Here is a 144,179-nt window from a genome sequence, read left to right as displayed (position 1 = left end):
AAAGAACACTAGTTGACAGACTCGATGAATTTTGATCTCTTTCTTTTATTTAAATTCATCAATTGCTTCAAAACACTTTTCAAAACACAGTGTAAAAACTGAAATGAGCAGTGCACTAGTATCAGGTTTTATAGGCTTAGTTACTGGAAGCTCTCCCCACAAAACCTATTATGTCCGACTTCCTATACATCTTAGTAAACCTGGCGATAATTTCTAAAACAGAAACCAAATACGAGAACTTGAATCACATGAAGAACTCTGATTAAGTAAATACAAGAGAAAAGGTCAGTGTGGGAAGGGTCGGAAAATTTCAAGCAGTTTCATGTAGTGACCAGAAGCATCCGTTTCGTTATTTTTGAAAGCATTGTTGCAAAAAGATCATCTCTCACAATGTAATATTTGACATTAATTATAAAAAATCTAGAGCGCAAGGCACGTTTATTTAAAAGTGACCGGTTTCGATCATCAGATGATCATATTCAGACCTTCAAGTGTAATATAATGCAGGACATAAATTAGACACATAAAGAGAACTTGAAATTAGTTACAGTATGACGCATTGTGCTTCCCTCGTATTTTCTTTAAACATAATGGCTCATGACAGTTTTCTTTAATTTCATGTTATTTTATTACGTATTTGGATAATGTTTATCACATTTACAAAAAAAAGTTACATTTATATTTACAAATAATTAGAACATCACTTGCAATAAATTAATAAGATGACAGTAAGAAGTAGTATAAATTAAAGATGTAGTGCAGTGCAGTGCATTTTTAATTTATAGTTCTCTTAATGGAATCATTTTAATTTACTACTGTTCGACATTACTTATTTTCACTAGACACCTCATATATTTTAGAAATACGCCCATATGTTTTCCTTTAATATTGCTAGCCTCTTATAGCACTTTCCTTACTATTTTCTAGTATATTACGATCTACAGCTATTTACTAGAAAGCGATACATACATTAACGCATACTACTGATTTATATCCTGGGACGGAATCTATGGAGCGTTCTTTACGTCATTTATCGATGTTTGTGGCTGCTTCTACAGAAACTGCCCACGATCGGCGTCTACTATCTCTATAGTAGCAAACTACTTAGTAAATCCATGGAAGGTCGCCCGCTGGACAATACCTGTCGATACTCATAGCCCTCTCTCTGGAAATCGCCTTGCTGGTACATCCTTGGAACGGCTTTCATCTCCATAGAAACCAACAACATCGTAATTATTTTTCCAGTATGCCCCTAGAGTGGAACCTAGGCACAACGGATGTTATGTCTATTTGTTTCCTTTTTAAAGCTCTCAGTTTATTTTTGACAATAGCTGTAGTAACAAGCTGTTTCTTCACCATAAAATTATTCTACGTAATTTTGACGTTCTATTTACTAACAAGTACATCTATTTGTCCATAATGCTCTCGACATATATCTGATTGGGTAACAATGACATGCTGTCGGTTGAAGGTAGAGCCTCCAGTGATTGAGAAATAGCTGTACTGTTCTCTCTAGCGGCTGACTTCCGTCAGTCAGCGATTCCTGCTCCATGCACAGCCACGATTCACACTATGGGTTATCTACGTTTCGTAATTTTGTAGCTAATTTTAAATTCTTCTATACATATCCCTCTAATTAGCGTCCTGTATTATACTACAGCTAAATGTCTGAAGATTATCATGTGGTGATCGAAACCGGTCACCTTTTAATAAACGTACCTTGGTATCTAGACTGTTTGATAATTAATTACAAATAGTCTGTTATGTTACATTGGAAACAACGTTATTGTGTAGACTTCAAGGTTATAATTTCCAAAGGAGTTTCTGTCTGAATCAATCTACCTGGAATAGATCGAGTAGTCGCTATCGATCTCGGATTTTCGAAAACGTGACAAGACATCTTATGAAGTGTTTCGGGGCGGACAACATTGAACGTTGATTTTTATCTAGAGCTATAACAGCACAGGTCCGTACTACACAGCACGTCATGTCTGAACTTGTGCTTCGTCTCTGATAACACCGTTAGATTGTGAGACGTAAACCTGAAGAGAACACACACCATATTCCTGTTATTATATGTCGTGAAATAAAAGAAGAATAAATGAAAAAAATACGAATGTCAGTAAATAGCTTGCGCAAGACAAATACGCCATTGTTACCGCGGTCGTAAATTAGGTGAAATACTGCAGACAACGAACACACTATTCCTTTATTAACAAATACATACTGAAAGACAATGAATATATTGTATAGTGGAGACGTACATTTTCTTTCCAAGGATGTGGGGAAAGGAGCTTTTAAGTTCTGCATGGTGTCATAAAAAGATGGAATTACTCGCCAGGCATAAACAACTCATTTGAAACCTCCGTAATGCAGACCGCAGTCCGAAATGCCAGAGGTAGACTTGCGCTGATTGACGGCGGTGGGAGGGACAAAGCTATGACCCAAGCACGCTGTCCCTCACCTTCTCCGTCTGCCATCAACTTAAACTGTGTGCAACTGAAGACGAATGGGATATTACGTGAGAAGACATAAAAGGACTCAATGAGATTCTGCCGCGCTTTCTCTTCGCTGCACCCTTCTTCTTGCCTACATCCATACACTGCCGGCCATTAAAATTGCTACACAATGAAGAAATTCAGGTGATAAGCGGGTATTCATTGGACAAATATATTGTACTAGAACCAATATGTGATTACATTTTGACGCAATTTGGATGCTTAGATCCTGAGAAATCTGTACCCAGAACAACCACCTCTGGCCGTAATGAAGGCGTTGATACGCCTGGGCATTGAGTCAAACAGAGCTTGGATGGCTTGTACAGGTACAGCTGCCCACGCAGATTCAACACGATACCACGGTTCAATAAGAGTAGTGACTGGCGTATTGTGACGAGACAGTTGCTCGGCCACCAATGACCAGACGTTATAAATTGGTGAGAGATCTCGAGAATGTACTGGCCAGGGCAGCAGTGGAACATTTTCTGTATCCACAAAGGCCCGTGCCGGCCGGTGTGGCCGTGCGGTTCTAGGCGCTTCAGTTTGGAGCTGCGTGACCGCTACGGTCGCAGGTTCGAATCCTGCCTCGGGCATGGATGTGTGTGATGTCCTTAGGTTAGTTAGGTTTAAGTAGTTCTAAGTTCTAGGGGACTGATGACCACAGATGTTAAGTCCCATAGTGCTCAGAGCCATTTTGAACCAGAAAGGCCCGTACAGAACCTGCAACATGCGCTCGTGCATTATCCTGCTGAAATGTAGGGTTTCGCAGGGATCGAATGAATGGTAGAGCCACGGGTCGTAACACATATGAAATGTAACGTCCACTGTTCACAGTGCCGTCAATGCGAACAAGGGGTGACCGAGACGTGTAACCAGTGGCACCCCACACCATCACGCCGGGTGATACGCCAGTACGGCGATGATGAATACACGCTTCCAACGTGCGCTCACCGTGATGTCGCCAAACACGGATGCGACCATCATGATGCTGTAAACAGAACCTGGATTCATCCGAAAAAATGACGTTTTGCCATTCGCGCACCCAGGTTCGTCGTTGAGTACACCATAGCAGGCGCTCATATCTGTGATGCAGCGTCAAGGGTAACCGCAGCCATTGTCTCCGAGCTGATAGTCGATGCTGCTGCAAACGCCGTCGAACTATTTGTGCAGATAGTTGTTGTCTTGCAAACGTCCCCACCTGTTGACTCAGGGGTCGAGACGTGGCTGCTCGATCTGTTACAGCCATGCGGATAAGATGCCTGTCATCTCGACTGCTAGTGATACGAGGCCGTTGGGATCCAGCACGGCGTTCCGCATGACCCTCATGAACCCACCGATTCCATATTCTGCTAACAGTCATTGGATCTCGACCAAGGAGAGCAACAATGTCGCGATACGATAAACCGCAATCGCGATAGGCTACAATCCGACCTTTACCAAAGTTGGAAACGTGATAGTACGCATTTTTGCTCCTTACACGAGGCATCAGAACAACGTTTCACCAGGCAATGCCGTTCAACTGCTGTTTGTGTGTGAGAAACCGGTTGAAAACTTTCCTCATGTGAGCACGTTGTAGGTGTCGCCACCGACGCTAACCTCGAGTGAATGCTCTGAAAAGCTAATCATTCGCATATCATAGCATCTTCTTCCTGTCGGTTAAATTTCGCGTCTGTAGCACGTCATCTTCGTGGTGTAGCAGTTTTAATGGCCAGTAGTGTAGTTTTCAACTTTATCACATAGTGGTCTGATAGTACATTTTTCCAAGAGAATTCCAACGGCTCATTTCCTTTACCATTGTTAATGTAACTTTGGATTAACAACGCCCGTTAACAGAAATTACAATGACGAGACTGAACATTATGACCCACAGCGACGTTGAATGCCGCTTGCTGGCGGTGCACACACGTGACAGAAGTATGTCAGCGGGACAGATACGGATTGGGGATCGTCCTAGTGAAGATATAGGCTGCAAATGGGGAAATCCACTGAGATAAGCGATTTTGTCAAAGAGCAGATTATTATTACAAAGAGCCTGCGAACGGGTATCCCGAAAACGGCGAACTTGGTCGAATGTTCACGTGCTACTGTCGTGACCATCTACTGAAAGAGGTAGAGGAGCAGTGAAGCTACCACTTGGCGCTAAATAGTTGGGCGTCCACGACTCTTCACAGAACTTGGGGTTCGGGAGCTTGACTGCTCTGTACAGTAGGATAAATGATTATGTGTGGCACGTACCACGAAAGAGCCCAATGGTGGTGCACGTACGATTTTTTCGGAGCACGCCATGCGTCGAAAATTGTTGAACGTGTGCTCCACAGCAGACATCCCATGCGTGTTCACGATTAGGACTGCAGTGGGCACGGGATTCGACTGTCGATCAGTTTAAGTGTGTCGGCTTTTTGGGTGTATCACTTTTTTGCTATTGGTCGATGGTCGTCTCCATCATCTGTCATCGAGGTGAACGGCGTCTCGAAACGTGTGTAAGATGGCTATAATTTCGCACCTTACAAGCACTCATCTACATACTTTTCGATGACCTACAAACACAATTAGCTATCATGTCATAGGTTGTACATCGTATATTTGAATATGTAAAGGAGATTGACATTGTCACGTAAGTCTTGTAAATATTCGTTAACGCTTACTGCGTGAAAGGTGATGGAGGTTCTTTATTATAAATGGTTCAGATGGCTCTGAGCACTATGCGACTTAACTTCTGAGGTAATCAGTCGCCTAGAACTTAGAGAACAAATTAAACCTAACTAACCTAAGGACATCACACACATCCATGCCCGAGGCAGGATTCGATCTGCGACCGTAGCGGTCGCTCGGTTCCAGACTGTAGAACCTAGAACCGCACAGCCACTCCGGCCCGCTCTTTATTATAAAAACGGTGTAATGAATGATTGCCTATACTAGTTGAGGTTGGAACGCCAGTGGAAATTAAACGGCTGGCGGAACTGAAGCCCTGGGTGGAAGGCCCACACAGGTATGTTGGTTCTGCTTAAACACAGGAAATAACAAGACGGACGTCGTAGCACCTAAGCGCTGGAGCACAATAGAGTCGCGACCGGCTGGTGTTGTAGCCGAACCGGAAGGATTATACTTCAGAAACGCTGAAAATCTTGGATGCAGGTACACGGTGTTTCAAAAATGACCGGTATATTTGAAACGGCAATAAAAACTAAACGAGCAGCGATAGAAATACACCGTTTGTTGCAATATGCTTGGGACAACAGTACATTCTCAGGCAGACAAACTTTCGAAATTACAGTAGTTACAATTTTCAACAACAGATGGCGCTGCGGTCTGGGAAACTCTATAGTACGATATTTTCCACATATCCACCATGCGTAGCAATAATATGGCGTAGTCTCTGAATGAAATTACCCGAAACCTTTGACAACGTGTCTGGCGGAATGGCTTCACATGCAGATGAGATGTACTGCTTCAGCTGTTCAATTGTTTCTGGATTCTGGCGGTACACCTGGTCTTTCAAGTGTCCCCACAGAAAGAAGTCACAGGGGTTCATGTCTGGCGAATAGGGAGGCCAATCCACGCCGCCTCCTGTATGTTTCGGATAGCCCAAAGCAATCACACGATCATCGAAATATTCATTCAGGAAATTAAAGACGTCGGCCGTGCGATGTGGCCGGGCACCATCTTGCATAAACCACGAGGTGTTCGCAGTGTCGTCTAAGGCAGTTTGTACCGCCACAAATTCACGAAGAATGTCCAGATAGCGTGATGCAGTAACCGTTTCGGATCTGAAAAATGGGCCAATGATTCCTTTGGAAGAAATGGCGGCCCAGACCAGTACTTTTTGAGGATGCAGGGACGATGGGACTGCAACATGGGGCTTTTTGGTTCCCCATATGCGCCAGTTCTGTTTATTGACGAAGCCGTCCAGGTAAAAATAAGCTTCGTCAGTAAACCAAATGCTGCCCACATGCATATCGCCGTCATCAATCCTGTGCACTATATCGTTAGCGAATGTCTCTCGTGCAGCAATGGTAGCTGCGCTGAGGGGTTGCCGCGTTTGAATTTTGTATGGATAGAGGTGTAACCTCTGGCGCATGAGACGATACGTGGACGTTGGCGTCATTTGGACCGCAGCTGCAACACGGCGAACGGAAACCCGAGGCTGCTGTTGGATCACCTGCTGCACTAGCTGCACGTTGCCCTCTGTGGTTGCCGTACGCGGTCGCCCTACCTTTCCAGCACGTTCATCCGTCACGTTCCCAGTCCGTTGAAATTTTTCAAACAGATCCTTTATTGTATCGCTTTTCGGTCCTTTGGTTACATTAAACCTCCGTTGAAAACTTCGTCTTGTTGCAACAACACTGTGTTCTAGGCGGTGGAATTCCAACACCAGAAAAATCCTCTGTTCTAAGGAATAAACCATGTTGTCTACAGCACACTTGCACGCTGTGAACAGTACACGCTTACAGCAGAAAGACAACGTACAGAATGGCGCACCCACAGACTGCGTTGTCTTCTATATCTTTCACATCACTTGCAGCACCATCTGTTGTTGAAAATTGTAACTACTGTAATTTCGAAAGTTTGTCCGCCTGAAAATGTACTGTTGTCCCAAGCATATTGCAACAAACGGTGTATTTCTATCGCTGCTCGTTTAGTTTTTATTGCCGTTTCAAATATACCGGTCATTTTTGAAACACCCTGTAAGAGGAGCAAAGAAGCGGCACCTCGGAAACCACGCAGGCTGGGTTATTTCCTAGGATTTTCACTCAGAAGCGTACCATTGTACGAGTATAGGTTTTTCCTCGCAAACTTTCCGCGCTGGACGACAAAAGACTAAAATATGGTTGGTCGGAGTTCAGAATAATCTGTAGAGAGGGAGAATATACCACGGTTTCGGGAATATGATTCGTTTTTGGAATTATGAGGGTGGGGAGCCGAGCCTTGATGGGAAGCCAGCGCTGGAGAGACACGGTCTTCCTTTGTTAGCGCCCGTGTGTGACGGTCGCTCGATATCAGCTTTGTTGAGACAGACGGACTTGCTGTCTTTGCTCTCAGGAGAGTTTATAGTTAGAACAGTTAGGAACTGCACAATTGCGAACCTATACGTTTCTGGACTTCACATCCGGGTTGGAAGTCGTCGTTGAGTACGCAGCGCTCAGCAATTGAGAGCACTTCCTCTGCCTATACTTACATTGACACGTTATCTGAACTCCGTCCTTGTAGTTGGGAGTTCGCGTTTCTCGTCGGTAGAACACAGAGAGGAGAAGACAGTATTAGAGTATATTAGTCAGAGGACCGCCTTCTAGCGTCCTAGAGTATGAAAGAGTTTATTTGTGGCTGGAGTTCTTCCATCGTGGCAGACGAGTACGAGAACCATCACTTCGACGCACCGGACGCAGTACATACCGTAATACCGCAAATTGCTTCGGCTTATTACGGCTATAAAAGCTTAACAGCTGTGATCACGTTAGTTTATTTCCACTGAGGTTCCACACCACCGTAGATCACCTTTGAAAGTAGTGTCGTCTAGTGTTTGGTACGCAGATGATGTCAGCCATTTCGCGTTATTGAAATTAGAACGCGCGGTCATAACAAGGGTTGGCTTGGTTCAAATGGCTCTGAGCACTATGTGACTTAACTTGTGAGGTCATCAGTCGCCTAGAACTTAGAACTAGTTAAACATAACTAACCTAAGGACATCACACACATCCATGCCCGAGTCAGGATTCGAACCTGCGACCGCAGCGGTCGTCCGGTTCCAGAGTGTGGCGCCTAGAACCGCACGGCCACTCCGGCCGGCCATAATAAGGGGCAGAGCTGGACAACTGATCAGTAATTTACTCAGGAAATGTAAACTTTATAATATAATGGTTTTTTATCTACAATAAATATATAAACAGGAACAACATCTGCTTCAGGGAGTAGTCAGACAAAGCCAAATCTTCATTTTAGCGTTTATTATTTTTCGTTGCGCATATTCGTTTTACACCCACGTGGAGTGGCTTCTTGGACGTGCAGCATGCTACAGACGCAGGCTAGTGGGAGCACCACTGTGCTATGGGAGACATTCTTCTGCACTTGTATGGTACCTGCGGTAGTAATCGAAGACACCCTTACAGCTGCGAATCACCTGCATCCCTCCGTGCTTGATGTCTTCCCCGATGGCGACATCATCTTTCAGCAGCACAGTTGTCCATGTCTCAGAGCCAGAACGTGCTACAGTGCTTCGAGGAGCATTATAGTGAGCTCTCGTTGATGTCTCGACGACCAAATTCGCCAGATGAAGTACTATTGAACCAATCAGGGCAGCTATCGGGCGCTACCACCGCGGCCAGTTGCTGCCAGTTATTTACGCAAATTACGTGACCTGTGCGTAGATGCCAAATAGCTCCACAAATCTACCAAGGAACTTTCGGACCCCTGATAATCAGAATCAGTTATGTATTTCGTTCCAAAGACAGACAAAAAAGCTATTAAGTAGCTGGTCAAAATGTTTTGGGTCATGTCGTGTGTACTGCATTGGCTCACACGAACTCCACAACTTTCACTTTCTCTTTAGGTGAGAGCAGGGTAAAACCGTGTATACAGACCAGACGAGGTACCTCCAGATTTCCGTGGCTAGTGCTGCCATTGGTTTGACAACGCTCGAAACTACTAGCAGCCGCCATGTTTGAGACATAACGGTAATCATCATTTGTGGACTCGCGTTCTTCTTCCTACCGAAACTTTTTAAAGTTCTTTTTCTGAAATTTGTTCCAGTGTTGGCGCTATTTGCAGCAGGGTTTCTAATAAGATAATGTGTGACTAGGGCCTCCCGTCGGGTAGACCGTTCGCCTGTTGCAAGTCTTTCGATCTGACGCCACTTCGGCGATTTGCGCGTCGATGGGGAAGAAATGATGATGATTAGGACAACACAACACCCAGTCGCTGAGCGGAGAAAATCTCCGACCCAGCCGGGAATCGAACCCGGACTCTTAGGACTGACATTCGGTCGCGCTGACCACTCAGCTACCGGGGATGGACAGTGTTTTTAATTGAAACATTAGCTGACAAGAAATAAACAAGTAATTTTTTTCAGTATATTTAAGTGTTAATATTATAACCCTGCCACTACTATTGTAATTTAGTACACTTTTACCTAAATAACAGAAAAACCTGTCTCTATGTTGCCACGTATAACTCTCTTACTAGATTTAGTTTAGTTTCCAAATAAAGTACACTATGGGAGGATAGTCCTGTTAATAGGAAAAGCTAATCAATAGAATTTCCACTTTAACAGGATTTGACCGTGTGTTGTGTCTAATGGATAAGTAAATCACACTATTCAATTCTTTTTTTAAGATCTTACCCAACGTTTAGATAGAAACGCACTGTAGCATGAACAGTATTACATTGAAGCTAGAACAACTCAATTCAAAATTCATTTAGTGGTTGAAAACATGTACTAATGGTCGCCTCCCTATCCAGGCAATGAAGCAGTGAAGAATTGGAAAAGCAGAAGTATGAATTTTACTTACTTTCTTGCTACTGTTTAAGTTGCTTCATCAAATAAATATTACTTCACGTAAACAATGTTGGCGCACACACTGGAATTTTTTGACTACTACACCCTTATACATTACCTTTTTAAAAGAGGAAAAGCCCAGTAGATAACTTCAAAGAAGCTAAAAAAATTGGCCAGGGAGACCTTCGGAAAAGCACTTTCCATAACCAAAAAACTTAAATACTAAAATACTTACATCCTAAAGCATGCACCTTCTTATACGAAACATTTCACTCCAAGAAAACCTATTTCTTACTGGAATTTACTTTCAAAAGCTATTACTCTTTGAACTAACTCTGTATAGTCATTTAACAGATTCTAATAACTTGGCTTCACTCTGAATTTTATGTAAGCAAACTTTTACTATAACACTTCGCAATAGTGAAGAAAACTTATAAAACAAGAATAGTTTCACTTTATTTCTCTGTAACGTACTAAGGCATGGACGCATTACTCTAACAACAATTCTCATGACGCTTTTCATTGAAACAACTAGGAAACCGTTTCACACAAAAACGATTTAAATGGTGCATCTTTATACACTCCTGGAAATTGAAATAAGAACACCGTGAATTCATTGTCCCAGGAAGGGGACACTTTATTGACACATTCCTGGGGTCAGATACATCACATGATCACACTGACAGAACCACAGGCACATAGACACAGGCAACAGAGCATGCACAATGTCGGCACTAGTACAGTGTATATCCACCTTTCGCAGCAATGCAGGCTGCTATTCTCCCATGGAGACGATCGTAGAGATGCTGGATGTAGTCCTGTGGAACGGCTTGCCATGCCATTTCCACCTGGCGCCTCAGTTGGACCAGCGTTCGTGCTGGACGTGCAGACCGCGTGAGACGACGCTTCATCCAGTCCCAAACATGCTCCATGGGGGACAGATCCGGAGATCTTGGTGGCCAGGGTAGTTGACTTACACCTTCTAGAGCACGTTGGATGGCACGGGATACATGCGGATGTGCATTGTCGTGTTGGAACAGCAAGTTCCCTTGCCGGTCTAGGAATGGTAGAACGATGGGTTCGATGACGGTTTGGATGTACCGTGCACTATTCAGTGTCCCCTCGACGATCACCAGTGGTGTACGGCCAGTGTAGGAGATCGCTACCCACACCATGATGCCGGGTGTTGACCCTGTGTGCCTCGGTCGTATGCAGTCCTGATTGTGGCGCTCACCTGCACGGCGCCAAACACGCATGCGACCATCATTGGCACCAAGGCAGAAGCGACTCTCATCGCTGAAGACGACACGTCTCCATTCGTCCCTCCATTCACGCCTGTCGTGACACCACTGGAGGCGGGCTGCACGATGTTGGGGCGTGAGCGGAAGACGGCCTAACGGTGTGTGGGACCGTAGCCCAGCTTCATGGAGACGGTTGCGAATGGTCCTAGCCGATACCCCAGGAGCAACAGTGTCCCTAATTTGCTGGGAAGTGGCGGTGCGGTCCCCTACGGCACTGCGTAGGATCCTACGGTCTTGGCGTGCATCCGTGCGTCGCTGCGGTCCGGTCCCAGGTCGACGGGCACGTGCACCTTCCGCCGACCACTGGCGACAACATCGATGTACTGTGGAGACCTCACGCCCCACGTGTTGAGCAATTCGGCGGTACGTCCACCCGGCCTCCCGCATGCCCACTATACGCCCTCGCTCAAAGTCCGTCAACTGCACATACGGTTCACGTCCACGCTGTCGCGGCATGCTACCAGTGTTAAAGACTGCGATGGAGCTCCGTACGCCACGGCAAACTGGCTGACACTGACGGCGGCGGTGCACAAATGCTGCGCAGCTAGCGCCATTCGACGGCCAACACCGCGGTTCCTGGTGTGTCCGCTGTGCCGTGTGTGTGATCATTGCTTGTACAGCCCTCTCGCAGTGTCCGGAGCAAGTATGGTGGGTCTGACACACCGGTGTCAATGTGTTCTTTTTTCCATTTCCAGGAGTGTATTAACTTGGCACTTCATAAGTCTGTAAAACAGGATACTCGGATTAATCAAACACCAGGAACGAACGCTATATAGATGTATGCGTAGGATGAATTAACAGCATGAACCAGTTCCTTTAAATTTCAAGAATGGTTATTTACTAATAAAATACAGTTTAGACGAATGAGTCACACTGTTCAAAAGTAAAATACAAAAAAAAAAAATTATCTGGCGCCTGTAGGCTGAAGTGCGGGGAACAGTTATGACGGCTACACTACCCACAGTACCTGCTGCATGGGTTCAATTTTTCTTCTCGGCGTCGTTCAGTTTTACGAGCGGTACCCCAACAACTCCCAGCTATGCTGTAAGTCGTTTGCAGTTTTCATCCGAGGCATTTTTGCAGGCAAAGCTCCTCGTGCACCACAAGGGTGTTGCCTTAATCACTGTTGCCTACAGACTGTGTGACTTACTTACCGCGCTTGCTCTAGGTAGCGGACCAATTCGCCCTTGCCACCTTCGTAATAAACAATTTACATAGTATTTTACATACATTACTCACGTACAATGCAACGAACTTCAGTTTCCAGTATAGTTCACTTTACTTTACATATACAGAAAATACACCACCAATATGCGAAAATTTTAAAGCAGAAAACTATAAAAATTTAGATAGACAAATAGTGTTACAGTATGATGCACGTAATGTGAACACTGACCTTCTAACGTCTTGCTTTGTTGACTTTAGCACTATAGGGCAAAACCGTGTACACAAAGTAGGCCAAACCGGACCAACGACGGTTTAGAGAAGGGAAAAAGAACCCCACGGCAAAGCATGAGAAGGGGAAGTATCAGAAGCTCAGACGTTTCAAGATGACGCCACTCAAACCAGTGTGCTCCAAGACGAACTTTATCGTTCTTGTACAACCGAAAGTTTCCAAAACCACAAGACGAACTGGTAATTATTCCTGGGACTTCAAAACTGAGATCTGTAGGATTTATTATTACTGTTGCTGCAACTTCTGGTAATTCAACGTTATTCTCTGTCTCAGCACAGCTTCCTATGCCTCGTCCAGAGGTTGACTTAAAAGAAAGTGCAAAGAAAATCATGAACAGGACTAAAGGCAAAACAATAATATTGACCTCCTGTCCATTAAGAAGTAATTTTGAAGCTGAAAGGGAAGCCGGGAATGAAACGGAAGAAAAGAAATTCGAAATGAAAATTTTTATGGGGGAGAACCAAAAGAGCCAAGTCGTAAAGAAGGCAGAGAAACGAAAAACGACGCTTGAAAAAACTAAACTGGTTCAAAGCTTAAAAAAAAAGATAAAATCATTACTGACTTCATAAGGCATAAAAGATCCAGGCGAAGCATATATATTTTGTAATAGGCTCTTTTCAGACTCATTAACGAAGGAGTGATAGACCCAGCGCCCATCTAGTCGTGGCTGGACTTGGGAATAGTGTTCCAGTGCTGAAGAAGAAGAGAGCTATTTCATCTGCGATTTCTGTTGTTAAGAACTTGAGGCTTTTGGTTTTTAAAAGGACCAGTTACTGCGAACTTTGCCTGTATTAATGTAATAATTTGAAAATTTGAAGTGCTTTGTTTAAAAAGAGTTTTGGTACTTAAAATAGGAATATGGTATACCCTGGTAGTATTTTTAAGTCTTCCTATACGTTTTCATACTTGTGGGCGGTAGAATAAATTTTTTTCTATTTCTTCAAGGTTTTTTTTTCATACATTGAAATGGATAACATATTTTACGCTACGGATGGGGCAAAACGTGGTATTTTGTAACTAATTAAATTATTATTTTGCATGCTGAGTTGGTTTATTTTGAGCTGAAATCGGGCTGATACAGAATGATGAGGAAAAAGTGTTTAAAGAAAGGATATTAATAATGGGCTTCCATTAGAATGTGCTACGATTCAGAAGGTATTTTTAAGATTTGTACGAAACACATTTAAATGCAGATCGGTCCGTTTCACGATTTTTCCATTGCACAATTTTCTTCTGTGTAAATATTCGTCTGGCCAAAGACAGAAATTACAGCATTATGTATGACGTGTATGGGATAGGATTAGCAGCTAAACATAGAAGTGTGGATTCTGTGGAGGCCCTGTAGCACTATGACCAGCTCTGGATCAACACTACTGAGAACAGAGTGACATTGAGTTTAGGAGCGTGTTGCTGAATGAAATGAAATTTCATTTGAGTGCAGTGCCTGTTTGTTATTGGGAGGTGGAGGTATACTAAGCATGGGCTATACTTTAATAAATGAAGGAAAGACACATTGGTTGTACTTTTTACAGAAAAAGTACAGGTGGCTGGTAATACAGAAGGCAATATTCCTGTGGTTACTAGCGTCAGAGTGGTACCTCTTGTGGGTTAACGTCAGGATTTAGGCACCCTGTGGTGAAATAATCTGCAATAACATAAGAGCACCACTACATGGTTTTGCACAGAAAAGTAAGGTTAACTTATTTTATTAGAATATTAAAGGATTGAGTAATAAGGTAAATGAGCGTCTTATCGGAAGATTAAGAGAGCTCTTAAAAGGCAGACTACGATGTATATGTGGAAACCAATGTAAAATGAATTGTTACAGGTACTGAGATGCAGCACAAGCTCAAAAACACTGAAACCACTAAATTTTGTAGAAGTCGGAACGCAGAAGTGCGTGCTTGTGACTAAATACTGACAAATAGTTAGCTTTTAATTTCCCCTGTATATTCTACTAGGAAATTTTGAACTGTTGATGATACCTGTAGACAATAACAAGCCATTGGTAGTCATTGTACATATTCTAAGGGCTTTTGGTATGGTAAATGATGTGGAAGCCTTATCTAATTCCTACAGTTTAATCTCAGTACTTAACTTTCCAAAACGGGTCGAGACAATAGAAATTTTGTGACATTCTCTTTGATGAAGCTCAAATCAATAAAATAAGTGAATACCTAGTAACAAAATAAAGCCGTCTCTGTTCACCCTCTCTGATCATTATGGACAGTCAGTTAGGATAAATAAGATAGTACCTTACAGTGTAGATTCGCCTCAGTGGAAATGAGAATATATAACACCAGGACAAACTTTTCTAAAAACAGTTTACAAATGATGATCTGGGATGAAATTTATAGTGAACCAAAAGCTGACATAAAATTCGTTAAACTCTGCATAAATCTATAGCAGTCTTTGAAAAAAGATTCTCACAAACTGATCAGAAAAGACATTAAACAACAGTGTAATAAAACATGGATCATTAGAAGGATTAGAGCATCTTGTGAAAGTAAGAAGTAATTTATCTGTTAGGAACAACAAACAGAGATCCTGCAGTAGTGGCACCATAAAGAAATTACAGAATATTAGTAAGAAAAGTTGTTAAAAATCAAGGAACTAGCACATTATGTCACAAATTAGTAATTCCGACAACATGCTTAAGTTTACATGGAATCTAGTGGAAAGAGGGACAGGACAATAGGTCAGAGAACAGGATGATGTCATAACTGAATTAAGTGGATCAGCCATACGTAGTAAGCATGTTTAATAATCATTTCTTGAATGTAGTAGAATGTATAGGAACAAGCCAACCAAGACAAAAGCCGGCCGGTGTGGCCGTGCGGTTCTAGGCGCTTCAGTCTGGAACCGCGTGACCACTACGGTCGCAGGTTCGAATCCTGCCTCGGGGATGGATGTGTGTGATGTCCTTAAGTTAGTTAGGTTTAAGTAGTTCTAAGTTCTAGGGGACTGATGACCACAGATGTTAAGTCCCATAGTGCTCAGAGCCATTTGAACCAAGACAAAAATAAAAGCTATATGTTAAAATGTAGCTCTCATTCGCTTCTGCTTCTGAAATTAAGAAATATATTCTTTCAAAAATACAGCTAATCTGAACTCGTCGGTGTTTCAAAGAGAGTACTAAAGATTTTCTTCCGTGCACTTAGTACTGTCTTTTGCTATGATGTAATGCACCACTAAGTGAGGACGTTTTTTCCAAGCAGATTGAAATATGCCTTTGTTACACCGCTGCATAAGAAAAATGTTAGGAGAGATGTCAATAAATACCAACCCATTTCACTACTCGTGTCATTTCCCATATTTTTTTGTACATGACAATGGTATGCTACCTGAGTAATAATAACATTCTTCGTAGGTCATAGACTACTGTTTGAGAAAATTGCAGATATTTGATTACAGTAAAATGTATTCTATAGATTAAGAACATGACCATACAAAATTACCTTACAGATCTGGAATCTATCCAAGTTTTACAAGTAGGATCGAATCGATGCTTTTGTTTTGATTAGCGTGATGGAATAAAATCTTAAGAGCGTATTTTATTAAACGTTTAAACAGGCCGACCGACTGTGCGATGAGTAATTAATTGACCTTAGATGGAAACAGACAGATCACATGTTTTCAGTCGTCGCAAAAACGCCAAAATGACAGATATGGGAAAGTGATAGTGGAATAGAGCACCAACTCAAACAACGGAAGGGTGATTGAATCTGACGACATATCTCTACGGATGCTCATACAAAGTGCTGAAGAACTAGTTCTGTTCTAACACCACCGTATGTCGCTGGAGGAGCAAAGCATTCATAGTGCATGGAAAAACGCACAAGTCCTCCTCAAAAAGCGTCGTTGGACAGACAGACGTAACTGTAGACCTATATGGCTGATGTCAATCTGTTGTATAGTTTTAGAACACATTTTATGCTCGTGTAAAATGTCCTCAGTAGGATTGCACAGGATGAAGTGGAGAGTTGCATCAAACCAGCCATTGAACAGAAAACTAACAACGGAGACTTCCACTTGGCTGCACCGTTAACAATCAGTATCAAATAATTACAAAATCTTAAACATGACTCCCATTCAGCAACTGTATAGATTTGAAGAGATTGAAAAAATGCTCCGATTGAGCAACTGTATAAATTTGAAGAGGTTAAAAAGAAATGAGCCAACCAGTTGCAAACCAAAGCGCTATTTAGCCCCTGACATATGTTTTTATAAATATCGAAACGTAGGTCAAGGGCTAAATAAACCTTTGGTTTGCAACTAGTTGGCTGATTTTTTCAACCTATTCAAATAGAAGAGAGCGTACTTGAAGTACGTTATAACTGGTTTCATTAACAGAAAATTTGTCTTTTCTGGACTATGACCAAACTGACTGCACTTACGCTTTGCAAAAGTTTAACACCTTTCCGCCTCCTACTAAGATTAATATGGTCTTTGTATTAATAGTTACCTTGGTTTTACTTACCTGAGAGTTATTTATTATTAAAAAACGAACCAAACATTGACAGGTGACGTATTGCGTCTTATTAGGCAACGCACATCGGAGAGTGGCATCAAGTAACTCGAACCGTGCACACATCAGCACAAGTTCAGGTGATGGTAGCTGATGAGTTTTTGCGGTCGACTGGACTGGACCTCTGGTGATAGCGGCAGTGACAATCCTGAGCGACCTTCCAGTAGATGTTGAAGTGCCTCTCGTCAAATATAGGAGCAACGGATCTTGCAGAATCACTGCACTATTTTCTCTGTCCCTGGTACTCTGCAAAATTCGCCTAGGCATATCCTTATATGAGAGTCATTGTCTCACCAAACGAATTGTTGGCAACTTTCATTGATGTTGCTGAACATCCTCTGTTCTCAAGCCAAAAGAAACACACGCTCGCTGAAACAATGTCAGTTCTAAGAGCGTTCCAGACTAATTCTTAGGTTCGGCAATCTCAGAATCTGCAAAACATTATATTCCATCGAGTCTAAACTCTTCTCTGTTTGACAGCCTCCTATATTGTGTAATTATTAGCCCAACCTACAGACTGTGAGGTAACGGGAGAGTTGTGGCGCCCTGAAAATATTCCAAGTTCAGAGTTGGTGGCCGCCGCTCGGACCGCTCGGCAGGCCGTGGATCGTTGGCAACCACGTGATGCCGCACAACAGCCGGACCACGTGGTCCAGCCGACCAAGTGGCTGGGAATTCCATGGTGACGCTGTGTCGATGAAGGAGACATGCCGGGAGTGACAAAGATGGCGGACTTTGGGAAACCTTAATGGCGGACATTTCTCAGTTCATACATGAATCAAAAGTAGCCAGAAGAATCATGATACCTCAAAAAGAAACATGTGCATTACCATTATTTGCACTGCAATTCTGATGGTGTAATCAGATTTTCAATACCTTTATTAGTTTAAAGTTTAGTATCTGACAATAAATTATACACTCCTGGAAATTGAAATAAGAACACCGTGAATTCATTGTCCCAGGAAGGGGAAACTTTATTGACACATTCCTGGGGTCAGATACATCACATGATCACACTGACAGAACCACAGGCACATAGACACAGGCAACAGAGCATGCACAATGTCGGCACTAGTACAGTGTGTATATCCACCTTTCGCAGCAATGCAGGCTGCTATTCTCCCATGGAGACGATCGTAGAGATGCTGGATGTAGTCCTGTGGAACGGCTTGCCATGCCATTTCCACCTGGCGCCTCAGTTGGACCAGCGTTCGTGCTGGACGTGCAGACCGCGTGAGACGACGCTTCATCCAGTCCCAAACATGCTCAATGGGGGACAGATCCGGAGATCTTGCTGGCCAGGGTAGTTGACTTACACCTTCTAGAGCACGTTGGGTGGCACGGGATACATGCGGACGTGCATTGTCCTGTTGGAACAGCAAGTTCCCTTGCCGGTCTAGGAATGGTAGAACGATGGGTTCGATGACGGTTTGGATGTACCGTGCACTATTCAGTGTCCCCTCGACGATCACCAGTGGTGTACGGCCAGTGTAGGAGATCGCTCCCCACACCATGATGCCAGGTGTTGGCCCTGTGTGCCTCGGTCGTATGCAGTCCTGATTGTGGCGCTCACCTGCACGGCGCCAAACACGCATACGACCATCATTGGCACCAAGGCAGAAGCGACTCTCATCGCTGAAGACGACACGTCTCCATTCGTCCCTCCATTCACGCCTGTCGCGACACCACTGGAGGCGGGCTGCGCGATGTTGGGGCGTGAGGGAAGACGGCCTAACGGTGTGCGGGACCGTAGCCCAGCTTCATGGAGACGGTTGCGAATGGTCCTCGCCGATACCCCAGGAGCAACAGTGTCCCTAATTTGCTGGGAAGTGGCGGTGCGGTCCCCTACGGCACTGCGTAGGATCCTACGGTCTTGGCGTGCATCCGTGCGTCGCTGCGGTCCGGTCCCAGGTCGACGGGCACGTGCACCTTCCGCCGACCACTGGCGACAACATCGATGTACTGTGGAGACCTCACGCCCCACGTGTTGAGCAACTCGGCGGTACGTCCACCCGGCCTCCCGCATGCCCACTATACGCCCTCGCTCAAAGTCCGTCAACTGCACATACGGTTCACGTCCACGCTGTCGCGGCATGCTACCAGTGTTAAAGACTGCGATGGAGCTCCGTATGCCACGGCAAACTGGCTGACACTGACGGCGGCGGTGCACAAATGCTGCGCAGCTAGCGCCATTCGACGGCCAACACCGCGGTTCCTGGTGTGTCCGCTGTGCCGTGCGTGTGATCATTGCTTGTACAGCCCTCTCGCATTGTCCGGAGCAAGTATGGTGGGTCTGACACACCGGTGTCAATGTGTTCTTTTTTCCATTTCCAGGAGTGTACAAGTAACACCCAGCAACGAATTTACAAAATCTAAACGGTTCATCCGATTTTGTCGATCTATGTGTCTTTAGAAGGCCATTAGTGTAAACCTAAATCGGTATAAATTACAGGCATGTAATAGTACATGGGTTATTGGAGATCAAAGTGGCTGATTACTATCGATCCTGTCAGGCTATAAGTACTCCACAGTGAGACGAAAAAACAGTAGCAGCATGCTTATAAATATAATTATTCGTATATGTCCGATATATTCTATTCATGAAGAAATTGGTCAAATATTTATTGTGTTTTAGAAAGCACAGAGACATTAGCCTACTGGTCTACCTTTTGTTTCTATTCCTTTGATACATGTTTATTTGATTTGCTTATGTATTTAATAATGTGTGTTAGAGCGTGTTTATGACGCTGTCATTGGAATAATTATTTAATTTCAAGTTATTTAAATGTAAATCCAGTATTTCGCATGTGTTTCAATATTGTTGTGAATGTGCGTTGGATTGAAGAAATGGCGGGAGTGCTCTGGCCAATCACAGCACTCGTTAACGGGGAGACTGGAGGAGAAGGGAGAGTGCTGGATGGGAAGCCGCGACGACCGGCTGCAGGAACTACGTTGGAGAGTGGAGTTTTGCACGTGATCACGGGAGATAGAAATATTTCGTAGTGCCGACTTGTGAACTTGTGAGATTTCCGTGACTTCTGCAGCGAAGACGTAGTCTGCGTTTAGAAGTGAATATCTCGTCAGCTATGTTGTTGTTCATAACTATTTACGTGAAGCGGGAATCTATTGTTTCCCTGTTATCCAAGTTATAATTTATTTAATTGCTGGACCATCGACACCAATAAGTTTTTTACAGTAATAAAGGGCATTCTTAAAAGTTCTTCTGCTATCACACTCATCATTTAAAGTCTTTAAGATAGTACCTGCAGAATTTATTTAATTGCAAATCTTTCATTGATAAATGTCTATGTTACGTTCAAAATTCGCAACTGCCGAGTAATAGGAACCTTCGGCCATTCGATTCGTCTGTATATTCATATTGTATACTGAAGTCTCAGCAATATTTGGCTTGTAATGCGACAACTACGTATCCCAGCCCCTAGACAGTGAATTCAGCCAAAACTTTTAATATTTCAACTCTGAATCTGAGGGTACGTAGTTGAGGGCCACCACCACACCTCATGTTTTATTTGAAAGCCCGCAAGACGAAATATGTAGATTCCCATCCAGTCACTTCCACAACTACGAAAGGCTTGAGATAGCCTGAAGTGTTAGACAAGAAACTTTCTTTCCCTGTCCGCTAGCAGCTTCTTGTAAGACACACTACAAACCTAACCTATTTGACTTTGTTAATTGAATAAGAATTACAGAATGTGTTGAACGAAATGGGCAGTCTAATGAGAGCAGAATACCGATTGAGAGTAAATCGAAAACAGACGAAAGCAATGAGAAGTAATACAAATGATAACAACGAGAAACTCAGCATCAGAATTGGGAATCACAAAGTATTCGAGTTAAAAAATTCTGCTCCCTAGGCAGCGAATCAACCTATGATGGACGGCGCAGGGAGGACATAAAAGTCAGACTAGCACTGGCGAAAAGGACATTCCTGGACAAGAGAAGTCGACTAGTATTAAGCGTAGGGCTAAATCTGAGCAAAAAATTTTTTGAGAATGTACATTTGGAGCTCATCATCGTATGGTAGTGAAACATGGACTGTGGGGAAACCGGAACAGAAGAGCATCGAAGCATGAGACGTGGTGTCGAAAATTAGGTGAAATGATAAGATAAGAAATGAGGATCTACTTCGCAGAATCGACGAGGAAACGATTATATGGAAAACACTGATAAAAGGAAGGGACAGAATGATAGGACATCTGATAAGACATCAGGGAATAAAATCCACGGTGTTCCAGGGAGCTGTAGAGGGTAAAAACTGTAGAGGAAGACAGAGATTGTAATACAATTGTAACTCATCTTCTGTAATATCCTCCGACCCTCGTCACAGCTTTTCTGACATCTTGTGTTCTTTGATTATGGTGTCCCTTGACCGCCGTTTTGAATCTTGGAAATAGAAAAAAGTCGCACGGAGCGATATCTGGTGAATAAGGTGGCTGTGGTAGTACTGAAATTTGTTTTGAGGTTAAAAATTGCTGTACTAACAGTGCAGTATGGGATGGCGCATTATCCTGATGCACAGTCCAATTATGAGCAATGTTGGCACGTACACAAAGAACTCTTTTACGAAGTCTTTCTAAAATTTCTTTGTAATAATATTGGTTAACTGTTTGTCCAGGAGGCACCCACTCTTTATGCACAATTCCCCTGGAATCAAAAAAGCCCAAAAGCATGTATTTCACTTCTGACTTTGACATGCGAGCTTTTTTCGTTCTGGGTGATCCCTTTGAGCACCATTGCGAACTTTGGCGTTTTGTCTCTGGATGGTACTGAAGAAACCAACTTTCATCACCAATGATAACACGGCTCAACAATTCTGGATTGATTTCCGTTTGCTCTAAAAGATAAGCTGCCACATTTTTCCGTGTTTCTCGCTATTGTGGTGTGAGATTTTTGGGGACAATTTTTGCACAAATCTTTCTCATACCAAGATCTTCAGTTATTATTAGATGAACCGTTTCTCGATTGATGTTCAGTTCTTCTGCAATCACTTTCACAGATAATCTTTGATCAGATGGTACGAGTTCATGCACCCTGGCGAAGTTGACATCCATCCGTGAGGCTGACGGTCGTTCACTGCGGTCATCATCTTCATTTGTTCTGCCTTCACTAAACATTTTATGCCAACAAAAAACTTGAGCTCTTGACGTAACCTCCTCTCCAAAAGCCTTCTGAAGCTTACCGTAAGTTGCCGTCGCGTTTTCACCCAATTTAACGTAAAAATAAATGGCATATCATTGCGCAATATTATGTGGTTCCACTTCCGTGACGAGAGACACAAACACGTGTTAACTTATTACAGCACGACTCACGACTGAGCAGTTGCATCGATGTGCCGCTTGGACTAGAAGCAGCTTATAGACCAAGGTCAAAGATATTGTGCCTACGCAAGCATGCAGGGTTGCCAAATCTTGCAAAGAAAATCAGTCTCATTACTTTATTGTTGCACCTCGTACGTTGTAATGAGATTGTATGAGACAGACCTCTTTGCTTTTAACAGCTATGCATAGTTACCTAAATACGTAGGTACTCTACTAACCAGCTCAGAGGCTTCGTCTTGGGCAAGTAAAATACACTGGAATAATAGACACTTGGTGCTATACGAGGCTCTGTCAGCCCAGCATATTCTACTTGTCCAAGACGGAGACTGAGCTGGCTAGCAGAGCAGCTTGGTACGGGAGGGAAAGGAAAGGGTTCAATCCCATTTCGACATAGTATATTGATACTGTGTCTAGAAGGCGGTGAGCTGGTGTCCAAAGATTCCACCCGTTCTGGCAGACGACACTAGCAGCCAGGATAGCACTGGTGTTTCTGGGATGGGCTAAGCGACGACTTCTGTGAAGCGACGTCACGCTTCGCGATCGTAACTTGTCTGTTGACGTGAGCGTTACGGGCCACTGACGCGGTAGATTAGCTGGCAGGCTGACGGCGGTCTTCGCAGCGACCCTCTTACGTCACGGTGATGCAAGAGCTCATCCGAGGAAAGCTGCCGATGTGTGAGCCCTTTGTCCGCCGTCAGTGCGTCACCTGGGGAAGGGAAAAGTACCGCACGGCGGTAGGCGACGGTGTGCGCAATTGACCTCCCGTAACACGGCGACGATTTAAGCTGCCTCGCACGTGCCAGTATTTCAGCTGCGCCGAAAGCTGATAACGCCTTATCTCTACCAAGTAAACACAGCGAGGCGATTCAGTTGTCTGTGAGAGGTAACGATCTCTCCCTGTTGCGTTCCACGAACGTTTAGCTTGTAACGACTTCTGATTTTTACGTGGGAAAGATTGCAGGAATTTTCTTCGTAAGTTCATTTGTCTGGCTCTTTTCCCCGCTTCAGCCTCCAACTGCCAACATGCAAACCTTCGTTCGTGAGAACACTTCTCACTTCGCATTGCATTCTTCACTCTGTACGTGGAACTTCACGGGCCTCTCTGATTTCGAATTTCGCTGCTTGGAGCCCTCTTTTGAAGGTTTGCCAACCATCCCAATATATCGGGACCTTCACCATTATCGATCTTCTTATCCTGACATCCCGTCAAGACCCAATTTTTCCCATTTTGCAAAATACTGTTATGAGCTCGGCTCAAGTACTGAAGTAGCGCCATCTGTTAGTGCAACATGTAAATGCTGCCTCAGTTAATTTCATTTATGTCAACAATTTTGTGTTGACAAGGTCGTCTGACAGATGGCGTTGCATGGTGCGTATGCTGTATCGATGATGCAATGATGTAGCACCAAGAGAATACCAGACTTCTCCAGTAGTACAGGGCTGGAACTATTTAAGCAGCGCCTCGCAGAAGAATAGCGATCTGATAAGACGATTCTTTCTAAACGTAATACGGACAACGAGTGCAAGTTAGTAATGTTTGAAGTGTTTACTGCGGGTACATAGGCCGTGAAGTGTACTTCGATGACTAAAGTGTTTTTGTCCACTCTTTACCGTCTAATAAATTTACCACAGTTTACGAAAATGCCTAAGAATGCAAAAAGAAAGTGTCACTTTTCGGATGATTAAGCAAAAGAGCGGTCTTTTGTCAAAGAAGAACCTTCGGATCAGGAGGCGTTGTTTGAAATTTGTAACTTTTTCAAATATTGTCAGTTTAGTATAGCCACTCCAAACGTACCCATTTTCAGCAGAAATGCTGTACGCACCACGTGCACAGACTAAATGAGAAGTTAACTTTGCATTATGGTGTGACTATTGACCTCCTTGTTGTCCAGGAGCAAATAAATCTGATTGGCATGTTTCTTCCTCCGAGTAATGTAACGAATATTTTCTTTAGCGTCCAGGTTACTTTGTTCCTAGTTTTGCCCGTAAGACGGAAGTAACGCCACAAGGCGTTGGAAGGATCGAAACACGCTAATGCACATGGTCACTCCGTACAAAGGTGCACATACATAAAGGCTAGTTAGTGGGGGGGGGGGGGGGGTGGCTCTGAGAAAAAGGAGAAAATATAGTGCTGTCAGGTGATTTTCTTTCAAAAAAATTTTTTAAAAGTCGTATTACGGGGATTTTTAACAGGGTTGGAAATGGAACATTTTTATGGTTACTTACAAGTTGACAAACGTCTCCCAAAATATTAAAAAGTACTCTATGCCACCAAGTTTAGCCCCCTACCTCCGCCCCCTCCCCATCGTCACACCTACAAACTCTCATATGGGCTCCCTCGGCTCCGTAGTCTGGTATCTGTAGTGTGTCGTCGAGTTTGGAGGGCGTTATTTGCACTAATAAAGCAACTGAAGATTTAAAGGCCTGTGCCTGTTATTCATCCGCTAGAATGACTACCCAAATAGCGTCTCGAACGATCACAAAAGTTGAAAAATTTGATATACACGGCTTCTATCGTCTTCAGTGCAGCATCGACATGTAATAATGATGTCAGGCACGAGCGTGACAGAGTGAACTTAACGCCCGCCATTCCTGGAGGCTTGCTGCGAGGTTAGAGATTGAAGGCGGGTGTTTTGTTCCGAGAAGTCTCTCCTGCACTCCATCGGCGAACCGGCGGCACAGCCTAGACTGGAAACGTGCGACTGCGGGGTTGACGGCAGTTGGCGGCTGTCGACAGCGAGAGACATGCGTCAAACATAGAAGACGTGGGCCGGGCAGTATTTTTCTAGTTTCCAGGAAGACTGTGCCTGGAATGCAGAGACGTAACTGCAACTAGTGTGGGGTACCCGGTACACAGATTTGCTCAAGGAAGGTTTCTGGTCTCGGAGTATTCAGTTGAAAGTCCTTGATAATTGTTTAGTATTCTGTGGCATGCCTATGTGACTTCGTGTAACTATGTGCTAGTCGTATTTTGAACCGTGTGTCTTATTGCTCACTATTTACTGACGGGCGATTGCAGAACCACTATCGTTAGCACACAGTGACGTTGCCTACGTTATCTTGCCTACGTTCTTGTACCTCATTTCAACTTGTTTGTGTGCCAAGTTTTGGGTTTGTTGTCATGACACCTTTACAGAGGAGTGATATTTAACTGTGCTAAGGGCTTATTATAAGCTTACTCTCGTATGTAGTTTGTAGTTTTGGATGACGTGTGTGGGTGAGGAAGACCATTTTCAATTAGCGCAATAACTTCAATGAGACCATCATGCCAGTGTACCTTGTTCGTTATTGTGTAATTCTGTGTAATTTAAGTTTTAAGTGTCATATTATCTTGCGTCTGTTACGAGGTGTATTCAAGTTCTAAGGCTTCCGTTTTTTTTTTTTTTCTAATTAACTACTCACCCGAAATCGATGAAACTGGCGTTTCTTCTCGACGTAATCGCCCTGCAGACGTACACATTTTTCACAACGCTGACGCCATGATTCCATGGCAGCGGCGAAGGCTTCTTTACGAGTCTGTTTTGACCACTGGAAAATCGCTAAAGCATTAGCAGCACAGCTGGTGAATGTGCGGCCACGGAGAGTGTCTTTCATTGTTGGAAAAAGCCAAAAGTCACTAGGAGCCAGGTCAGGTGAGTAGGGAGCATGAGGAATCACTTCAGTTGTTATCACGAAGAAACTGTTGCGTAACGTTAGCTCGATGTGCGGGTGCGTTGTCTTGGTGAAACAGCACACGCGCAGCCCTTCCCGGACGTTTTTGTTGCAGTGCAGCAAGGAATTTGTTCTTGAAAACATTTTCGTAAGATGCACCTGTTACCGTAGTGCCCTTTGGAACGCAATGGGTAAGGATTACGCCCTCGCTGTCCCAGAACATGGACACCATCATTTTTTCAGCACTGGCGGTTACCCGAAATTTTTTTGGTGGCGGTGAATCTGTGTGCTTCCATTGAGCTGACTGGCGCTTTGTTTCTGCATTGAAAAATGGCATCTTCGTCTCATCCATTGTCACAACCGACGAAAAGAAAGTCCCATTCATGCTGTCGTTGCGCGTCAACATTGCTTGGCAACATGCCACACGGGCAGCCATGTGGTCGTCCGTCAGCATTCGTGGCACCCACCTGGATGACACTTTTCGCATTTTCAGGTCGTCATGCAGGATTGTGTGTACAGAACCCACAGAAATGGCAACTCTGGAGGTGATCTGTTCAACAGTCATTCGGCGATCCCCCAAAACAATTCTCTCCACTTTCTCGAACTTGTCGTCAGACCGGCTTGTGCGAGCCCGAGGTTGTTTCGGTTTGTTGTCACATGATGTTCTGCCTTCATTAAACTGTCGCACCGATGAACGCACTTTCGACACATCCATAACTCCATCACCACATGTCTTCTTCAATTGTCGATGAATTTCAGTTGGTTTCACAACACGCAAATTCAGAAAACGAATGATTGCACGCTGTTCAAGTAAGGAAAACGTCGCCATTTTAAGTATTTAAAACAGTTCTCATTCTCGCCGCTGGCGGTAAAATTCCATCTGCCGTATGGTGCTGCCATCTCTGGGACATATTGTCAATGAACGTGGGCTCATTTTAAAACAATGCGCATGTTTCTATATCTTTCCAGTCTGGAGGAAAAAAATCGGAGGCCTTAGAACTTGAATGCACCTCGTACGTTAGAATTTTATTTAAAAAAGGAATAAAACTTGGGTTTTTACCTCCCGTTGACATCGAAGTCATTACAGACGGAAAATAGAACCGGATTGTTTTAGTAGTGGGGAAGCAATCGGCCACTCCACTTCAGAGGAACCTTAGATGTATTTGCCTAGAGCGATTTAGAGAAATCACAGAAAACCCAAAGCAGGATTGCCAGACGTTTATCTGAACCGCCGTCCTCGTGATTGGGAGTCCACAGTGCTTATCACTGAACCACTTTACTCGGTATGGATTTGAGTGTTAACTTCGTGAGATGTTTCGTGTTACAGGGTTGCTGGTATGGTTGACCCAGAACCCAATTATTAAATGTGAAACTTTGTAAGATACGTTAAAGAATGATTTAGTTCCACTGTTAACGAACTATTGTTAACGCTGTTTCTCTCACTGAACATCTTTTGGTATTACTGCGATGAGCATTACGATTGATGCACACGAATCAGTAAGATTTTCCTATAATTTTGTGCTCTTTTTTAGTAAATGTTTTTGGCAGTATTTTACCTAGTATTTCAATGGTTGTGTTTGAAAGTAATGGTGTTAATAAACAGTAACAATGCTACATTGTAGCAGTGTGCGATTTGCAGGGGGGGGATGGGGGGGGATTTCCCCCCCCCCCCCCCCCCTCTGCATCAGACCTTCCCCTCCTCTGGTTTTAGTTTATGCATTCCAACCCGGGATGTTTATTTCGCACGCACTGGAGTAAAACTTGACATATAATTTAAATTTGTGGAGCCGAACACTGAAAGTTTTTAATACAGTCTTACTATTAATACTATTAATATCTTTGCTTATTAATTTTGAAAGAGTGTTACGTAGTAGTTAAGCATTTCAAAACATTTAGAACTAAATCATCTTTCTCATGTTGTCATTGTTGCTTTCGTCTAAGGTGCGTCATCCGTTTACTTGCGAGCTTGTGGGGGAAGTAGTGTGGCAGTCATACCGCAGCAGTCGTACCGCAGAGTTGGGTGATCTGGGGGCTGAAATTCCCGCCCTGGGCCCTAACGCAGGGTGGTGACCGGCCCGGTATCTGTAAGAACATTTACCGTTAGGCCACCTTTGGCAACGGTATGGCGCGGACTAACGCGCCTGGGACGAAAGCACAAAGTAGTGCGAAGTGAGCAACGTTACCTACCATGCGGGATCGGACAGTCCTGACTTCTCTAACCGCGAACCACGTGGGTGGAGCTTAACACAGGCTCCCCAGCATCGCGTACTCCAAATTAATTGGTGCCGTTCGGTTCGTTGCCTCGCGTCTGCCAAACACACGGCGATCTTCACACGTTCCCGCTTCAGTAGCTTCATTAGTGAATTGAGTGCGTCTGGGCCTGTAAGAACTACGGAATTTCAGGATGTCATTCAAACAAAGCAAAATTTCTGATTTCCTTAAGAGCAGATTCGAGGTGCTGGAACATCCACCATACAGTCCAGACCTGGCTCCAAACGATTTTCACATGTGTGGACCCTTAACGGAAGCACTAGAGGCAAGAAGATTTGAAAGTGATGAAGACGTCATTGCTGCGGTGCAAAATTGGCTACAGATGCAACCTAAAAAGGTATTTTCTGATGAAATAAAAAAAAACTCGTAAAACTTCGAGAAAACTGCATTGAAGTCCAGGGAGGTTATGTAGAAAAATAACGCACGTTTCAGTTTTATATCATCAGAGTAAGTACAGCTTTCCACAAATGTGCCTTTACTTTTTGAATTCCCCTCGTATACCTGTATGTAGATGATTTTGTAAATAAGCTTTACCTATAATTTACTTTTAATGATATAACAAGGGATGGCTTTTCTGATAGTGCATACGCGTGAATAGTGAGTTTCGGCATTAAAATCTATTTATAAATAACTGTTTAACCCTGGGTAACGCCACGGTCCAAGCCAGTAACATATATAATTACACTAACCCCCTAAGACATCCCTCCCACTGGTAAAAGCTGAAATCCCACACTACATTGTAGTTACGGCTGCAGATCTGACAGCCACTGCTACTACGCAGAGTATGTCGCTTCTAAATTCCAATCCCACGGCACCACATTCCAGGTGCTGACTTTGTGACTTTTATGCCACATTTCAACCCAAGTTTTATGATATTTTATTACACAATATGTCAAGGCTCGCGCTGCTGTAAGCTAGCTAGCAGTCAACATCAGTAGACCTGCCCATTACACAGAGCGGCAGGTGGTAATAAAGCGTGGGGAAGGTGGTAAGTAGGAAGAATGTCGTACTGGGTCGTGCAGAGAGAGTGGTGTTGATTCTACAACATGGCTTGGCACCAAGTGCATAACTTTGTTGTCTACATTCACCACGTGCATGTTTGTACACGTCACCTAATGATAACATTATCCAGACTGACGTCTTTCTAATTACGATTTAAGTAATTAAGTAATTAAAGATTTCAGTTAATGTCGTAAATTATTTGCGTGCAGGTCCAACCATCCATAAGGGCGCCCTGAGGGAGAAGACGCGCTCCTATTCATGCTGGCAACATGTTACTCTTACGATTGACTGTTCCATATCATCCAAAATGAATTAAAGTTAAAACTAGGCTCGTGAAGCGTTTGTAAACACAATCTAGAATTGACTTTCGCATCGACACCATGTACTTACTGCAGGTGAATATTTTATGCTATTCAGATTACGTGAAAGAATTATTCTGTCTCGGGAAAAGTTTGTGTACGGACTCGTGCGGATATCAAAATCGTACGGAGATATCTGAAAGCTTTCGCCATATTTCTGTCCAAATCGTGTGAAGATATTTCTGTGAACGACCGTACTGCCCGATACGTGATAATTGGAATTGGTGAGCTTTGATGCAAACATTGGTATTTTCAGACTCATTTCCCATACTTCGATAATCAGAGAACGAAATCAGGTAACACTCTTTTATTTTGAGACTTCCATTATAGTGGCTTTGAGATATTCCCACTTGCCATTCCATTAGTCACTGTTCATTGCTAGCATGTTAGGATCTGCGGCCAACACAGAAGGAAGACAACAGGGACATCAATACAACTTTAGAACTCACGAGATAAGCGCAACTCTCCTTCTGTCAACCATGGGATGAAGGAAAATTATTAGGCTTCTTCGTTCCGAATTTGTCAACGAACCCCTCCACATACAGCAAATCATGAAGAAGAGCTTGCACATGTCCGACACAGTAAAGTGTCATGCCAGGAAAATTCCATATCTCATCCAATTAGTCTGGGACGAGTAAGGAACAGCTCTTATTCTGATCAACACTAAACTGACACTCAATATTTATAGCGCACCGCAATCTGACATTCAATAATCCCTACAAAAGAATGGCCCTGACTAATAATAACCTATACCTTTCATGAATCACTTGCCTCCAAAAATCTGCGTTACTCGAACTACTGCAATACAGCGAGCGCCAATACTGCCAGCTAAATAAAAGATTCTAACTACTGAAGGCACTACCTACTGATAGGCATAGTGAACAAATGAAAGATTTTGATAGAGAACAAATAATGTATTTACCTTAATAATATTCAAAAGTCATTTTATATATATATATATATATATATATATATATATATATATATATATATATATATCAATTCATGATATCCAATATTACAAATTTACTCTTTCAGATGAACACACGTCCAGATCACCCGCTCTAAAAATTCTGCCATCTCTTTCTCCACATCCACCACCGCTGACGGCTCACCTCCAACTGCGCAACGCTACGCGCTGTTCACATCCAACTGCCCAACACTACAATAGCAAATATTCCAACAATGCAAACCAGCCACAGACTGCACACAGCACAGTCAGTGATTTTCATACAGAGCGCTATGTGGCGTAACCAACATAAAAACCTAAACAGCCTACTTACACTACTTAAACCTAATTAACCTAAGGACATCACACACATCCATGCCCGAGACAGGATTCGAACCTGCGACCATAGCCGGCGCGAGGTTCTGGAATGAAGCGTCTAGAACCATTCCGTCACGACGGACGACCTCCTGGAACAGTTCAAATCTTCCATACATCTTTCTTGAACACACTGTAGTGGCCGTGATAACTGTGTGTATAACGTTCCCTTGTGAGAATAATGAAGATGATGATAACTTACTCCTTTCGAACAGCTTTTAATAAAGCGGAGCTGCATGCGGAGGCGCGGGTGCAGAGGGGTAAGGGAGGTCGAAGTTAATGTGCCACACGTTCTCAGCTCGTGGGATCCTATAGTGATGCGAGATTTGTCCCGGTACAATGCTGGTAGATTCGGTGATGAACCAGTTCCTCAAATAACTTTTCCAGCCAAATACTAGCGACGTAATCTTTTTCTAACAAAGCGACTCGAACAGCGTGTTTCCATATTAAGCGGCATATTATAGGTCCACCTTCTATCACAATAGTCTTCCATATACTTGCGTGCATCTCACTCTCCATAACTCTCCCTCCTCCTTGTCTGCAGAGTCCTCTATCGGAAGTTTGTTTTTTCTTAACATCTGATGACACGGCTCTTTAAGCCTTCTCCTCTCTCATTATCCCTTCCCTTTCTAATGCCACTAAACACGCCTCCAAATGTGCTAAACTAATCAATAATTTATTCTTGTGCTCCATATCTAATGTAATCATCGTTAAACGACAGTTTTTTAAAAATGAAGTATGTGATTTTGAAAGTGTAAAAATACACACGATTTCTGTATTAATTATTTTTTTTTATTTTCCAACAATCATTTTCCCATTACAGGTTGCATCCATATAAAATAGCCACAAGATCAGTTTTCAGCGTTTGGTCCCAGAATGCCTTATCATCGAAAGTATGGCTAAGGGCAATATGCTGCGCGTTTTTCTGTAGAAGATCATTTGATATAGCTGAAGTCGGGGATGGTAAAATTTAAATGTGATTGTGTAAGAAACAAAAAACTTATTGTCTCCCTGATGATATTTGTTTTACGCGTTCTAAGCTGTAGTTTAAGTTAGTCAGTAGTTACTTATCTAGTTTCATGTTTCATCGATCATTTTGCTCCATAAATCATAGTGATATACAGAAAGCCATTTTACATTCACATCGCTTGTTAATTTGTACATATGGCTACAAAATCTTTTTTAATCAAAGAGAACGTTATACATATGTGACTTAGTAATTCCTACCCACAATCTTTGCACAATATGAATTCTTCTACAGAATAAAAGGAGTTGTGAAGGAAAAACTTTCTTAGCTCGTTTGCCGATATCACTTCGCTGTCTGTCAGACATTTTATGTCACTGTATCAGTGATCAGAAAATTTTGTTGTAGCATTGTGGACGTCTTTTTGTGCTAAAGACAACCTTAATCTGAAATAAAGAATGTCATTTTTCCTTTTGATATTGTAATTACATACATCATTGTTCCTTTTGAACTGTAGTGGATTATTTACAACAATCTTGACTAGGGAATAAACATACTGTCAAGAAGAAGTGAGAATGTATTCTTACAGCAAATTTTTGAGCAACGAAGAGTTTTTCTCGAAGTTAGCCCATAAGATCATTCTACACTCATGCTCATTAATTAAGGATAATGCTGATACATTGTGAGACAACGCGTTGGTGGGCGGTTTGCGGGTTTAAATCACCTCGGGGTATGACTATGGGGTGCATTTGACCTGCGGTCGTCGCACGGTGGCGCTGGCAGCAGTCCATATACGCAGCGGTGTGTTGGTACATGTCAGAGTACGGTGCAGCGAGTAAGTGTGCAGAGGTTTTCAGACGTGCTAATGGTGATTGTGTGTGTTGAAAATGGCTCAATGAACACATATTGATGACGTTATGAGGGGTAGAATACTACGGTGACTGGAGGGTGGTCAAACACAGCAGGTCGTAGCACGCGCCCTCCGTGTGCCACAAACTGTAATCTCAAGATTATGGCCACGATTCCAGCAGACAGAAAACTTGCCCAGACGCTACAGTATGGGATGTCCACAGTGTGCAACACCACAAGAAGACCGATATCTCACCATCATTGCCCACAGACGCCCACGGAGTACTGCAGGTAGCCTTACTCAGGACCTTACCGCATCCACTATAACACTTGTCTCCAGACACACAGTCTACAGACGACTGAACAGACATGGTTTATTCGCCTGGAGACCTGCAAGATGCATTCCACTGTCCCCTGGTCACGGGAGAACCCGTAAAGCCTGGTGTCAAGGACACAGTACATGGTCATTGGAACAGTGGTCCCAGGTTAAGTTCACAGACGAGTACTTCTCGCCGGGTTTTCATCTGGCGTAAACCAGGAACCAGATACCAACCCCTTAATGGCCTTGAAAGGGACCTGTATGGAAGTCGTGGTTTGATGGTGTGGGGTGGGATTATGATTGGTGCACGTACATCCGTGCATGCCTTTGACAGAGGAACTCTAACAGGTCTGGTGTATCGGGACGTCATTTCCCACCAGCATGTCCGCCTTTTCAGTGGTGCAGTGGGTCCCACCTTCCCCCTGATGGATGGTAATGCACGGCCCCACCGAGCTGCCATCGTAGAGGAGCACCTTGAAACAGAAGATATCAGGCGAATGGAGTGGCCTGCCTGTTTTCCAGACCTAAACCCCCACGAGCACGTCTGGGATGCTCTCGGTCGCCATATTGCTGCACGTCTTCTAACCCCTACGACACTTCTTGATCTCCGACAGGCACTGGTGCAAGAATGGGAGGCAATACCCCAGCAGCTGCTCGACCGCCTGATCCAAGGTATGCCAACCCGTTGGCGTTTTGTAGCACATGTGTTTCGGGACGGTTTTCTCAACTGATCACCAATACCGTGGACTTACAGATCTGTGTCGTGTGTGTTCCCTATGTGCCTATGCTATTAGCACCAGTTTTGTGTAGTGTCAAGTTGTGTGGCACCACATTCTGCAATTATCCTTGATTTATGAGCATGACATTATTGAATGAAAATATGCAAAACAGGTCAACTTTCTGATTTGTCACTGCACAATATATGAAATTATTCTAAGTGTAAATTTGTCTGAACTAAGTTCTTTTAGGGGTTCCAGAATGTTCTTTTTCGAATTTCAGTTCTCATCGATATGGACACATAAGAATTTTGAAGTTTCCAGCCCATTTATTATTTCATTGTGTGTTACACTTATCATTGGTCTAATGCCCCTACATGTGCAAAAATGAATGTGTTGTGTCTTTTTAAAATTGAGAGTGAGACCACTCACAGAAAACCAGTCAATGACACTTTTAAGAACTGTGTTTACCCTGCTTGTTGTATATAAGACATAAGATTGTTTGCATATATGAGGAATAACAGTGGACCTAAGACTGGGTCTTGTGGATTTCCATAAGTAATTTCTGCCCAGTCAGAATTATGTTCCCATAAAAATATTGCTTGAATTACTAAGTACAACTTTCTGCATTCGTTGGGTTAGAGACGACATTAAAAATTTGTGAGCTGTACCATCAATCGCATGAAACTTCAATAAATTTATCTAGCAGAATACTATGATTCACACAGTCAAGTGCCTAAGATAAACTGCATAAAATATCAGTTCTCGCTGTTTTGTTATTTAATGCTTGCATAATTTTGTGGCTGAGTATGTAAATGGCTATCTCAGTATAACCACTCTTCTGAAATCCATACTGTGATTTTCTGATGAAATTATTATTGCTAGGGTGAGATAGTATTCTAGAATACACCGTCGTCTCAAAACTTTGGAAAATGACATCAGCAGCGAATCAGATCAATTATTATTGACATCTCTCTTATCATCTTTGTTGAAGTGCGTTTTAAAATGGCATATTTCAGTCTCTCTTGAAAAATGCCCAGGGTTAGTGATGCATTACATATTTCAGACAAGACAGGACTTATTATATATTAACAAATCTTTGATACTCTATTGAAACCACCATCAAAACCAGATGACCAATTACTTTTCTGAGAATGTATAATTTTCTTAATTTAAAAAGGAGAAGTTGATGACGCGTTCATACAACAGAATTTTTTGAGAGTTACTTTTCAACATACTGCTGTGAGTTTTTCCTTGAATTGCTTGTCCCTATGCTTTCTACTATCTTTTATAAATTATTATTAAATATATTTGATACCTGTAACTCATTGTTCATAGTCCTCCAAATGTTCAAATGTGTGTGAAATCTTATGGGACTTAACTGCTAAGGTCATCAGTCCCTAAGCTTACACACTACTTAACCTAAATTGTCTTAAGGACAAACACACACACACCCATGCCCGAGGGAGGACTCGAACATCCTCCAGGACCAGCCGCACAGTCCACGACTGCAGCGCCGCAGACCGCTCGGCTAATCCCGCGCGGCCATAGTCCTTCCAATCAGTTCAATACTGGTGATATCCTGTTCTGTGGCTGATGTGTCCCATCTTTTGTACCACCACATTACTTAAGTCTGTTGTCAGCATAACTGATTTCTTACATTATTTGCATTTGCTTTACTTTTATTAACGTTTCGTAGTAATTTGAGTAGTTTCTGTAGTATGCAATTACTCCATGATCTCTACTTGATTTTGCCAACAGATACATTTCCCTTTCCCTTTTACAAGATTCTTTAATTCTTCCTATATTCTGTGGTTTTTATATGGCTGTTTAATGTCCTTTCTGATTAGCTTATGTACAAAGCTATTTTAAAATAAAGATTTGAATTTATCATGAAATAGACTAAATTTTAGGTAAGGATTTGGTTCATTATAAAATTGATCCCAGGTCATTTCTTGTAAACGATTCTTAAAAATATTTATCCTGGAGTCATTAATTATTCTGATTTCCACCTAATAGTATCCATACTTTAAGGCACTTAAAAGTTACATCTCCTAACAAAAAGTGCATCATGATCAGTGAGAGTTTTTTTACTTGGTAAACAGTTAGTTTCTTGCTTTGAGCTTCGACAATGAAAACATTTCCAAACAGGGTTCTATTTTCTTTATCTACTAATGTAGGAAAACTAATTACTGAGATCAAACTGTTTAATCCAAATAAGTCCTTTAGATCGTTTTTTCCTTTCACAATCGTTTAGAAAATCAGTGCTGACGTCATCACAGACTATTAACTCCATGTCTGACAGATAGAACAGTTGTCAATCCATCTCCATCATAAACAGTTCAAATTTTCCTATTGGATATCTACATACAGTTACAATTAAAACTGAACTATTTTTCAGCATTAATTCACAAGTACAAACTTCTGTGTGCTGATCCTTACGAAATCTACTTGTCTCAATGTTTGTGAATTTCTGTATTGTCTTAATATATGCAACAGCTCCTCCTGTTCCTACTTGCATGAGTAAGTTGCTAGAGTGTAATCTTTCATATGTTACTTATCTAACATTGTGGTTATGTGATGCTCAGAGGGGGCACAGGGTGTGTTTCTTTTCAGATCTCTCTAAAGTTTCCAAACAGACAATAAGCTCTTCTTCAATTTTACTCATTCCTCTAGTATTTAGATGAAGAACACTAACCTTACTTTGCTGTCTATTCTTAAACATCCTGTGGTGCTCTTCTGTTTTTCTGACTACTTTCAAAACACAGTGCCCAAATCCTAAGTGTAACCTAAAAAAAGTGCCTCTCTCACGCCAGTAACAACAGGGATCTTGCTTTTTGTGATGGTTGCTCCCTGTATATTATCTGCAAGAAGCTCAGTTAACCTATCTTTCCCCCTTCTGTTCAGGTGCAGGACTTGTCTAATATATCTCCATCTTCTAATTATATCAATTGAGTCAGCAGCATCCTGCTCAAATCAGTATTGTTCCATTGCTAGAAGTCTGCTTCATCTATTGTGACCTGAGCGTGATGGGGTTCATCCTTTTTTTCTTTTTTCATTCTTCTCCCAGAAGTGGCGAGGCGGGTAAATGGAAAGCCTGCTTCTCTTTGGTGCCTTCAGTAACTTACCTTATACTGTTTTGACACATTTTATTTGGAATAAGGGTACGATTTTTCTATTGTTATCCTGAGTATCCACTCGTATCTAATCACTTTCTATCAAGTGGGTGCGTGAAAAGATCCTGGCATCTGCCCGAGTGCTGAGGGAAACCTCATTAAAACGTCAGCAAGGATTTGTTGAATCTTCTGTTTCTTGTGTCTATGTTATTTGTCCTCTTCAGCGTGAGTGTCGTCTTCCTCTTCAGGTTCTTCATCTTAGAATTGTTTTATCATGGCCTGTTGTATGTCAGTGTTGGTAAAATTTGTTACTGTTTTCGTATCTATTGCCTTTATACTAGTATTAATTATTATGGGTGGAAAGGGGTATTTTATTTTCGGATAGCTTAGGCCTGTGTAATTTCTTTGTAGGAGCTCTGTTGTTGCTGTAATGTTCTGCAGTCGGTTGGCGCCAGTTTTGGCGGTTAGTTCAAGCCATTTTTTCCTTAGGGGTTGTCCTTTTATATTTTGATACACTAATTCATTTCGTGTCCTGGGATTCATTTGGCCTGCTATTCTTAATATTTTCGTTTATGTTGCCATTATCTTCCTTGCTGCAGTTTCGTTTGCCATCCATACTGGTACAGCATATTCTAGTATGGGGCGAACAAAAGCTTTGTATGTGTATATCATTATTTCGGTATTTGCCTCGTTTGTCCTGACTCTAAGTAGGTGGAGTAGGTTTAGCCTCGTTTTAGTTTTTGTCGTGATGTTCTTTGCATGTGGCTCCCATGACATATATTTGTCTAGGGTGATCCCCAGACACCTTGCATTGTCCTTAGCTGTTATGGTTTGTCCCCAGAGTTGTTGCTTGCGGTCTTCTGGTTTTTGATGATGCTTGTGAGCCTGTCTGTGTTTAAAAAGTATACGTTGTGCTTTGGAGGGGTTGGGTTTGATTTTCCGTTGGCTGAGCCAACTTCCTAGTCACGACTGGTAGTCTTCACCTTCTCCTTCAGGTAACAAGTCCAATTCATTCGATACTGTTAGCATAAATGTAGATGAAGTTGAAGAGATGTTCCCCTTTCACCCACTGCTTGTTACCTTCACCCAATTCCCACCAACTTTTCCCCCTTCCAGAATGAGATTTCCACTCTGCAGCGGAGTGTGCGCTGATATGAAACTTCCTGGCAGATTAAAACTGTGTGCGAGAACGAGACTCAAACTCGGGTCTCGGTCCGGCGCACAGTTTTAATCTGCCAGGAAGTTTCTTTTTCCCCTTCATCCTATCTTCGAGGCCTATTTGGAAAGTAAGATCCGATCGGTCGCAAAATAGAAACCACTGTGGAAATCATAATGTTTTATTTGCAATAGGTAGTTACACCCTCCAGTTACTTCTCTACATAGTGGCCGCTCCAATTTAGACATTTGTCGTAGCATTGTAGCAGTTTTCCAATACCGCAAGGCAGCCGCCTGTGCTTCCTGCCAATTCTTTACACTGGTATACAGCTCGTTGTCTGTGCCACAACATTGACTTCATAGCCACCAGTTCACGTGAGCAGAGATGAAACTCAGCATGGGTTAGTTACAGGCTCTATTGTGGGTGATCAAACGCTTCGAAGATGCTACAGGAGCATCTTCATTATCCCTGCGGGTGCGGTCCAGAACGGTCATGCGGAAGAGAATGTACGACAGCTATGTTATGTGGGCTGCATCACATCAGGCGAAATCTCACACCAGGCCCCGTCGATCACGTCACATCGCTCTTTTCAGTTCTGAGCACATAGTGAGCACGTAAAGATGCTTACAATAAAAGTGTCTCCCGCCAAGTATGACTTGGCGGGAGACACTTTTGTTGTAAGTATCTTTACGTGCTCACTATGTGCTCAGAACTGAAAAGAGCGATGTGACGTGATCGACGGGCATATTAGAGGTGTTACCCAACGCATCTGCGCAAAGCTTCATCGGATTTTCACATCTACATCTACATCTACATCTACATCGTTACTCTGCAATTCACATTTAAGTGCCTGGCAGAGGGTTCATCGAGCCATTTTCATATTACTTCTCTACCATTCCACTCTCGAATGGCGCGTAGGAAAAAGGAAAACCTAAATCTTTCCGTTCGAAGTCTGATTCGTCGTATTTTATTATGATTATCATTTCTCCCTACGTAGGTGGGTGTCAATAAAATATTTACGCATTCGGAAGAGAAAGTTGGTGATTGAAATTTCGTAAATAGATCTCGCCCCAAAGAAAACTGCCTTTGTTTCAGTGACTGCCACCCCAACTCTTGTATCAAATCAGTGACACTCTCACCCCTATTGAGCGATAACACGAAACGAGCTGCCCTATTTTGCACTCTTTCGCTGTCCTCCGTGTATCCTAGCTGGTAAGGATCCCACACCGCGCAGCAATACTCCTGCAGAGAACGGGCAAGTGTAATGTAGGCTGTCTCTTTAGTGGGTTTGTTGCATCTTCTAAGTGTTCTGCCAGCAAAGCGCAGTCTTTGTTTCGCCTTCCCCACAATATTATCTATGTGGTCTTTCCAATTAAGTTCCTCGTAATCGTAATTCCTAGGTAATTAGTCGAATTGACAGCCCTTAGATTTGTGCGATTCATCGTATACCCGAGATTTATCGGATTTCTTTTACTACCCATGTGGAAGACCTCGCACTTTTCTTTGTTTAGTGCCGATTGCCACTTTTCGCACCATACAGAAATTCTCTCTAGATCATTTTGTAACTGGAATTGCTCGTCTGATGATTTTACTAGACGGTAGATTACAGCGACATCTGCAAACAATCTAAGGGGTCTGCCCATATTATCACCTAGATTTATGAAAATGACGAACAGCAAAGAGCCTATAACACTACCTTGCGGAACGCCAGACATCACTCCTGTTCAGCTCGATGATTTACCGTCTATCACTGAGAACTGTGACCTCTCTGAGAGGAAATCAGGAATCCATTCAAACAACTGAGACGATACTCCACATGCACGCAATTTGATTAATAGTCGCTTGTGAGGAACGGTATCAAAAGCCTTCTGGGAATCTAGGAATATGGAATCGATCTGAGATCCCTTGTCGACAGCAGTCATTACTTCACGGGAATAAAGAGCTAGCTGTGTTGCACAAGGAAGATATTTTCTGAATCCCTGTTGGTTATGTATCAATAAGTCATTTTCTTCAAGATGATTCGTAATGTTCGAGTACAGTATATGCTCCAAAATCCTGCTGCAAATTGAGGTCAGTGATATGGTTCTGTAATTCAATGGGTTATTCCAACTTCCTTTCTTGAATATGGGTGTGACGTCTGCTACTTTCCAGTCTTAAGGAACAGACCTTTCTTCAAGTGAGCGGTTGTACATGACTGCAAAGAAAGGCGCTATTGTGTCTACATACTCTGAAAGCAACCTGATTGGTACACCATCTGGACCGGAATACTTGTCTTTCTTCAGTGATTTGAGTTGTTTCGCAACACCTAACGTAAAAAGTTATTTACTTCGGTTTACAGAAAGAACTCAGCACTGATTTAATTGCAGTATCCCTTAATTAACTTAATCACAACATAACTGAACTTTATCTTACAGAAACGCAGTGTAAACAAATGTTTAGTGCGAAAGTTTCTAAACCAAACAACTTAAGATTTAAGCTTCTTTCCGCTAATATGAACTTAATAGTTACTGGACACGCCCTACTTAAATTGCTGGAAAGAAAAACAGAACAATTAAAGGGGATTCTCTAAGTGAACTGTGCCAAAACATAAGCAAATATACAACTCAACCTTACGGTCTTTTCGCGTTTTCTGAAATAAGAAGTTGGAAGCTTAAACACCGCACTGATACACGTATTTTATGTGTAATTTGTACTAAAGTAACTGTGATTGCAATCTAAATAACTTACTTTTATGTGAGCGCGAAAACTTGGACATGTCGTCTAGCGCTGGGCTGCTAACCTCCGTTTGACATTTTTCTACGTCTAACGTTTCATTTCGAAGTAGGGGAGACATTCTCAGAGGCTGTACAGCCGTTTACTCTTTAATATTGACTAGCTACGTATTTATCTCATTTGTGGCTACCTCCCGTAGTTGGGAATGGAGCATTAGGCACAGAAATATTCCTTATAACGCTCGTTAATGCCAACAATCAGTTCCGCCAAGGATATAAATACTGGCCACGCAAGCTTGCATTAGACAAAGAAATGTTCTGGTTAATCACACTTCTGTAAAGGGTGTTTCAGAACGAATAGTAAGTATTTTAGGAGATGGCAGTACAGACTAAATACTCTATAGTACATGTACTAATTTTTTCGTCTACAGGCATGCAGCTCTTAGAATGAAATCGAAACAGATACTCAAAAAAGTTGTCAAGCAAAGGCAAATGGTTAAGTTGAAACTTGATTTTCATTAATTCCACCTCCGACTTCAACACACTTTCGAATTCTCTCGACAGTTTGATGTAAAGAACTTCCGAAATCAGCACTTGATCAGCCCTTATTTGGCTGATGATGGAATGATCAGGGAAAAGAACACAAATTCTTTGGTAAGTAATTTACCCTTACTGTTAGATAATATGTCCTTAATAGCTCACCAAATGATACCGTTCCAACATGATGTATGTCCCGCCCATGAACACTCAACAGCAAATTCATTAAATTGAATATTTCAAATCAAGGAGTGGGAATAATTAATCCTGTTCACAAGTTTCGGCACGATCGCATGACATGATACCAGACTTCTTCCGCTGCGGCATGCAAAGCGTATGAGCTACTAGGAGGTTCCAACGACTGTGGACGACGCGAGAGAACGAATTACTGCTGCGTCAGAAGCGATTACTCCAAAACAATGACAGCAGTAAGTTCCTAAGTGATACAACGTGTAGGAAACTGCCGTTACTCAAACGTTTCTCACTTTGAAAATATTCCCGAAAAAATCACGTACAGCAACGTAACTGCACATAATAATTTTTTCATTATTTGCAGTTTACAGTGATTGTTTTCATTCATTACACATATTGATTTAATGCACGATTATTCATCAACGTTCAAATGACGCAGTATATATATAGATCCCAAAACTGTGTACATTCGATGTATTTTTACACAGCGACATTTTCTTAGATCTCCAAAACAGTCATATAATTGAAACTGTCTCATTGAGATATGCTGTTAATGCGGTAAAAAATGACTGCACCGCTGCCAGCGCACCCTCACGTCTGGGCAGTGAGGAACCGAAATTAAAATTAAGACTTTGGGGGGGGGGGGGGGGGTAGAGTAGCAGTGAATGCTTGCTTAGTAGAAGCACCTGTACCAGTGGCGTAACTGGTACAGCAGTCGGGCCGCGTGCTCTAAACGCCTTGGCTTTGCAAAATGGAGGGTGCAGTTCTGCGACATCCAAAGAGAATGAGAAAAACGAGAACGAATTAGAATGACAAGGATTGGAAGACACTAAAATGGGAAAGGAGCGGATACGTATGAAAGGAAATTATGAGGAGAATCGTATTGGACAGTGCTGGGCAATAACTACAATAAATGGGGCGACTCTTCTAATGATAAGTGAACAACGTAATGAAAGTGTAAGAGTATATGTGCGTTAGTTGTATTGCTTGGTACGGATTTGTATTAAACAATGAAGAAGGACGCGCATTATTGTTGCAAGGAATGCTACTTTAGACCATATATTGTTCACATTTATGAATTATTTTGTATGAAGTTTTCAAATTTGTACTAGTAGTCCTCGTCCTATTTATTCGTTTTTTGAGATGACTATGCAATGAAGTGATGCAAAAAATGGCGATACGTGGCCAAGGGATCGGGCATGGCATTGCGTAGTCGAAGTTTGCCATGGGTGCCAGCTATCCTAGTTCTGCCATTGGTGGCATGTACCGAAGAAAATACGGAGCGATATTATACAGTACTGTGAAAACAAATCTAAACAGGTAGAAATTTGATCGGTTTCTCTGGTGAGAGGATTGGGCGAACTGCACATACTATTAAATAAGAGGAAATCCAACGGAAACTAACTACAAAACACGTGAAACAAGTCACGGAAATTATTGCTGCACACGGGTCGGTACCATATAAGGTCAGTCGTTAGTAAATAAAAATGACTGCACAGGGTTGAACATTAGCAACGATTATTATCATATTCAAAGATTATGTCAATGCAGTGAAAGGAGATGGATAACACATCTGAAAATCGGCGCAGACGTCTCACGTTGGAAGTGTAGACCGTTTCTTGACGTGAATACATCGCAAGCAGTAAAGATTTCCATAGAATTTCATTAACTAAGCATGTAGAGGGCTGTTACAGTAACCCAGATCTAGAAAACTACATTGTCATATGCCGCCAGAGCACATGAGCAGAGTGGCGCAGTGGAAGCGTGCTGGGCCCATAACCCAGAGGTCCGTGGATCGAAACCACGCTCTGCTAAAATTTTAATTTCATTTATTTGCTCTATTTCGTTTCTGTATCCAAAGCTGTGCGAAACGTTCAGACACTGAGAAGCAATTAATAAAATTATTAATACCACTAATTTGTTAAATGACATGGAATCAGATTTGGTGTTTTTCAGTTCCTTACAACACATTCGTTTTTAGCTCAGTGCTAGATGATATTCTGTTTAAAAAAAACTTATGAGACTTTTGAATGTGAGTTAACTAGTGCCAGTCAATTTAATTTCTCATTTTACTTTAATTAATCTTTTGAAAAAAGTTGGTCATAATTCATTTTTTTGTGATCGTGTGACCGTTTGCATTTTGCCTCTCTGTAATATCTTACTTGAATTTTATGTGGAACTACAAAAAAATAAAATGTTAACTGAACTGTTGCAGCTATCTTTCAGGAAGTTGTGCTTAAAAAGCTTAACAGTAACAGAATTTCAATATTAAAACTTTGCAATTGTGAAAGTCATTAATCACACAAACTTTGCGTGTTGTGCATGTCAAAATGTCTATTAGCTTGTTGAAAATTTGAAAAAAGAGTGCTGTGCAATATTATAGCCCTCACAATTAGCAGCTGTACTTGTACCTAAATTATGAGCTCAGTTGTATCATCTTTGTGTGTTCTTGCGTAGTTTTGATTTAATTAATTAGCAAATAATACCAGTATGAATCATTTAACCATACTGAGAAGCCAAATAACGTAGAATTTAAACAGTTCTAGCAATGGACCTGTAAAAACCCACAAAAAATATAAAAAAAATTTAATGGGAACATAAGTACTGTGTATATGTATCTGAATGAAACCTCCTGATAAAAGAGCTTAAGTATAGTTTGGTAACTAAGCTCCCTCCAGCCAGTGTATAAAATATAACCATTTTTGTGGATATTGCCAGTCAAATAGCAAAGTTGAACGATGAAGAACAAAATGTAACACTTTCAGAGCCAGCAAAAATTAGCTCTAAAGATATCAAAGCAAAATATTCCAGCAACATAAAGTAATAAAGAAGGAAACCGACATTCTGAAACACATAAATGAGAAACATTAGAAATTATATTGTACTTGATATTAAATCAAATGAAGGCAACACAATAATTACTAAATATGAACATCACTTCAGTAGGTTACATTGTAACCCAGTGTTAAATTACGAAAGAGCTTAAGGAAGTGACTGACTAAATCATATTATCTATTTTTCCGGTCACAGGTACAAAACGTGATAGTCGTGTCTTATGACTCCCATTTTCAGCTCATGCTGAAAGACTCATAAACTAGTGAGCCCTATATACCAGAAATCAACTTGAAAGAAATGTCACATATGAGTTGAATTCCCTCTTAAACAAAAATTGCAAATTTTTAAGCATAAAGACAACAAAAATAGTTGAGGACTAATAATCAGATCACCCGCATGCCACTTAGTTTGATGCTATTAGGATTCTAGTGTTACCCTATAGGGATTATTTCCTTGCTATGTTAATATAATGAAAAGACTCACTTTTGTCTTGGACTTTAATTAGAGAGTATGTGTATCTGAACTAGTCTCAATTTGTGTAGTAAATGTATTGTTGCCAGCAGTCGTTAAATGCTGTCAGAAGTTCATTTAGTTTCAATGGCGAAATTACTGTCAGCGAGTTAATACTTTGGCTCCATACTTACGAAATGGACTCCAGGATTCATAATCTTTAATGAAAAGTTTATTATTTTAAACAGTGGTTGATATACTCTTGTACATATACACTATGCCTGTAAGATCTTTGGAACGTTGTTTATTAGGTATTTCAATGGCTGAATCTGCTAGCATGGTGATTTATTCTTTGGAAAACACTATGATCGCATTTTCTGTTTTTTGAAATCTTACACAGTCGTAAAGATCATCAAATCTCATCACAGGACTGTAACTGCACATATACAGATTCTGTTGATTCTATGACGACAAGTAAAGCATCGTTTCTCTACTTTTAAGAGGCTTTAACTTCTCATTTGATGTGTTTATTTCTCGTTGACTTGGTGGTAGATATCATGTAATTGAGCATATCATCCAAATTTATATTACAGGTGGTGGTACTTGCTGCACCCAGCTTTCAAATTAAGGACCAGGCCTTCATACTGGAGTAAATACAGTCCAAGGAAGCTACAGTTTCTTTCGACCTGTTTTGTCTGTTCCCATTTAGTTACTTTTGAAGGTGAGAGACAGTAGCAGGATCACTACCGTCTTTGATTTCCTTGAGAAGCCTTTTGCTGTCTTCATTCCAGTAATTTATTCTTTGTGGTAACCTGTGGATATGGATCGTTTTGCTGCACTTTTCAGAACGCCAATGAATCTGTTACAGTTGATGAAGGTAGATTTTATCCCTCTTATGCTGCCATCTGTTTGTTTGGAAAATTTACAAAAGCTGGCTTTTTTAAAGTTCCATCTTGGTCTTGGATAGGAGTGGATGATGTATATGAACAAATCATGTATGGAGCTTTATTAGACAATGCGAACTGTGGGAGAATCTGGTCAGTACTATGCAGGGCACCTCATTGGGTGCATCTGCAGACTGTGTGATAAAGTGTAGCTCAAGTGAGCAGCCCCTTTCTCACTGGCCAGAAAAGAATGTTGCCTTGTCTTTTGCATCGTATATAAAGTTTGAGATCTTCTGTTTCCATACAGCCACCAGGTTTTTCTCTAATTTTTTTTCACATTCTTGATATCCCTGAACTATATGGGGGCTGTAGTCTCCAGTGATGACCCTTGGGTGCTGTTCTGAGGGAAGGGTGAAGAAGGCCAGTTTCATCCTTGTGGTTCGTACAGGTTGACTTTAACTGTAGCTGTGAAAACATTGTCACCTATGGTTGACAGGAAGAAATCATAGTTACTAATAGTGCTTGTTACATATGTTGCCAATCCATATTTAGGATGATTATTAGCAGTTACCAGTTTAAAGCCCCGGATCTTTCTCATACTGTGAAGTAGTACACCGTCTTCCATGTGTTTCATGGACTACATTCTTACAGTGTCTACATAAACAGGCACTCTTTGCTCAGCTTATGTCTTCTACATTATTTGGTAAATTAGTACTGAAAATCCAATCTTACGAACTTAAGAATCCTGGAAGGACCTCTTCAGGTGTCTTTCCTCTATAGATACTGACCGAGAGGTCTTTTACGACAGTTTGGTCTCCTCTTAATAGTTATTAGTCACTTAGCACCTCCCAAGGAACGTACCTGCAGACATGAGCAGCCAAACCACTGAAAACAAAATTTCCAGTTTTCCAGTTCCATACATCTTTCATTTATTATATTTTCCACATACTGAGCACAGTATTCATTAAAAATCTTAAATTTGAAGGATTTCTGATTTTCAGATATAATTATTCTTACAGTCATGTTCCCCCTTGGGATTGCTGAGTCTGAGCTCTAAGAATTACTCACGATGAGCTCTGCCTAAAGACTATTACTTAACAGATATGCACCTGACACTGCCAACAAAAAATTAAGAAACTGGAAACAAATGAGTAACTTAATATAATATGAAGAACTGTAATTTACAGACATTTAATGTAATCATACTTTTGAGTAAGGAACTAATTTTCAGTTTATTGTTTTACAATAAATATTTATGTTTAAGTTTACTTGTATTATAATTTGACTAATTTCAACATTGTCATATCTTCCCTATTCTTCCAAATTTTTACAGCAACTGAAAAAGTTCTAATTAAATATCTGATGCTACTGAACTAAATAAATTACTGTACTAAATAAGTTGAGAAAATCTACTGTAATTACTGTGGCTTCTTCAATGAAAATCTAGAAAATATCATGACTTGATAATTATCAGAAATTACACTGTAGACTCCCATTGCAAGCCCCATCTTATTAGTAAATTTCAGGCAGTTAAAATTTAAGAAATGGGAATGAAAATTGGTAAAGCATACAGAAACAGAGGATTGAAATAAAAATGAGTGCTTTAAGAATATGTTATGTGGCAACTGCATGTTAAACTGCCCATAACATTCAGATTAAGTGTAGTATGGAAAATAATTATACTTATTGTAAATGTATGTACAGTATCTTTCGGAAACTAAGACTGTTACAACTCTACCAGTTTCATGTAAACATATGGATCTCTATCTCAGAGTAGGTGAAACACCTCTTTCTGACCTATCTTGTATCTGTACCGAATTTTCTATGTCAATTTGTAGTATTGCTTATTTATGTATAATGTTGTACTTGCGAAGGCAAATTCTCGGACAATTTATACATGTTTCAGTTATGTGAAACTTTTGGACAATGCTGTTCAAATTATGCTTGTGGTTTTAAATAACTAATAGAATCATTGTTATGTAATGTACTGTAAATGACTTGGTCCATACTTATGGAACATAGTGCTAAATGTAAAAGATGTGAGGAAGCCCCTTAGCAACGGAAGTAGCGTGGTGGAGTGGAAAAGGTGTAGTTGGCGCGCAAGTGGCAACTCGTCCTTCGTAACAGGTAAGGAGTCTGGGCTGACCAGTGCTGTGGTTAACATCTCGCTAGCAGCAGTGGATCACTGTGGCTCATATTCCTGGATTTTAGAGGCCATACGAGCTTAAGGACAGTATTTATGTGCCTCAGATACTGCTTTTGGTGATACCATTATCATGACATGGTTTTTGGCCCTATAAATATATTTCCGACGTCAAGAAGGTATGTAACAGGGCGAGATCAACAGTATTGCTATGGTTGTGCCGCTGCCATGTTTCCACTACATTGTTTATATTTGGCTCTCTGTAAATGGACCAGGTACTTGTGAAATTTGGTTGATTTTGTAATAATAATTTTGGTGTTGCTAAAAACTCTATCTTACACCCGTGATCACCCCAAATCACAAACCTGGACAGGAATCCTATCCCAGTGAATTTAATTCCGAGTATCTTGATTTATTATGAGAAAGTGGTTGAACTTTAATTTAATGTTGTGTTGTCATTTGCACAGCCAATTATATTTTTCAGTAGAGCAAAAGACTTATTTAAAGAATTATAGTTCATTGTGCCTTACTTAATTAATAATTAATGATAAGAGTACTTCCCATTTCTCATACACACTGGTGTAGTTTTATTAATGAGCATGGTTCTTCAGACCATGATAGTTTAAGGGCCCTCATGTACTACGCTAGTTTGTTAATGAAGAAATGCAAAGGTTCCTTCAGAGTTAGATTTGCATTTTGTTTAATTGCTTCAAACCAAGTTTAAGAAGGAAATATTTACTATTTTACGTATTCTAATGCAAGTTGGTTAATGTACTAAGCAATGAAGGTATAGAGTATGATCATTAACAGACCCTCCTGATTTAAATTAGAATCATTTCAAGCTTTTCCCTGTTCAGTATTGCTACTAGTTTCATGTGTGTTGACAACTGGTTATATAAACTGTTGCTACTAGTTCATTTAAGGCACGTGTTATCGAGAGGCATGTTACTGTTTACTATCTCGTTGGTCAGTTGTTTGTTAGTAGCACATTTATCTGCAAGGTTCTGCTGTAGTATGAACAGATACAAGGAAAGAGTTCAGAGTGTGTGTCAAGGAAGGTTAGGTTAGCCACAGAACTGCCTTCTGCTTTATTATTTTGCTTCACACAAGTATGCCTAATTAGGCTTGCGACCGGTCTTAATATGTAATGTTACAACTTGCATTTGTGCTGAGAGAACGTCTGTTCCTGACCCACCTGCTTACTGTTGTTTATACTCTGCCGGAGTGTTTCAGAAACGAGTCCTAGTTGGATTGTTCTGTTTCCACTAGGTTATCTCACAACTACTCACAACTACTTACAAACTCCTCGCAAAGCTGTAACGTTAGCATCGATTGTCGTGTGAGATGATCGGTGATGCAGTTATATAGGGAAACGAACTTGCACTTACTTTAGATGCATCTACATACAGTACTTAGAATCCTATATTTGATGTCATATTCGCAATAAACAAACATAAATCAGAAGTGTAGTAGAAATTTTCATCTACATTTTGCAATTGTACCGAATTCAGGAAAATTAGATCATGTGTAACCTCTGTTTATGAGCTGGAACAAATGTCTAATGCCATAGACCACAAATTAAGCATGGAACTGTTTACAGATTCAGCTAAAGTTTGTAGGTTGACCAATATTCACAAGATATCTCAACAGTTTTTCGTTTAGGGTCAGCAGAAGTCTCAGACTGTTTCATGACATCGTCGTTCGCTGATAAGAAAATAAAATAGTAGGATGGCTGTAGGAATATGCAGGACGGCTAAGAAAAATTTATATTTCACCTAACAGATAGCAGTTGATTTTAAGGGGATTGTAGGCACACATGCGTGTGAAAAAAGACGAAAATTCACAGTGTCTGTTTGAAGTACTAGTGGTATTTCTGGCCTCATTTAAATGCCTGCAGGTGACTTTAAAATGATGTGTTATGGAACAAATCCGTGCGTCAGAGATACAGAAACTCAATGAATGACTGTACTACACAGGAAAAGTTTTGGAAAAGAGCAGTGTGACTTGTTATGTTTCACGTTCAAGTGATAGCGATAAAAAGGTAAAACTTTAAAGTTACTTAAACTAAGGAAAATGGAGCACTTGAGGTCAGCGACTTCTTTAGAAACATGGATAATTAACGAGAGTAAAAATTTGCATATTTGTTTTATTTGTAATGCAAGAGTGACTGAGGGATTATAAATAGGCAAATAATGAACGTAGATGTAGATATGTTTTTATGATTGGATAAACAGTTGCACTCGAAAGTTATTAATTTTCGCCAAGATGATAACTTCTGTTCGAATAAAGTCTTAATGTATACATGAACAACTTGACAAGGAGGCATACCCCTGCAAAGTGAAGTTGGCCGTTAGAAGACACCATCGCCTGCCAGCTTAATGTTCCAGCATGGTCCTTCCATTACTGCTGCCAAACTTGTAGCTATGTTGGTCATAAAAATTAATGTCATTTTAGTGTGTCGATTGTCATTTTTTCGACCACTTTGCTGATTTTAACAAGCTCTTCAGCACTAGGTACAGTCAGTTTCAGAACTACTAGTTTAGCCGCTATCTTGTAGCAATGTTGCTGAGTGCTGAATCCTCAGACTTACGGAAGTTCGCCAGTTTTTGATGAGCAAACCATTTGGTATGGTAGCAGCTGTGAAGGAGTGGTAAGGTGCAGGGTTCACATTAATTCAGACATACTTTAAAACAAATGTATTAACAAACAACTCTTAAACAACAGTAAACATGTTGTCCTACCGGTTACTTTTATTTCTGTTAAGGGGTAGCCATTACAAGGCTTACTCTTAATTGATAATATTTACCCTTATGCAATATCAGGGGTAAAATACTGGTGATACAGTAGTGTCAAATTTGAGCCCAAAGCAATTATAGCATCAATTGAAAGTTTCACCTCAAACTTAATAGCTGTTGTTGCTGTTGTCTTCAGTCCTGAGACTTGTTTGATGCAGCTCTCCATGCTACTCTATCCTGTGCAAGCTTTTTCATCGCCCAGTAACTATTGCAACCTACATCGATAGCTACTTGTGATAAAAAATTTAAAATCCCCAATGCTATCTCAAAAATGCATGTAATAGCCCTTTAACAAATTTATAATAACGAACTGTCAGCAGATCAGAGGTAAAAAAAAATGTTAAGATAAATTAAATTTAGCAAAAGCACTTGAAATGCACAACCACAAATTACAGCGGGACCCCCTTATCACAAGTTTTGTACAGACCAATTTAAAATTTTCTCATTTACGTACGGGAGTAGCGAACAATTTCAAAACAAATTTAGGTGCAAAATTCATTCAGATGAACGCCAAATTAAGAGACGTGAACCGTTCAATTACAAAAGACAATTACGTAATTCAAGAAGAAATCTGCAGGCCTAGACTTCATTCGTTGCTACCTCAGTGGGTTTACAGAGCCATCTTATTTTATTTCACACGTCGGTCTTGCGTTCACTTCCTGGCAATACAGGACACACATCATTAAAAATGGTTCAAATGACTAAGCACTATGGGACTTAACATCTGAGGTCATCAGTCCCCTAGACTTAAAACTACTTAAACCTAACTACCCTAATGACGTCACACACATCCATGCCAGAGGCAGGATTCGAGTCTGCGACGGTAGCAGCTGCGTTCTTCCTAACTGAAGCGCCTAGAAACGCTCGGTCACGGCGGCCGGCTCAAACATTATTAAATTGGCGTGATAAGACCTGAAACATAAATCAGATACCACTGGTCCCACACACGCATGCAAAATGATGGCCCCCACAAGGGCGAACTCAGTGACAACCTTGTAATATGAACATTTAACACAAACAAATGACCAGTCACGAAATAAAGGACTAATGGCGCCCCACAAGGGCAGACTAGATTACAATTTTGCAAGACGAACAACTAAAATATACAGATGGACAAGTACTCAATAATAAGGTTACTCAGTTTCACGTGGACTTATCCAGTACTGTTGTGTCAATGGAACCAGGGCTCAGAGACAGTGTAGTGATGGCTGTACTGACCTACAATCGTTGCTTTAACTGCCGATCCCCTTCGGGCAACACCAGATTTCTGCAACCGAAGCGCTCTTGCATGCAAAAGGGGAGAAAATGTTCAAAATGTGTGTGAATTCGTAAGGGACCAAAGTGCTGAGGTCATCGGTCCCTAATCCTACACACAACTTAACCTAACTTAAACTAACTTACAGTAAGGACAACACATACATGCACGCCCGAGGAAGGACACGAACCTCCAACGGGAACAGCCACCCGGACCGTGACAAGACGCCCAAGACCCCGCGGCTACCCAGCGCGCCTGCAAAAGGTGAGGTCCTTTCCTAATTACTGCTTCCCAAACAACGGTTCTCAGCTACAAATAGGCTACGCTATCATTCCAGGTGTGGCTAAGTCTTCTTCCGTCACATACACGGGTTGCTCCCAGCACATGGCTCCGCTCGCTACCTTCCTCGTGTCGCTGCTAACTCAAGACTCCTTCGCTGCCCTTCACACGCCGCCTGGTAGAGAGGTTCTACACAACCAGCGATTCCACCACAGAGGCCCAAAGTCGAAACAACCAGCGATTCCACCACAGAGGCCCAAAGTCGAACAATACCAAAACTTTGCGGAAGATTTCGACACACGGCACACCATTCAGGCGTCTTTTTCTTCGTTAATTGGGACAGTTCCATTAATAGTAATACCTTGAAAGTACGACTGCAACCGATTCACAAAATCATGCTTGCCGTGAAATGTTCTGTTGGCGTCCGATCATCGTTTTCAGACTTTGCTTCATTTACTTGTCTATGTAAATTTCTCCTGTTGACTGAGCAGTGACTTCCAGTCCAGTATTCTAAGCGTCTTTACAATTCGTTAAAGTTATATCACATTAATTGAGAAGATGAGATTCCTGTGTATATAACTTAGCGCCTTATTTATTATACAGAGGGGTCCAAGAAATGTATCCACTGTTTAAAAGCCCATAACTGGCAAACTAATTGACGGAGTTGTCTCATCTATGGTAGTGTATTAGTTTGTAGTTCCGGCAATCACCACACAAGCGTTGTATTGCGTTGTTTTGTCAGATGACAGTCGCCAGATAGTCAGTGTTTTGTTCTTAGTTGCTCAGTTACCGGTGAGGTGTACCTTCAGAAGCTTGAGACATCCATTTTACCTGCCATCCAAGACTTGTATGGAGACGGAAGAGTTTACTTTCAACAAGATAGTGCCCCAGCCCGCTATCAAAATCGTGTTAGGGGGTATCACAACGAAAATCTACCAGGAAGACAGATAGGCCGTAGAGGTGCTGTGGAGTATCCACCGCGTTCCCCAGACCTAACTTCTCTGGACTTTTACACTAAAGGAAGTCGTTTATCGACAAAAGCCACGCACATTGGATGAACTTCGAGAATCCATCGTACACTCATGTACAAATATCCAACTGAACACATTGTAGTCAGTAGTTCGTGCTGGAGTTTGGCGGCATCGTTTGTGTGTGGATGTTAATGGCAACCATTTCGAACACGTACAGTGATATCTTTAAGTTGTACTTTAAGGTACACTTTCACCAAAAATGAGACAACTCCGTGAATTAGTTTGCAAGATCTGGGCTTTTAAACAGTGGATACATTTTTTTGGACCCCTCTGTATTTGCGTATGACTGCGACTCGTGTGGAGTTGTAATTTCTCCACCTCTTCTTAACTTTTGTCAATAACTGTCACAATGACACGACCAAGCGAGAGACTGGGGATATCTACGCCTGCAAGTACAAGAGGAAGCTGATGCCTGGATGAAGTTCTGGCCAAAGACGGATATCCATTTAACAAGAAAAGAGAGCACCAGAAGGGCAAGAATTACACTCTCTTAAGAAAACTGCTAATAAAACTCTAGGTGAGGAAATCAGTTTCGCGAGAGTGACATTGAACAAGAAGTTCTCGGGTTTCCATCCACATTAAAAGCTTAAAATTCCACGAGTGTATACACAGGGTAAATTAATTCAAGTTTTGTAAGAAAATATTATATTGATCCAGAGACGGTCAAATGTAGTATCGATTGTGTAGTAGCGTCGCTGCTCAACAACGATCGCTAATTCAGGGCGTTGTGGGTAAAGTGTTAGAGCACCTTTAGATCGTGTGATGCATGGAGGACTGTCAGGTGTAAAGATGTGTTGTATCCGATGTGTGCTGGCTATATACTTACTCGCTATGGGCAGTATAGATATTTTTAATTGCAAGATACTATGATGTTTGCTAACTGTAAAATGAATCTCAACAGAAGTTGGAAATAATTAAGGTAAAGAAAGTTGTTTTGTTGCTTCTGGAATCCGCGTATTCATAAGTGATGATTTAGACAATGTATAGCACTCACATCCAATGATTTTGTAAAGCTAATTGCTAATGTATATTCAGTTGATTGAGTGTGTTAATAGTAAGCATGATTAATTTTCAAAGAGTCAAAATAAAAGTTTTAAGGTTAGTGCCATATTGTTACTTAACCAAGTCTATACCAGTTGCCAGACCCGTGTCTTTCTCACTAACTATTTTTCTCAAGAAGTTATTGTCTCAGTCATATTCGATTTAATTAAAATATATGCTAAGCAACATGCTTGCACAGTAGCTGTTTGCTAACTATATAATTTAATTTACTAAAACAGAGCAGCGCGAAGAGCGTTGCCATTGCGCAAATGAAGGTAAGAAATTTTATTAGTTCAAGGACAGCATTCATTAAGCACAGTGACCATTACTTTCAAATTGATAAAGTTTTGTTTTATTATCATGGACAGTTTCAAAAGTACATGGTTCAACATACTTTCAGATGTACTTTAACCTGAATTTATAAGCAGGAGTTCTACATCCATATTCCTCAACCAACGCTCAGTGAGTGGAACACGGCACATGTGTATGAAACTCATCCCCAATAGCAAATGGCGCTTGGGGAGAACAGCAGCAGTTAAAGCTCCGAATGAGATCGATTTTTTTTTATTTTGCAGGCAGGTGGAAAAAGACGCTCGCAATATAACCGTAAGAAGAAAATACACCGAGGTACAGTTTTCCCTGAGTTGTAGTAGTGCGGTAAGGCAGAGCACAAAGTTTTTTTTTATTGTACCAAAAATAACCAAACATGATACTTACATGTGGTTCCTGTGTTTATTGTTATGACTGCCATATGAAGTGCTCAAAACGTTAACATAGAGAATTACCAATTGCAGACAGGCAACACAGTACATTAAATTTCATTTCGACAAAGTATCATCACTCGGTAGTCATAAAGTTGAATGTATACACTGCCTGACAAAAAAGCTGAAGCACGCAGAAGGGGAGGAGGAAACAAAATGAAACTTCATGAGCTGGGAAGGTAGTTGATGTTATTTCAGTGATTAAGGAATCGAATCAAATTTACAAAGAACCCGACTGTATGAGTGGAGTCATCAGTATGATGCCGCACTTCCTCTCGCCTGGATTCATGCACTGATTCGTTTGGGAAGGGCGTCATGAAGCTGTTGCACCCTCTGGTGAGGCAAGCTGACTCTCAACTGTTATAACTGGTCCTTGATAATCTGATACTGGCACTGGGACGGATTTGACGTCCGAATTGGTTCCATAGATTTTCTATTGAAGACAAGTCTGGGGATCTTACTGCTCTTGGAAATACTTCAACTTTATGCAGACAGTTCAAAGAGGCACATAGAACGTCGATGGCTGGAAACATCTTGTTTGGCCGGACGAGTCTCGTTTCCAAATTGTATCGAGAGGATGGAGACAACCTCATCAATCCATGGACCCCGCAAGTTAGCAGGGAACTGTTCAAGCTGGTGGAGGCTCTCTAATGATATGGGGTGGTTGCAGTTGGAGCGATATGGAACCCCTGATACGTCTAGACACGACTCTGATAGGTGACACTTACGTAAGCATCCTGTCTGATCGCCTGCATCCATTCATGTCCATTGTGCATTCCGACGGACTTGGGCAGATCCAGCAGGACAATACGACACCCCACACGTGCAGAATTGCTACAAATTGGCTCCAGGAACCTTATTCTGAGTTCGAACACTTCCGCTGGCCACCCGACTTCCCGGGCTTGAACATTATTGAGCATGTCTGGGATGCTTTGCAACCTGCTGTTCAGAAGAGATATCCGCCCCCTCGTACTCTTATGGTCTTATGGACAGCCCTGCAGGATTCTTGGTGTCAATTCCATCCAGAACTAATCCAGAAATTAGTTGAATCCATGCCACGTCGTGTTGCAGCAGTTCTCTGTGAGCGAGCGGATAATACACGATATTAGGCAAGTGTACCAGTTTTTTGGCTCTTCAGTGTACATTGCATTATGCGTAACGTGATAAAGCAACTACGAGGGGACATCAAAGAATAAGGTATATAGGCTACTATTATGGCCGGCCAAGTAAGTTTCTTTGAAAGTTGCACTACACTTCGTAGTGACACAGATCATGACACCATTTTTCAGCATAGTCCCGAAGTTTATGTAAACAATGGTCGGGAGGTTCTATCAATCGTTCCATTCGTCGATGACAGAAATCCACTCCTTAGTCATGGAGCCATTCGGGAACCGCTTTCTGAAACTTATCGTCGGAAAATCTGCAGTTGCTGCGAATTAATTCATCGATTCAACGACTCTGTCGCTTGTGGTCCGTGTTTGCCTTCCCGATCAACTCTATCCACGTCTTTGACGTCTTGGTCATAATGTTGGCACCATTCCACTACCGATGGACTCGACGTTCTATTTGGCCCATAGAAGTGCTAGAAGTTCATAGTGAATCCGTGTGCAGTATAAATATTTTCTCCACGAGAATCGTACTGTCCCGCGTACTTCAACTTTGGAGCCGGTTTCGGGTTGTCGTGCCCTTTCATTCCCTGTTATCCGTACCGCAGCAGAATTGTTATCTACAGGAAACCCGGAACACGTACTCTCTTCTGACAACGCATCGCTGTGGTTACGCAAAGGTCTTATCGTGGGACGACCTGTGTAACTTACTTTTTGGAGCCCTCTACTAATGCTTTGTTGCAATGTAGTTTGGCTGTAGTGGAGAATCGGGAGGAAGTATCTTTATGGAAGTGTCCTGAATCCACTAACAAATGAGAAGTACTGCTGAAACTTCCTGGCAGATTAAAACTGTGTGCCCGACCGAGACTCGAACTCGGGACCTTTGCCTTTCGCGGCAAGTGCTCTACCATCTCAGCCACCCAAACACGACTCACGCCCCTTCCTCACAGCTTTATTTCTGCCAGTACCTCGTCTCCTACCTTCCAAACTTTACAGAAGCTCTCCTGCAAACGTTGCAGAACTAGCATTCCTGAAAGAAAGGATATTGCAGAGACATGGCTTAGCCACAGCCTGGGGGACGTTTCGAAGATGAGATTTCCACTCTGCAGCGGAGTGTGCGCTGATATGAAAGTTCCTGGCAAGGTTCTCAGGTGATCTTCTGTAAAGTTTGGAAGCTAGGAGGCGAGGTACTGGCAGAAGTAAAGCTGTGAGGACGGGGCGTGATTCGTGCTTGGGTGGCTCAAATGGTAGAGCACTTGCCCGCGAAAGGCAAAGGTCACGAGTTCGAGTCTCGGTCCAGCACACAGTTTTATCTGCCAGGAAGTTTCATATCAGCGCACACTCCGCTGCAGAGTGGAAATCTCATTCTGAGAAGTACTGCTGCCTGCAAAGTTTCTGTACATCGCGAACGCAAGTTATCGGTAAGATATTTGTGGCTGTATCACTAAGAAACTTCAGTGTGAAATGTGCTTCTTGTGTATGAGCTTACAGCAAGACGCCAGGACTTATGAATCTTACGGCAGGACTAGGTCGGAAAATAGTCTTCGCTTAGCCATACAATAATCAACAACCAAGAATTAGTTCTGGTCACACAAGTGTGGTTAACCGTTATCAGATGTACAGTACAGCTGGTAGGTCTTCGATGGATTCTAAGAAAATAATGTGCGAATGTTTTTTTTTTTTAAGTCTGTGGCACCCAATTAGGATCTCGCCTTGCTATCTACGCCGTTAAGAATTTCAGGTACGGTATGTCGAAGTGTGGACAGTGATTAGTTGGATCCAGTGTACCACCAAAAGCTGATTCAGTGATTAAAAAACCTGCAGCCGTCGTTTTGACGTAATTTCATTGTATTGCAACCAGTTTCGGTGACTCACAACACCATCTTCAGGCCTTAACTCATACTGAGGGAGTGAACTCTGAATTGTCTCCACGAGCCCATCAATGGAAAGCATCTATGAACTGGTTGCCGAAGAATAGACCCAAAATCACTTTTACGGTGTTCTACGGAAGCTAGTTCATAGATGTTTCCAACTGTGGGATCGTGTATACAGTTTGAATTCATGTGCTCAGCGTCAGAAAGGCTTGAAGGTGGTGTGCTGAGTCACCGAAACTGGTTGCGGTGTAACAAAATACGAAGGCCGTTCAGAAAGTAACCTCCGGCTGATTTAAAAAAATACACCAAGTTAAATAAAAATATTTTAATATATACATCTTACAACTACATCTTTGCACTATTTTTCTACATAGTCTCCATAGCGATTGAGGCACTTATCGTATCTCTTCACAAGCTTTGAAATTCCTTCTGCATAAAAATCACCCGCTTGTGCCTGGAGCCAGCCTGTGACCGCATCTTTGAGCTCTTCGTCGTCATCAAACCTCTGTGACCCGAGCCATTTCTTCAAATGCATGAAGAGGTGATAATCACTTGGCGCCAGGTCTGGGCTGTAAGGTGGATGGTTGATAACGTCCCACTTGAAGGACTCAAGAAGGGCCGTTGTTCTGCGAGCAGAGTGATGGACGGGCGTTATCGTGCAAAAAAACGATACCGGAAGTCAGCATACCACGGCGTTTGTTCTGTATAGCCCATCGTAACTTTTTTATTGTTTCACAGTACACGTCTTGATTAATGGTCGTACCACGTTCCATGAATTCAACCAACAACACCCCTTTGGCATCCCAAAACACCGTTGCCATCAGTTTTCTGGCAGAAAAATCTTGTGAGGCTTTTCTTGGTTTGGTAGGCGAATTTGAATGTGCCCACATCTTTGATTGTTCTTTTGTCTCAGGGTTGACGTACTTAATCCAGGTTTCGTCACCGGTCACGATTCTGTTTAACAATGGTTATCCTTCGTCCTCATAACGTGACAGAAAGTCTAATGCAGAGGCCATTCTTTGAGTTTTGTGGTGGTCGGTAAGAATTTTGGGCACCCATCGTGCACAGAACCTACGGTAACCCAATCTTGCTGTCACTGTCTCGTACAAGAGAGTCTTAGAAATCTGTGGAAAACCAGTAGACAACTCCGACATTGAGAAACGTCGATTTTCACGAACTTTTGCATCGACTGTCTGAACGAGTTCGTCAGTCACCAATGATGGTCTACCACTCCTCTCTTCATCATGAACGTTTTCTCGTCCACTTTTAAATAAACGTACCCATTCACGGACAACTCCTTCACTCGTAACTCTTGGTCCGTACACGGCACAAAGCTCACGATGAATAGCTGCTGCAGAATATCCTTTGGCTGTAAAAAACCTTATGACAGCACGCACTTCACATTTGGCGGGGTTTTCTATTGCAGCACACATTTCAAACTGCCACAAAAACTAAACTAGCGCAGATACGACGTTCACTCGACCACGGCTTGATGCCGTCTGACCTGTTGAGTGCGTGAACGCACAGATGGCGTCGCTACTCCCCCCACAACCCGCACTGTGACCAATCGGAGGTTACTTTCTGAACCGCCCTCGTAACATCAAAACGACGGCTGCAGGTGTTTCATTTTATGACGTAAGCGAACGGCCAAAATCTCCCAGACCATCAGTCACAAGGATGGACGTACAGAAACTTGATATAAACTGTGTCGTGGAGTGTGTGGTGAGCCGCGGAGGCTGGCGCTAACGTGTTCGACTTGAATCGCTGATATCGATATTCGGCTGTCCTGCTATCTTTGACTGCTCCCGCGGCGGGTTTTCCGGGTGAACGTGTAGCGGGTGAGTCTCCGGTCGGCGTTCAACGAGCCAACTTGTGTTGAAAACAAGCCCGCGTCCCTCTAACCGTGGTGCATGGGCCTCGCCGTGCTCGCCGCCCTTGTCTTTTGGCGCGCGCCGGATGTACGGTGCCGATCATTTGGCACGTTGATGTGCAAAATTGTGGTGGGTTCGTCGTCTTACGATGAACAGCTTCCCAGCTCGTAATTTGCAAGCTCCAAGTTACGTATGACTTTTATTCTGTGTTTAACTAAGAAGATTGTTAAACTTATTGTGGCATGGGTAGCTGCCGGAGATGGTTGTGAACTTGGTTTCACAGTGGCTACTTTAACGAGGCTGATGTTCGTCATTCCGTTTTGATCAGCCGTGGAGTGTGTGTTTTAGGTGGTTTTCATCCAAATTTTAACTTGTTTTAGGACATATTGTCCGCTTTGGGACTGGCTGCGGTTGTGTACGTGCCGGCAGCAGTAGGTTTAGTGGTTTAACCATTTGTCACGGCAGGATTTAGTATGTTTTTTAATGTTGAAAGTGCCTTAAGGCAACTGGAAGTGATCTCTAAGTTTCCTGCTAATTTACTGGGAGGCGGGTAATGTTAGAGTAGTGCTCCTTAAGAATTTGGGGGCGAGCTTATTATATATTACAGTCTGGCCGTGATTTGACCCGGTTTTCATTGCAATCTATTTGTGCTGCAGGCCATTTCTTAAGACTGCTCGTTTCCTGGCGTCGGTGCGGTTATGGATTCTTGTCAGGACCGCTCATTGTGGAGCCGGTCGGGTTACACAGGGTGCGGGAAAAAAATGTATACACACTTTGAAACGTCATAGAAAATTTATTTCCCGTTCTACAATGTTAAATTTCTGGAAATGGAAAGCTTAAAGTCCAATTGGAAAAATAAATGTACTTTGCAAATGTGATTAATGTTCAAACTGGTGGCCTTCAGTATCAATACATTTCTGAGTACGAATCACCACTGATTCCGTACATCGTACGAAGTGTCCAATAAGGGTCTGCGCACACCGCTTGAATCTCATTCCAAAGTGTGTCCAGGTTACGTGGTTTACGTTTGTACACCTCACCTTTTACTGTGCCCCATAAGAAGAAATCCAGCGGCATGAGGTCTGGAGAGCGTGCAGGAAACTCGATTGGTCTCCTGCGTCCTATCCACTGGCCTGGCACATTGTGATCCAGGTATGCTCGTTCGTCCCTATGACAGTGCGGCGGGGCGCCATCTTGTTGGAAATAAAAATGGTTCGAATGGCTCTGAGCACTATGGGACTCAACTGCTGTGGTCATAAGTCCCCTAGAACTTAGAACTACTTAAACCTAACTAACCTAAGGACATCACACACATCAATGACCGAGGCAGGATTCGAACCTGCGACCGTAGTGGTCGCGCGGTTCGAGACTGTTGCGCCTAGAACCGCTCGGCCACCCTGGTCGGCTTCTGTAAGTCATTTTATTGGTTGATATATTACTAGCCCTTCTTATTTAACAATTATGTTAATCATATGTGAATCTTAAATGAATGTGCAACTTGTTATTATTCCTATGTGGAAGTTTTGCGACCTTGGTTGGCCCACTTTGTGTTTTTAGTATAAGCATGTTTCAATGTGGACCTTTATGTAGGCAGTTCAGTTTTATTAAGCTTTAAAATCTCTTTGTTCTTTATGAAGTTGTGGTATTATGTGGCTATGTAACTTTAGTTGGAAGTGTATAGTGTTATTAGTCTCTTGAGATATGGTTAAACAAGAACAATTGTTTGTGATTGATTATTCACCGTGCCTACTATCAATGATTTTGGTTGCGGACGCAAAATAATATGATTCTTATTCGTGTTTATGTAATTTAATGAAAGTGAATATTTGTATATTGCATCAGTTCAAATGGTTCAAATGGCTCTGAGCACCATGGGACTTAACATCTATGGTCATCATTCCCCTAGAACTTAGAACTACTTAAACCCAACTAACCTAAGGACAGCACACAACACCCATATTGCATAAGTAAGAGGGCAAATGTCCGAATTGAAGGTTATAATGAAGTCTGTTTTGAGTCAAAGATTGTCCAACACCATTGATCCCGGGCTTCCCATTTCCTTTAAATAACTGTAGTGCGATTCTAATTCTGATTTTCTAAAGAACTGGCTAGTACCACGGTTCAGCTGGACATTAGTGAACATACAGATGCGCCAGACATTTACTGTTACAGAGAACACGATCAAGTATAATAATAAAAAACAATACCGGTATCCGGTATACCATCAATAAAGTAATTACGAGAGGCGCTGGAGCAGGAAATGTGGGAGGGAGTGATTGGTACACAAAGTACGCGCCGCCATACGTCGTACGTTGACTAGCTGTGGATGTAGATGCAGATCTAGACATCGAATCGCAAGCTGCAGAAGTGATGACGTACTGAAATGTTGCCACCAGACGTGAGAAAAAACAAAGTGCTGTTTTCAATCATACAGCAGCATTCCATCAATGATTCACAGGCGTTACAAGAGCGCAGAGAGAATGTTGCGCCAGTAGTCCCATGCGCGCTAGGCAGCGCCAGTTGCAGTTTGGCGCCAGGTTTTTCTGTTCCGCCAGCGTCTCTTTCCTGCAAGGCAACGTTCCCCGCTCTCTAACTTGATAAGGCAGCCGGCGGGCGTACAGCAGTACAAATATTGTGATTTGTGGCGAGATAACGTTTATCTTTGTGAGCTCGACTGATTACGCAGTTCAGGGTGTCGCGTGAATACGAATGCGACAGCTTGTTCGCGAGCTGCAGACTTGGCCGATATCGCTGTACTGTTGGCTGCGCAACAAAATGAAAACCCCGAGTATCCAAAGTCTAGGGCCTCCGTATCTACCACTTCGATATCACTGATAACAACAGATCCGTAAAGCAGAGTCTTTTCTCAAGTTTTATTTCCACGATAGCCCGTATCCTCGCCTCTTAGCCGAGGCTGCTAACCCACGCTTGACTAGGAGGCTGCGGTTCGAACTGCGTTGGTGGTGGTCATCCACTCCGTCATTGTTTGGTCGGCAAGGGTAAGGGGTTCCTCACTACCAGATTTTGCATTGAAACTCTGCGCAATGTTTCAGGGAGTGAGGATACGTGGAACTGTTGGCAGTGGTCGATCAATAGGATGGGAGCATAAATTCCAAAGTTCCGCTTGGCGCAATTCAAAAGGAGCAGGCTATGTGCTGGCAGACTTTTCCTTCTCTCATTAGCACGAAATAGCGTCACCATTTATAATCACCGTTTACAAAGAACTACACTGAAGACTTAAACTTAAAACATAACTCTTATTCACCCCAAGATAACACGACATTGTACGAACAAGAAGTAACTCTCCCGTTAAGGCGTCTCCCAGTCAACAATGGCATCCAATTCTTTCATTCATTTATAGGCATTTTTCAACACCATTGAAAATGTTTGTATGTAGTTTCTCTAACGCAGTGAAGAAGCCAAGATACTGATGAAAGAAGCATGTGCGTGACACTCTGAAGCAAGCTCACTCATCCCCTTACAAGCAATAACCTCATTGCTCATGAGAGTGGTGGAGAACCCATAGGCATTCAAGTAATGAGAACTGAGACTTATAACTGTCACTGTTCATCCATGGCAACACCATGTCGTTCATTAAGAAAGCAAAAGTCTCTTAAACTAGGTTGACGTTAAGGTATCTCCCCAACATATGGTTATCTTACTGAGACAGAGGAAGCACGTATTCGTGAAGCCTATAGCGTGCCAACAAGAGTGTAACAAATTCTAACTCACTGAGTTTTGTGTGCCACGTTTGGATGATGACTTACCCTGTAGAAACTTCGAACATATCCTGAGCTCAAACGAGACGATGCATCATAAACGCGGCCGCTGTGGCCGAGCGGTTCTAGGCGCTTCAGTGCGGATCCACGCGGCTGCTACGGTCGCAGGTTCGAATCCTACCTCGGGCATGGATGTGTGTGATGTCCTTAGGTTAGTCAAGTTTAAGTAGTTCTCAGTCTAGGGGACTGATGACCTCAGATGTTAAGTCCCATAGTGCTTAGAGCCATTTGACCCATTTGAACATCACAAACTGACTGACATTTTCCATACAACACACATTTGATTCAGGAAATACGCCAGTGAAACCCAACCTGCGCCTTTCTCATATGACTCCCTGAAATCCATGGGTAAAGACAGTATTTCTTAACTTATGAAAAGCATGCCATTCAGTACCACATCATATGAAATTTGTGACTAAATTGAAGGTTTGTTGTTAGGAAGGACGCAGCTTCTTATCTTGGATAAATAATTGGTAGATGCAGAAAAAGCGTCAGGTGTTTCCGAGTAATTGTGTCGGGCCACTTGCTGTTGATGTGTATTATGACCTTGCAGCCGGCAGGGGTGGCCGTGCGGTTCTAGGCGCTACAGTCTGGAATCGAGCGACCGCTACGATCGCAGGTTCGAATCCTGCCTCGGGTATGGATGTGTGTGATGTCCTTAGGTTAGTTAGGTTTAATTACTTCTAAGTTCTAGGCGACTGATGGCCTCAGAAGTTAAGTCGCATAGTGCTCAGAGCCATATGACCTTGCACACAATGTTAATAATAGCCTCATACTTTATGCAGATGGCGCAGTTACATAAAAAAACTGCGCGCAAATATCCAGTCATATACTGATAAGGTTTTAAAGAGGTGTAACTACTGGTTAACCGTTTGAAATGTTCAGAAACGTAAAACTTCACCCTCCGCACCATTTGGCAACGTAATAGTGTCGTATGACAACAATGACCACGAATTACAATCGAAATCAGTCAATTCATACTTGCATGCAACTACTTTGTGAAGATCTGAAATGAAATGATCACTTAGGCTCAGTCGTACTTAATGTTGTTGTTGTGGTCTTCAGTCCAGAGACTGGTTTGATGCAGCTATCCAAGTTACTCTATCCTGTGCAAGCTTCTTCATCTCCCAGTACATACTACAGCCTACATCCTTCTGAATCTGCTTAGCGTATTCATCTCTTGGTCTCCCTCTACGATTTTTACCCTCCACACTGCCCTCCAATACTGAATTGGTGATCCCTTGATGTCTCAGAACATGTCCTACCAACCGATCCCTTCTTCTAGTCAAGTTGTGCCACAAATTACTCTTCTCCCCAATTCGATTCAATACCTCCTCATTAGTTATGTGATCTACCCATCTAATCTTCAGCATCCTTCTGTAGCACCACATTTCGAAAGCGTCTATTCTCTTTTTGTCTAAACTATTTATCGTCCACGTTTCACTTCCCTACATGGTTACACTCCATACAAATACTTTCAGAAAAGACTTCCTGACACTTAAATCTATACTCGATGTTAACAAATTTCTCTTCTTCACAAAAGCTTTCCTTGCCAATGCCAGTCTACATTTTATATCCTCTCTACTTCGACTATCATCAGTTATTTTGCTCCCCAAATAGCAAAACTCATTTACTACTTTACGCGTTTCATTTCCTAATCTAATTCCCGCAGCATCACCTGATTTAATTCGACTACATTCCATCATGCTCGTTTTGCTTTTGTTGATGTTCATCTTATATCCTCCTTTCAAGACACTGTCCATTCCAGCCCGCATCTCGTGGTCGTGCGGTAGCGTTCTCGCTTCCCACGCTCGGGTTCCCGGGTTCGATTCCAGGCGGGGTCAGGGATTTTCTCTGCCTCGTGATGGCTGGGTGCTGTGTGATGTCCTTAGGTTAGTTAGGTTTAAGTAGTTCTAAGTTCTAGGGGACTGATGACCATAGATGTTAAGTCCCATAGTGCTCAGAGCCACTGTCCATTCCGTTCAGGTGTTCTTCCAGGTCCTTTGCTGTCTCTGACAGAATTACAATGTCTTCGGCGAACCTCAAATTTTTTATTTCTTCTACATGGATTTTAATTCCTACTCCGAATTTTTCTTTTGTTTCCTTTACTGCTTGCTCACTATACAGATTGAATAACATCGGGGATATGCTACAACCCTGTCTCACTCCCTTCCCGACCATTCCTTCCCTTTCATGCCCCTCGACTCTTGTAAATGCCATCTGGTTTCTGCACAAATTGTGAATAGCCTTTCGCTCCCTGTATTTGACCCCTGCCACCTTCAAAATTTGAAAGAGTGTATTCCAGTCAGCATTGTCAAAAGCTTTCTCTAAGTCTACAAATGCTAGAAAGCAGTATCAAGTCTTGGCATCTTTTGTCGTATAGACTTACTGGGAAAATGCAGTCAAAGTATAAAAATGATTAGTGACTACACACCCGTGCAACCCATCCTAGAATATTACTAAAACATGTGGGACTCATACTAAATAGAGTAAGAGGCAATGTTGAACTTATACAAAGAAGAGCAGTACAATTGGTCATCTTTTTATCTGACGTCACGGAAATGCTGAAGAAGCCTGAACTGATAGTCTCAGCGTAGATGGCAGGTGTTCTGCGAAAGCATGCACCGCCCGTCCGGAAAGTTCGGAGACTAGTTTAATTACTGGCGTACAAGCGATGCCAGCGCAGGAACTACGGTGGCAGCTTGAACTAACAACTGTAAATAGCAGACGCGCATTCGGGTAGTTAGCTGTGAGTAGGCACTGTTCAGTAGTGGACGTACGGCCGTAGTGTGTTGACGTTGTTGTGTCACTTATCACAATAAAGTAGCATTTCTAAGTCATGAATTCAAGACATTATCCAAAATGTTTTTAAGCAGAGCAGAATGTGTGCAAAATTTGTCCCTCACTATGCAACAAAAACTTGTGACATATGGACGCCTGACGGGGCTTGATTATTTTCTGAGCCGGTGGTGGTGACCGAGCGGTTCTAGGCGCTTCAGTCCGGAACCGCGCGAATGCTACGGTCGCAGGTTCGAATCCTGCCTCGGGCATGGATGTGCGTGATGTCCTTAGGTTAGTTAGGTTCAAGTAGTTCTAGGGGACTGATGACCTCAGATGCTAAGTTCCATAGTGCACAGAGCCATTTGAACCATTTAACTATTTTCTGGAAAAGAATCATCTTGGGTGGCGAGACTTGGTGTTATCAATACGAAGCTACCACTAAATGACAAAGCGCAGGAATTCACACGGACAGTGAGTACTTTGCCGATATAAACGACAATCAAGACAGGGTAATGCGCGAGTTGAACAACATCCCAAAGAAGGACTTTTGTGTCAGCTTCATGTCGGTATGCATGCGACAGTATCCGCTACCAGTATGTTCCAAAACGTCGCGCACAAAATATGGGATTTTTCCGGGTCTCATACCTCGGGTTCTTCTGATGTCAGAAAGGTAGGGCCAAATGTTTTGGATAGCCCTTGATCTGGGAATTATTTGTATACCCAACAGAAGGATCTTCTTGTTGTAACTATCCTCTACTACATGTTCAATTTTTGGATATTACACACTTCGTCCAGCTTAGGCAAAATGAGCCATTTCGTTGGTTGTTTTCGCAGTAGTCGGAGGTTCTTGAGACAAACCGAAAAAAGCATTTTTCACGGTTTTTCCGCCGTCAGCAGCGGATATCTAAAAACAACAAACGGCAGCCAATTGCTCAAATTTCAACGGTTTATTCTCTAGGCGTCTATTTAGAAGTGCAATCTTACCGCTCTCAAAAATTTTTAACCATTATCATGAAACGCCCTACAAACATGGTTTGTGGATACCAAAACCAAGTCGCGGATACCAGGGCGGATATGCACATAGGAGCCTCTGATTTTTTTTTAATCCGTTTCCGACATAGAGTGGTTCAAAGTTACCCTGTTCGCACTCGTGAAATCCAGTGGCAGAGGAAAACGTAGTTTGTAAATTGACGTAGCACTGAGAAATTTGCTGCAAAGTGTCTCCGTTATAATCGGAAGCGTTCTGGGAACCTCACGTTGTTGTACTGAAGCATATGAAAAATTTTTGTGCACCTAAAATCCGGTCTGAAGAGTAAAATTAGTTTTGCGTTGTTTCAGTTTCACATAAAAAACAATCAAAATTTTACTGACCAATACACACCGTTTAGTGTGAAACGCCGTGCTGTAGCAAGGAAAAGAAGGGAACCAGCGGAAAAAAGCTCCTATCGGACCGCAAAAAAGGCTAATGCGCCACTGTTTAAAAGACTCTAACAGAAAAGTGGCTTACCAGTTGGCTCATTCTATTCGTGCCTTCCACAGTACCTTTAAAAATTTTCCCAAAAATTTTGATATGCTAACATATTCGCGCCCTTTTATGCTGAGAGAGAAGATGCCAGTGGCAGTGGAGAAGACACAGAAAAGTAGTAAATATTGGACGATAGTACACAGTAGTTGTGGTACCGAAAGAGTGAAGGAGACAATGACAGAGTTGAGAAAGAGAGGGGCACAGCGGCAGTGGGACACAGTTGACAGTGGCAGAGCAGTGCTAGGAAAAGAGCAAAGAAGACAGTGCCAGTGGAAGAGGAATAAAGGGAAGAAAAACTTGGAAGCTGGTGGTAGCCATTGATAATGACATACGAAGTTTATGACACTGAGATCGACGAAGAGTGAGACAGCGACTGCGAGAAGAGACAACAGCAGTGGGAAGGAATTAATGAGACAGCAGCAATAAGAGACAGCAAGAGAGAGACGGCGAGAGAAGACAGTAGTAGGACAGAACGAAGGAGCCAGTGGCTGTGAGACAGGCGACAGTGACAGTTACAGAGACACAAAGAGATATTTGCAATGAAATGGGCTGAATGAGTGAGTGAGAAAGGAAAAGTGGGAGTGGACGGATATGAGCGATTTGCAGCGATGGACTAGAGGGTGTGAGCGAGTTAGTTAGGGAGCTTTTGAGAGTGAAAATTCAGTGCGTTAGAAAGAGCGCGAATATGTTCACATGCCTGTTTCGAGACAATTTTTAAAGGTGCTGAAGAAGGAAGACGGAGGGAACTGGTACCCCACTTTTCAGTCAGACTCTTTTAAACAGGAACATATTCGTCCTTTTTTGTGTTCCGGCAAAAGCTTTTCTACGCTAGTGGTTGTAAGAACGTTCTGTGCGTTGTACTCAAGTGGAGGGGAGACTATAATGACCACATGAAGCACTAAAAACACCATCTTAACTTTTCTCTTTTTTTTCTTTATTACTACGTCTCGAAGCTCTGTTACATTTACAAAGTTTCACAAAAGAAGATTTAGGCTAGGAAAATACTACGTATCGCTCCCGTAGGGACCTTGAAGGTAAAATAAATTTAATTATTGCGCGCACAAAAACGTTTAAACAACCGTTCGCACGCTACATTTGCAAATGCAACGAGTAGAAACTGTAATACGCGGTACAATGGGGAACACTCCATGTCATGCACTTGTAGTGTTTTGCAGAGTATGATTGTCAATACAGATGCAGATAACTCAAAATGTAGGTTCCTTCTACTCATGTGATTGTGAATTGTAGCAGCTGAAGAGGGTTACGCAGTGAGAGCTCAGGAACATTTGTGGATATTCTCTGATCTTCATGGCATGATGTGCATAAGAAGCTGCAAAACCCCTCAGCAGACGATTCTCACGGTTTTGAGGAGACGCAAATATTTGGCTCAGCATTTTGGGAAAACGCAACAAGTCTTACGTTTCTTCAGAGTCAGTGGTTTGGTTAGTGTACACGATTTTTAGTCCGGTCTGAGACTTTAAGGCCGTCGTAAGCATCCAGACCTTTACTCGGCTTTGTGATTGCGTCCTAAACGCGATAAGAGCGCTTTTGTGGCCAAGTCGCCCTATTTCCCCCAGATAGCGCGAAGCGAGTTCAGTCTTCTGTGGAACAAAGGGAAAGTACGACTCATTGCAGCCATTTGCTAGCGTTCGCAGCGTTCCAGATGTACTAACTGACGATTACGGAAAATGCACATGCTCACGGTAGAACAATTTTGGCTGTACCCGTCGACCAACTGAAATCCAGTCCTACACCGTTCACATCTGTTTGTAGCAGTCGGCCGTGCCCTTTCGAAGGAATCATTTCGGCATTTGCCTGAAGCGATTTAGGGAAATCACGGAAAACCTAAATGAGGATGGCCGGACGCGGGATTGAACCGTCGTCCTCCCGAATGCGAGTCCAGTGTGATAACCACTGCGCCACCCCGCTCGGTAATTTTATATCATATTAAGATTTATCATAGACATGTACAACTATGTCACAATTTGCGGCAAAAGTTCTGCAGCAATGTCAAAGAGCTTCGATGTTAACGTAGGTGTTAATAGGATAGTGCAGTAAGTCCCTTATTTATAATGAATTATCTAACTGCAAAGATTCAGAAACCAATACGGTGCTATCTGTAGTACGCTAATGGTGTAGCCATTATATTTGATAACATCCAGGAACTTCAAACGAAGGAGGCACTCGAAACAAACAGGTCACGGCCTTACGCATTACTAGAACAAAGACCGAATTCACGATGTGCAACTTCAACTCTGATGCCACCAAAACCACGGATACCAAGCTTGATAATGTCACCCTTGCCAAATTTAAAATTTTTTAAATATTTGGGATCAGCGGTATAAGAGGACGGATCGATCGGCTCACACACGAGTCAAAGAATAACATCTAGTCGAAAAAAGTGATGTATTGTTTCAGGGGTTCTGTGCGATGCAAAAATTCCCACAAAACCAAAGGCAAAGTTTATAAAAACGGCAGCGCTATTGTATGGCAGTGAGATGTGAGCATCAAAAAGAATATGCAAACAGAAACTCCGTACAACAAACATGCGCTTGTTACAGTGAGCGGCAGGAGTAACATTGAAAGAAGAAGTACACAATGAATTCGTAACAGTTTTGAGGTCCTCCCCATAACCCAGTGGTCGTCAAACTTCTTTACTCTGGAGGCGGTACTGGCATTGTGGGGCGGTATCTCAGGCTGCATATGTAGCGATCATGCTATTAATTCTTATTGTACTTAAATTAGTATTTTATGAGCCCTCAGTAAACTAACTACATCAAGGTCGCGATAAATTGCCTGCCGGTCCGCAAGTGCTGGCAGTCAAAAGTAGGCACCATTCGGAAAAGTAAGTGCGTCTGTTCACCGTTTCAAATTCTTGCCACCCTCAGCTACCCCAAAGTTTTGAAACTAATTGCCTGCTGAAGTGTTGTTGTGTTATCTGTGGAGACGCATGATTAACTGATGAACACTTGACTGCCGTCCACGCTAACCGTGCCGTTTTTCAGAATGCCGGACTTTCTTATAGTTTCTTCAATATTTTTTTGTTAAGAACACAGACCAACATTTAACTGTGATATTAACCTTTTATGAAAGCCTGAAACTACTACCTCCGGAATACACTTGTAAATTACTTCGTATTCTTTTCGTATAGCACAATTTTTTGTATTAAGCATTTTGAAACAAGTCTTCTTGCACTCGCTGCACTGGTGTGTAGGATCTTTTCTTGAACTTCTTCCTGTTTGTCTATAACAAAAAAAAGTGTTTCATCGTTCAAGAAAGAAAGCAACATTGGAAAAAAAACACAACGTTTCAACGAACGGTTTACGAAGTCGAACGGCCAAATGCTCACTTAAAGTCTGACACTGTTCCTCTTGCACAAAGTCAGAGTAATCATCTGAGTTGTCGATATAGTCATTCTCGCTGTTATTGTCAACATAATCTTGCTACAATTCACAAAAAAATTCCTTCATCTGGAAGTCAACGTGATGCCATTCTTTCGTTTCTTTACAGGAAAACTGCACCGTTAGTTGACGATTTTGGATTATGCTGTTCGTTTTCTAAATGCATATGATTACAAAATACGGTTAAGAAACACTAGCTGCTCGAATACCTCGTTCGGGCTGTATGCAATGGTTCAAATGGCTCTAAACACTATGGGACTTAACAAATGGTTCAAATGGCTCTGAGCACTATGGGACTTAACATCTGAGGTCATCAGTCCCCTAGAACTTAGAACTATTAATCCTAACTAACCTAAGGACATCACACACATCCATGCCCGAGGCAGGATTCAAACCTGCGACCGTAGAGGTCGCGCGGTTCCAGACTGAAGCGCCTAGAACCGCTCGGCCACACCGGCCGGCGCGACTTAACATCTGAAGTCATCAGTCCCCTGGATTTAGAACTGCTTATACCTCACTTAACCTAAGGACATCACACAAATCCATGCCCGAGGCAGGATTCGAACCTTCAACCATAGCAGCAGCGCGGTTCCGGACTGAAGCGCCTAGAACCACTCGGACACAACGACCGGCTCGCGGACAGCGGTTTGACGACCACTACCACAAATGATCAGCTCTCAGAATCCAGAGTGAAGTGGTTCAGTCACATCACACCTGAAGACCATCTCGCGAGAAAATGCCCCTCCATGGCTACGTAGAGGAGAGAAACAGGTAGACATCAAACAGCTGGCGGGCGAATATCTGCAGTGACACAAAGAAGCTAAGCCTTAGTGAAGATGACACCTCCCAGCGAGACAGAAGACGCCGCACGGTTAGGTAAGCCTATTCCGGGTAACGGGAATAAACGAGGACAAAGAGGAATTCTGAGATAGTGGTCTACCTCAAACAAAATGAACCCCTTGGAAATCAGCACGGATTCCGAAAACATCGATCATGCAAAACCCAGCTTCTTGTAAGATATTTTCACTGTCATAACAGGAGTCACCAGGCCGATGCACAGTTTACAGTCTTTCGAAAAGCTTTTGATTCGATATCATAATGAAGTCTTATGAAGGAAATGCGTTTACGCGAAATCTAAGCTGATCTGAGGCTGCAAAAGACAGGAAGAATCGCGGATTCTTGATTGGAAAGTCACGTGCCTAAAGTAAAGTCTGGTGTGGCGAAGTTGTTGTGGTCTTCAGTACGAAGACTGGTTTGTTGCAGCTCTCCCCTCTAGTCTACCTTGCGCAAGTCTCTTCATCTACGCACAAATACTGCAGCTTACATGCATTTGAACCTGCAAACAGTGCTCGAGCCATGATCTCTCTCTCAACAATTTTTACGCTCCTCACTTCCTTCAATTACCAAACTCATTATTCCTCGTTGGCTCTGATGTATTCTATCAATTGATCCCAACTTTTAGTCAAGTTTTGCCACAAATTTGTTTGTTTTCTTCAGTTTGATTCAGTACTTATTCATTAGTCACTCGATCTACTCATATAATGTTCAACATTGTTGTTCTGTTGCTGGTCTACATGTTAAATCTTCTCTACTTCGACCATCAGCAGCTATTTCGCTGACCAAATAGCAAAACTCTCTCTTTCCCTAATCTAATACTCCCAGCCTTTTTTACTCCATTTAATATTCATCTCATAATCTCTATTCAAGACATTATCCAGCCCATTCACCTACTTTCCCAAGTCCTTCTATGACAAAATTACAACATCATCAGCAAACCATAAAGGCTTTTTAAACTGATTTAGCTGTGTATTCCTTGATGACTCAGTCTATTTTGTATTAACCAAACGAAACTCATTTTTTCTTGTTTCACAAAATTTAATTATTTTTCTACAACCTAGGTTTCTGGTTGTAAGCAAATTTTCCAGAACACAACTTACTCGAGAGGTGACAGTTAAGCAAAGATAAACAAGTCAACTTCTTAACCTACCCCTCTGTAAAATTTAGCTTTGTTGGCTGTTTTGACACGGTTTAGTTTTTATTGAACAACCTTATGGTATCCATTAGGACAACATATACTATAAATATGAGTAAACATACCCTGGAATCGAGCTAAGTGCACAGGAAGGAATACTTGTGTGATTTATTTATGAACGAAGGCACCAAAGTTGCGCTCTTATGTAAAAGTTGTAACTTTATCTAAAAGAGGTGATGTGCTGAAATGAGTCTGCTCGCTCAGTAGTAAATGCGGGGATACACACAAGTGTGTTTTATTTTCTAATAGAAAAAGCAAGCCAGATCTAAAGCTCCCAAATCATACTCCACAAAGATTACGCTATTCTCATTTCCACAAGTTTCGAACTCCACTGCATGTTGCTTCAGGAACTCTGCCCTATAACCTTATGTCCTTGTGTTTCCTTGCTACCGCTTGGTCTCCTAGACGTCAGACAACCTTAGCCTCTCCGTTGCCGAGCCACTGCTGTGATCAAAGGAGGTGATCCCGAGTTCACAGCAGGAAAGGTGGAGCAGGAAATCAACTCCAACCTTGGCACTGCGATAGGAAGAGCCCTCTGCATCCGCAGTAACTCGGGCCAGACATTCCACGTCTGCATCTTCACTGAACCCCCACCTACCATTGACCGCTACCTTATTACCCATGGCGCCCTCTTAGTCCACTTTCGACAACGTGCTGAACCGGCCTGTTCCAAAAGGGTACACAGTCGACACTGACTTATCTATGAAGACCACTTAACACAACGGCGCAAAAGCCCTAGCACCTATTTCCGCTGCAAATCCCATCACCTTTTAAAATAAAGCCCCGACATTCGGCTCTCACCTGTATGTAACTCCTGCAAACAATCTCATCCTACTTTCTCTGACAAATGTAAGAGAGTACCACTTGCGACTAAACCCGAATGTGCTGTCTCCGTCCGCCGAATTGATATACCACTCCACCCTAACAACCCTCTACGTTCCATTGTAACACAGAAGATATCGTGCGTTCCGTTACCAACGTCCTCCAGAACGTCCATCCTTCTGAACGACCACATATCCTCCAGAAAACGACCCTAGGCCGCTTGTTCTATATTCCACCTGCATGGATACCCTTGTATAATACTGCCTATAATCACCCTTGTGCAACACACTCGACCTTACTGAACCCAGTTTCCCATCTGCAGCATCTTTTCCCATAACCCTAATCCTCGCCACCATCCCCTATCATCTTATACTCCCAGCAGCTACGCCGTGCCCATCTCATTATCCACGCCCACCACCTGAATTCGCACTATTTTCACCCTTGCTGACAGTACATCAAAGTTAAAAGGAACCTCCTTCCAGCCATCATGATCACATAGTTATCACCAGTTTCAAATTTTGTCTTTACATCACCTTCTCAGTGTTGTAACCACCTTTGTATTTTTAAAACCTGTATGACTGATCGACATCCTTACTGCCGCTGCCAGCCTGATCCTAGAAGGGGAATGGAATGAACAATGAAGAAGAAAATATTATATGAGGCAAAGATCGATGCGCTTGTTTCACTGTAAGTTTATCAACGATTTAAAAAAAGCATCATTTGCGCTTAATATGCCAGAACGTAAGTGTTTACACAATCTTCAAGCAAAATCACAAAGAAATAAGGCGACACAGATAAATGAAACAGACGAAGAAAGAAAGATTTACTCTAATTCGAGATGAGAATGCAAAGAACTGGAGAAGACTGAAGGAAAGAACAACTTGAATATATAGAAAAAGAGGCGAGAATTGGAGAAACCGGAAGTGAGACGAATGACGGCTATTGCGGAATGAAAGAAAGAGAGAACGAATGAGTAGGCTTAGCGATTTGGAACTTATAGAGCCTCAATGTGATCCCATTAAAGAACACAGTCAATATCTAAGTATGGTCATCGAAAAAATGGACGAGCGTATTGTAGCGGTTCCTCAATCAGATAGATTCCTTTCACTGTGTTCAACTACAATTTTCACCATCGATGCATGTCGTAGTTTGTGTCAAAAGGTTCTGTTTCTCCGGCTCATTGCGTTCTTTGCTAGGCATTTTTCTTACTTTGCTCTTTGTAGGACGAATCATTGCCAGAGGTGATAAAACGGACTCAAGAAATTCTAGGTCTAACTGACGATCGAATCCATTAGAGAATGGAGGGGGGACAATTGTTTGTCTTACGACGTTTCTTTGCGGTTCGTACACAACATTCCATCCCGTAACGCTCCTCGTCAAATCAACAACAGTGTGGCTTTAGGAAAGCAAAAGTAGCAGAGAGGCAATTCCTACGTGGCCCTTAATAGTGGAAGCAAGACTTAAGAAAAGTAGGGACACTTTCATAGCCTTTGTCTAACTAGAAAAAGTGTTCGACATTGTGAAATGGTGGAATATGTTCGAAATCCTTAGAAAAACACTTGTAAGCTATAGGGATGGGCAATGCACAATATGTACGAAGTCCAAGACGGAACAATAAGAATGAGAGACCAAGAACCACGTGCACGACTTAATAGGGGTGTAAGCCTTCCTCCGCGTTTGTCCACGCTGTACACCGAAGAAGCAATATTGCAAACACAAAATAGGTTCAGTATTCGGATTAGAATTCAGGGCGGAAGAATATCAACGACAAGTTTGGCGGGGACCACAGGCAAAGAGGGCATCCATGACCAAAAGAAGTCCAAAAATTGGTCTTAGTTTGAGATTGTGTGGAAGTGAATCATATTCTGTTGGGAAATATGAGCATACAAGAATCGAAGCGTTTCAAATGTGATGCTATGGAAGGTTGCTGAAAATCTGATGTACTGATTAGAAATGGGGAGATTCTCCGCAAATTTGGCGAGGATAGAAATATGTGGAAAAACTGACTAGAAGATGGTACCAGACGACAGGACATGTGTTAATGCATCAGGAAATAACGTCTGTGGCACTACAGGGAGCTGTAGGTGGTAATACCTGTAGTGGAAGACCGAAACTGGAATATAGCGGAGAAATAATTGAGCATACATGCCTGCTACTTTGAGATGACGAGGTTGGCACGGGAGAGGAAGTAGAGGCGGACCACATAAAACCAGGTGACTGACGACCCTAAAAAATGAGTTTTTACACTTACCCACTCAGCCATAAATTCATACTCATAACATGCACGTAAAGTAGGGAAACAACTCATGATGTGAACAAGCAAGACAGAAAAAGGTCCATGACGAAACATTTCTAAATGATGAAACCAGTCATGAAATTTGTAAATCCGGCGGTACTCATGTGGAGAAATAATTATTCAGCAGGGTCCTTACTGGTTTTGATGCCACACACGTGATGTGCTGGGGCATTCGGTGCTGCACGAATCAAACTGACGATTCAGTAATGCAGGCACAAAAGAAGAGAACGCAATTTGTCAACTTTGCAACGTAGAGGCGACAAAGAGAATAGGGCAGCGCATTTCCTGATACTTTGCGGAACGAATGTGAGCTTTAGCGGCCATTGTGCGGCGGCTGTAGCGTACGATAACGATAGAACGCTCCAGGGTCAGTGCCGGCGCTGGGCTGAATTCCCACACCACTCACTGAACGCGACCGCCAGGAAGTCGGGTGTCCACTGCAGAACACTTCCGATGCTGGCGCAACCATCACCACGCGAAATAAAATTCTCTGTGTGGCACTTGTAGATGTAGCCTCTTCTGTTCAGGATACACAACAGAACGAGATATGAACAAGCGAACACTGCAGTTTATGGCTCTAATGTAATAAAGGTGACTATAAATTTTATGGATGTTGGGCTCCATAATGTTCCCTTTCTGTGCAGCGACCGTTATAACGGCTCTTCTTATTGATGATTTGGTTTGATTTGTACTTGGCCTCGGCTAAAACTCGGCGACAGTCGGTACAGTGTTGAGATCGTTATCAAGTTACGAAGACGACGTTACACAAAATAACAGTGCTGAACCGAAATGTCGTCGTGCGTGAGATATTTACTTCACCAAGAACCGTAATTAATCGATCGTAATCGATGTTTAACTGATTAATGATGAAATGTTAATGATAAAACCAATACAGTCACATCCACAACGAATTTCCTACAAGCTGGTCGTAATTTCAAGTATCTAAGAAATCATAAGAGTGGGCTTGTTATCTGAGTCAAAGATTCTACACAAGCGCCGAGCGCTACAGTCAAATATTATCGCTGCGCGTAATTATTACTCGGGAGTTTCATGTCAATAATTTGATAGAATTTTGAATTACAAATGCTCGACTTGGCACGAGAGAGTGTTTTATTGCACAATATCAGTCACTTCCTAACCGAGCCTTGAGAAGAAAACTTTCCCAGGTCTTGGGGGGGGGGGGGGGGGGGGTTAAATTCTATGCTTCGGACCTATCACTGAAGTTCCATAAACCACTTGCTATTATGAATGAAAATTGTCTGTCAGTGTTCGTTGCCTAAATCACCGTCTAAGTAATGTTTAGTTCAATTATCAAGTTAAAAGTTCACTTTATTGTAGTAGGTACACGTCCTCCGTTCGAATTCTAATGCTGTGATATTTGGAGTCAGAAGATCGTATTTCTGCGTCATAATAGATCGCAATTATTCAATCTCAAAAACAATCTAAGCGCGCCTACATGTACGAGCATTCAAATATATGATCTGCTTCGGCTAACTCTCGTAACGTAGTGACAATGCATTGAATTATACTTAGTCATTACTCACGATTCCTAAAGATTACTCACACGGAGTATTCTTTGGGATCGTTGGTTCTACTTTGCGAATGTTAATTTAAGCTAATTTTGCGATTTATTATGATTTTGATTTTAATTTTACTGAAATTTAATCTTTCTTTCGTAGATTGCTAAATTGTCAAGTCTTAGATTCCTGATTTAATTACTTTTTATTGTCCTAATAATAGTGATAAATGGAACTTCGTTTGCTTATTCACTTTTCTGGGAATTTGGGACTTGGGGGGAAATCTTCGGGGTATTGGGAGCTAATTTTTGATTTTTATTTCTCGTCCGAGGGAGTGGCATTACACCGTGGAATATAAAATTATAAAGAATGTAACAACCAGTCGCGGAAACATAATTTATTCATCTTGTTGCAAATCGATTTCGACTGATATCAGTCCCATCAGTGCTAAAGCAAATACAAGAGACAGGGCATAAACAACGACTGCTTTAACAAACGAAAAAATTGACAATCAAACTTAGTTACATCAGTAATACATATACAGATGTCTGAAATTAAAATTCAAAGTCATAACATACCATATTTTTAACCGATACGTGCCATAACCTCCCCCCATGAACCATGGACCTTGACGTTGGTGGGGAGGCTTGCGTGCCTCAACAATACAGGTAGCCGTACTGTAGGTGCAACCACAACGGAGGGGTATCTGTTGAGAGGCCAGACAAACGTTTGGTTCCTGAAGAGGGGCAGCAGCCTTTTCAGTAGTTGCAGGGGCAACAGTCTGGATGATTGACTGATCTGGCCTTGTAACACTAAGCAAAATGGCCTTGCTGTTCTAGTGCTGCGAACCGCTGAAAGCAAGGGGAAACTACAGCCGTAATTTTTCCCGAGGGCATGCAGCTTTACTGTATGGTTAAATGATGATTGCGTCCTCTTGGGCAAAATATTCCGGAGGTAAAATAGTCCCCCATTCGGATCTCCGGGCGGGGACTACTCAAGAGGACGTTGTTATCAGGAGAAAGAAAACTGGCATTCTACGGATCGGAACGTGGAATGTCAGATCCCTTAATCGGGCAGGTAGGTTAGAAAATTTAAAAAGGGAAATGGATAGGTTGAAGTTAGATATAGTGGGAATTAGTGAAGTTCGGTGGCAGGAGGAACAAGACTTTTGGTGAGGTGAATACAGAGTTATAAATACAAAATCAAATAGGGGTAATGCAGGAGTAGGTTCAATAATTAATAAAAAAAATAGGGGTACGGGTAAGCTACTGCAAACAACATAGTGAACGCATTATTGTGGCCAAGATAGACACGAAGCCCACGCGTACTACAGTAGTACAAGTTTATATGCCAACTAGCTCTGCAGATGACGAAGAAATTGATGAAATGTATGATGAGATAAAAGAAACTATTCAGGTAGTCAGACGAAAATTTAATAGTCATGGGTGACTGGAATTCAACATTAGGAAAAGGGAGAGAAGGAAACATAGTAGGTGAATATGGATTGGGGCTAAGAAATGAAAGAGGAAGCCGCCTGGTAGAATTTTGCGCAGAGCATAACTTAATCATAGCTAACACTTGGTTTAAGAATCATGAAAGAAGGTTGTATACATGGAAGAACCCTGGAGATACTAGAAGGTATCAGATAGATTATATAATCGTAAGACAGAGATTTAGGAACCAGGTTTTAAATTGTAACACATTTCCAGGGGCAGATGTGGACTCTGACCACAATTTATTGGTTATGAACTGTAGATTAAAACTGAAGAAACTGCAAAAAAGTGGGAATTTAAGGAGATGGGACCTGGATAAACTGACTAAACCAGAGGTTGTACAGAGTTTCAGGGAGAGCATAAGGGGACAATTGACAAGAAATGAGGGAAAGAAATACAGTAGAAGAAGAATGGGTAGCTTTGAGGGATGAAGTAGTGAAGGCAGCAAAGGATCAAATAGGTAAAAAGACGAGGCTGATAGAAACCCTTGGGTAACAGAAGAAATATTGAATTTAATTGATGAAAGGAGAAAATATAAAAATGCAGTAAATGAAGCAGGCAAAAAGGAATACAAACGTCTCAAAAGTGAGATCAACAGCAAGTGCAAAATGGCTAAGCGGGGATGGCTAGAGGACAAATGTAAGGATGTAGAGGCTTATCTCACTAGGGGTAAGATAGGTACTGCCTACAGCAAAATTAAAGAGACTTTTGGAGAAAGGAGAACCACTTGCATGAATATCAAGAACTTTGATGGAAACCCAGTTCTAAGCAAAGAAGGGAAAGCAGAAAGGTGGAAGGAGTATGTAGAGGGTCTATACATGACGACAATATTATGGAAATGGAAGAGGATGTAGATGAAGATTAAATGGGAGATATGATATTGCGTGAAGAGTTTGACAGAGCACTGAAAGGCCTGAGTCGAAACAAGGCCCCCGGAGTAGACAACATTCCATTAGAACTACTGACAGCCTTGGGGGAGCCAGTCCTGACAAAACTCTACCATCTGGTGAGCAAGATGTATGAGACAGGCGAAATACCCTCAGACTTCAAGAAGAATATAATAATCCCCATCCCAGAGAAAGCAGGTGTTGACAGATGTGAAAATTACCGAACTATCAGTTTAATAAGTCACAGCTGCAAAGTACTAACGCGAATTCTGTACAGACGAATGGAAAAACTGGTAGAAGCCGACCTCGGGGAAGATCAGTTTGGATTCCGTAGAAATGTTGGAACACGTGAGGCAATACTGACCCTACGTCTTATCTTAGAAGAAAGATTAATGGAAGGCAAACCTACATTTCTAGCATTTGTAGACTTAGAGAAAGCTTTTGACAATGTTGATTGGAATACTCTCTTTCAAATTCTGAAGGTGGCAGGGGTAAAATAAAGAGAGCGAAAGGCTATTTACAATTTGTACAGAAACCAGATGGCAGTTGTAAGAGTCGAGGGGCATGAAAGGGAAGCAGTGGTTGGGAAGGGAGTGAGACAGGGTTGTAGCATATCCCCGATGTTATTCAATCTGTATAGTGAGCAAGCAATAAAGGAAACAAAAGAAAAGTTCGAAGTAGGAATTAAAATCCATGGAGAAGAAATAAGAACTTTGAGGTTCGCCGATGACATTGTAATTCTGTTAGAGACAGCAAAGGACTTGGAAGAGCAGTTGAACGGAATGGACAGTGTCTTGAAAGGAGGATGTAAGATGAACATCAACAAAAGTAAAACGAGGATAATGGAATGTAGTCGAATTAAGTCGGGTGTTGCTGAGGGAATTAAATTAGGAAATGAGACACTTAAGGTAGTAAAGTTTTGCTATTTGGGGAGCAAAATAACTGATGATGGTCGAAGTAGAGAGGATATAAAATGTAGACTGGCAATGGCAAGGAAAGCATTTCCGAAGAAGAAAAGTTTGTTAACATCGAGTATAGATTTAAGTGTCAGGAAGTCGTTTCTGAAAGTATTTGTATGGAGTGTAGCCATGTATGGAAGTGAAACGTGGACGATAAATAGTTTGGACAAGAAGAGAATAGAAGCTTTCGAAATGTGGTGCTACAGAAGAATGCTGAAGATTAGATGGGTGGATCACATAACTAATGAGAAGGTATTGAATGGAATTGGGGAGAAGAGGAGTTCGTGGCACAACTTGACTAGAAGAAGGGATCGGTTGGTAGGATATATTCTGAGACATCGAGGGATCATCAATTTAGTATTGGGGGGCAGCGTGGAGGATAAAAATCGTAGAGGGAGACCAAGAGATGAATACACTGAGCAGATCCAGAAGGATGTAGTGTGCAGTAGGTACTGGGAGATGAAGAAGCTTGCACAGGATAGAGTAGCATGGAGAGCTGCATCAAACCAGTCTCAGGACTGAAGACCACAACAAGAAGAGATAAACACGCTAAAAATATGATTCCATTCACATCAATTTAGGAAATGAAATTTATTTGTAATAATGACGAAACCGAATAGTAGTACGAATGGTCATCTGTCGTTCTACATACGAACTACAAGCGCATCAAGAAGCATATTTATGTTACTTTCAATAGACGACGCTATGTTACTGAATGCATTGTTGCCATTTTTCGGGGTGCCCTCAGCCTTATGATGCCAATTGAGGAGCTACACGACCGAATAGTTGCGGCTTCGGTCAAGAATACCATCATCACGTCTGGGACAGCCGCGTGCTGACCCTATGCCCCTTGTATCCGAATCCTCCACTGAGGATGACACGGCGGTCGGATGGTCCCGGTAGGCCACTCATGGCCTGAAGACGGAGTGCTTTTTTTATGTTACTGAATGCACAAATCCAAAGTTGACAGAGTTCACGTAAAAATTATAGTACGAGATAAACAATCGTATTACTTAAATAATGCGATTAACAAAGTGTTGCGCATATAAATAACCATATATGTGGATAACGACTTTAGATCTACTATGCGAACTATAGCCTCATGAACAAATGTACCATGCGCCCTTACATTTGAATAGCTCAGTTTAGGTGCGAAAATTGGGATTGCATCGAATTTCACACTTCCAATTTTTTCCAAAGTTAATACATTTAAGGACACGTCGATCGAGAAAATCAGATGAACCGTTTAGATTTTGGAAATTCTTTGGTGGGTGTTATTTGTATAATTTATTATCCGATACTAAACTTTTAAACTAATAAAGGTATTGAAAATATGATTACACCATCAGAATCGTCGTGCTAATAATGGTAATGCACATGTTTCTTTTTGAGGTATCATGATTCATCTGGTTACTATTAATTTCTATACGAACTGTGAAATGTCTGCCATTAAGGTTTCACAAAGTCCGCCATCGTCGGCACTCCCAGCATGTCTCCTTCGTCGACACAGCGTCGCCATGGAATTCCCAGCCACGCTGTCTGCTGGACCACGTGGTCCGGCCGTTGTGCGGCATCCCACGGGTGCTAACGAGCAGTGGATTGCCGAGCGGTGTAACATCCACGAGATAAATTTTAGCTACAGTGCGACGAGAGGAAATTATGCCTCTAACAGTTATAAACATTATCTATCCGACACATAGAAAAACAGTGAAATAAAACAAAACGATGATAAATATTAATTACTCATATAATATTTTATGATGTAATTGGACATATCGATGTGCATCATACAAAGCCAATGGTAATTGCAAATTGCGTTCGTCTTCCTTTGTTTTTACCTGTTTTTGGTTGGCTTTTGTAGGTTGCGGACGCAAGACGCATATCAAACTGAGGTCTGTTAAGAAACTGTAATTATTTGTTAATTATTACTTGAGAATAGAGTTCATTATTATTATTATAAATATGAGTGAATAATTATTTGTAACTTTAATTCCTCTCTCAATAAGCATTATCTGTGTTAATTATTTCTTTCCGCTGCAAGGAGCGCAGCCATTGATGATAGCGGTTTGTATCGCATTTTTATCTGTGTTTCTTACGAAAGTATCCAAGGTTTGCTTGATGAAAATTGGTCTAAGTAGTGTACAATAGAAAAGTAATGTTTGATCGGCATTAGTTCAGGTACTTATCCTGTTAAAAGGAAATTTGCTCTAACGGTAGAAAGTCTCTGTCAATTGTGTGCCGCCATCTTAACAATTATCTCAGCGGCAATTTCAAATTAAGCAACTCTGCAGACATAAATGCGGAAGGTAATAAAAATGTGTAGAAATAAATGTGCACCGGTTGTCCCGAAGTCATTTCAATGAAAATAATTCGAATCAGATTAGTTTTTTAAAAACAGTGCTCATAGCACGATCCATATAATAAACTTATTCTTGCTGATGTATGGAGCCGAAATTAATTACGCACGAGTTGCGAAGAATATTGTTTCAGGTAACATACGTCAGTGTTGTGGGCGGCTGATATTCGGTGGTTTTAATGATCATATTGCTGAAGATAACTGTTTCCATCATAATCAATAGGTGTATAGAATCTGTTGTATGAACTGTGATTTAGTGACACTTACACAACTTACAAACAACACTTTAACACAACGTTAACTTTGAGTTCTTTAGCAACTTGACCAAATATTTAGCCGGGAGAAAAAAATATTTTGAAATTACTCACTGTAATGAAATAAGATTATCATTTTCATTTAGATATTAGTTAAATACCAAACCACTGAATAACACAGCGAACGCCAAAGCGACCCGAGCGGTGGCCGGCAACTCTGAACTTAGAATATTTTCAGGGCGCCGCAACTCGCCCGTAAGGTCACACTATTCTGTTAATATTGGCTCTGCGTAATCTGTGTCTAAGCCAAAAATATGGCCTCTGACTCGAGTAATCACATGGATTTTGGCTTGGATGCTTGCAGCTCCCCTTACACTTTTCGCAAGATGCTCAGCTAATCTTTCCTTCCCCCACCTGTTCAGGTGCAGGTCGTGATTTGTGAATCTCCATCTCCCAATTGCAGCAAGAAGTACATCACAGATATGAAACTTTGTTTCAGTCAAAAGTAAACCACTGAGTCGTTTGGTAACACGACTAACAGCAGTGTTTACCCAGGGCTGGTCATGACATTGTAAGACCTCCACAAACCCCACACAAATATGTGCTGCTGCTGCTGCTCTTATTTCCTTCACGTCACGTTTGACACTATACTACCAAGTTGTTAGTCTGGCTGTTTCTGCTCCTCCTACTGTACGTACCTGTAAGTCTCCGTCAAAGTTTCTGCCCAAAGCTGCTATGTTCTCTGACACTTGGTTAAGCTTGGCACTAGGTTTCACGATGCTTGCGACCCGATATTCTGCACATTGCTCATCCTGTAGCAACTGCCTTACATCTCTCCCATGCCTGCTCCCTGGTAGCAGGCGTCTTTTCCTTCTACTGACTTTCCTAGAGACCAAGCTTTAAAATCGTTCCTACAAGTCCACTGTACTCTACTTTGCTCAAAACTTGTTGAGGATCTTCTCCCGTTTCAGGTAACACGTCGAACTGAATATTAACCGGAAATTAAAACACGATTCCTAACCCACTTCAACCTATTTAACTCAAAGTGCGCCTTTGGAGAAAAGAGGACGACTTGCATGAATATCAGGAGCTCAGATGGAAACCCAGTTCTAAGCAAAGAAGGGAAAGCAGGAAGGTGGAAGGAGTATATAGAGGGTCTATACAAAGGCGATGTTTTTGAGGACAATATTATAGAAATGGAAGAGAATGTAGATGATGATGACATGGGAGATACGATATTGCGTGAAGAGGTTCACAGATCACTTAAAGATCTAAGTCGAAACAAGGCGCTGGGAGTAGACAACATTCCATTAGAACTAATGAAAGCCTTGGGAGAGCCAGTCATGACAAAACTCTACCATCTGGTGAGCAAGATGTATGAGACTGGCAAAATACCCTCAGACTCCAAGAAGAATATAATAATTCCAATCCCAAAGAAAGCAGGTGTTGACAGATGTGAAAATTACCAAACTATCAGTTTAATAAGCCACGGCTGCAAAATAGTAACACGAATTCTTTACAGACGAATGGAAAAACTGGTAGAAGCCGACCTCGGGGAAGATCAGTTTGGATTCCACAGAAATGTCGGAAAACGTGAGGCAATACTGACCCTACGGCTTATCTTAGGAAAAAAATAGATTAAGGAAAGGAAAACCTACTTTTCTAGCATTTGTAAACTTAGAGAAAGCTTTTGACAATGTTGACTGGAATACTCTCTTTCAAATTCTGAAGGTGGCAGGGGTAAAATACAGGGAGCGAAAATCTATTTACAATTTGTACAGAAACCAGATGGCAGTTATAAGAGTCGAGGGGCATGAAAGGGAAGCAGTGGTTGGGAATGGTGTGAGACAGGGTTGTAGCCTATCCCCGATGTTATTCAATCTGTATATTGAGCAAGCAGTAAAGGAAACAAAAGAAAAATACGGATTAGGGATGAAAATTCATGGAGAAGAAATTAAAACTTTGAGGTTCGCCAATGACATTGTAATTCTGTCAGAGACAGCAAAGGACCTGGAAGAGCAGTTGAGCGGAGTGGACAATGTCTTGAAAGGAGGATATAAGATGAACATCAACAAAAGCAAAACGAGGATAATGGAATGTAGTCGAATTAAATATGGTGAGGCTGCCGGAATTAGATTAGGAAATGAGACACTTAAAATAGTAAAGGAGTTTTGCTATTTGGGGAGCAAAATAACTGATGATGGTCGAAGTAGAGAGGATATAAAATGTAGACTGGCAATGGCAAGGAAATCGTTTCTGAAGAAGGGAAATTTGTTAACATCGAGTATAGATTTAAGTGTCAGGAAGTCGTTTCTGAAAGTATTTGTATGGAGTGTAGCCATGTATGGAAGTAAAACATGGACGATAAATAGGTTAGACAAGAAGAGAATAGAAGTTTTCAAAACGTGGTGCTACAGAAGAATGCTGAAGATTAGATGGGTAGATCACATAACTAATGAGGAGGTGTTGAATAGGATTGGGGAGACGTGAAGTTTGTGGCACAACTTGACTAGAAGAAGGGATCGGTTGGTAGGACATGTTCTGAGGCGTCAAGGGATCACCAATTTAGTATTGGAGGGCAGCGTGTAGGGTAAAAATCGTAGAGAGAGACCAAGAGATGAATACACCAAACAGATTCAGAAGGATTTAGGTTGCACTAGGTACTGGGAGATGAATAAACTTGCACAGGATAGAGTAGCATGGAGAGCTGCATCAGATCAGTCTCTGGACTGAAAATCACAACAACAACAACGCCACTTGTAATACTGTTCCAAGAGTCTTCCCTGTTCCACGATTTCCGCGTGGTTGAAGGCGCCATGTCACAGATTGTGCGGCCCTTCCCGCCGGAGGTTCGAGTCCTCCCTCGGGCATGGGTGTGTGTGTTGAACTTGGCTTAAGTTGGTTTAAGTAGTGTGTAAGTATAGGGACAGATGACCTCAGCAGTTTTGTTCCTTGAGAATTCACACACATTTGAACATTTTTTTTGTTTCACGATTTCCTTATTCATCTACCTAATTCACAACTCCATGGAAGTACCTCATATGACACTTTACTGGTTTCCCCGCTACAATCACCCAAGCGAAACACCAATTGAAAGTCCTGATATGTTTCTCCCATACTAACCAACCTACGACAACGTACACATTTGTCACTCATGACGCTACTTTTACAGTAAATTAAGAAACAATATGAGACTCCCAATCGCAGTAAAGTAACAATTAGTAAAACCTTTATCTTCTGGCGAGCTAACTACTGTTATTGTAAACAAAAACATTAAGTGTATAGCACAAGTGTGATGCTCAACACTCATTTTAAGAATATTACGAAAAGTACCACAGCAATTTATTTAGAATGTGTACTGTGTGGAATTTAAGAACATATAAGTCGAACTAGAAAATCACATGGATCACAACAAAACAAATCGCCATTTACTTGAACGTATTGTGGAGCAAGCAACTGTGCAACGAAAAATATTAGCCATCAGGAGATGGGCATTGTAGCCCGAAACGGGTTATGGAACCCTAACAAAACATTTAAAAAGTATTTGTGGCTGTTGCGTCATTTACCGATTATAAACGAATGTTTCCTCAGGTTTAATATTGGACGATGATACTGAGCGGATCTTAAGTTCTGACATGTTGCCTCCAGGCGACGAATTTTTGAAGATGCTCTCATTGACACAGCGACGTTAGTGATAATAAAAGCTATTAATAAACGAACTCTAGCGATTTATCTAACATTAATAGATAAATGTGAAGAACTACGTGTAAACAGAAAAGTAATGTGATATAATTTGACAAAAAAAGGCAAACCTACGTTTCTAGCATTTGTAGACTTAGAGAAAGCTTTTGACAATGTTAACTGGAATACTCTCTTTCAAATTCTGAAGGTGGCAGGGGTAAAATACAGGGAGCGGAAGGCTATTTACAATTTGTACAGAAACCAGATGGCAGTTATGAAAGTCGAGGGGCATGAAAGAGAAGCAGTGGTTGGGAAAGGAGTGAGACAGGGTTGTAGCCTATCCCCGATGTTACTCAATCTGTATATTGAGCAAGCAGTAAAGGAAACAAAAGAAAAATTCGGAGTAGGTATTAAAATTCATGGACAAGAAGTAAAAACTTTGAGGTTCGCCGATGACATTGTAATTCTGTCAGAGACAGCAAAGGACTTGGAAGAGCAGTTGAACGGAATGGACAGTGTCTTGAAAGGAGGATATAAGATGAACATCAACAAAAGCAAAACGAGGATAATGGAATGTAGTCAAATTAAGTCGGGTGATGCTGAGGGAATTAGATTAGGAAATGAGACACTTAAAGTAGTAAAGGAGTTTTGCTATTTAGGGAGTAAAATAACCGATGATGGTCGAAGTAGAGAGGATATAAAATGTAGACTGGCAATGGCAAGGAAAGCGTTTGTCACGAAGAGAAATTTGTTAACATCGAGTATAGATTGAAGTGTCGGGAAGTCGTTTCTGAAAGTATTTGTATGGAGTGTAGCCATGTATGGAAGTGAAACATGGACGATAACTAGTTTGGACAAGAAGAGAATAGAAGCTTTCGAAATGTGGTGCTACAGAAGAATGCTGAAGATAAGGTGGGTAGAGCACGTAACTAATGAGGAGGTATTGAATAGGACTGGGGAGAAGAGAAGTTTGTGGCACAACTTGACTAGAAGAAGGGATCGGTTGGTAGGACATGTTTTGAGGCATCAAGGGATCACAAATTTAGCATTGGAGGGCACCGTGAAGGGTAAAAATCGTAGAGGGAGACCAAGAGATGAATACACTAAGCAGATTCAGAAGGATGTAGGTTGCAGTAAGTACTGGGAGATGAAGAAGCTTGCACAGGATAGAGTAGCATGGAGAGCTGCATCAAACCAGTCTCAGGACTGAAGACCACAACAACAACAACAACAATTTGACTGTGTAATTAGCGATAAATCAGTGGAATGATTCACACCTTCGCGTACATACGAGATTCTGTCAATAGTGATTTAAGACGAGACGACCATATAAAAGTATGTGCGGGGAAGGCAAGTACCAGACTGAGTTTTAATGGGAGAATCCAAAGAAACGTAATTCACACACGAAAGATGTCGTTTACAAGACGCTTGTTCGACCAGCCCGTGTATTATTCGCCGGTCTGGAAAGTTACCGACATCGATTAACAAAAGAGGTAGAAGAGAATCAAAGAAGAGCTGCACTACTAAGCACAAGTTTTAGTCAGCGTGATGTGTCACAGAAATGCTCAAAATCTGCAGTGCGATACCATAAAAGGAAAATTTCGTGCGTCCGGAAGAGTTTAACAGAATTCAGAAAACCCATCATTCATAATGAAAGGAGTGACTTAACACTCCCTGCGAGTTATACCTGAGAGTACAAAATGGTTCAAATGGCTCTAAGCGCTATGGGACTTAACATCTGAGGTCATCAGTCCCCTAGACTTAGAACTACTTAAACCTAACTTACCTAAGGACATCATACACATCCATGCCCGACGCAGGATTCGAACCTGCGACCGTAGCAGGCGCTTGGTTCCGGGTTGAAGCGCCTAGAACCGCTCGACTACAGTGGCCGGCCCTGAGAGTACCGATCTACTAAGGTTCCCTATGATACGTTGGTGCCAGACAAGAAGAAAGAAGAAGCTCAATGCAGACGAGTATCTGTTTATTTGGACAAAGGTAGGGAATAACAATTGTAAAATAAAGATTACTGGTGACTGTATGCTTTACTATGACCTTTGCGCAAAATTATAGAAATTCGATATTAGTGGGAAGATTATGGACAGTTTTCTTCTCATGTATTATTCGTGGTGGTATGGAACGTTGGGCAGGCGGAAGTGGGGAGATAAGCAGGGGAATGATACTGGTACACGATGCGATGGAAGCCCAAAAACAAGGTGCCCGCATAATAATGGATACAAGAAAAAGGCGTAGTTTTCAGTTATGGGAATAAAGGAAAGTTGCTAGACTGGGATTAAAATTCAGGGTGAAAGGATATCACTGGCAAGAGTCACTAATGTCACTGGTATCATCACTGAAAGTCAGAATAAATTACAGGACATTTTGAACAGAATGAACCGTCTAATGCATACAGTGTATGGATTGGCGGTGAACCAAAGGAAGACTAAAATAGTGAGGAGTACCAGAAATGAGATTATTGATCAACCTAACATCGAAACTGGTGACGGTAAGTACATGAAGTTAAGGCATTCTGCTACTTTGGCAGCAAAATAAAACATGACGGATGAAGCAAGGAGTATAAAAAAAGGTAAAGAGGACATTCCCGGCCAGAAGATGACTACTAGTATCAAACATCGGCCTTTGTTTAAGGAAGAAGCTTTTGGGAATGTAGGTTGGGAGCACTGTGTTATAAGCAAGTGAAGCAGGAACTGCGGGAAAACTGGGAAGGACGCATTTGAAATAAGATAGTATAGAAAGGAGCTGAAAATTAGGTGTACTGATAAGGTAAGAAACTGGAATCTCGCAGGATCAGTGAGGAGGGGACTATGACGAAAACATTCACGAGAAGAGGCGACAGGATGACAGGAAATGTGATAAGTGATGAAGGAAGAGAACTGGAGAGGTTAAACACTGTCAGGAAAGATATTGATTGGAATATCTCCCACAAATAATTGCCTCGCCGGGTAGCCGTGCGGTCAGGGGCGTCTTGTAACGGTTCGCGCGGCTCCCCCCGTCGGAGGTTCGAATCCTCCCTCGGGCGTGGGTGTGTGTGTTGTCCTCAGCGTAAGTTAGTTTAAGGTAGATTAAGTAGTCTGTAAGCCTAGGGACCGATGTCCTCAGCAGTTTGGTCCCATAGTCCTTACCACAAATTTCCAAATTCTCCACAAATAATTCAGGACATGATGTTCAAGTGCGACTCTGTGATAAGGAAGTTGGCCGAGGAGAGAAAGACATGATGGGCTGCATGAAACCAGTTCCAAAAAAAAGGAAAAAATTCATGTACTCTCCATTACACATTCTATGGTTGCTCGTAGAATGCAGATGCCACCTTCGTATATAAATCAAATTATGGATCTTGTGAATGACTCTTTTTATCGAAAAGATGTAGAACTAGGCAGTTTTCAAGACATGTTTACATGATTAGTGCTAACATTAATGAACATATATCTTTTTAGTCCCGCTCATGCTACTACACTTAAAATCAGTTTTAATTTATTTTATATTTTACATGCTACTAATTTTCAAATATAAAATTTGTTAATGAAATTCAAGGAGTTGTCCAGGATAAACGATTTTAGTTTATATTTGAAATCTGTTTTGAAAGTTATCAGACTTTTGTATTTGTAAGTGATCAAACAGTTTTTGTAGCTGCATATTGAACTCCTTTGTAAGCTATGTACTGCTTTAATAGCGGGTAACGAAGGTCATTTCTTCCTCTACTGTAGTAGGTATGAACCCCACTGTTCATCTCAAATTGTGGTGGATTATTTATGACAAATTTTACTAGCGAACATATGTATTGTGATGCCGCAGTTAAAATTCCCAACTCTTTGAAGTGGTACCTACATGTTGTCCGTGGATGAAAACAGTGTATGATTCTTACTGTTCGCTTTCGTGCAATCAGTACTTTCTCTCTAAGTGAGCGAGTTACCTCAAAAAATTATTCCGTGTGGGGTTGTTAGGTTCCCCATCGGGGGCCTCCCCAGGTGGCGTATAGGGGAAAGCTTCCCAGATATGGCTGGTACTGGGAAAATGAAATGCCCAGGGTGGATCAAATATTAACTTAAACCCAAACCTGTTAGTGTCTGTTCTGGCATCCAGCGTCTGATCACCAAGCTGGTGTGGCTACTACAAATGTGTCCTGATCTCAACAATCAAGTATTAGTGATCTTGGAGATCATCACAACCCCCTTCATGATGCAACAAAAGGAAAAATACCCATTACCCCAGGCCGCAGTAAACACACTGGAATTTCATGGTCGTCGTATTCTGGGGACCAGGAACATCATGAGATGGAGAAGGACCGGAGCTTCTCGAAACCTCTTCGCAAACACTATACTGGCACGCTCAACACAAATACACTAGTCAAGACAGGCGAACTCAGACAACTTATGGATGTTTTGGAAAAATTTCACATCAAAATCTTCGCAATACAAGAGACCCGTTTCACAGACCAAAACCACTGCAATACCGAAAACCACAGGCTATACAAAGAAAACCCTACTTTCAGAAGATGAACACCGACAATGTTTAGCACAGTATTTGCGGTTCACAAATTAGTCATAGACAACATCCAAGAATTCAGTTCAGTATCAGAAACAATCGACAGCATAACTTTCAAATTAGTGAATAGAAGATATACAATCTTCATTGCGCATTCACCGACAAACGGTCATAAGAAAAAGAAACCACAAGAAGTCGAACACTTTTGGCAAGATATGGGAGAAATACCAAACAAAATACCAGAAAGACATATTAAAATTGTATTAGGAGATTTCAGTGCACAACTAGGCAAGGAGAAGAAGTGCAATGATATCACAGGCCCATAAACAGCATACAAACTCACCAACAAGAATGGGAACATCTCATACTTTAGCGTAAAATTTTAGCTTCAAAATTATCTCATCGCAATTTCAAAAGCCAAAACGAAAACTCACAACACGGAAAACGCCCAAACCGTATGGGGAGAATTTCAAACAGATCACATAGGATCACAAGCAAAAAAGATAAGCGAAATTCTGAATGTAAGAACACTCAAAGGATTCTTCGAGCCCGACCATCACTTGCTACAAGTAAAAATTAGGCCAATCACAAGAAACAGAATGACAACACAGGAAAAAATTGTAAGACCGCATGAAGAATACTTGAAGATAAACAAAGATAAAATTATTGAAGACGTTAATCAAAGACCAACGAAAACTGGACAGACCTCGCGAAGGCAATTCAGAATGCAATGCGTTGGGTCAACCTCCCAAGAAACGAAAACATAGATACTGGTATGCTGCTTGTGATCAGGCCGTTCAACGTAGAATACAGGCCTGGAAGAAGTTTAGTAGCAACAGAACAAAAGAGACATGCCAAGATTTCCACGAAGTCCAGAAACAATCCTCGAAAGATGTTAGAAGAGAGAAAGGGACGTACGAAAAAAATAGACTACAGGAAATCGTCGAAGACTTCAAGAGAAATAAAATGCCTGGCATTAGCAGATTAGCTGGGAATACTCAGCACCAATAGTCAAGCAGCACAAGATGCAGTGGAATATTTATATAAAGCCTCTGAGAAGACAGGTCTACACATATCGTATGAGAGGACGCAACACATGGAAAGAAATAACAACAACCAATTCTTGTACACAAAATACGGAAAGGTTAACATAGAGGAAAAATTCGAATATCTTGGAAAATATATGCAAATAGGATGATCATACAAGGTATCCAATATACAAAGATCAGAAAACCTTCAGAAAGCATGCACACTGACAAGGACGCACTACAATAAAAGAAATATTTCAAGACAGGTCAACTCGGGTACTACACTACAGCTATACTACCACAAGCACTCTAAGCCTCAGAAACAACCACAATCGGAACATCAGGCGTCACAGAGACAGAAAAAATAGAACGTAAAATACTCAGAAACATTTTTTGAGTAGCACACAGAGATGGCATATGGATGAAGAGGTCAACCAAAGAATCATATGAACACAGAGACAGGCTCGCTGACATGATCAGAAAACTCGACTAATATTCTATGTACACCTGCGTAGAATCAACAACTGTCTCACCAAGAGGATTTTTGGTGCAGTAAACAGCTGAATGAAAAAAAGCCAGTTGGTTTCAAGAAATAGAAGAACCCCTAAAAAAAGTAGGGATTAGTACTGAAATGGTAACTGGAAGACACAAATTGAGAAATAAAATTATGAACACTAAATACGAACTAAAAGAAAGGAAGAAAACAGGAAAAATATGGAGAGAGCAAAGGAAATAGGAACGCAGCCAAAGAATGAAAAGGTCTTGGGAAGAAAAAAAGAAGCAGTAAATAAGAAAAAAATGAATTATCATGTAATATTGAAGTTAATCTCTTCCCTGGAGGCAAAAATGTCCAATAACAAATAATATTTTGCAAGAAAGTTTTGAGTGGAAATATGAGAGATATGCTAGAAGGTTGATTTATTTGTTTTTCAAAGTTACCAGTTATACAAAGAGCAAAAGTAGGTGAACGTAATCGTCTGAGTAGCTCAGTAATATGCTCCTTCCAGTTCAAGGTTTCATCAGTACGTAGCATTCTACCCTATTTACTGACGACATTCATTGTTGATATGACTATCTCTTGTGAAGAGCTGAATATAGTGTATTTTTTTCTCAGAATTTAGGGAGAGTCCATTTTCAGAGAATTACTTAATGATTATTTGAAAAACGTAGTTTGCAGTCTCTTCTGTGCTTTCTCTCTAATGGGATGTATTATACATTGTACTGATATGCCAAAATCAAGCATGCTCACTCTTATTGCTTATATCAACTGCTTGTGTCCCATGACCTAAATGCACCAACGTCTTCTGTGTTTCAGGTCGTGCTCGAAGAGGTCACCCTTCTACTGGGCCTGCACGAAACACTCTGAGGTCCCCATATTTTGAAAAAGTAACTACATATATTCGAGAAGAGAAAGAGCAAGTCATTTTATGTCTTTCGCAGATCAGCATCTAAGTGATCGACCAGGGACATGAGAAACTAGATCTTAGGGAAACGCTTATCTATGAAGTTCGCGAAAAGGGTTTCCTTTCTCTCTCTATCTGTATCTCTCTTTCTCTCTCTCTCTCTCTCTCTCTCTCTCTCTCTCTTTCTCTCTCTCTTTCTCACTCTCTCTCACTCTTCCTGTCAGCGTATTAGCAGACAGAAGATTAGTCACAGTTCTACCAAGTAGTCACATGAACTTGAATAAAAATGTGCTGTGGTGCCATTGTTCTGTCTGGTGCATTGTTCTGAAGGTGGTTCACCTTACCGAACACAGCCGTGTGTATTAACATCCCGAACGCTTGGTGAGACATCTGCGCCTACCATTGATCATGGCTCGTCTTTTGCGTAAGATTTCTGTCACTGTACTGCGCACATTGCGGCAGAATTGTCTACGTCTACGCATAAACCTGAGACTTTTCCTAGATGCCTCTCGCGCACATGAAGAAACCTTAGCGAACATTTTGCGTAGTCTTCACAAAGAAAGAGTACCGAATTGTTCAGTTTGATGTGAATCCCATCACAGATTCGCCGAAAAGGGGAAATTACAAATCCAATGATCGCATATTAACTGAAAAGGAAAATTTGAAACGCAAATTTCTCCTTTAAAATTAATTTTACTTGGGATTCCTGTTATTGAAGTACAGGATCATAGGGTGATTATGTGAGAGAAATTTTGGTAATCATCAAGCATATTATTTTAAAAATTTATAAATTTAACGGGGATGTGTATGTACTCACTGCAGAGGCTACAGTCAGTCAGTCTTGTGAATTAATTTCCAACACTTTTCCGACAACTGTCTCGAACAGCTAGTTCAGTATCCCACACGCAACTGAAGCATCCTGGACCTTGTAACTACAAACAAGCCGGACCTTGTCTATGGTGTCAGTATAGAGACGGGCTTCTATCCAGCCACTGTGGTTTGGCAGTAGCATATATTAAAGGAAAGGCCGAAGTTTAAAATTCCACGTTTAAGAATTCGTTCACTCAGGAGAGTCGTACAAAAAAGAAGAATGGGTAGCTCTGAGGGATAAAGTATTGAAGGCAGCAGAGGATCAAGTAGGTAAAAAGACGAGGGCTAGTAGAAATACTTGGGTAACTGAAGAAATATTTAATATAACTGATGAGAGGAGAAAATATAAAAATGCAGTAAATGAAGCAGGCAAAAAGGAATACAAACGTCTCAAAAATGAGATTGACAGGAAGTGCAAAATGGCTAAGCAGGGATGGCTAGAGGACAAATGTAAGGATGTAGAGGCTTATCTCACTAGGGGTAAGATAGATAATGCCTACAGGAAAATTAAAGCGGCCTTTGGAGAAAAGAGAACCGCTTGTATGAATATCAAGAGCTCAGATGGAAACCCAGTTCTAAGCAAAGAATGGAAAGCAGAAAGGTGGAAGGGGTATATAGAGGGTTTACACAAGGGCGACGTACTTGAGAACAATATTATGGAAATGGAATAGGATGTAGATGAAGAAGAAATGGGAGATACGATTCTGCGTGAAGAATTTGACAGAGCACTGAAAGACATGAGTCGAAACAAGGCCCCGGGAGTAGGCAACATTCCATTACAACTACTGACGGACTTGGGAGAGCCAGTCCTGACAAAACTCTACCATCTGGTGAGCAAGATATATGAGACAGGTGAAACACCCTCAGACTTCAAGAAGAATATAATAATTCCAATCCCAAAGGAAGCAGGTGTTGACAGATGCGAAAATTACCGAACTGTCAGTTTAATAAGTAACAGCTGCAAATACTAACACGAATTCTTTACAGACGAATGGAAAAACTGGTAGAAGCTGACCTCGGGGAAGATCAGTTTGGATTCCGTAGAAATATTGGAACACGTGAGGCAATACTGACCTTACGACTTATCTTAGAAGAAAAATTAAGGAAAGGCAAACATACGTTTCTAGCATTCGTAGACTTAGAGAAAGCTTTCGACAAAGTTGGCAGGGGTAAAATACAGGGAGCGAAAGGCTATTTACAATTTGTACAGAAACCAGATGGCAGTTATACGAGTCGAGGGCAAACAGTGGATGGGAAGGGAGTGAGACAGGGTTGTAGCCTATCCCCGATGTTATTCAATCTGTATATTGAGCAAGGAATAAAGGAAACAAAAGAAAAATTCGGAGTAGGTATTAAAATCCATGGAGAAGAAATAAAAACTTTGAGGTTCGCCGATGACATTATAATTCTGTCAGAGACAGCAAAGGATTTGGAAGAGCAGTACAACGGAATGGACAGTGTCTTGAAAGGGTATAAGATGAACATCAACAAAAGTAAAACGAGGATAATCGGTTGTAATCGAATTACGTCGGGTGATGCTGAGGGAATTAGATTAGGAAATGAGACACTTAAAGTAGCAAAGGAGTTTTGCTATTTGGGGAGCAAAATAACTGATGATTGTCGAAGTAGAGAAGATATAAAATGTAGACTGGCAATGGCAAGGAAAGATTTTCTGAAAAAGAGAAATTTGTTAACACGAGTATAGATTTAAGTGTCAGGAAGTCGTTTCTGAAAGTATTTGTATGGGGTGTAGACATGTATGGAAGTGAAACATGGACGATAAATAGTTTGGACAAGAAGAGAACAGAAGCTTTCCAAATGTTGTGCTACAGAAGAATGCTGATGATTAGATGGGTAGATCACATAGCTAATGAGGAGGTATTGAATAGAATGGGGGAGAAGAGGAGTTTGTGGCACAACTTGATAAAAAGAAGGGACCGGTTAGTAGGACATGTTCTGAGGCATCAAGGGATCACAAATTTAGCATTGGAGGGCACCGTGGAGGGTAAAACTCCTAGAGGGAGACCAAGAGATGAATACACTAAGCAGATTCAGAAGGATGTAGGTTGCAGTAGGTACTGGGAGATGAAGAAGCTTGCACAGGATACAATAGCATGGAGAGCTGCATCAAACCAGTCTCAGGACTGAAGACCACAACAACAGCAACAACAATTTCAAAAGAATAATTTCAAATAAATCACCGAAAATAGCGAAAAAATACTCTTTAATATAAAATAAAAACATCGGCTCTGGTTGCTGCCATTCGGATATCGATATATGCGAGATAAAAATGTCACGGATGTGTACAAATATTTTTGGAAAAAAGATCGATATATCGATATTTTATCAACAGCCCTAGTTATGGAACACCACAGCCAACCTTCCTAGTTTCGCACATACAAATTTCTCGTAGCAGTTGTTGTAGTCGGACGAAGATGCTATATGAGGTTATAATTACAATAGAGGCTGACGACAGCGTCCTTTTCTCAGTTTTAGTGCGTACCGTGAAGTGGGAGATTTGAAAGTGACCCGATCTTCAAACTAATTTTTTATCCAAACGGGCATGGGTTTCTCATCAGAACTTGATCTACTAAGTCCCCTCTATAGCCCCTAAAAGCCTGTGATAGAATTTTTGAATCAGTTGTACTGTTCCACATGATCTTAAATTATCACATTGTTCTTAAAATTTCCTTGCATATAACTACAGTCTGCTTCTAATTTGGGCACACCTTATGCTTATACAATAACGTGGAGGGCATGCGATTACTACGAATAATTCGGCACTGTACAACGGTGCCGTCCCACTCGGGATAAGCCACGCCGCATTTCATTTTAAAGTTAAATGTACATAAAAATTAATAGACTTACTGCTCCTCTATTACATGGTAGTGGTCTTCCCTTGTCTGCACCACTTTCCAGCTGAAACATTTGCTGCAGATTGGGCACGGTCAAAGAGGCAGGAGAATCTTTCAGGTAAACTGTTACTTGCATTGCCATAGCACGAGGCTGTTATAATTAGGCCAGCAAGTCCGATAGTCATAATCCATAGCATATGATCATTTCATTTTACTACCTCTGTGACGTGAGACGAAGGTATCTACCCTGAATTAATACCCGCTTCCTGAGAGGCTAACTCATTTGCGAACCATTTATAAATTGGCCAAAGTTATGTACAAAAAATATATAAGTCAGCCATACGGCCCACGGAAACAATGCTCAGCCAACTGAAATGTTACGTCCTTGTCACAGAAAACTTCGTTAAGTCACACGTACTTTTTTGAGGAGTGGGGGTTATCAGTCTCCTAATTTGTCTGATGTGGTCCGCCATCATTTCTTCTCCTGCGCCAATCTCAGCACTTCAAATGAACACTGACAACCAATGAACTCATTAACCGGTTTTCATATTCCTGTCTCTGTCTTCCCCTGCAACTGTCACCCTCTGCGGCTTCATCTGGTACCATAGTAGCTATTCCCAGCAGTTTAACTCATGCCCCTTGATCCGGTCCCTCCTCTCAGATAATTTTTTCCGCATATTCCCTTCTTCGTCGAATCTGTGATGAATTTCCTCATTTTCGATCTTACTAGTTCATAGTATTAAAAACGAAAACACTTAATAATGTTCTACAAAATTATATTTATTTAGAAAAAATGTATTCGCCGTTATGAATAGGAACCGCCATCGGCTGTAAGTCAGAATGATGAAAGTGAAAATTTGTACCAGGCCGGGACTCGAAACCAGGTTTCCCGCTTTACGCTAGCGGTCGTCTTAACCCTTAACCGGTGCTGGTTTTTTTTTTTTTTTTGTAATCGTTGTGTTTGGTCGTTTCGAACGTCAAATGACATCCGTTAAAGTTCGTTTGTTGATCCCTCCACTCAGTTTTTTATTACAAAAGCCAACCAGCTTTCTGACCAAACACGCTGAGCTACCGTGTTGACATAACTGCTTCGGCTATTCGTGCACGAATCACGGCTTGACCCCCTAACTTCCATAATTATCTCATCGTCCTTGTGTCACAGCCTGCACTCCTTCGTTACGTACATTCCCGTCCAGAAAGGATGTATTTATTGAGACTCGAGGGTCTGTTATTGGCGATTAAATACGATGTAGAAGTTTCTGAGTTATTTGGAAACCCGAGGCAGTGTTTATAGGCACTACACATCGTGCACTGATAGCCGTAAAGCGTGAAATCCGGGCTCGATCCCTATCTGGTACAAATTTTCATCGTCGTCACTCTAATATACAACCGAAAGTGGCTCCCAACCGCAATTGCAAATACTTTTCCTATATTTCTTCGGACATGAATTTTTTAAATAGACAGTAAAACTTCACATTCTGCATCATTTGAATGGTTTTGTGCTAAAAATCGTTCAGCAAAGGTTGAATCTTTCTTCCTTAACCTCCAGCTTCTTTCATGTTCACATAGTCTAATTCCCACAGCTTATTATCTTTTAACAGAGAACCGTCCATATGACGTAAAATTTGAAACTGCATATGGTGTTTTTAAGAAAATCAGAAATATGACCCTACTAGAAATATTTCAAATCAACAATGCCAGCCTAGTATTAAATTTCCATTATTCCATTTTGTTAAGTTTTCGTTAAAAATACTAGATTCAAAGCGTAAATTCATCTTATTTCTCATCTGTTGTTAAATACACCTCTACATAAATAAACTTTGTTTTCCATCATTTTTAGTTAATGTAATTATTTCTTTGTGACCAAAAAAGGTATTTTTTCCTATACAATCATTCTATCATTCTTGCATCGATTACAGATATAATATCTGTGTAAGTCGTGTATCGTGTTTATCTGTTTTTCGACATTCAGTTGTCACCTGTAGATGGTCAGAGAAGCCGAAAGCCGTTTCCTGACCAAATAAATAAAATTCTGCAGAATATTAGGAAGTGTTTTGCCTTTTAGTATTATTGTCGTTTACTGGCAAGCACCTACGGAAAATTCAAGTAATCCTACTAGTTCACTTACCTTCCAGCAATCTTTCGGAACACCACACTGAAGCACATCAATGCTCTTCTTCTCCGGTTTTTCCGAATTCCACAATGCCGTGCGTCAGATATGCGTTCTCAGAAATTTTTTCCTCTATTTGAGTTCTGCGTTCGATGCTAGTAGACTACTTTCAGCGAGGAATGCTCTCTTTGCCTTTCTGTTCTAGTCTGTTCCTTACAACCACTTTGCTCTCAAAATAGTAGAATTCCTTCATTTTGTCCACTACGGAGTCCCCAATAGTGATGTGAAATTCGTCACTAATTTCTGATGCTCCTCAATATTGTAGTCTTTCTTCAGTTTACCCTTAAGCCATATTCTATGCTCAGTATACTGTTCATTCCGTTCAAGAAATCTTGCAATTCTTACCGATTTTCACATAGGATAACCACGTCATCGGCGAATCTTACGACTGAAATGTTTTCATCCTGATTTTTAATTCCGCTTTCGAATTTTTCGTTATTTCATTAGCTGTTTCTTTTTTATACAGGTCGAACAGTAGAAGAGAAACACTGCTTTCCAGCGTTAAGCCCTTTCCATCTAGGCGCTTGTCTTAAATAAAACCGTGATTTGGAAATTGAAATACTCTGCCACCACGTACATCTCGATGCCCTTGCTAACTAATGGTGCAGTTACTGGACAAACCAATTTCAACCTAACATGCACTAAATCTGCATTCACATGGTTTCAAAGTCGCGTTTTCAGTTGTGTCAGTAAGACGTAAATGCTTCTCTTATCTGGTCAATAATTGTCGTTTAAATGTGAACTTTACTACCGCTTAATGCCTCTGTTATTGAGTCTTCAATTCTAAGCATTTGACGTCATCCGCTTTCCCAGCTTACGACAGCAAGGTTATAATTGATGAGCCTGTCGGAAGTCTAATCAATAAATAGGACTATCGGTATAAAAGCTACCGTGTCGTTACGTCAACAGGAGCTCTACCTTCGTCAGCTCTACCTTTATCGCTGAACGATGTATTTCATCGTGCTGTCCTGTGAAGCTCTTTTCCTTAACGTGTATGCATATATGGCACAGAAGTGCAACATGATTTCACATTTACATGCGTTATATATCCAAGATGCTACTCCAGGTGCGTGTAAAATGAATGTGCGCAACGGAAAATATTAAACGCTAAAATGAAGATTTGGCCCTGTCCGACTACCCCCTGAAGCAGATCTTAGGATCTCTTAATGGACTTTAACATATAAATTTCAACCTAAACATAAATGAATGATGAAGGCAACTAATCCTACTAAATGATAAACGTTGTTCCTGCTTATATATTTATTGTAGATAAAAAAAACTTTATCTTACAAAGTTAGATATCCTAAGAAAAATTACTGATCAATTGCCCAACTCTGCTCCTTATTATGACTGCGCGGTCTAATAACAATAACGCGAAATGACTGAAATCATCTACGTACCAAACACTAGGAGACACTACTTTCAAAGATGATCTACGGTGGTACGGAACCTCAGTGGAAATAAAATAACGTGATCACAGCGGTTTAGCTTTTATAGCCCTAATAAGCCGAATCATTGTGCGATATCACGGTATGTACTGCGTCCGGTGCGTCGAAGTGATGGTTCTCGTACTCGTCTGCCACCATGGAAGAACTCCAGCCACAAATAAACTCTTTCGAACACTAGAACGGCAGAAGGCGGTCCTCTAATATATTCTAATACTGTCTTTTCCTCTCTGTGTTCTAGACGTGAAACGCGAACTCCCAACCAGAAGGACAGAGTTCAGATAAAATCTCAACGTAAGTATAGGCAGAAGAAGTGCGCTCAATCACTGAACGCTGCGTACCCGGAGGCGAAGTCCAGAATCGTATAAGTTCTCAACAGTACACTGTCTAACTGTTCTAACTATGAACTCAACCTGAGCGCAAAGACAGCAAATCCATCTGTACCAAGAAAAGCTGATGTCGAGTGACCGTCACACATGGGCGCTCACAATGGAAGACTTCGTCTCTGGACTCCCAGCAAGGCTCGGCTTCCCACCATCGTAATTCCGAAAACGAATCATATTCCCGAAACCACGAAATATTCTCCCTCTCTACAGATTATTCCGAACGCCGACCAACCATATTTTAGTCTTTTGTCATCCAGCGCGGAACGTTTGCGAAGAAAAACCTATACTCGTGCAATGGTACGCTTCTGAGTAAAAATCCTCGGAAATAACCCAGCCTGTGTGGTTTCCGAGGTGCGGCATCTCCGTTCCTCTCACCTGCATCCAAGATTTTCAGCGTCTCCGAAGTATAATCCTTCCAGCTCTGCTACATTAGCGGCCGGTCGCGACCCTACTGTGCTCCAGCGCTTAGGTGCTACGACGTCCGTCTTGCAATTTCCTGTGTTTAAGTAGGACCAACACACCTGTGTGGGCCTTCCACCCAGGGCTTGAGTTCTGTCTGCCATTTCATTTCCACTGTCGTTCCAGCCTCTACTAGTATGATAATAAAGACACTCTGTCACCTTTCATGCAATAAGCGTTAACAATTATTTACAAGACGTAGGTGACAATGTCAGTCTCCTTTATATATTCATATATACGATGTACAACCTATGACATGGTACCTAATTGTCTTTGTTGATCACAGCAAAGTATTTGGACGAGTGCTTGTAAGGTGCGAAATTATAGCCACCTTACACATATTTTGGATAAAGGGAAAAAAACTGAATTGTTTTCCGAAGAATGTAAGTCGGAACGGGACACGTTCTTCATTCACAGCATTCTCTTTGCAGTCCCGAGCATGAATCAGATCGCTTCATCAGTTAGTACACCACAAATCGAAGAGCTCGGATTTAGTAAAATATTTTGTACGGGAAGCTGAGCAATGTACAGTTACGGACAGTGGAGTATTAAGTTCGTCCGAAATCGAACAATTTTTTATTCTCTTAATTTGTTCTGTATTTTTTTTTTTTTTTTGTACTATGTTGCCGAATTGGTATCTGGTCTAATAATCATCTTTCACAGCATCATAATCTTCACAGCCTGAGCACTACTTTGTTCAGGAAACCAAGAACATTAACAAGTATGTAAGTATGCGCAGTGTAAAGGGTGGCAACGTGCAGTTCTGTAATTTTGTCTGAACTTGAAGTGGATGTAATAAGTGGATTTAACTGTTGTGTATGTAACAGAAATTGTAGGGCGGTTGTACGATATCCATGGCGTTACTTTTTGCTGCAGTCAGTTGATAGCTTGTGGCGAGAGCTTTGTGCTATGGAGTTCTACTGTATACGAAGCAATTACTTTCTCCTTTTTCGCGGTAATTCCGCCTATTATTGGGTCTACTGTTCTCGACTCTTCTCAAGAGTAAGAAAGTTTATTCTATTTAACCTTAGAGCCGGATGTCCTTCTTTCACGCAGGCTTCAGTTAACGGTCTGTGAATTGTGTAATCTTTATCCTGTATGTGATAGTATCTTAACTGGCTGTGTATCTTGTGTTCCGGGACCGAAATCGGGGACCAACCCAGCAATTTGCTATATGACTGTGGGAAACTGCGTAAGAACTCCATTCAGGCTGAACGTTGCACCACCCTCGATCGTTAATACACCGCGCAGATTCGAGACGGGACTAGATCACGTCCCTATCTCACCAGCTAGCGCGCTGCATATCACGCTAAACTAGCATCTCTGCTGCATTTTTTTTAATCAAAAATTTACAGTTCCAGCACACATAGGCGAAAATTGTATGTACACCAACAAAAAGCTGTTAATATCTTTATTATGCTGCAACCAGCATCGAGAAATTATCATCCGATGGATTTCCGAGAGTAAAACCATGTATAGCCTGCAGCCTACTGGATGGTACATAAAATTTTCGAAACGAAAGGAAGCATAGTAAAGATTTTGTTAGCTTTGTGGTAGTGTACTCAAATATTTATTTTATGGAAACACTTGTCTGATCATGCGATAGAAGAAGAAACCGGGTTCGATAGGGAAGAGATAGGGGATCCAGTATTAGATTAGATTTTAAAAGAGCTTTGGTCGTCTTCTGATCAAATAGGGAAGAAGGGATAGATAACAGTCCATGGGAATTTCTAAAATGATTGTAGGAAGTGGTAGCCAAACGACAAGCCAGTAGAACGTATGAGGATGGCAATATACCATCGGACTTTCGGAAAAATGTCATCCTCACAATTCCGAAGATGGAAGACGTGACATGTGCGATAATTATCGTACAATCAACTTAACAGCTCATACGTCCAAGTTACTGACAAGAATTATACACAGAAGGATGGAAAAGAGAACTGTGGATCTGTTAGCTGACGGTCACTTCCGCTTTAGGAAAGGTAAACGCACCGGACAGTTGCGGTTGATAATGGAAGGGAGACTGAAGAATAATCAAGAAACTTTCACAGGATTTGTCGACCAAGGAAAGGCTTTCGACAATGTCAAACACTACAAGATGTTCGAAATTCTCAGAAAAATAGGGGTAAGCTGTTGGAAAAGACGGATAATATACAATATGTACAACAGCCAAGAGGGAATAATAAGAAAGGAAGACTGGGAACGAAGTGCTCTGATTAAAAAGGGTGCAAACAGGGATGCCGTGTTTCGCCCCTGCTGCTCAATCTTCTGTATAAATCGAAGAAACAAAGGAAGGCTCAGTAATGGGACTAAAATTCAAGGTAAAAGGATATCAATGAAAGATTTGCTAATGGCGTTGCTATTCTAAATCAAAGTGAAGAAGAATTAGAGGATCTGTTCAATGGAATGAGCAGTCTAATGACTACGGAATATGGGTTGAGAGTAATGAGAAGTGGCAGAAATTAGGACAGCGAGAAATTTAACATCAGGATTGATGGTCACGAAGTACATGAAGTTACGAAATTCTGCTACCTAGGCACCAAGATAACCATGATGGGTGGAGCAAGGAGGACATCGAAAGCTGACTAGTACTGGCAAAAAGGACATTCCTCGGCAAGAGGTGTTCTAGAATCAAACATAGGCCTTAATTTGAAGAGAAATATCTGAGAATGCGTATTTGGAGCACCGCATTGTATGGTAGCGAAACATGGATTGTGGGAAAACCGGGAAGAAGCATTTTAGGTGTGGTGCTACAGAAAATTGTTGAAAATTGGGTGGGCTGAGAAGGTAAAGAGGAAAGAAGTGGTTCCCCACAGAATCGGCGAGGAAAGGAATGTATGGGAAACACTGACCGGAAGAAGGGGCGGGTTGATAGGACATGTGTCAAGATGTCAGGGAATAATTTCCTTGGTACTAGAGGGAACTGAAGAGGGTAGAACCTGTAGGGGCAGACAGCGACTGGAATACATCCAACAAATAATTGAGGACATGCAATTTCCACTCTGAGATAAACGGGTTAGTACAGGACAGGAATTCGTGGAGGGTCGGATCAAACAAGTCAGAGGAAATGACAAAAAAAAAAACTGTGGAGCATACCTCACAGAAAATTTTACACGTGTCTGTACGACATGTATTTTAAAGATCGATTTACCTCTATCAGTTGTTAAGAACTACGTGTGCTTACTTGGTTGACGTGGATCCAGCAGCGAAAAATAAGACGGGCAAGTGGAATACTCTGACAAAAAAAGTGAAGCACACATGAACGGAGGAGGAAACGAAATGAAACTACAGGAGTTGAGAGTGTAAGTTGTGTTACTGCGCTGATTAAAAAATTAAGTCGATGTTACAAAGAACTTGGCGGTACAGGCCCACGTATCAGTATGATGCGGCGCACCCCCCCCCCATCCCCACCCCCATCCCCTCCTTCCCAGCCATGGATACATGTACTTATTCGGTTGAGAACCGTGACAAAAGCCATTGAATCTTCTCCTGTGACAACCTTGCCCACGACTTGTAACCTCCCCCCTCATTTATCGACCTTAAAGACAGTGAAATATTAAACCGCGTGTACCTAATGGAAATTTGGGAAAAGCAATCGTCACCGAAGTTAATCTATCGGTAAAGAGGGAGGAAAGGGTTACATCTTAATGAAAGGAAAAATGCAAATGAAACTGGTGGAAATTAATTTTGAAAAGGGATAAAGTTAATAAAGAAAGTAAATGTGCGGCCGTTACATTAATAATTAACTAGCGGTAATTAGAAATTTGAGATTTGGAGGAAATCACGGTCGCCAGTCCTAAGGACAATTACTATAGTAACTGAAAAAGTAAGGTTATTACACATATAACTCGCACTAGAAGCGTGGCAACTGAAGGTTGACACGTGTAGTGTGAAAACTGAAAGTTTGTCAGAAGTAATAAATTTCGCTACACTTAATTTAGCAAAAGAATTAATGAAACCGGAAAATCGAAAGTTAATTTAGTGACTGAAGTTAATAGTGAGCTTTCTTTCTGAAGCACATCGAAATACAGTTAGTCTTGGACTACCTCAACAATCGTTTCTAAAGATACTTGAATCTACGCAATTTAGAAAGAAAAGATTTAACTTTGAACTTGAATTAAACGATTCTGAACAATTAACAATAGTAAAATTTAGTACGTACCAAGCTGAGCTGCAGTCACAGGTAAGCTAAAATACGGTAACAAAACTCGCACTCTTAATTTGTGCTCGTGTAACCTAAATATTGTAGCCAGCTACTGAACTTTGAAATTAAAGCAGTGAAATCTAATTATATTATTTTAATGCTGGCGTTTGAATTTCAACGACACTCGGGTTCATTTCGGAAAAGGAAGGGACCCTGCTTGGCAATGCAATTGGGACAATGAGCAACAAAGGTTCATGCTAAGTTGCTGTAATTTTGCGAGGCAAATGGAACAATTTGAAAAGCTGAGGTCTGCCATACAGTTCTGAAACTTTACGTGCTTTTAGTCTTCCTTGTTGGTTGATTGAAGGTTTGAAGCCGTCGATCGAGGAGGTGGCGACAGTCACTCATTGTCGGCCGTCGCTGTTGCAGAAGCTGGATGTTGGCGCGCCTTCTTCTCGACACGGTCACCAGGCGAAACGGGCTCTTGATGTGCGCCAGCTAATGCTTCCCGTCCGCGACACCATGTCAGAAACTATCATCGCGAGTCGAGCGCAATTACATGCTGCCAAACCCCGAAAGCGCGGCAACTCGCGGGAGCGTCACACAACACCTGCTCCACTCGCTACTCCCGCCAAACTCTCACCCTTCTGCCCGCGCTCCACGCGGCAGAGTTAACACTACCAAAGATCCTACACACTTTGATTCGTCACACGACCTATCGACGTAATCGTTCGATAGCAGTTTTCCCTAGGCAAGACCCAGCGCAAAAATACAAATAATATTTACGAAACAAACCAATTATACATCGACATGAGTGCATAAATATATATATACAAACAGTAAAACAATTACAATATATAAAGAGACAGAAATGTCATATCTTGAGGTAACAAAACAAGGAAAAAAAATAATAGTACAATAGATGGAAATAGGAGTATATGCATTTCCGGCGTTACACGTGCCCCACATTGTCTGAGGATGTTCGTGTAACGTAAACAGACTCAGAAAATGTCCCAAAAAAAAAAACAGCGGAAATGCATATGCTCAAAACATCAACAAAATTTAGCATTCGTCTAATTAATCATAAATCAATTTTTAGACCATAATAATTGAGTGGGGACACTCCTAATCTTATTCCACTCTGTCATCTTGCACAAAATAAAACAGGTTGACAACATATTAAAATTCATAGAAGATATAGAAAATGGTTTAGCTATTCCAAAATCATTAAAATTCGTAACACTATGAGAAATGGAATACTATTTCCAAAATTAATCAGAGTACATGGTCATAAAAACAGGTAGATCAAAATACGCAAATTAATAATTAATTACATAGAATACACATTTTTACATAACCTTTTCATAATTAATATCTCGTCATGAGATTCCACTTAACGCTAAACAAGAAAATAATATTCAGTAGATCGAAAAAAACATAAATATTGACAGCAGAATTCTTTCACATCAGCTGTCCGGGAAGAAAAACTATTCCGCCTTTCGTACTCGCAAGTACAAAGAATGCCGACAGCGGCACAAGAGCCAACAGCGGCACAAGAGCCGACAGCGGCTCGCCTCGCCAGTATTGTTGCGACCGCGTGTGCGGCACGCTTGATCTCACTCGCCCTTGTGACGGCGTTTCCAGAACGTCCGTTTCACTGAATTCTTTAGGAAAAACTCACTCCCGAGTAATCTCAAGGAGTCCCTTAATACTATCACAGTGGATAACTCAACACTGTCCATCATCACACGCATGTACTAGCCTGAAACTTAAAACAGCGTCTAAGTACATCGGCAATGACTAGTAAAACACATATTCATGAAATCTTACAGCTAGTTACAAAATCATATTTACGTTGCTTAATCTACTGTGACTCAGCTGAAAACTTAAATTAGCAGCTTGGATTTTTCAATTGATAAATAATCACTCTCTCTTAAATCATTTAGTCAAAATTAATTACTTATTAATTACAACTTCTTTAATGTCCTCTTGGTCAGTCAAAAGCATGGCAATCTAGCAAACCTTAAATCTTACACTCTATATTTACACATTGTACAAATTACGCATTGTGTGGTATTAATCGATCCTAGGTTGGTACAATTTCAAGTCTACAACATTCCGTAAGCATTTGTGTGAGGTATACCAATGACTTTATATGGTCCATTATAAACAAACTTAAATATAGAGATTTCATGGTCTATCTCGCTCGATTTCTCATGAGCTTTTACAAGTACTAAGTCTCCGATTGCAAACTTAGCAAAACGCGCTTTAGCGTCATGACGACGTATGCGAGCATCGGCTTTTAGCTTCATTACTTCTCGCAAACGATCCTTTTTCACACCAATACTAATGTTAATCCGTGGAGGGAATTTGATTATCTCTTCCAATTCACTTTCTACACTTTTGCCAATGCCGAAATTCCTCATGTTACGGCAGTTCAAACTCATTCCTACGTCAATGTCATCCGGCCAGTTAACAATGTGCATAGGCTGGTATTGCCTATGCACACCGTCTGCTGCCTCGTCAAAACCAACTACCATTGTTTTATCTAGTGACATACATGTCAAAGTTTTCCTTTCGCAGTTAATCACTGCATGGTACTTTAATAGTCAATCTAACCCGATAATTACTTCCGTAGTTAAGTCTGGCACGACGACAAACTCTTGTTCAAATCGTGCCCCACATATCTCGAAGTTGACAAAAATCTGTTTTGTGACCGGTTTACTGGCCTTCCCAGTAGCACCGATAATTTTCACTCCTGTTACTGGCATAACTACGATGCCAGGTCTGTCTTTCAGTAACTCAAATATTTTCCCAGATACAGCACTCAATTCTGCACCGGTGTCAATCAACACGTTTAGTTGTAGGTCGTGCATATTAACAGACACTACTACCTGTCCACACTTGCCCTCGACTGTTTCTTTATTTTCCCACAGTAAATCCTCGTCTATATCCAGGTCATTCCACAAAAAACCATCCAGCTTAGATCCTAAATCCGGTTTATCTGGCGGCTTTTTCAGCCTCTTTTCACATACAGTTTTAATTTCAACACGTTTGTCCTGAGGCTTAGTCTGTAGCGTCGCCTCCAATACCGAAACCTTTTCCTGTAACTCGTCAACTAGCGAGTGTTGTTTTGCTATCACTTCACTAATTGTCACCTTCGTTGATTCCTCTTTAGTCAGATTGATCTCATCTGCCAATCTACCTGGAGAAATATGCCCAGTAGTATCTGCAATTACTTCCTCTAGATCTGCGCAACCCACACTGCTATCGTCTGACCGTATAATGTCAGCTCTAACCTCATACACGCTGTGATCTATGTGCTTTTCTACCAAATGTGTCCGGCTATCACTAAAATTTTCGTAATCTTTCTCCTTAATACTCTCGCAATGTTTAAACTGGAGGTTTGCGTCGGATGGGTCGGCTACTTCTACCACTATAACTTTCGGTAAAGTCTGCCGGTTAGGGCCAGAACTTTCCGTTACTACTTCAACATCTAACTCCTGCGGGACGAAACACGACGAATCTTGCTCGTGCTCCCCATTAACATCAACTATTTCTGGTAAAGTCTGCCGGTTAGGGCCAGAACTTTCCAACACTTTACAAATACTATCTTCCTGTGGGACGAGACGCGGCAAATTCTGCCCGCGCTCTCCATAAATACTTCTCCCGTACAGGCCCCTATAATCTCTTAGTTCGTCGTATAAGCGACCGAACTGCCTTAACCAGACCTCATCCCTCTCTGCATCCCCTCGCTCGATGACGGACGTTTTATCCGACATCTGATCTTCTTTCAACACTTGCGAATCATTCTTAAACTCAATCTCCAGTTCCGCTGTGGGTATTACAGCTGCCACTTTATAATCGATTTCCGGAACACTACTTAAATTGTTCTCACTGACAGTGAATGTACTTCCTACTGCCGTGTCTACAGCTGATCTGCTGCTTGTGGGCGCACTCCTTTCTCCCAACACTGGCACACTCTCCCGCCGTTGATTATTCCATACGGAATTTTCATAACGACGACACCTGGGTTTTCTCCTGTTATTGGGCCGCCAAAATTTCTCCACGCCCGGTCGGCCCCTCACCGGCGCGGCTAATGGTTTCCCTGTCTCGTCCCAGCAGATACGCTCCCCGGATGCTGCTGAGTCGGCTGATCACACCCTCTGGCGTTATTACTATTCTGTGAAGCCCGTATCACGTTAGTATGATACTGGTTTCCGTCATTCCTGTTATTATTTGGATTGTACCGATTGTTATTACGGTCCGAACCATTATTGTTATTGCTGCCATGGTTGCGGTATGCATTATTCCCGTGGTTATCGTTGTTGTGGTTGCTGTGGTACCCGTTGTTGTTACCACGGCCTCTGCCACTGTCGCGATTATTGCGCCAATTGTCCTCGTCCTCCACTCTTTCCAGGAAATCATTGATTGTCCTGTAATTGCTTCCTACGTATCGTTTTGTATCATCTGGAAGCTTCTTGTAGAGTTCCCAGACTATTTCGGATTCCGAGCGGCGGTCACGCAAATATTCCAACTTGCGGATCCAGCCCTCACAAAACTCCTTCATCGAACCGCGCGAATTCGCATCGAAAGGCCTCGATACGACAAATTCGCGCCAGACACTTTGCTGTTTTTGCTCTGACCAGTATTCAGCCAGAAACAAATTTTTAAATTCGTCAAAAGTCAGGTTCGTAATGTTGAGGTTTAAGCCCCAACGCTTGGCATCACCAGCCAACACATCAATAATCGCATTAATTTTTCTCTCATCAGTCCATGATCTGGGTAAAACTCTTTCACAATTCTTAATGAAATCCGTCGGGTGTATACCGCCTTTTTTCAAGGGGTCGAACCGCTCCTCTTTCGTCAACAACTCCGAACTATGTGCACAGATTGGCACATAGTTCTGTTTTTCGTCAAGTTTCCTTTCTAATTCCGACACCCTCGTAATCACTTGGCAAGTGGTTGTCGCAAGCGTTTCCACTTCCCTCTTTTTCTCTTCGCAGGTGTTAGCCTGCTTCGTCACTTTGGTATCTACTTCGGATACTAAAGCCTTTAAAGTTTCCACCTTCTGTTGATCATCTTTTCTCACTAATTGAATTTGTTCCGTCACCTTATTCTCGATGATCGGAGAAACTGCGTCTCCTACACTTTTCTCGATTCTGCTAATTTCGGAATCAAAACGAGTATTTATGCTCGCAATTTCCGCCTGAACGCCTATCATTTCCTGTTTAAGGTTACCGATTTCGGTATTAATCACGACAATATCGTCTTTGATTTTTATCAATTTTTGTGTTAACAACTTCAACATTGTTGTTAACAACATTAATAGCTTTGTTCTGATTGTCTAGCATTCGTTCAATTTTTTCAGATTGAGCTTCTTGCTTGGCCGATTGACTCTTGATTTCGTTAATCAAAACATTCAATAAATCAGTTAAATTCCCGGAAACTACCGGTTTTACTTCCGTAGCGGCTTCCTCTTTAATTGTCCCCCCGTATTCGTCATCAAGGGATTCGCACTTGATTTTCACTTCCGACTCCGAAACATTTTCTAAAGTGTGGAATTCCATTTCTGCTCTTTGTTGCGTTTCGGCGGTCGCATCTTTCATGCTAGCCGCCTGTCCCTGAACAATGGGTACCGCGGTGCGCGTTCCCCACTGTTCGACCGATTGTTCCTTATCCAAGCCTACCAAATTTTGGTAATTGTTGCCTTCACTCATTTTAATAATTTTCAATATAAATGCCAAATCTCAAATCTAATTAGGATTCCTCACACTAATATTCTCGCTGACGTATCGACCATTTCGTAACCAGTACTTTGTTACGAGATTTGTACAATGCAAAATTCGTGTCCAGAACAACCTCAAATTTGAAGATTGTCCTGTCACGAGGTCGCCACGTGTAACCTCCCCCCTCACTTATCGACCTTAATGACAGTGAGAAATTAAGCCGCGTGTACCTAATGGAAATTTGGGAAAAGCAATCGTCACCGAAGTTAATCTATCGGTAAAGAGGGAGGAAAGGGTTACATCTTAATGAAAGGAAAAATGCAAATGAAACTGGTGGAAATTAATTTTGAAAAGGGATAAAGTTAATAAAGAAAGTAAATGTGCGGCCGTTACATTAATAATTAACTAGCGGTAATTAGAAATTTGAGATTTGGAGGAAATCACGGTCGCCAGTCCTAAGGACAATTACTATAGTAACTGAAAAAGTAAGGTTATTACACATATAACTCGCACTAGAAGCGTGGCAACTGAAGGTTGACACGTGTAGTGTGAAAACTGAAAGTTTGTCAGAAGTAATAAATTTCGCTACACTTAATTTAGCAAAAGAATTAATGAAACCGGAAAATCGAAAGTTAATTTAGTGACTGAAGTTAATAGTGAGCTTTCTTTCTGAAGCACATCGAAATTCAGTAAAATACGGTTAGTCTTGGACTACCTCAACAATCATTTCAAAAACTACTTGAATCTACGCAATTTAGAAATAAGAGATTTAACTTTGAACTTGAATTAAATGATCCTGAACAATTAACAATAGTAAAATTTAGTACGTACCAAGCTGAGCTGCAGTCACAGGTAAGCTAAAATATGCTAACAAAACTCGCACTCTTAATTTGTGATCGTGTAACCTAAATATTGTAGCCAGCTACTGAACTTTGAAATTAAAGCAGTGAAATCTAATCATATTATTTTAATGCTGGCGTTTGAATTTCAACGACACTCGGGTTCATTTCGGAAAAGGAAGGGACCCTGCTTGGCAATGCAATTGGGACAATGAGCAACAAAGGTTCATGCTAAGTTGCTGTAATTTTGCGAGGCAAATGGAACAATTTGAAAAGCTGAGGTCTGCCATACAGTTCTGAAACTTTACGTGCTTTTAGTCTTCCTTGTTGGTTGACTGAAGGTTTGAAGCCGTCGATCGAGGAGGTGGCGACAGTCACTCATTGTCGGCCGTCGCTGTTGCAGAAGCTGGATGTTGGCGCGCCTTCTTCTCGACACGGTCACCAGGCGAAACGGGCTCTTGATGTGCGCCAGCTAATGCTTCCCGTCCGCGACACCATGTCAGAAACTATCATCGCGAGTCGAGCGCAATTACATGCTGCCAAACCCCGAAAGCGCGGCAACTCGCGGGAGCGTCACACGACACCTGCTCCACTCGCTACTCCCGCCAGACTCTCACCCTTCTGCCCGCGCTCCACGCGGCAGAGTTAACACTACCAAAGATCCTACACACTTTGATTCGTCACACGACCTATCGACGTAATCGTTCGATAGCAGTTTTCCCTAGGCAAGACCCAGCGCAAAAATACAAATAATATTTACGAAACAAACCAATTATACATCGACATGAGTGCATAAATATATATATACAAACAGTAAAACAATTACAATATATAAAGAGACAGAAATGTCATATCTTGAGGTAACAAAACAAGGAAAAAAATAATAGTACAATAGATGGAAATAGGAGTATATGCATTTCCGGCGTTACAGACTGTCGTAACAGATCTTTGATATCCTGAAATGGGGCGGTGTTGACGTCCGAGCTGGCTGGTCCCAGACGTATTCTATAGGGCACAGATCTGGGGATCATGATGTCCACGAGGCTACCTCATCGTCACCCAAACAATTCATAGATATGAGCCATGTGTGGACGAGCATTGTCCTGTTGAAAAATGGCACCACGATACTGTCGCATGAGAGGTAACACATGAGGATGTAGGATGTCCGTGACTCACAGTCGTGGTCCACCCAATCACTAGCCGTTATCGCAAGTTGTAACACCGAAAGCGCAGATGAAATACCTTCTGCACCATCCAAAATTATTCGCCGTTTAATATCCGTTGATAACTTGTACTGTACTTTTTATTCTGAATCTGTAAGCTGGAAACTGAACTTAATATATAAGGGATGTAATAGTGTATTTATTTCTGAATGTTTATAATTGATTGTATTTATAATGTAAATATTGTAAATTGCTGGGCAATAGACAAGGGAACTTTATTTAAATATGTCGACAGCAACGACGAAATGGCAGTAGCTGTGCCGTTGTACATCTTTACGTCTCCGACTCGCTGCGAGCAGAGGGGAAGCAGAGCAGTTCGGGCGATCAAATAATGCGGAAGTGTATGTTGGGCGCTCCCTCAGAAATGGCTCTGAGCACTATGGGACTTAACATCTGAGGTCATCAGTCGCCTAGAACTTAGAACTACTTAAACCTAACTAACCTAAGGACATCACACACATCCATGCCCGAGGCAGGATTCGAAACTGCGCGCTCTCTCAGGCCTGGTGTGCAGTTCGATCGCGCCGTGTGTGTAGGCGCAACTACTTCGTTAACCCGCTAGTGTTGTGAGCATGGTAGAAGTGAACAGGCGGAGGAAGCTACAGTTCTAACTGTTGCCTGTCCCACAATTATCCGTGGCGCTGGAGACGACTCATGGTTCTCAACAAGTAGCAACAACAGCAGCAGCTCAGACGGCTGCACTCTTCGTCGTCCGTACAGCTACAACATCGTAAGCCTGTTAACTACACTCATGCTCATAAATTAAGGATAATTTCAGAATGTGTTGCCACACAACGTGGCACTAAACAAAACTGGCGCTAATAGCATAGGCACATAGGGAACACACACGACACAGATTTGTAAGCCCACGGTATTGGTGATAAGTTGAGAAAACCGTCCCGAAACACATGGGCTACAAAACGCCACTGTTTCCTGCGCATGTACCCCGACATCAGTATGGGATATGATCACCACGCACAGGCTGCACAACGGGTTGGCGCACTCTGGATCAGGTGGTCGAACAGCTGCTTGGGTATAACGTCTATCGAGAGCATCCCAGACGTGCTCGATGGGGTTTAGGTCTGGAGAACAGGCAGGCCACTCCATTCGCCTGGTATCTACTGTTTCAAGGTACTCCTCCACGATGGCAGCTCGGTGGGGCAGTGCGTTATCATCCATTAGGAGGAAGGTGGGACCCACTGCACCCCTGAAAATGCCGACATACTGGTGCAAAATGATGTCCCGATACACGTGACCTGTTACAGTTTCTCTGTCACAGACATGCAAGGGTGTACGTGCACCAATCATAATCCAACCCCACACCATCAAACCATGACCTCTATACAGGTCCCTTTCAAGGACATTAAGGGGTTTGTATCTGGTTCGTGGTTCACGTCAGATGAAAACCCGGCGAGAATCACTGTTCAGACTATAGCTGGACTCGTCCTTGAACATAACCTGGGACCACTGTTCGAATGACCATGAACTGTGACCTTGCCCCAGGCTTTACGGGCTCTCCTGTGACCAGGGGTCAGTGGAATGTGCAGGTCTCCGTGCGAATAAACCATGTCTGTTCAGTCGTCTGTAGACTGTGTGTCTGCAGACAACTGCTCCAGTGGTTGCGGTAAGGTCCCGAGCAAGGCTACCTGCAGTACTCAGTGGCCGTCTGCGTGCACTGATGGTGACATATCTTCTTGTGGTGTTGTACACTTAGGACGCCCCGTACTGTAGCGGCTGGACACGTTCCTGTCTGCTAGAATCGTTGCCGTAATCTTGAGATCATACTTTGTGGCACACGCAGGGCCCATGCTACGACCTGCTATGTTTGACCAGCCTCCAGTCGCCCTAGTATTCTACCCCTCATAACGTCATCAATATGTGTTCTTTGAGCCATTTTCAACACACAGTCGCCATTAGCACGTCTGAAAACGGTTCACGCTTACTCGCTACACCGTACTCTGACATGCACCAACACATCTCTGCCAGCGCCACCGTGCGACGACCACAGCTCAAATGCACCGCATGGTCATACCCCGAGGTGATTTAAACCCGCAAACCGCCCACCAGAGCATTGTTTCACATGTATCAGCATTATCCTTAATTTATGAGCATGAGTGAAGTATTGTGCAGGCATTACCCAGTGGCATTTCTTCCACAAACTTTAATAATTTTCTTCAATAATATCCTGCAACAGTTAAAACGTGGCGGACACCTGTGTTGCCATTGTTCAAATGGTTCAAATGGCTCTGAGCACTATGGGACTTAACATCTGAGGTCATCAGTCGCCTAGAACTTAGAACTACTTAAATCTAACTAACCTAAGGATATCACACACATCCATGCCCGAGGCAGGATTCGAACCTGCGACCATAGCGGTCACGCTGTTCCAGACTGACGTGCCTAGAACCGATCGGCCACAGCAGCCGGCTGCTGTCATTGTCCTCAGACATTATTACCAAGCAGGGACCCTTTCCATCCCAAGCAATCACCGAGTGTCGTAAAAATATTAAAACTGATTAACTGTTTACGGCCAGTTTTGGTTGTTTTCTAATGACCAGTTTCAGTCAAAATTTTTCTGCCTCAGTAACTGCTCATTCTTGTTTGCATAACAGAGGCTCAAGGGATTTGCAGTTTTGAGTATTAATTTTACTCACTTAGAGCAACGTACAATTTCACTGGCAAAACTAATACCTAAAGATACAGTACAAATTAAGAGTGCGCAGTTTCATTTACCCGTATTTAGCTTAGCAACTGACTTCTGCTGGTATAGTATGTACTTCACTGTTCCTTTGTTAAAAACTAAATCACATGCTCATTTGCTTAAAGTAAACTCAGTCCAGTCTTTCAATAATTAAAGGTAAATTGTTTGCCTTTTCCCAAACTTTGCATTACGTTAGGCTGACGTTATTGAAAGTTATTTTTTACACAACAAAGTTTCAGTTTCAACCATTCATTTATTTAAGCAAAAGCTTCATTTAACTTTCCTTCCAAAAATTAGTGTTTCTGATTAAGTAAGTGCAAACTCAGTGGTTTCTGATTCATTTATTTTCCCGTGGACTGTTGAGTTGTGGAAAAGCGTGACAGCTTCTGTTGCCACATTAGTGATCATTTAGTTAATTTTCTTTACCATTACCTGTCTTAGAATTTTGGATATTCATTGCCCTAGTGGGCTGGCGACCGTTTAATTATCTCTTTCTCAGTAGTCACTATTTTTCGTATTATGAGTATTATATTATGTGGTATCTTTTTCGTCCTGTGTGGTTCGTGAGCGATTGCACTATATTCCACCAATTTCAAAATTACTATCAATATTTAGTTCAGGTTTAGAACAGATTCTTCCCTCAGAAGGGTCTGTTGTATACTTTCCTCCTACTAATCGGTAGAACTTTCTTTCGACAGCAATAGTCTAAAGTACTGTAAAATTTCATTAGACATATGCGATCACAATCAATTATATCACAGTCCAGTTGAAACGTGATACTTAGGGAAAGCAGGTAAAGGTGTGAACGGGGCCTAATCAGTTACCGTTGGTTGCATAGTAAATACATCACTTTATTTAAGGACATAAGTAATAGGACGTCTCACACATCGCTGTTATGCCCGCCGACGATGACCTTGCGAGGTAGTGCAGAAACGCGATTCGCAGCTTAATACAGTGTGGTGCCATTCATCGACAGTCCATGCTTCCCGCTCACTGCACCACTTTAAATGCAGCCATTTGTGTGCGTTGATAACTGTAGCCTACGCATGGGACTGTAATTCCCTACTCTGGCTGATGCTAGAATTCCAGCTAGTTGTACAGAAATATACAGAATGTTAAAAAGACTTCATTACTTTGTCCCAGATAGCAGGTATAGATCTGAAGTGGTTACGACGTCCTTGGTGGACAATACAGGGGTCCTCCCTTGTGCTGCTCAGGCATGATGGACTGGAACGTTGAAGATGTAGTCCAACATCGAGTCACTGTCACATCCGAATAATTCACAAATCTGGACATTTTAGGATTCAACCAGCTGGCCAAACGGAGATGCACAATGAGGCCCCTTTTAACCTCGCTGAGAACGCTGGGCCGGCCGCGGTGGCCGAGTGGTTCTAGGCGCTTCAGTCCGGAACCGCGCGACAGCTACGGTGGCAGGGTCGAATCCTGCCTCGGGCATGGATGCGTGTGATGTCCTTAGGTTAGTTAGGTTTAAGAAGGTCTAAGTTCCAGGGGCCCGATGACCTCAGATGTTAAGTCCCATAGTGCTCAGAGCCATTTGAACCATTTGAGAACGCTGGTCTCCCTCGAGTACCTGGCAACTCGTATCCTTCGCAGTGATCATTCAACATCAGACGCTGCCCACACCCCTTACTTACCTTACCAAGGCTAGTAATTACACTAAACGCTACCAACACTAATCTTATCTAGTGGCCGTTTGCCTATAACAGAGAACTTCAGCTCTATTTACAAACTTGCCAATATTCAGTGACTGTATCTGCGGTTTGGTTACGCGCTTGCAGCTAATACTGACCACATTCAAAAGGCATCTCAGGAAGTAATTCAAGATCAACGACTGCGAAAAGAAAACTACAATAAAAACAGTTCTCTTTTTCAAATTCCGCGCGTAAGTACACTTGCTTTGCTGGATGAAGCATCGGCCTCCCTTACGGCCATTTAACTCGTACATGCACATTAACAAACGCCTGCCTGTAAGCCCTGATACGCTCATTGCCGTAGTCCGTTGTTAGCTCAAGTCGGAGTTATTAAAGTGAGTAAATACCGTCCATTGTCTGACTCGGATGTTATACATGCGCCTACGTGCAGCAGTTCACTTTAAAGCGCGTAGCAGAGCGCAATTTTCATCGCGCCTTGTTATTAAGTGTTCCTCCAGTACCGTTCACAGACAGAGAGTTGGAACAATTACCACTTACCCGCATCTGTACGTGCCGTGATAAGCGTAATGTTAGGCAATTACTACTTCAGCTTTATGTAGCAGCTATAGGGCATTCCTAGTTCGTCACTGCAAATCACTCTCAGAATTTCGTATGCAAATCTCCGCGGCGTAATCGGCGAGCTTCTTTGAGAATATTCAGGGCGAAGAATTTGATTAGGACTTGCCTTTGTGTAGCTGAAACTAACCCTCACTAGCGACTGTAAGCCGCATATCCTGTAGTGATACAGAAATTGTGCGATATCAAAGAGAAGTTTGTTGCTGGTAAGTCTTTCGGCGTAAGAGGTTGTGGTCCACGAAACTGTTATGTTCATAATATTTCGCCCAGAACTGCGCTGGCAAGACTCAACCGAGGAGCAACGCGTCTGAAGATATCCAGCGCAGCTCTGAACGAAACGCTATGAACATAAGAGTTTCCTGGACCACAACTTCATACCGCGAAAGATTTAGCAGCCCAAATGTAATTCGGTCGTGAGAGCCTTTATTCCATCAAGAGAAGATTGCCACCTACAGACACATGGCACGGTATATACACTGAAGCGCCAAAGAAACTGGTATACGCATGGTTATTCAAATACAGAGATGTGTAAACAGGCTGAATACGGCGCTGCTTTCGGCAACGCCTATATTAGACCACAAGTGTCTGGTGCAGCTGTCAGATCGGTTACTGCTGCTAAAATGGCAGGTCATCAAAATTTAAGTGAGTTCGAATGTGGTGTTATAGTCGGCGCAAAAGCTATGGGATACGCCATCTCCGAGGTAGCAATGAAGTGGCCATTTTCCCGTATGACCATTTCACGAGTGTACCATGAATATCAGGAGTACAGTAAAACATCAACTCTCCACCATCGTTGCGGCCGAAAAAAGATTCTGCAGGAACGGGACCAACGAGACGAAAGAGAATCGTTCAACGCGACAGAAGTGCAACCTTTGCTGCAGATTTCAATGCTGAGCCATCAGCAAGTGTCATCGTGCGAACCATTCAACGAAACATCAACGATATGGGCTTTCGCAGCGGAAGGCCGACTTGTCTAACCTTGACTGCACGACACAAAGCTTTACGCTTCGCCTGGGCCCGTCAACACCGACAAAATGGTTCAAATGGCTCTGAGCACTATGGGACTTCACATCTGAGGTCATCAGTCCCCTAGAACTTAGAACTACTTAAACCTAACTAACCTAAGTACATCACACACATCCATGCCCGAAGCAGGATTCGAACCTGCGACCGTAGCGGTCGTGCGGCTCCGGACTGTAGCGCCTAGAACCGCTCGGCCACTCCGGCCGGCATCACCGACATTGGATTGTTGATGACTGGAAAGATGTTGTCTGGTGCCGGCCGTAATGGCCGAGCGATTCTAGACGCTACAGTCGGGAATCACGCGACCGCTACGGTCGCAGGTTCGAATCGTGCCTCGGGCATGGATGTGTGTGATGTCCTTAGGTTCTAAGTTCTAGGGGACTGATGACCTCAGCAGTTAAGCCCCATAGTGCTCAGAGCCATTTGAACCATTTTGTTGCCTGGTCGGACGAGTCTCGTTTCAAACTGTATCGAGCAGAAGGACGTGTACGAGTATCGAGACAAGGTCATGAATCCGTGGACCCTGCATGTCAGCAGGGGACTGTTTGAAGCTGGTGGAGGCTCTGTGATGGTGTGGGGCGTGTACAATTGGGGAACCGTGATACGTCTACATACGACTCTGACAGTTGACACGTACCTAAGCATCCTTTCTGATCACCTGCATTCATCCACGACTTGGAAACTGGACGGACTTGGACAATGCGACACAACACACGTCCAGCATTGCTACAAACTGGCTCCAGGAAGACTCTTCTGAGTTTAAACACTTCTACTGGCCACCAAACTCACTATACATCAAAATTATTGAGCATATTTGGGATGCCTTGCAACGTGCTCTTCAGAAGGGATCTGCACCCCATCGTACTCATGGATTCATGGTGTCAGTTCCCTTCACCAGTACTTCAGATATTAGTCGATTCTATGCCACATCGTGTTGCGGCACTTTTGCGCGCTCGCGGAGGCCCTACATGATATTAGACAGGTGTAGCAGTTTCTTTGGCCCTTCAGTGTATTTATTTAATGATTTATCATGACAATAAACACTACTGACCATTAAAATTGCTACACCAAGAAGAACTGCAGATGATGGACGAGTATTCATTGGACAAATATATTATACTAGAACTGACATGTGATTACATTTCCACGCAATCAGTACCCAGAACAACCACCTCTGGCCGCACTAACGGCCTTGATAGGCCTGGACATCGAGTCAAACAGAGCTTGGGTGGTGTGTACAGGTACAGCTGCCCATGCAGCTTCAACACGATACCACAGTTCATCAAGAGTAGTGACTGGCGTATTGTGACGAACCAGTTGCTCGACCACCATTGACCAGACGTTTTCAGTTGCTGAGCGATCTGGAGAATATGCTGTCCAGGGCAGTAGTCGAACATTTCTTGTATCCAGAAAGGCCCATACAGAACTTGCAACATGCGGTCGCGCATTATCCTGCTGAAATGTAGGGTTTCGCAGGGTTAGAATGAAGGGTAGAGCCACGGGTCGTAACACATCTGAAATGTAACGTCCACTGTTCAAAGTGCGTCAGTGCGAACAAGAGGTGACCGAGACGTGTAACCAATGGCACCCCATACCATCACGCCGGGTGATGCGCCAGTATGGTGGTGACGAATACACGCTTCCAATGAGCATTCACCGCGATGTCACCAAACGCGGATGCCACCATCATGATGCTGTAAACAGAACCTGGATTCATCCGAAAAATGTCGTTTTGCCATTCGTGCACCCGGGTTCGTCGTCGATTACACCATCGCAGGCGCTCCTGTCTGTGATGCAGCGTCAAGGGTAACCGCAGCCATGGTCTCCGAGCTGATACTCCATGCTGCTGCAAACGTCGTCGAACTGTTCGTGCAGATGTTTATTGTCTTGCAAACGCCCACATCTGTTCACTTAGGGATCGAGACGTGGGTGCACGATCCGTTACAGCCATGCGGATAAGATGCCTGTCTTCTCGACTGCTACTGATACGAGGCCGTTGGGATCCAGCACGGCGTTCCGTATTTCCCTCCTGAACCCACCGATTCCATATTCTGCTAACAGTCATTGGATCTCGACCAACGCGAGCAGCAATGTCGCGATACGATAAACCGCAATCGTGATAGGCAACAATCTGACCTTTACGAAAGTCGGAAACGTGATGGTACGCATTTCTGCTCCTTACACGAGGCACCACAACAACGTTTCACCAGGCAACGCCGGTCGACTGCTGCTTGTGTATGAGAAAAAAACGTTCAAACGTGTGTGAAATCTTATGGGACTAAACTGCTAAGATCATCAGTTCCTAAGCTTACATACTACTTAACCTAAATTATCCTAAGGAGAAACACGCACACCCATGCCCGAGGGAGGACTCGAACCTCCGCCGGGACCAGCCGCACAGTCCATGACTGCAGCGCCCTAGACCGCTCGGCTAATCCCGCGATGCTGTGTATGAGAAATCGGTTGGAATCTTTCCTCGTGTCAGCACGTTATGGGTGTCTCCACCGGCGCCACCCTTGTGTGAATGCTCTGAAATGCTAATCATTTGCATTTGACAGCATCTACTTCCTATCGGTTAAATTTCGCGTCTGTAGCACGCCATCTTCGTGGTGTAGCAATTTTAATGGCCAGTGGTGTATGTTATTTGAATGCGTGGTGTTCGTTCCTCCGAAAGAACAGAAACCACACAGATCTCGTAGCTGTGAAACACTATGTGTAAATTGAAGGTGGATCACTGTTGCTATCTGCAGTGGGACATTAAGAGGAATCAACGGCGACGAACGACGAAAGAGATCGGCCTTGAGGCGCACAGACGAAGCCCATGCAGTAGCAATAACACTTTATCCCGAATGGCGCAGTGGTTACCGCACTAATTAGCAGGAAATCCGGTGTTCGAATCCCAGTCTGGTACGCATTTACGATCGTCGCCGCTGGTACTGTTAAATGTCCCATTGCAGCTGACAGCAGTGATCCCCCTTCAATTTACATAATAATATATGGTGTAATGAAAAGCTGCAAAGTATTTGCTTCTCCTTTGTTCCACGTACGTCTCAGAGATCTAAGCGGCTCTGAAGGCTGTCCTTCGCGCGGCAAGGGATTATCACGTCGCTAGATTCATTACTCACTTAACCAACTGTCGTCTGCCGCAAGAAGCTGTACCATATCTTCTGTGTCGATTATGATTATTCAATGAAATAAATGAATCATAACGAATGTAATTAATACACACTGTTCTGCAACACTTAGAAACGAGGTAGATAAAGTAACAAATTGTATTAATAACTGAGTAGAAATAAATGAAAGTGAAACTTCCTGGCAGATTAAAACTGTGTGCCGGACCGAGACTCGAACTCAGGACCTTTGTCTTTCGCGGGCAAGTGCTCTACCAGCTGAGCTACCCAACCATGACTCACGCCCCGTCCTCACAGCTTTACTTCTGCCAGTACCTCGTCTCCTACCTTCCAAACTTCGGAGAAGCTGTCCTGCATACTTTGCAGAACTAGCACTCCTGGAAGAAAGGATACTGCGGAGACATGGCTTAGCCACAGCCTGGGGGATGTTTCCAGGATAAGATTTTCACTCTGCAGCGGAGTGTGCTCTGATACGAAACTTCCTGACAGATTAAAACTGTGTGCCGGACCGAGACTCGAACTCGGGACCTTTGCCTTTCGCAGGCAAGTGCTCAACGAGCGCACACTCCACTGCAGAGTGAAAATGTCATTCTGGAAACATCCCCCAGCCTGTGGCCAAGCCATGTCTCCGCAATATCCTTTCTTCCAGGAGTGCTAGTTCTGCAAGGTATGCAGGAGTGCTTCTGTGAAGTTTGGAAGGTAGGAGACGAGGTACTGGCGGAATTGAAGCTGTGAGGACGGGTCGTAAGACGTACTTGGGTAGCTGAGTTGTTTGAGCACTTGCCGGCGGAAGGCAAAGGTACCGAGTTCGAGTCTCGGTCCGGTACACAGTTTTAATCTGCCAGGAAGTTTCATATCAGCGCACACTCCGCTGCAGAGTGAAAATGTTATTCTATAAATGAAAGTGCTGTTGATGTTGCCAGAGTTCTCCCAGTCTTGCGCAGAAATCTGGACATAACATGGCGTTACGTCAGTATAAGGCTGACCTCACAACATAAGGCAACTGAAGGGACAGGAACAGACAGTTAGTGTCACTCTGCGAGGAGTAAGAGTGCCCTGTGGTGGTGTTCTTCATTGCTACGTGACGGGGATACGGCATCTGGATGACTTCACACGGGGAAGACCAATTGCGAAACTTGGAGAAGGACGAAATGTCACGAGTGTAGGGCAGGAGTTTGGTATTACTCGCACCATTGTTTCACACACATGGGGACTGTTCCGAACCTCAGATACCGCTGCCCGAAGGAGAGGTGGTCGACCAAGGTCACCTGCAGTACCAGATGACCGATGCATTGTGCAAGAGGCAAAACGGACGCACGTCGATAAGCGGGGAGAATTATACCAGAGATTGAAAATACGGCTACAGTTGTAATGTTGGAGTCCGTGTTCTGCGCTCGCTGGTAGCACACCGTGTCTTGCACCCGTCCACAGCGGAACTCGGAGTCACAGCATCAAGTTGCGGCACCTGAAGATGGGCGTATAAGAGCCCGAAACCGGTCGTTTTCCAAATAAAAGGACCTTACAACTGCAGCGGTATTTTCAACCTCTGGCAGATTTAAAGGACTGTAAGACACGCAATCTCAAGTTCCACAGGGTCATGGCGAGTTCACAGTGGTGGCCTCCTTGCCCGGCGACTAGTACATTTTGTTCCGTTGACACCCGCGCATCGGTTGTACCGTTGCCACGATGCCAAGAACGTACGTGCTACAACAATGAGGAGTAGGGACGAATGCCCTTCTCAGGGTGCCTATTCTGTATGTTTCCGCCATTGTGCCGATCGTTTCGGTACTCAATAGCACCGAACGGTCTAGTACTGGAATTAGGGTCCCTGCGTTATTCAGTATGCATTTCGGCAGCGATACCGTTCGGGTCTAGAGAACCGAAGCGCTGTTGTCGGTTCGTGTCGCGCAAGCCAATCAAAAGCAAGCGGCCGCAGATCCGCGCATGCGCACTGCAGCGTGCACAGCGCCACGAACACAAAGCGGCTGGCAGACGACATAGGCGCGCTATTCTTCCAAGTACCGAAAATTGAGTTTACGTTGCCATAACGCATGACGCCGCGTTCCATCGAGCTGACGTGCCCGCCTTCATCGCCCTTGCCTCCTCCTTAACAGAATCAGGCGCAGTATATCCATTTCCATGATACTCAGCTGAAACGCATAAAAATTTTTACTGTTTCTCTGACCGCATGTTTCCATGCATGCATAATAATGAAAGCGTACTGGACTGTTTCTGCAGATTGTCGTAAATGCCACATTATGTCATCTTATTCTCATTCACACTGACATCGTGTTTTGGATTTTACGTTTCGGAAAATGAGTTAGGAATAGTGTGTAGTACCACATTGTACTAATACATCTACAAAAACACCCGAAAAATTGATTCTGGGAGTTTCAAAGAATAAGAAGGTTAACAGAATGTGGTAAGATGCATCTCATGAATGTAAATGTTTCGTACATGGTGCTACAGTCTAAAAATATTACGGCAGAGATCTTTTATCTCTGTCTACTGTGGCTGAGGATTCTATCGCAGATAAATACTTGTGACAAGCAAGGTTATGAAAATGACGGCTGCTATTTACATTCCCAGTAATTTAAGTTGTGCTCTTAGATTCCTGTCTAACCACGTACTCGGAAATCGCTACATATTTGGAAAAAATGGTGAATTATTTCTGACAAGAAAAAATATGAAGGTCACTGTCGGTTGTTCACTCACAGCAATTTCATATTTGGTATTTTAAACACGCAGAAATCACGAAATCATTATTGAGGAAGTGCGCTCTTACATGTAAGTAATAACGAATATTGCAGAAAAATCTTAACTTACACGAATAATCATGTTTCAGAACGTGTTGCATATATGAAGAGGAAAAAAACTTTTTGCATCTACCCATGCGCGAATCCTTGACTTTTCGTATCGAATTCTACATCTACATCTACATTGATACTCCGCAAGCCACCCAACGGTGTGTGGCGGAGGGCACTTTAAGTGCCACTGTCATTACCTCCCTTTCCTGTTTCAGTCGCGTATGGTTCGCGGGAAGAACGACTGTCTGAAAGCCTCCGTGCGCGCTCTAATCTCTCTAATTTTACATTCGTGATCTCCTCGGGAAGTATAAGTAGGGGGAAGCAATATATTCGATACCTCATCCAGAAACGCACCCTCTCGAAACCTGGCGAGCAAGCTACACCGCGATGCAGAGCGCCTCTCTTGCAGAGTCTGCCACTTGAGTTTATTAAACATCTCCGTAACGCTATCACGGTTACCAAATAACCCAGTGACGAAACGCGCCGCTCTTCTTTGGATCTTCTCTATCTCCTCCGTCAACCCGACCTGGTACGGATCCCACACTGATGAGCAACACTCAAGTATAGGTCGAACGAGTGTTTTGTAAGCCACCTCCTTTGTTGATGGACTACATTTTCTAAGCACTCTCCCAATGAATCTCAACCTGGTACCCGCCTTACCAACAATTAGTTTTATATGATCATTCCACTTCAAATCGTTCCGTACGCATACTCCCAGATATTTTACAGAAGTAACTGCTACCAGTGTTTGTTCCGCTATCATATAATCATACAATAAAGGATCCTTCTTTCTATGTATTCGCAATATATTACATTTGTCTATGTTAAGGGTCAGTTGCCACTCCCTGCACCAAGTGCCTATCCGCTGCAGATCTTCCTGTATTTCGCTACAATTTTCTAATGCAGCAACTTCTCTGTATACTACAGCATCATCCGCGAAAAGCCGCATGGAACTTCCGACACTATCTACTAAGTCATTTATATATATTGTGAAAAGCAATGGTCCCATAACACTCCCCTGTGGCACGCCAGAGGTTACTTTAACGTCTGTAGACGTCTCTCCATTGATAACAACATGCTGTGTTCTGTTTGCTAAAAACTCTTCAATCCAGCCACACAGCTGGTCTGATATTCCGTAGGCTCTTACTTTGTTTATTAGGCGACAGTGCGGAACTGTATCGAACGCCTTCCGGAAGTCAAGAAAAATAGCATCTACCTGGGAGCCTGTATCTAATATTTTCTGGGTCTCATGAACAAATAAGGCGAGTTGGGTCTCACACGATCGCTGTTTCCGGAATCCATGTTGATTCCTACATAGTAGATTCTGGGTTTCCAGAAATGACATGATACGCGAGCAAAAAACATGTTCTAAAATTCTACAAGAGATCGACGTAAGAGATATAGGTCTATAGTTTTGCGCATCTGCTCGACGACCCTTCTTGAAGACTGGGACTATCTGTGCTCTTTTCCAATCATTTGGAACCCTCCGTTCCTCTAGAGACTTGCGGTACACGGCTGTTAGAAGGGGGGCAAGTTCTTTCGCGTACTCTGTGTAGAATCGAATTGGTATCCCGTCAGGTCCAGTGGACTTTCCTCTATTGAGTGATTCCAGTTGCTTTTCTATTCCTTGGACACTTATTTCGATGTCAGCCATTTTTTCGTTTGTGCGAGGATTTAGAGAAGGAACTGCAGTGCGGTCTTCCTCTGTGAAACAGCTTTGGAAAAAGGTGTTTAGTATTTCAGCTTTACGCGTGTCATCCTCTGTTTCAATGCCATCATCATCCCGTAGTGTCTGGATATGCTGTTTCGAGCCACTTACTGATTTAACGTAAGACCAGAACTTCCTAGGATTTTCTGTCAAGTCGGTACATAGAATTTTACTTTCGAATTCAATGAACGCTTCACGCATAGCCCTCCTTACGCTAACTTTGACATCGTTTAGCTTCAGTTTGTCTGAGAGGTTTTGGCTGCGTTTAAACTTGGAGTGGAGCTCTCTTTGCTTTCGCAGTAGTTTCCTAACTTTGTTGTTGTACCACGGTGGGTTTTTCCCGTCCCTCACAGTTTTACTCGGCACGTACCTGTCTAAAACGCATTTTACGATTGCCTTGAACTTTTTCCATAAACACTCAACATTGTCAGCGCTAACCACTTGGCCACGCCAAACAACAGACAGCCACTGCTCAATTCTTGTAGCATTTTGTAGAGGAACGTAGGCTGACTTCGTTGCCAAACGGTGCTGCGTAAGTCATAAATGAGTGATAGTTTCGAAGGTTTCCAATATCAGGCTACACCTAATTGTTTTCCATTGTTACTTGAAAGTTATAAACACGTTTCGTGGATTACTAACTAGCCCATTTGTGGGAAAAAGTACACAAAGGCAATAATAACGTCAGTTCACACTCATGTAACATACGTAAGCAGAGCCGGTGTCTTGATATTTAATGATGTTTAAACTCTTATTTGCATAAAAATAACACGTATTTTGAGAGAATATTGACCGAAAACTTTTTTTTTTTTTGATGTAATCATTCACAGTTGTTGTTGTTGTGGTCTTCAGTCCTGAGACTGGTTTGATGCAGCTCTCCATGCTACTCTATCATGTGCAAGCTTCTTCATCTCTCAGTACCTACTGCAACCTACATCCTTGTGAATCTGCTTAGTGTATTCATCTCTTGGTCTCCCTCTACGATTTTTACCCTCCACGCTGCCCTCCAATGCTAAATTTGTGATCCCTCGATGCCCTTCTTCTAGTCAAGTTGTGCCACAAACGTCTCTTCTCCCCAATCCTATTCAGTACCTCCTCATTAGTTACGTGATCTACCCACCTTATCTTCAGCATTCTTCTGTAGCACCACATTTCGAAAGCTTCTATTCTCTTCTTGTTCAAACTAGTTATCGTCCATGTTTCACTTCCATACATGGCTACACTCCATACAAATACTTTCAGAAACGACTTCCTGACACTTAAATCTATACTCGATGTTAACAAATTTCTCTTCTTCAGAAACGATTTCCTTGCCATTGCCAATCTACATTTTATATCGTCTCTACTTCGACCATCATCAGTTATTTTACTCCCTAAATAGCAAAACTCCTTTACTACTTTAAGTGTCTCATTCACAGTAACAAGCTAATCTAACCTTATTTCTAACAAAGGAAAATAGTCTATTATGAACTCACTTTCCAACCGGATGCGTCCTCTGGTGATTCTTTAGTAACACAATCACTAAATCCAAAGCTAAAACCGCTAAATATGTTTAAAATAACAAATTATAGGTGCACATAAACCACAGCTCAGCGATCGACAGTCGGCCGGGGTGGCCGAGCGGTTCTAGGCGCTTCAGTCTGGAACCGCGTGACCATTACGGTCGCAGGTTCGAATCCTGCCTCGGGCATGGATGTGTGTGATGTCCTTAGGTTTGTTAGGTTTAAGTAGTTCTAAGTTCTAGGGGACTGATGACCACAGAAGTTAAGTTCCATAGTGCTCAGAGCCGTTTGAACCATTTGAACCAATCATTGATGGACAGGGCGAGACCAAAATCCAAAACCTCTCGGTACAATTGTCGTAAAATCGGTAGGAGGACCGTTCGGTAACAAGTCTCAGAAGCTTACTGAATAGGATATTTCGATAAGGAACCGAAAATGACGTCACTACCGAGACTAACCCACTACACCGATCGGTATGAACGACATAGATAGGGCCCCAGATGAGAGCGCATTCAATCTGAATAGTGATTCTGGACATGCCCTAGTATGGCGAGATGTAGGAACACGCAACGCACCCAGGAAGACTTTCGAACATAATCGTTTTGGCGATCCATGTTTTATAGTGTGCAGAAGCACTGACCTCCAAATTTTTGAAAACTGTACACTCGCCAGTCACAGTTGTTGTCACACCTTACTCCTTCCCGATGTGCAGTGTTTTCAGCCGTGCATTCGACCTTGACCTCTCTCTTTATGACACAATGAGCGGCCGCTTCGAACATTGCAGATGCAGGAGCTCTTGGAACGAGAAGATATTCGGCGAATGGACTGGCCTACCCATTCCCCCAACTAAATCCCACAGAGCAAATGTGGGATGCGGTGGGGTGGAGGAATGTCACGCCCATCCACAAAAGAACTACATACTAACGCTGTAGCTAGCTTGGGAGCATGCCGCAGAGTACGAGGTGCATTCAAGTTCTAAGGCCTTCATTTCTTTTTTCTCCAGACTGGAAAGAGATAGAAACATGTGCATTGTTTTAAAATGAGGCCGCGTTCATTGTTAATACGTCCCAGAGATGGCAGCACCGTACGGCAGATGGAATTTTACCGCCAGCGGCGAGAAAGAGAACTGTTTTAAATACTTAAAATGGCGACGTTTTCCTTACTTGAACAGTGTGCAATCATTCGTTTTCTGAATTTGCGTGGTGTGAAACCAATTGAAATTCATCGACAGTTGAAGGAGACATGTGGTGATGGAGTTATGGATGTGTCGAAAGTGCGATCATGGGTGTGACAGTTAAATGAAGGCAGAACATCGTGTGACAACAAACCGAAACAACCTCGGGCTCGCACAAACCGGTCTGACGACATGATCGAGAAAGTGGAGAGAATTGTTTTGGGGGAGCGCCGAATGACTGTTGAACAGATCGCCTCCAGAGTTGGCATTTCTGTGGGTTCTGTGCACACAACCCTGCATGACGACCTGAAAATGCGAAAAGTGTCATCCAGGTGGGTGCCACGAATACTGACAGACGACCACATGGCTGCCCGTGTGGCATGTTGCCAAGCAATGTTGACGCGCAACGGCAGCATGAATGGGACTTTCTTTTCGTCGGTTGTGACAATGGATGTGATGTGGATGCCATTTTTCAATCCAGAAACAAAGCGCCAGTCAGCTAAATGGAAGCACACAGATTCACCGCCACCAAAAAAATTTCGGGTAACCGCCAGTGCTGAAAAAATGATGGTGTCCATGTTCTGGGACAGCGAGGGCGTAATCCTTACCCATTGCGTTCCAAAGGACACTATAGTAACAGGTGCATCCTACGAAAATGTTTTGAAGAACAAATTCCTTCCTGCACTGCAACAAAAACGTCTGCGAAGGGCTGCGCGTGTGCTGTTTCACCAAGACAACGCACCCGCACATCGAGCTAACGTTACGCAACAGTTTCTTCGTGGTAACAACTTTGAAGTGATTCCTCATGCTCCCTACTCACCTGACCTGGCTCCTAGTGACTTTTGGCTTTTTCCAACAATGAAAGATACTCTCTGTGGCCGCACATTCACCAGCCGTGCTGCTATTGCCTCAGCGATTTTCCAGTGGTCAAAACAGACTCCTAAAGAAGCCTTCGCCGCTGCCGTGGAATCATGGCGTCAGCGTTGTGAAAAATGTGTACGTCTGCAGGGCGATTACGTCGAGAAGTAACGCCAGTTTCATCGATTTCGGGTGAGTAGTTAATTAGAAAAAAAATCGGAGGCCTTAGAACTTGAATGCACCTCGTATGTACGGCCGTCCGTGGTAATCACACACCATGTCCCGTCTTTTATAATGTCCAGAGGAGCATCACAAATTGCGGTGGCTTCAACGTAATTATTGTTCATTTCTGTTCATCTCATAAGGCATTTCTCTCAGTCTCTCACTCAGTTCTGTTAGGTCCAAAGTTCATCGAGCTATGTCACTCGGCAGTGGTAAATCACGAGAAAGTCACTTCCCCCTTAAGTTTTAAACACCGCTGTAGTGCGTACTTTTGGCCCATGGTACAGCGAAGTCCTATTTTTGTCATATGAGCAGGCGTTTTACTATGTAACATAATATTTGTATAATCTATACTGAAAAAAAACAGTTGAATCTAATGTGAAAGCATTTAGTATCTTTGAATTCCCACATATCCTGATGTGTCTCCGAAAGAAGCTGACTTTCAATCATATTTACTGTGAAATCATGATCAACTGATTGCATGCTTTGAAAGAAGTCTGTAAATTGTAAAAAGTACCTAAAGTGACAAAGGATATCTCCAGTTTTAAAATACATAGTTCAGCGACATCTACATTCAATACAGTATATCCTGTTTCTACGTAAGCTATAAACTCAATATAGATGTTGATACTTTACTTTGATTAAGTGAAACCAACAATAAAGTACGTTAATATGAAAAAATTTTAACTTCAAATTTAAAAGTTAGCGATTCACAGAACGAAGCTGAACATCAGACTGTAATCGTTCGCTGTCTCAGCAACGAACAGAATCAACAAAACTACCACGAGTTCTGCCAAGGACAATCAAAAAGTTAATTTTAAATTAACAACAGCCTCAGTTGCAATGTTTACCTAGATTTATCTAGGTTTCAGTTGGGATAACCCAACTTCCTTCAGAATAAAAGGAACTACGATTTGTCCATAATCGACGTCAAAAACTAAAAACTATAATATAGTAATAAATCGTCATATTGCATTAACTTATCTGGGAAACAGCCTCGGCGACACTTCGCGACCGCAGTACGCCAGCAACGAATGTTGTACTGGAACTGGCTATAGCCTCGAGAGCGCATGCGCAAGGTGTGTCACTTGTACTTGTTAACACTGGTACCAACATGCGGTCGCGAAGTGGGGCCGAGGCTGTTTCCCAGGTAAGTTATTGTAATATGACGATGTATTACTATATTATATTTTTTAGTTTTTGTCGTTGTCCATTATGGACAAATCGTAGTTCCTTTTATTCTGAAGAAGGCTGGGTTATCCCAACTGAAATCTAGGTAAACGTTGAGGTTGTTGTTAATTTAAAATTAATATTTATACAGTTGCTGACAGGGCTGCGAAGTGCTGAAAATATTACAACCGAAAAAAAATTTTTATTTCCCAGTCTCCCTCGAAAAAGGCAGCAAACCTGCAAAGGCTTACAGAATTTTTGCTATTCTATCTGAAGGGAGGAAATATAAGAAAACCTTGGAGATAAAACAGACATGGTCATTCCATAATCTTAACATACGTAAGACGGAACTGTCCCACCACAGTCGTAGGAACATCTGTCCTTTTAGTCTTAGGTGTGGGCGGCCGCAGAAAGTTATCAAATATGGGGGAAAATAACAAAATTTCCTTATATCTATTCGGTGCGTTTAAGAACAAGTCGTGTCCCAAGATTCAACTTCGATAAGACGTAGAAAAATGCTTTCGTGTCCAAAATGATTAGTGCAACATTATTGGTTTGATAATCTGAAATTACATTCTCATATGAATAAATCCAGTGCATCCAATAGGATAGATAACAGAGCCAGAAAAAGTTTCATCCACATGTCAATAACAGACTAACACTGAAAATGAAAAATCTTAAATGGAAACAAAGACAGACTAGCCAGTTATTTATTCTTAACCGGTTTTCGGCTTTGCAAGGCCATCTTCAGACATTTAAATGTCGTAAGATGGCTTTGTAAGCCGAAAACCGATTAACAATAAATATTGTAGAACAAAAGCAAACTGGTGCTTTTCAATTAATGTTGTTCCACCAACAACCGACGTAAGATTCTGTTAACAGACTAGCCAGTTGAACATTTACAAAAGTAATCTAAAACATCAATTATTAACAGACTTATGAGTGAATAAATAGGAAACAAATTTAAAAACTCTTTTTGGCTTTGGTACCATCTATAACGCATTTCTTGCTTACAAATCTTCGCATCTGATTTTTTGCGTTATTTTATTGCCTTCTATATTTTTAAATATTTATTGTCACAATAAAAGTGAGAAAAAATGCTTTGAAAGCTACATTTATTTTGGATTGCTTGGGTAAAGTGTAACAACAAGGCCAATAGTCGACGACATGAATGAGGAAAATCTCACAAAATGACCTTCGCATTGCCCGTTAAAGTTGCTATTAATAACCTAATTGAACCAAGATAATCCCTGCGTCCCCAGTTCGGCACATTACTGCGGAAGCGTGACAGGTGGACAGTATAATTCGTAACTCCATGACTGCATGTCATGTACCCCACTCCTGCCAAAAAATGTAGAATCAAAATAACGCCCCCCCCCCCTTCCCCAACTTCATGCGAAGTTTGTAGTGATGAAAAGAAAATGGCACACGCACATCTATGCTAGAAAGCGAGTACCATACGCAAATGGATGGCAACAATCATCACTGAAACTGTCATAAATATGATAAACGTCAATCAGTTTTGTGGCCAGATTAGAAATTTGGCAGCGGCACTAGACTGGCTTATCGGTCATTTGACATTTTTCCTCGCCTAAATGAAGGGTGCTAATACACAGGAATTCATCGAGTATTTGTCATTGCAACAACGGGGCGTGAAATCTCATCACGGAGCCAGATATGGACTGTCAGTGTACAGTTATTTATGTGTGGTTCTGAATGGCGATAAAGAGTTCGCGCTCAAGTCAGCAACACCACATTTAGGAAAATCATTTTAAAAAAATCAGGTTAAAATGCAGAATGTTTTGAGAGTATGTGTGTGAAGAAGGTATTGTTTGGTGTAGCTTTGATTTTTCCAGTGGAAGCGCAATAAATAATATGATCATTGAAGCAAGTACATAAGAAACGGCTTTTAAATTCAAATAAACAACCATAACAGGAACGGAGAAGCTTTAGGACAAATGGTGCATACGAAAGGCCACTGATAATATGAGAGTGAGTCAAATGAAAACCTTAAATTTGTAATAACAAATCGAAATTTCGCGCCGTTATCCGGTAAGTTGGTAGGCGTGCTACAAACGGCGTGCCAAATGGCCTGTAGGTGGCAGCGTATTGCAGATGCACACATACCGTCGCAGTATAAGTATAAAGATGGCCGCCCCACTTGCGACTTTCACCAGGGAAGAACAGCGTTCTGTTAATCGGTTTTTGCGTAGTGAAGGTTTGAAACCTATTGAAATTCATCGACGAATGAAGGTTCAGTACGGTGATGCATGTTTGTCATAGCAGGAAGTCTACGAATGGAGTAGGAAGTTCGCAAATGGTGTGACTTCGGTGGAAGATGCTCCTCGTCCAGGTCAGGCACAACGCGTTGTGACTCCACAGAACATTGCAGCAGTTGAAGCCATAGTGAAGGAAAACCGCCGAGTGACACTGAATGACAATGCAGCATGTTTACAGATTAGTCATGGGTCAGCACACCACACTGTAAATGATTTGCTCCAATTTCACAAAGTCTCTACAAGATGGGTGCCACGGCAGCTGACTCCTGAAATGAGAGAACGACATGTTGATGTTTGCGAAGCACTTCTTCGGCGCTTTGAAAGAGAAGGTGATGGTTTCCTTGCAAGAATCGTTACTGGGCACGAAACGGGTTCACTTCCACCAACCGGAAACGAAGAGAGCGAGCAAGGAATGGCGCCATTCCTCATCACCAAAACAAAAGAAGTTTCGAACAGAAACATCAGCAGGGAAGGTTATGCTGACTCTCTTTTGGGACGAAAAAGGCGTCATTTTGGAGCAGTACATGTCTAGAGGGACCACTGTCACCAGTGCATCATACACAGATCTCCTAAAAAATCATCTGCGGCCTGCAATCAAATCAAAGCGACGTGGATTGCTGTCAGCAGGTGTCCTTTTACAACATGACAATGCAAGGCCTCACACTGCCTGTACTACAGTTGCAACAATCACAGACCTGCATTTTGAGTGTCTTCTTCATCCACCATACTCACCAGACCTTGCCCCAAGTGATTTTCATATGTCTGGACCACTCAAAGACGCAATGGGAGGAAATAAAGTCCGTTCTGATGGAGGGGTACGCCATGCGGTGCATGAGTGGAAGCGCGTACTGCCAAAAGAATTTCTTTCTAAAGGAATTTATGCGCTTTGTAGGCGGTGGAGGACTTGCATTGAGATTATGTTGACAAGTGATACAGCTTTGTACCACTTCTGCACAATACATAATATTCAAACAACTATTTAAGGGATTCATTTGACCTACCCTCGTATATAATTAAACACTGATGCATCGCATTGAATCATACTGAAATGGATAATGAGGGTAGAAAAAGGATCAAGTATGGTTCAAAAATGGCACGATGGGATTTAACATCTGAGGACATCAGTCCCCTAGAACTTAGAACTACTTAAACCTAACTAACCTAAGGACATCAGACACATCCATGCCCGAGGCAGGATTAGAACCTGCAACCGTAGCGGTCGCGTGGTTTCAGACTGAAACACCTAGAACCAGAAGCGATCAAGTATGGATTTGAATGTAAACTCATGACTGGACCTGGTGTTGTTCTTACCGTCCGAGCTATAGAGGCATTACAGCTTCGATTCTGACGTAACTCTCCCCTGCTTTCCACTCTTTACAGACGCAATACCTTGCTAGTCTAGCACTCCCATTGAAACACCCCTTACAAAAATTTATGAATAATTACGTTATTTGATTTTCAAACAGCTGAACAAAACTGAACGTACTCGGAAATTTCTCTCTTTACTTATTCTGATCATCACTAAACTGACACACAATATTTTTAGCGCAACACAATCTGACTTTCAATAATCCTTACAAAAGAATGGCCCTGACTAACAATAATCTATAACTTTCATGAATCACTTACCTCACAAAAATCATCGTTACTCGAACTACTGCAATACAGCGAGCGCCACAACTGCCAGCTAAATAAAAGATGCAAACTACTGAAGGCACGAACTACTGAAGGCACGAACTACCGATAGGCATAGTTAGCAAATGAAAGATTTTGATAGAGAACAAACAATGTATTTACCTTAATAGGTTAATAGTGTTCAAAAGTTTATATATATATATATATATATATATATATATATGTATATATATATATTACAAATTTACTGTCTCTGATGGACACACGTCCAGATCATCCGCTCTCAAAACTCCGCCATCTCTCTCCCCACATCCACCACTGCTGGCGGCTCACCTCCAACTGCTCAACCCTACGCGCTGTTAACAGCCAACTGCCCAACACTACAATAGCAACATTGCAACAATGCAGACCAGCCAAAGACTTCACACAGCACAGTCAGTGATTTTCATATAGAGCGCTAGGTGGCGTTACCAACATGAAAACGTAAACAGCCTACTCATACCGGGAAGAAGCAAATCGTGCAGGGATGGCATAGCGACAGTGGCCACTCCAGTGCCGCGTCTGGTACTGCGACACAATTAGTCTATTGAAGGGCCACATCGGTCGTTGTGCAGGTATAAGCATTTTCTCGGGCAGAAGTAATGTATTCAGCCCCATTTCGCGACTGGGTCAATGCAGCGAGCTTGCGCTGGAATCCGCGCTGGACACGATGCGGCCGGCAAGGCGAGCCGGTCGCGTCGACCTTGACTCCAGCGCTCCAGTCCTCCAGTACCTGCGCTGCACCTGTCTGTCGTCGAGCAGAGCTGTCGATTGTAACAGCGGCGCAGCCGCACAAGTCCACTCTCTGGTTACACCTGCTTTTTGTTCGACGTTCTGATCCTCTCGTGGCTCTACAGCGTTGCTCCTTGGCTGTCAGCTGCGGCTAACAAGGGGACCATCACACCAGTCAATCATGTCCTGAGTACCCGGCCAACGGCTTTTCGTGCAGCTGTCACTAGATTGCAAGAAAATCAGTATTGAAGTTTTATGCGTACAAAAGATGCTTTTTGACTTGAACATTTTATTTCTGACAAACGTTTGTAAGGTGGGCGTGTCATTTTGATTTTCGTAAATTATCGATGTGGACGTCAGAGAGAGAGAGAGACAGATCAAGTTACGTTACTGTTAAACGACCTATGGTCTTGTAGTCTCTGTGCAGTATGATACATTTTTAGCTGAACTGTGGTAGGTGAATGACGTATTCATCAAGTGCTGTGTTATTTTGTGACTGTCTGATACATTCTTAGCTGAAGTTTGGTAGGTGGTGGACGTATTCATAGGTGCTGTGTTGACTTGTGACTGTATCTGTTAGATTTTTTTGTAAAGAGAAGAAGTTTGAGATAAGAGTGCAGCACTGCTCAACTAGATTGTCGGAACGATTATTGTCAGTTAGTTAACTTTGTTCACTTGCTCAGGACTGAGAGAAAGACGCCCCACTCCGCTGAGTCATGCATTAACATATCAACTGATTAAGCTGTTTGGTTGTTATAGAAATTCTCCGTTGACACTATACCCTTTTTAAAATCATTGTTCACTTTATTGAGCATAGTATTGTTCAAACCGTCCGCTGCTCGTGGTCTCGCGGTAGCGTTCTCGCTTTTCGAGCACGGCGTCCCGGGTTCGATTCCCGGCGAGGTCAGGGATTTTCCCTGCCGCGAGATGACTGGGTGTTGTTGTATCGTCTTCATCATCATCATTCATTCCCATTACGGTCGGAGGAAGGCAATGGCAAACCACCTCCGCTAGGACGTTGCCTACTAAGGCGGTGCGAGTCTCCCGCATCGTTACCCTACGCTCTGTAAAAAAGCATGGGACTTCATTTCCATTGTTTTTCACTGTTCAAACCAATGTTATGTGTGAAGATCACGCGAAGTTTTACCCTGTGTTTCTGAATACGTACTTCGTGCTAAAATCGTTGTCTTGGGATATCATTTCACAGGAACATTTACTCTCGTCGCCCCACTCTTTAAAGAAGGTTTATCATTACGCTTTAGCGCATTGCACCATGTGGTATGCAACAGTTAGCATACTGTTTGGGAATTTTACTGTACTGGCCATTAAAATTGCTACACCAAGAAGAAATGCAGATGATAAACGGGTATTCATTGGACAAATATATCATACTAGAACTGACATGTGATCACATTTTAACGCAGTTTGGGTGCATAGATCCTTAGAAATCAGTACCCAGAACAACGGTCTTGATAGGCCTGCGCATTGAGTCAAACAGAGCTTGGATGGTGTGTACTGGTACAGCTGCCCATGCAGCTTCAACACGACACCACAGTTCATCAAGCGTAGTGACTGGCGCATTGTGACGAGCCAGTTGCTCGGCAACCACTGATCAGACGTTTCCAATGGGTGAGATATCTGGAGAATGTGCTGGCCAGGGCAGCAGTCGAACATTTTCCCTATATCCAGAAGGGCCCATACGGGACTTGCAACATGCGGTCGTGCATTATCCTGCTGAAATGTAGGGTTTCGTAGGGATCGAATTAAGGGTGGATCCATGGGTCGTAACACATCTGAAATGTAACGTCCACTGTTCAAAGCGCCGTCAATACGAACAAGAGGTGACCGAGACGTGTAACCGATGGCACCTCATACCATCACACCAGGTGATATGCCAGTATGGCGATGACGAATACACTCTTCCAATGTGCATTCACCGCGATGTCTTGAAACACGGATACGACCATCATGGTGCTGTAAACAGAACCTGGATTCATCCGAAAAATGACGTTTTGCCATTCGTGCACCCAGGTTCGTCGTTGAGTACACCATCGCAGGCGCTCCTGTCTGTGATGCAGCGTCAGGGGTAACCGCAGCCATGGTCTCCGAGCTGATAGTTCACGCTGCTGCAAACGTCGTCGAACTGTTCGTGCAGATGGTTGTTGTCTTGCAAACGTCACCATCTGTTGACTCAGGGATCGATACGCTGCACGATCCGTTACAGCTATGCGGATAAGATGTCTATCGTCTCGACTGCTAGTGATACGAGGAATTTGGGATCCAGCATGGCGTTCCGTATTACGCTAATGAACCCACCGATTCCATATTCTGAAAGAGTCATTGGATCTCGACCAACGCGAGCAGCAATGTCGCGATACGATAAACCGCAATCGAGATTGGCTACAATCCGACCTTCATCAAAGTCGGAAACGTGATGGTACGCATATCTCCTCCTTACACGAGGCATCACAGCCACGTTTTCCCCGGCAACGCCGATCAACTGCTGTTTGTGTATGAGAAATCGGTTGGAAACTTTCCTCATGTCAGCACGTTGTAGGTGTCACCACCGGCGCCAACCTTGTGTAAATGCTCTGAAAAGCTAATCATTTGCATATCACAGCATCTTCTTCCTGTCGGTTAAATTTCGCGTCTGTAGCACGTCATCTTCGTGGTGTAGCCATTTTAGTGGCCAGTAGTATATCTGTTTAAAGAATAGAAACCTAGCTTACCCGTTATTTGCTGTTGTGCTTCCGAGAAATCTGCAACTATGTTGTCAAGACGCGAGGTAAGCGGAAATTTTGTTTACGGCTAGATAACTGTTTGGCTACAGTTGCGCATTTAATAAAGAGGTAAGTTGTATACTGACCAGCTACAGTTCATTTTAAATTAGGTTCTGTTTAGTCAAAGGTTAGCATACGAGTTTAATTTGGTTCAAAATGGTTCAAATGGTTCTGAGCACTATGGGACTTAACATCTGAGCTCATCAGTCCTCTAGAACTTAGAACTACTTAAACCTAAATAACCTAAGGACATCACGCACATCCATGCCCGAGGCAGGATTGGAACCTGCGACCGTAGCGGTCGCGCGGTTCCAGACTGAAGCGCCTAGAACCGCTCGGCCATACTGGCCGGCGTTTAATTTGGATAACAGTTTGTGGGTACATAGTTTTAGTAATACGCAGGCTTTTATGCAGTGGGAGGTAAATTTGTGCTAAATTTTATACAAAAATACTGTAACCTCCCCGCCGTAATTTTTAAAAGGAAAAAAGACAATATTATTTAATACAAATGGGAGCCGAGTGTAACCTCCCCACAAAAATTTGAAAGAAAGAAACACGACAATATTTAATTAGGGATGCTAATGGACATTGCTGTAAGCGTAACCTGCCCACAATGAAATGTACTGACAATGGCAACAAAAATGTGAAATACGCAATCTGACTCGAATGTAAATTCTTCAAAAAAAAATTAAAGTCCATTCAGTGATAAGGAAATTCAATTAAACCGAAACATCGGTCTTTGGCCCTGTGTAAAACAATCAGAGTTAAAGTCTTACCTCAGAATAAATGGATGTCACATTTCTGCTCTTATCTTTCTGCACGGCTTGGAGGAACTGCATTGCAAATGATAATATTCCTTTTTTGTGTGATTTTACTGAAAATTTTCTTTAAAAGAAGTGGAGTGAAATGGGAAGTGCAACGAAATCTTTAGTTCAATAAAAATTAAATTTTTGAAAAAAAAATGCTTTTGAAATAAAAATTATTATTGGGGCACTTGTTAGAGAATAATTACAATAAATAAATTTTTACATTATCTAATGATTATATTAATTAACAGTATACCTTATTCAGCATCTTGACCAGTGTTGCCGACCGCCTACATCACCCGCACTGGACTGCTATCACTGACCGACCGCTCTGCATGACGACTATTAGCGTACTGCACGCGACGACTACTGCTAGAGTACTGCTCTCAACTAGACAGAGCTACAGACTCGCAACGACTACTTGACAGACTCGCAACGACTGACTGACAGACTGAGAACCGCTCGCAACACTCGCGCGGTCAAGCGCATACTCTCTGGTCACAGATGCTACAATGCCTCGCCATCGCTGCTATGTTACATACGTGTTTCATAACCCTCCACTGGGGGGGCAAAAATTTGGCAGCGATGGTGAGTCATTTGGACTTGCCAATCGCGGCAAAATTTTTAATTAACTAATAAACTTCTACAATTTACAGAATAATTAGATGTAGTACATAAAGTAAATGTTGTGCACACGCACTAAGTACAAGATATATCAGACAAAGACAAAATGTGAGTACAAAACATAGTAACAAATCAAAAAAATGTATATACAAATTATTTGACAGATAACAAAGTGCGCAGGCACTGAAAAAATTCTTTAGCATATTCAGAACAAATAAACAGACTGGCAAAAAATATTATGTTGACAAGTGACATGAGTGCACATGCACTGCAGTTGAGAACATATCAGTAAATGATGAAATGTATATACAATGAGTAACAAATGACATAAGTGCATACGCATTGAAGTGTTGAATATACAGTATACTATAAATCATATTGAAAAATGAGAAAAGTGCACAGGCACTGAAGTTCAATAGAAAACATATTAACACCTATCATAAGTGCACATGCACTGTAGTTCAGAACATATCATTACAATAAAAAATGTATATACAATATAAAAGACAAGAGTGTACATATACTGTACTTCAGAACAAATCAAAAAAAATAAATGTCTTTAGCATTTTCGCAATAAATAAACATAATGGCAAAATATCATGTCCAAAGTGCACACGCACTGAAAAATGTCTTTAGCATTTTCACAACAAATAAACATAATGGCAAAACATCATGTCGACCAGTGACATAAGTGTACGCGCACTGAAGTTCAGCGAATCGAAAAAAATGTATAACCTACGAACAGAAATGATTTTCAGTATGTGACAAGAATTAGGATAGGAAAGGGAAGGATTGCATCATGGTTGTAGCACTTTAGATTGCACACAGCTGTTCTGAAAGTCCATATCTTTCCACAGAAGTACAACACCAAGTGACACAATTTGAAGCTCTTTTCCCATCAGAATTTATCAGTGTAGCCAAGACACTGAACTGTCGTAGTAATGTTTCATGTTTTCATTTTGGCAGTACATTAGGTACACCAAACAGTGGGACCATAATAATGTCTTCATCGCTCACGGTGGTGGACAGCATGTCGTGTCAACACCACGCTCTTACAAGGCGCACCAACGTAGAATTAGTGCAAAACCAAATATAGTGCTCCATGATCACTAGGATAAACAGGACAAATGGACATTGCAATAATTCAGGGTAGTCAGCTTATGAGGTGAAGGACATCAAGTCACATAATATTGACAATTAGAGACTTAATTAGTTTGTGGCATTCATAGCCCAGTTATTGAACATTTCTGTACCAAGTATGTAGTATTACAGAAAAATGTTCATTAATTGTTTTACATGGAATCAGTAGCCTTCTTTTCCTGGTTACAAAGCATTATTAAATAATCGCATTCTTTTCAGTTACAGAGTGTAATTAAGAATCATTAACCTTCTCCTAATTACAGTTAATTAATCATTTGTCTAATTACAGTTAATTAATCATTTGTCGTTAATTATTCATTTGTCTAATTACAGTTAATTAATCATTTGTCGTTAATTAATCATTTGTCATTCCAATAGTAAGAATTATTAGTCTTCTCCTAATTACAAAGCATTATTAAACAGTACCATAGTTAATTAATTATGTGTCATTCCAATCTATTAAGAATCACTAGCTGGCATCATGGGTAATCGTATTACAATAAACAGTGGCGGTCCTTGGCCAGTTACAAAGTATATTTAGTATGACAGAATAATGTTCATCAGAAGTCTTAGTTGAAAAGGAGAGTCAATTATTGGCCTAGCATTAACATAATACATTGAGT

The sequence above is a fragment of the Schistocerca piceifrons genome, chromosome 1, assembly GCF_021461385.2.
Source record: "Schistocerca piceifrons isolate TAMUIC-IGC-003096 chromosome 1, iqSchPice1.1, whole genome shotgun sequence".
Classification (NCBI taxonomy): domain Eukaryota; kingdom Metazoa; phylum Arthropoda; class Insecta; order Orthoptera; family Acrididae; genus Schistocerca; species Schistocerca piceifrons.
The sequence above is the reverse complement of the archived record's forward strand: the minus strand, read 5'-3'. Positions refer to the sequence as shown.